At 38.7% G+C, this 118,377-nt stretch overlaps 2 protein-coding genes across 2 annotated transcripts; one reads left to right on the top strand and one right to left on the bottom strand.

The window, feature by feature from the left end:
* Positions 1–12,152: 12,152 nt before the first annotated feature.
* SELENOF (selenoprotein F) lies at positions 12,153–32,107 on the bottom strand. The gene is made up of 5 exons (XM_082765892.1): positions 31,982–32,107; positions 30,181–30,348; positions 21,038–21,101; positions 14,325–14,374; positions 12,153–12,573 (listed from the first exon to the last, which is right to left on the bottom strand). Exons 1-5 carry the CDS (start codon positions 32,036–32,038, stop codon positions 12,442–12,444), a joined length of 471 nt encoding a protein of 156 aa, XP_082622018.1. The 5' UTR covers positions 32,039–32,107; the 3' UTR covers positions 12,153–12,441.
* A 544-nt stretch (positions 32,108–32,651) lies between these two features.
* Positions 32,652–118,079, top strand: HS2ST1 (heparan sulfate 2-O-sulfotransferase 1). The gene is made up of 7 exons (XM_082766209.1): positions 32,652–32,994; positions 91,787–92,025; positions 98,219–98,304; positions 100,565–100,703; positions 108,241–108,338; positions 109,607–109,764; positions 112,052–118,079. The coding sequence occupies exons 1-7, from the start codon at positions 32,871–32,873 to the stop codon at positions 112,276–112,278; spliced, it is 1,071 nt and encodes a 356-aa protein (XP_082622335.1). The 5' UTR covers positions 32,652–32,870; the 3' UTR covers positions 112,279–118,079.
* Positions 118,080–118,377: the final 298 nt, after the last annotated feature.

The raw sequence follows: 118,377 nt of genomic DNA, 5'->3' as shown, positions 1-118,377 counted from the left end.
CTATGGTTACAAGTGGTGTCTAAACAAGGACTGCAGAATTAGGCTTCCTTATTTTCCATGGACTACCAAGTGTATGTATTTATTTAGTGTCAGGCTTTCCTGAGTCTTGGGAGACTGGAGTTGAACCCCCATATCCCAGACCTACTTGAAACCTTTTTATTTTCTTGCTCCATTTCATTCACCTAGAGAATTTATGAGGTGCAGAAAATGCTTGCTAAACTTGGCTTACAGCCCAATCCTGACCTATTTCCTTTCTAAGTAGAATTCCTTATTGGGTATGTTCCAGTATAATGGGCTGCAACCCATTTAATTAGACAACTATTAATGGAAGTACAAGGCAGTACATTGCAAGCTTGTTAGTTTCACTTAGCTATGCGGATTTGTGTTTGGTGAAAATGCAAAGACATCCGTCAAGTTGACGGACGCGACCTCAGTCATCCTCTATGCTAGTGCCCTTGCCATTGTTCAGTGACATGGAGCATTCAGGGCGGCATCTGGCAGTAAGAAACCCCTCCAAACAAATTGGGTAGCTTGATGAATTCTGGATCTTAGCTGAGCGAATGGCAAGAAAATGTACCGTGAATGCAAACACTAAATTGCTGTGTGAATGTAATGCCTCTTATAAATAGCTTCCTGCCACAAGTGAATGATAGCAAACATATTAGCATGGGGTGTTTGCATCCAGTTAATAATCTCGATGCTAAGAAATTTCCTCCTCATGACAACTCGGAATTGTTTTATAAATTTTTAAAAAATGTGAAATAGGTGTTTGACGTGAACGATTAAGGCAAGCTATTTAGAATTGCAAAATGAATTAAAGCTTTAAAATGCCTCTACACATTTATAGGCAGAAGCAGAAGTACTAGAATTGGAATAATGAGCTAGGAAATTGCTTATATGAAAGGAGAAACATTTGACAACTGCCTTTCCAGAAGAAAAAAAAAAAAAGTCTTCCAGTTTTATTTCTTTGACATAAATTGACTTTAAGTCTTGATACTCAATGCTGGCATACATCAGAAATCCCACAAATAGGGCTTTTTATGTAAGTTTTTGAAGTGTTGAAATCTTTTTGGAGATTTTAGGGAGTTATATTTTATTCACCTTTGGAAAAGGAAAACCCCAGTGCCACTGACACTTCGTTTCACATTTGCCACATTATCTTTTACACGTTCTCCAGTGGAAATATCATTGGTATCTGCACTAAGAATGCTGAGCATCCAGGAGAGTTTCTAGATTTCTAACCCAGTTCCTTTTGCAGAGAAACTCTTCATGATTTACAGTCTAATGCCTCCATACCATTGGTCATAAACTTCCTTTACAAAGGTGAGTGACATTGCATTTGTTTACCTGAGAGGAACTGCCGCACGGAAACATACGTGGGGAGTGATTCATCCAGATTGTCTTAATGGTGTGGTCACTGAGCCTACTGTTTCTTAATACCTTGTGCCTTATTCCTGTAAAAGTTGGCTCAGAGATGAGATTTCAAGGGCTGTGCTCATGTTTAGTATGAATAGATAAAGGGGAAAAAAATACTTCAGGTTGAGGAAGTGCACAAGTAACACCAACGTCTCCTTTAAAGACAATAAGTGCAAATGAACTCAAACTTTCCTTTTGCTCTGTTGCTTTGGTTCTTGGACAGCCTGTTAAAATAAACCTGTTCAGGACCAGCTGTGAGGAGGTCTGGCAGCCGCTTGAGCAACACGGTAGTAGACAAGGTCCAAGATGGGTCACAGCAGGCATATTTGCCCTGTGCTGAACTGCTGGTGTCAACCTAAGGCTTGGTGTGGTGTGTGTGTGTGTTTTTCCCTAATTAGTTTAATCATACAAAGTTTTCTAACCTTTTTAGATCTGCAGATATTAAGATGCTTCTAGAGACAGGAGTATTGCTCTTAAAAGCTGTATTCAGTGACTTTAGTGCACCAGGTGAAGACCTACAAGTTACCATGGCTACCCTAAGGCGTTTCCAAGTTGCACTGGCTGAGCTCACACAGCTGGTAGCACTTGCTGTGATCAACAGGAACCAAAGGGCGGGTTCTGCTTCCACCAGACTTGTTTTGCCTCTGCTGGAGCCTGAAGTTTCTCCGCTCTGTTTGCCACAGGAAGTGGCTTCTTAGAAGTGTGGATTCTTCCTCCTTTTATGTTACCAGACAGGCTCAAACACTGAAAGAAGGTAAGAAGTTTGAGGGCTATGCCTTATGAGAAATGAACGATTGAAAAACCAAAGCCCAAGCCACACGTGATAGCAGAAATGCTGTGGTTCCAGTCCTCATTCCAGCCTGAGTTGTTAGGTAGCAAATGTTTGCCGATATGTTGGAGAGGCTTGAAGGGAAGAACGTTCGTCTGTTTAATAACTGTTATCCTATCAAAACATCTATGGAAAGCATATTTTTCTTTAAATTACTTTTTATTTAAGATGTGCTGAAAGATAAATAGGGCTGAGTTAAATTTGGCTTGAAATGTCTTATGGAATAAATAAGGAAATTGGTTAAACTTTGAATTGAGGGGAGTCTGGTCCACTGTGACCTCCTGGATATGGTGTGATGGTATACACTGGTAGCTCAATGTTTTTTAAGTATTGTGAAGTTTGACCAGAAAAGTATTTAACCTTTGGTGCCAGCTGAATGTTGAGCAGATGGGCAAGTAGTTTCATGTAATTTTCCCAGAGAACTTGATCGCTATGTACATGAGACTCATAGATGGAAGCTCTTCTGAGCTGGACATTTCCAGATGCTCTTTCTGTTCCAACAGCCCCTCTGGGCTACTACTTCCCTGGCTGTAGAAGACCAGAGCCAGCTTCTCTGCTCCACTGAACTGCTGTCAGCTTATGAAAAATTCTGCATATTTTGAATCAAACCATTATTTGCTCTAGTTTTCAAAAAATGCTGATATTTCTGTTCTTTGCACTTGAATACTTACGAATCTGAACCCATGAAAGCTCTTAAATACATTTATATGAGTGGGCTTGTTTGTACATTTAGATTATGTGTATTTGTAAGGTCTGTGCTGGATGGAATCAGATGCTAGCAGCTTTCCTGTATAACCACTTGATAAAAAAAAGTGAACTGTTTATTATATTACACCACTCTGTGGCACTGCTGCCAAATGCTGATTCTGTCTCAATGACGATTACTGTAGTTGTTTGCATCATAATAATTCTACAGTAAAAATCAGTGTGACAAATGTGCTAACTGTAACTTCAAAAACCACAAAGGTTTATAAACACTGGTGACAGGGGAGGGTTCACCCTTAAGTGTTTTATCTCTGGGATTTGATCACTGTTCTTTGTCAAATGACTGTGCTCATAAGAAGAGCAGATTTGGGCTGTACAGATCCTTGCTGTGCTGATACAGATAGAGGTGGTGAGTGGCACCAAAGAGCAGTGAAAACTCTTCAGAAAGTCTGACAACTCTCTGAGCTTGGCTGAAGGCTTTTACCCGAGTTTTCAAATTATTCTTGAAATGATACTGCTTTAAGTAAGACAACTTTTGCACGTCTCACAAGTATTGGAATTTAACACATGGGCAAACAGCCTCCACTCTCCTCAGAGACAGGCAATTACCATAACTAACACAGTTTAAAAACCACTTAAAATGCCAGCATCTTCATTCTGTATTCCTGTAATAGAAGACCTGTTGGAGATGATGCTGACAGTCTCTGCTCTTGGGAAGGCTCTCCCTCCTTAAGGGTGAGGTTTTTGGGTGTTGTTCAGTGCCTGACCAAGTGGAGGTTGGTAGGAGGTGGTTTGTCTCTCAGATGCTTTACTGCGGGGCCACCTGTACGTGCACGTTTCTATGTATAGAATACATCTAGCAGCTCTGCAGTGGCTCCTGGGCTGAGTGTTCATCAGGCTTAAAATTTTACAGAAAAATTCCTCTTACACCTTGAGTGGTCAAACACAGCTAACGTTGATGTGCTTTGTGCTAATGACAGAAATTCTTACCTGGCTGGTGAACTTTAGGTCACGTGATGATTCACGTGAAAACCCTGCCATAGTATCTGGAGAGTTTTTCAGTGTCTGTTTTTGTAGATTGCTTCGATACAGAGTTTGTACACTAAGTCTGTCATTATGACAAGTAAGTTATTAAAGAGTAAGGCAGCTCCAGTGCAGACATGGTATCTGCCATGCGTGTGTGATCTTCATGGCCCAAAAGGCCCTTTTCTCCATCCCTGGTTAACGCTGTCAGTGCTCCCAGCTTGAGGTGAATTAAGGATGAAATGACACTGTCAGTCTGATTTTATAAGATATAAAATGAAACTGAGGTGAAATTTCTCATTGAATACTGATTCACAGTGTGTGAAGAGATTTTCCTTTTGAGTACACTTGAAAGGAATAATTACCTGCTAAAAAGGAGGAATATGATTACCTGTATCTTAATTTAAAACCAAACAAACCCAGGCTCACAAAATCTGTGAGAAGGGCACTACCAGAGTCACGGTACTGCCTATGTGTGACAAGCCGTGGGTGGCAGAGCCAGTTCTGGTCACCATGCTGCCATCCTGAGCAGGACCCTGTGGTTACCGAGTCTCAGAAAAGGCAAGAAATGGGGGAACAAATGCTTCTAATATTATTAAACTTTGTGGTTATCCAGTGCTTGTACACACACGGATGCTGAACAACAGCAATGCCTGTGTTAGGTTATAGGGTGAGTTCCGCTTTCACAGAAGTAATTTATGGCAATCCCCAGCTGTTACAATGGTAAATTATGATGAATAAAATAATTAAGTGGTGAGGAATCTGTCAGTAAACTCATAAAAGGTTGGGCACAGGGAGGCTGTAGATGGCTGCAGTCATACAGAGCTCTGAAGCTTGGGGCAAGCAAACAGAACATCACTTTAGGCTTGCTTTGTTGCTGTGTTTTTTTAAATATGAAAAGGCATGGAAAGCCAAGTCTTACACCCATTTCCTCACACGATCCTGCCTCTCAGGTCACTGAAGGAAAATGCCTTAGCTCCAGCTTGGCATTAATTGCTCTGTGTGGTGCCTTGGAGACAGGTGGTGATGGTGGTCAGTCATACAGGCAGCCACCGCCTGGTGGCTCCAGAGAAGGCCCTTGGAAGGGTGTGGAGACACCTGTGGGCTGAAGTTGATCTGTTTGTGTGTACACTCACCTGGGTTTTGTGACTGTCAGATGTCCTCTGCTGCTTGTTTCACAGCAATACCTGCTTGGCCTGATGGCAGGGTCTGCCTTTTATTTTGGTGATGCAAAAATAAGCTGTGAGTTTTATTTCTTGGCACAGGCTGATCTGTTCCAGGGATGTACTTTCCTTTGGGAAATCCCAAATCTTTGCACTCAGGACTAAGAATTAACCCCCCTGCTTTGGTTTGTGCTTTCTGTATGTAGGGACTTGCTGCTCAGACAGGCCCTGGCCCCAGGTGTAGCTGGCGCAGGTGCAAGCATGGGCCTGCTGGAAAGGGCTGCTGCAGGTCTCACAGCCAGTGGCACCCATCTGCCTGTCCCACTCCACACTGAAATTCAGACTGTGGGTCTTCGTTACAGCCCCCTCAGTGGCCTTTGGCACAGACCTGGGTGGCGCTGGCTGTGCCCAGGCCCTTGTGGCAGGCAGGGACTCTCCTCAGGGGCAGGGCATGGCCAGGCTCCAGAGTAAGTGTGTGGTGTGGGGAGCAGCAGGGTTCGGAAGTGAGAAGTCATAAACCTGGATACTTAGGCTGGTGTGGATAATCTGGTGAAAGCATTGGCTAGGCAAGGCTCTGCTCTGGGGATGTGGCTGCTTATGCTGGGATGTGTATGACTGAGTCATGGTGGAGTAGGTGAGTGTGACAGATTCCTTGCTGCTGGGATTGTAGGGTTTGTCACAGTGTGTTACAGCTGTGCTCTGCCAGCCTGAGGAGGGGGAAAGCAAGCTGGCAGCATTACAAGTCACACAGTCTGCAGAGGGGGTCCTAACAGCACTGAAGAGCTGCTGGTTAAAGATGTCTGTTCTCAAGGCCTCTCCTCAATGAAGATCAGTGCTTTCTAGAAACTGGGTTGGGTACGCTAACATGTGAGTACTGGAGAAACCAAGTCATTGCATGCTGAGAAAGGCAGAGTAAAAAGTTATCTTAACTGTCTTGTTCTGCCTTGATCCTTCTGCCCCAAAAATGTGCATTTGTCCATGGGATTTATAGCCTAGTCAAGGACTGCAGCCTAGCAACAGCTATGATAAATGCTTGGCCTTGAAATTACATAAATTCTACGACAGCAAAACGTGGAAATTTTTCTCTGCCCATATTTCAGGGCTGAATGCTTTAGTCAGTGGTTTGGGCCATCATTCCACTGAAATTACATAAAGTTAATAATGGGTTTAAAAAAAAAAAAAGGCTATACCAAAACACAGATTGTCCTCCTAACCATAGCCTGGCCCCAAGTGTGGAAAAACATCATGATCTCTTAACCACCTGGCTGCACCCTGGTCTCAAATACTAAATGATATGCTGTGCTGAAAGTCTCACTTTAAATTCAGTGTGGGAGCCTGGCTTCTACCTAACCAAATTAAATCCAACCTTAAAAGGTTGTTATCAAGAGAATATCTTCCAGTGTCTTTTCAGGGTTGAAAGCTTGCAAATAATAGTATTAAACTTTATTAAACTTACTGAGGGATGCATCTAGAAGTACAGTTAAGGAAAAACTTGAAGCTGTTCTAGTGAATTATTTTGGAAATGTTAAGGCTTCTGCGCTGGAAATCCATTATCTAGTTATTCCTATATATCAAATGCTAGCACAGCCTCTCCTGAGGGTTTCCATTATACAGAAACTAGCAAATATATTCTTAGATGAATTTGTGGCTTTACTGTAAGATTGATTTACTCCTTCCCATTCCATCCAGCATGATTTATATTGGGTTTTCACTAGAAAACCCAATATATTTCACATTCTTGGGAAGAATACTGAGAACTAAAACTCTCAGAGTATACTAAGAATCTCTCAGAGTGTACTCTGTTGACTCTCTAGAGTTATTACTTCCCTGCTGCTGCTGAGTAAACCAGGCACTTAAAATGACGACAAAGCAGAAGTACTTAGTCTCTGTGGTTTGATTCTACTAGCTTGGTTTTAGCCCCCTTTTCTTTAGGGTAACTAAAGAAATAGAAATCCTGAGTTATGAGAAAAGACAATGAAGTTTCATAAGCAGTATCCATTGATTTTTATTTAAAAGCTTCATTCTTCTTCAAATTCCTGCACAGTTATTACTGTCACACTGCCTCAGTTAACATCCTTGTTTCTCCTAAATATGAAAAAGTGACTATTAAATGTTGCTATGAAATTATTTATCCCTCCTCCCCATTTCTAACATAAAATGTTCTTGTCTTTTTTGTCACTTTTGGGAGATGTTCAGAGCAAACAGTGTCTTTGCATTCCAAAAATGGATAAGGACATAATTTTGTCTAGTCAAGTGACCTGATTATAATCTCAGCCTCAAGCAGTGAGCAGGTGACACTCAGAGAGGCAAAAACGCAGCTCTGAAAGCACAACTGTAGTGTTAGCAAAGATGTGGTTTACACCTGCATCGTATGGGCCTGGCACCTCCCATGTTATTTAAGATTCCTTTGTAGTATTCATGGTTTGTAATGACGCTGAAACCAGCAGTTCTTCCCTTGCTTCATTTCTTTAGAGTGAGTCAGACTAAAACATCCTGAAGCACAATTACATGTGCCTTAACCTATCTTTCACGTGCTGTAAAGACCTATTCAAACTTGACAATTTCACCAAAGTGCTCATCCCAGCATCTCTGTGAACTCCTATGCACCAGGCTTAATTCCCTTTCTACAGAACAATTAAACTACATTAGGAATATACAACCTCTGAAGACTGCCAGGATAAGATACTATTACTGGAAACCTCAAAAGAAGCACAATTAATATGTCATTAATACCACTTTGAACTGGTAGATGTGGTGCATGGTATGTATTTTCAAGGAAAATAGGTGGAAATTTACGGGAAAATTATGGGTAGGAATACACGAGGGCATGTTGCTACTGCCTTCTCGGAGCTTATGCATTAGGCTGTCTAGGTCATCTGGGACTAGTGTGCATTGCTGCAAGTGCTCTGAAAGAAAAGTGTTTGACAGCATGATAGCAGGTAAAATGAACTATGACTCATTAGAAGTGCCTGGTTGATGCATTGGGAAATCAGTCAACTCTTGTTCTTGGTTGCCTTAGTAGTGGGAAATGTGTATTCAATTTCTCAGTCTTTAGAAGTCTTGTTTAATCTGTTAGTGGACACAGGTGCTGCTTTAGTTAAGGTTTTCAGTGTACAAAGGTGCAACTAAATACGTAGCTGAATACCTTGCTTCTTGGACAGCAACAAAGCTGATAGGTCTCTTTCAGCATCAGGAATCCATTCAAAACATAACTGAGGTACCCAGGAACTCCTTGACCCAGTCCGTGTTCGCCTAGTGCCAAGGTTGCCGTTTAAATCAACAAATGCAAAAGGCTCTGCTCCTGTAGTTTGTCTCCTGCCTAAGCTCACTAGGTGAGTAATTTCATCACTTATTTCCTTCTGTACATCCTTCATGACAAGTGATAAGGAAAAAAAAATACTGTGAATATTCTCCAGCTATCAACTGTGTTGACTTTTTATAAGTGCACTTGGGAGGGAAGCTGCTATTGAGAACCACAGCTGTTCAATACCGTACCGTACCAGCGGGGCTGTCTGTTCTTTGTCTCCTTGACTATCTTGTCCTGTAGGCTGTTCTTAGAAATGACAGCAAATTTAGTTCAAGATAATTGAGATGTATCTTAACGGTTAACAGCTCAAGGAAAAACACAAATTCAGAAAACAGTGTTGTCTTTAGCAGCTTTTGATATAACTATCTTCTAAGAAGTGTTCTGTATCGTGGCATGTGATGGACCCTTCTCAGGCACATTTGACAAATTTTTAAGTCCACTTCTTTTGTTAAGTGTTCAAAGCACCACCTATCAAACGAAAATTTTGTAATGTGTCTAAACTCCCTTATATTTACTGTAAGAACAAGTGAATGTAGCTTGTTGCTTTCTGTACGGTCTTGAAACTCTTTGAAGCTGGACTGGAGCCTGTTAGCCTTAATAGGTAGAGTAGATTCATCTCCAAAACAGGCAGAGGTAGATTCATCTGTAAAATTCCAACTTCCATGCTAGTGAAGCATAACGACAGGCAGAATTTTGTTGTAGTTTTGGTCTAATCTCCCTTGTTGAAGGAAATAGAACGTGTACTTTGCTTCTGAAAGCTCAGGTTCAGGAAAAAGTGACATTCTCAAGGGGGGGGCGAGTTTAAGCAAACATGTTTTTGTTTCTTCATCAGGTTGGCTATGCATTCTTTTTCTATCTGTATGATGAAACAGTAAAACAGAACGAGTTGAAAACTTATTTGCTTTCCATGATTTTAATATCTGTTGGAATGTTTCCCTTAGAACTGAAAACAATTTTGGTCTGCTGTTCATGTTCACATTGCAGCAACCTATGACAAAGCTACAAGAAGCAGATACCCAGGAAATCCCTTCAAGAACCTTGTATGCTAAGCTTCACATTCATGTATGTTACCGTATCTCTGCACAAAATGGATTGTACACTTTTTCTAAGCGATGCTATCTCCTGCAAGATCATTTGTCTTGCTTCCTTCTAAAGATAGTAGGGGTAGATGGACACTTTGTTTCATCTTAGTCATGCATACTTACTGCTTTTATTCTTCCTTTCATTAATTCTCTCAAGATTTGGCACAATAAGAGCGTTGTATAAGACTAAATTGTTCTTACATAAATCTGAGTAAACGTCTTTTATGAAGTACTGGGTGCTTATAAGTAAAAATGAATCACTTCCTTTTTAAACGGGAGATTTAAACCTTGTATTTTATGTAGTTAATTGCCACAAGCCAAAATAACCTTTTGAGCTTCTTGAATTTTAACAGCTGCTGACTGGATGAAACAACCCACACTGATAAATAGAAACTTGAGAATTTCCAAAATAAATGATTCCCCATTCCAGCTTCCTCTTTTGACACAAAGTCTGGCTCATTTTGCCACAATATTAGATGTTCTTAGCACTTATCTGTAGAGCCAGGGTACTGGTGTTAACATCTAAAGGATAGAAGGAGAAAGGATAACACAAGGACATCATGAACGTGAAGATGATCCTTCAAAAACATGCAGAACAGTCAGCAGGTCAAGAAGCTCTGGTGATTAAGCTCTTGCTAGAGGCTGGCAGATTTAATAGGTTCAGGGTTCAACAGCTCAACAGTAAGAGAATAGTGTTCAACATTAAGAGAATAATGGAAAACCTCTACATGTGTTCCCAATATACAGGGAAACAGGGTTATTCTTTGTGCATGCATTTAAGTTAAGACAATAAATACCTGAATTATGAGGTAAGATTAGTATGTGGAATAAGACTCACCAAGTAGAGAATGTAGGAAGAAAAATTGAAGAAAAATTCATTTCTCGTCCCTTGAAGTGAGAAGTGGTGCAGGAAAACACAAGAGGCTACAGAAACAGTAGGAAGGCAGCTGGGGCTGCAGGCATGAGACGTAGTTATGCTGGAGGAGAATTTCTTTAGTCTGTCATTCTCTTCTACTACAGGCTAGTAATTGCCTGCTACAGGAGTGAGTTCCTTGCTCCACTGGATGACAAGCAAGTGCAGGAATGAAAGATTGGTGCTGGAAGAGGAAGTTTGTTTAGGAATATATTGGGCTAGCAGCAGGCAGATATCAAAAGAAGAGGTAGGTTAAAACTCAGAAACTCCCGGGCAGTCACAGTGAGATAGGAATTATGGAGAGAAGCTGAGAGAAATACTTGTTAAATATCAAACCAAGTGAATAATCCCTCTGGTGAGTGGTAGAGAAGCTCTGAGGTTGGCAAGGACATAGTTAAAATACTCTGCTAAAATAACGTGGTAATTCATCACTGCAGAAACCAAAATTCCTTGTTGGCAAATGTTGGAATAAGCGTGGGATATAGTCAATATATTAAAAGACCAGTGGATGGCAGCATATTTTTACTACCAAAATAGGGGGTTGTCATGCCATATGCTTTGGCTGCAGCCCATATGCTGACTAGAACACCACATGTCCCAAGAATTAATCCATGTTATGACTGATAAGCTAGTACCAGCTGCAAAGATTTGTGCTTTTTGTGTCATTGTTTTTTGCTGAGACAGCAGTGACCACTGCTGTAGCTGTCCCACACTGAGTCATGTGGGAGATGAGCAGCGTGTTTTATAAAGATAGGAGTGAAAGGCAGAGATAAAAAAAAAGAAAGATAAAAATGCGTATAGCGTCATGATCAAGCTGTATGCACCTTCTGAAAGTTTATAAAAATATTTCATGGAACAAAAACTCAGAAGGTGAGGTCTAAAGAATCCCTCTTAGAAGTAGAAGCTCTGATATTTAGTGTGTTGTTAGTCTTAAAGTAATTGTTCTGGTTCTGCTATGAAGCTGATGATTTCTTCTCAAGTTAGGAATAAAAGTGGTAGACTGTAAAGAAAATAAATCTCTTGAGATAGAAAATTCAAAAGTGAAAAACTGAGTACCCATTCAAGGTATAGCATAACACCCATCCAGCCAAAAACTGGTGAGCCTGAAGTAGTTAAAGGAAATACTTGTTTGATAATTAAACTTCAGAAAAGCCACATTCTTGTTCGCCATGTTTATTCACTGTAAGTGAGAAAAATCTTGACAAGTCATAATAGATTTGACTTACTAACATACGTGCTATCTATATTCCTTGCTTACATAAATTTCAAATGAGAAAGAAAAATCTTTTAAAAGAACAGTTTATAAATTCATTTGATAGAATAAACTTGTGAAAGCTGCAAGCCTGGAAAAAGCTTTCTTTCTTTCTCATGTTTTCTGAAGCAAAACACTTAATGTAAAGCACACCTGAACATCTGACTTGCATACACCTCAGGGGTTTTCTATGTAGTCTTCACTAAAGTGTGCTTACTAAATGTTTCACTGTACCAGAGCATGAGTTCCTCCATCAGCTTCAAAACCTGTGAACTAGATAGTCATTGTAAACAACGCTTCTGTAAAAAGGGCATTTCAAATACAAAAAGAAGAGGGCAGTAGCAGTCACGTTTCTTTGGGAGACATTACACTGCATTTGGTTCTGACATGTTTACAAAGAGCAGCACACAAAAAGCATGGTAACCATTTCAATTATTTGAAGCTCTTTAGTTTTTTAGAGCATTTGTAAAAACAGGTCTAATTATATCAGTGATATTTGCATAATTAAGTTTGAAACAAATCCTTTCGTTGGTGATAAATGCACTAAGAACTGAAATATATTAAGACAAGCTATTCTGTTTGTCAACTTGTCAGATGTGTGCTGAAGCTTCCCCTTCTAATTATAAGTACAGCACAATAGATATTTTAAAATTAACATAGAAGCTGGAATGTTTTTTCAATTGTAGCTCACTTCATCTGAGATGATTACCATGAGAAGACATGAAAAGAGAACAGGAACAAAAGCAGTGATTTATAGACGTTCTAATTTTTCACTTAGAAACTCTTCCACGCTATCTGTATTCCACTTGAGGATGCTCAGTTCTTCTGCAATGTTCCCACTGTCGTCCAGCAGCTTTAGTACAGGGTCAGAACCACGCACGTACTGAAGAAAGAAACAAGCCAGTTACTCTGGGTTGGGAAATGTATTCTCCATTTTAAATCCCTCCCCAGTTTATTTAAATCAGTTTAAGACATCAAATCAAGAATAGAAAAAAAGTCTGAATGAGTGACACCATTAGTTTAAGAGCAGTAAATGTTTCTTTAAGATCTGGAGTAGAGTTACTTGCCCTAAATAAAATGGGTAAAAAGCAGCTTTTTAACATTTAATGTTAAAGAGAGGACGGCGGAAAAGCAAGTCAAAAAGAGATGCATGTTTCTGTCAGAAATATCTACTTGTTCTCCTTGGCCCACCACACAAACTCACACGTGCAGTGAGATAATGCCATGCACCTTGTGTTGAACGAAGGTATCATACTTCAACTGTTTTAAGTTACTAAATCTTGATTTTTGAATCAAGCAGCTAAATGATTCTTTAATCAATAGATTATTTTTTTTATCCACTTTAGAATTCTCTGGCCAATTTAACAGTGCAGAGTCTGCCTATAGGCTTAGCTAGTAACATAATACTTGTGAAAACTGAGTCCCCAAATACGTAATGCAAATAAAAGCTTTTAAGAGCACTGGAAGGATCTAGCCATTTAAGTTTATAGAAAACAGGAGTTCACTAGGAGTATTTTACTCTACCCTTTTACTGACCTAACCTTAGTTGGTTTCACTTAATGCAGCTAGCAGCACCTCTAATTGTTTTTCTGAATTTCTTGTAAAATAAATACCAGACCCACTTGCACATTTTTTCCTGGTAGTGCTCCATACCAATTGTAGGCTAGGCTGCTTTGATGTTCAATACAGCTACAGTTTAAAATAAAAATGAAACATTCATACATGTAGAAGGAGAGAATGAATGCTTTTGAAAGAAATTGGAGGGCACACAGACATGAATACATGAGACAGACAGAGAAAATCTGTTTTAGATGTAATCTGCTGCTGAGAAGACAAATCACTTATTGCAGCCATGCATAAGTATGAAGCGACTCCAGATGGTGCCATTTGGTGAAGAGAGATGGGAGCACAAGGATGTGAGAATCGAGATGTGTATCTGTGAAGCATGCTGGAAGTTCATGTAGGATTTCAAGAGGAAGTTTTACACTAGATCCTCAAATCAAAAATTGCTTGAGCTTAAGGCAGTACAGCTTATGTGATGTTACCTATGCACCAGTCATAAGAAACATCACTCAGCATACTCAGTTGTCTAAAGCTGGATGTTTGAAGACTAAAAAAATAATCTAAGATATACTGAGGAAGATCTGAGAGAAAGGAGAAAAAAATAAAAATCTCTGAATGTATGGAAATGGCAGCTCCAGCAGAAGATGAGGGAAAAACAGAATGAGGAAAAAAGGGAACTGAAAGCATGGCAGAACAAATCAACTAAACACAAGATATCAACAGTCAGGTCAGAACACAAGCATTCCTCACATTCTTTTAACATCTGTTTTTACTTAAGGGTTCCAATATACTTTTTCTTGGATTTAAACAACAAACAAACCTGAAAAAGCCCCATTGACAACAAATAATTGGTACTATTTACTTAGCAATAAGCCAATTAGTGCTAGCAGCAGAAACTTGTAAAGATTTATACTGGCAAAACAAATATACATCCCCTCCTGAAGGATGATTTGATCAGCAAATAAGGAACAATCTACAAAAGGTCTGTTTCTACTACATTTAATTCTTCTTAGTATACATCCCTCCTCCCCACACCCTCAAAAACTAAAAAAAACTTAGGTTACTACTCACTTTGATTTGCAGTCCCCTGAAGAGTTTTGGCTTATCACTCCTGACAAAAGCTAGAGTTTGGAGAAAAGAAAGAGAATCAAAACTTTTCCACCTGCACGGAGTAAGTTTATATTCAAGCTAGTATTCTCTTAATTATTTCTTTTGGAATGAGGCTTTAGAAGGTAGTTTCTAACAGTAAAATTCTCAATATCCTCAAAAAACTAGTAATACTAATACTATACGTAAGGAAAACCCTAATTTGGCTAGTATTCCAAACTAGCTTATTTGCTTGAGATTTCATTGAACATTAGTGCAAACATTAAAAAAAAAAATCTATCTGCATGTACAACTGACTAGTCTTCACAAGCCCAGCCTGTGTATACGCAGATGAGAGGGAAACTGTTAGTGTTATCAAAATCTGGCTGAAGCTTTGTGAGGGAGGCTAAATATGAAACAAACACCATCAGCAGACTGCACACAAGTTGCAACAGTGTGGGTGAAAGGGCACAGAGGAAACTGTGGGCAGAGGTGTTATTCTTGCACCCAAGAATGATTTTGTCTTAGAGATCTCCAAGATTGCATGTCGAAAAACAGCAGGAAATCAAGAATAGGAAATGAGAAGTTGGTAACTCCTCTGCTCTTAAACCTGATTGCCTTTAGGGATTTCAAGAGGGACTCTATGGCCTGTCATGTAGCTACACAGAGAGAAGTTCAGGTTTGAACTATGCTGCTGATGGACAAACTCTTCACTTGCAGGGCTTGTCAACAAACAGCAAGTGCTGATAGCAGCACAGTTCCCATATCCCTATGGCACAACACTGTCCTTGTGGTAACGTTAACTTTAAAAATAATATTCACAATATGACTTATTTCAGGGCAAAGTGTGAGCATACTCCTCTACTTCTGTCGTGGTTTAACCCGACTGGCAGCTAAACACCACGCAGCCGTTCGCTCACCCTCCCCCCTCCCTCTCTGGGACGGGGGAGAGAAATGGAAAGTGAAGCCCGTGAGTTGAGATAAAGACAGTTTAATAAGACAGGAAAATAATAATAACAATAATAATAATAATAATACAATGATAATAATAGTACTACTACTAATAATATGTACAAACAAGTGATGCACAATGCAATTGCTCACCACCCACTGACCGATGCCCAGCCTAACCCCGAGCAGTCCGGCCCCCTCCCCCAGCTAGCCACCCCTATATATTGTTTAGCATGACGTCAGATGGTATGGAATACCCCTTTGGCTAGTTCGGGTCACCTGTCCTGGGTCTGTCCCCTCCCAGCTCTTGCTGCACCCCCAGCCTGCCTGTTGGCAGGACAGAGCGAAAGGCTGAGATGTCCTTGGCTTGGTATAAGCACTGCTCTGCAACAATTAAAACATCGGGGTGTTATCAGCACTCTTCTCATCCTAAGCCAAAACACAGCATTCCACCAGCTACTAGGAAGAAAATTAATTCTGTTCTAACTGAAACCAGGACAACTTCCAAACACTTTAGCCTAATGAATATCTCAGTTCTAAAAGTATTTCAAATTTTAGTCTTTATTTCTCCTTCTTACACTCCAGTTATGCTCCAGGCTGAATGTAGTATCTGTACTGACATCAAGTAGAGCCAGGATGCTCCCATGGTATCTCAGCAGAGTCTCCCCAAGCATGCACGCTGTCAGTATGGATTGACTCTTGCAGAGGTGCTGGCTGCATGTTAAGTTGCTTTTTCAAGGTTAGGCAGCAATGAATCTCTCGTGAATTGCAGGGCATCCAGCTGGTGTGTGAAGATGACTGAAGTTCAGTCCTCAGGACTGAAGTTGCATGCTGCCTTGTGAAATGCAGTACTTTCCTCAGTAATTGTAAAGATGTTCCCTGACACCTTTATACCTCTCTTTGAATTACTGAAGACAGTTACCTTAACATTTCCTCAGTATGTATATACAGTGACATTTATTTTCTTCCCTCTTCCCCTGTGCTCCTGGTATAGATCAAAACCATATACTCTGCCTGCTGCACCAACCACTACACGGCATCAACTTTTTTTTTTTTTTTAAAGGTGCAATAAGCTCCTAGCTACAGTTGATGCCCAAAGGGGGAAAAAAATGCTTCTGTTCTTTCTGTAGAACTGTACTCTGTCATGTTGCATGCTGTACTCATGTAACAATTTCAAATAGCACTAAATAACCACTACTTGCTCATACACCAGAGTTCAGCTCTGATTTAAACTCACAGACTCATTTTCAACTTCAGTGTTTCTCACGTCCTTTTGAGTTGTTAGTTGTCTTGGCTGTCAGTAGTAAAATGCAAAAAAAAAAAAAAAAAGGCAAAGATGTTTCTCAAGTCCACAGCAGACTGAACTATTCCATGGGGATTTTTCCCCAGTTTTTTCAATTTAAATCTAAAGCTGACATCACTGTCTAGGACTTCATATGGAAAGGAGGTTTAAAGAAGCATTTAGTGTATTTAATTGCCCAACTTACAGAGAAATGACAAGATAACACCATAAAGTCGATAAAGTTTCAGAAGCAAATCTGGACTGTGAAAGTCAATTATATTCAAGAATAGCCTTCAGGGGTTAACTCAGGTTACAGCACTTTAAGCTTTCAGCAGGCGTGAGGACTTGTTAATTGAGTGACAGATGAAAGCTCATTTGGACATGAGTGGTTACTCCCTGGCTGCAGTGTCAGAGAGAACAAGCTCGCATGAAATGTGAACAGAATTAGGGGGAAGCAGAAAGTATTCTGTAGTCTGTATTACATTTTGTCACTTTAAAAGCAGCTATTGCACACTCATATCAATGTCAAATGTCTAAATCTTCTGAAAGCTGAAGCACTACAGAACGTTTTTCCTGAAATTTTAGACAGCTAGAACAAAATCATTTTCTGTTAATGGTATATTTATTTCTAATGTTCATCACAGTGATTTTCTGCATTAGTCACTTGAATTTCTATGATGCAACAAAGAATAACACTCACTATATAAATAACTTAATTTCTATATTCTCAGTTTTGGAAGCTAAATTGAGAAACTAGTATCCTGACGTGCATTAAAAATACTGATTATCCTGTCAAATGCTTTTTTTCTCGTTCACAAAATCATGCTCTAGGTTGAACACACAGATGCTGAGTCAGAGGCAGCTACAGTGCACACTGTGTGACATGCAGCTGCTTGCTTACCCTGTGAAACAGTGCACATGTACCACCTCTAGCACTGCCCCAGTTTCCCCCCTCTATCCTGACATTAACATTATTGCTTCCTACGAGCCTGTGTCTAAGGGCTACTTACACACCTTTACACCGGCATTTAATAGTTTGATGTTTAATACTAAAATCCTAGCTATCTTCCAATTTTCCTCTCCCTGTAGCAGCTTTACAAATAACATGCTGCCGAGAAAAAAGTATTTAATACATGGGTGAGTAGGAAAGGCATTTTGCACTGATTTCTGTAAGATGAACTCTGAGCTTGGTGCCATGACACTACGTTTTGGTGAATTAAACACCAGACTAGAAGTCAAAGCTGTTCTACTGCCTGCTTTGCAACTGTCCTGTCACATAATGTTAAGAAAATCACTTTACCTTGTGCTGTTATAAAACATGTGCAGTACCAAAGCACATGCCTTCTGTTTGAAGGCAACCCTGAGGTGAGCCTGCAGAGCATACATGATTGCCATCCAATCAACTACAACTAAAAGGTCACATTTCAGAGCACAAGACAGCCTATGAAGTTCTCCAAGGCTATCTAGTGCATGCACAAAAGGAAGAAAAGGATCAGATAAGTATCAACACTTCAAAGCCTACCCAGTACCACACTTTTTGCAAAGACAGGTACTACCTACCATTGAACTGTGCTTGTAAAGACCTAAGGTCTGCCTGTGAATACACTACAACAGAAAAAACACCGCTATTATTATGACATCCCCTTGTTTTGAGAAAGTCTGTGAAAACTAGTCTGTTGGAATTAAGACCTAGAATCCTAAATGGAGATTACTGAAAAACTGAAGTATTGCTTATGCCCAAACTGCAAATCTATGTATATGCCTGCACACGCCTGTGCTGCTGTCTCTGAGATAGGATGTACTGCAAGAAAACTTCCTGACCCCAAAGGGACACAACTCCACATCTCACCATACTAAGCTAAAGGTATGCTAAAGGCATTAGATAAATAAGTCCTAAAATTTATGAAAAAAGTTGACTATCTACTTCTAAGGACATGATCCAGATTACCAAGGATGACACACGGAATAATTCACATTATTTAGTTTCCTGCTTTAGGAGAAAAGATCTGCTTGATCTGTAATTGGAAAAATCCAAAATGTTATTGGAGAAAAAATTAAAAATCCATCTGTTAATACTGGAATGAGAGTCAATATGCATTAGCAGTAAGATCTCACACTAGTCTTCAAACAACTATGCACACAGCCGAGCACTTTTAACCCTGTCTATCTCCACACACATCAGAATAAACGTAATGGCCTCAAATCAGAAAGACCTGGGGGAGATTTAAAAAACTTACTGTCCCTATCACATCAGTTTCAGATTTTAGTGCTAGGAAAGCACAAGTCATAACTAGCCAAATCTTCAGCATCATGTCAACAATAAATAAGAAAAATGTTACAAGTCTTTTAATGATGCATTTTCATGTTTCACATATTGAAATATTCCTACTAGGAAGCACATGAGTTATTTTTCAAAAGACTAATATTTTAATCAAACCATGCTACTGCATGGTACTTTGTGCAACTTCACAGTATTTTAAAGTTCAAAACTAAAAAAGTAAATGTGTTACAGGGAGTAACTGAAGCAAGCTACTACTAACACATGAGATATGTAACATACAAGAGTAGCAATGCTAGAGGCACTTCTAAATCTGAAGTATTGATTTAGTTTGTATGTTTGTAATCATCTGTTTTACAAAAGATTATGAGATTATGATAAAAATGCAGGTCTCCTACCACAACATTCTACATTTCTTAGCAAGAGTTTAACTAACTTTTTTTTACAAAACGCAAGACTTAAGATGACTGGACCTTTCTGAAGTTCTTTGACCAATATTTAAGAATTAGAGAGAAAAATAACCCGGAAATAAGTGGCCTTATGTGAAAGTACAGCCCCATAACACATTGCATGTCATTTGCTAAAAGAATCCCCTCACACTTGGGGAACTTGAGCAGTACAACAGAGTGCTTGCTGCATCTCTGAAGTGAGAGGATCTAATGTGGTCGCGTACTGCATGGTCTTTGGATGAAGGTCTTTGTTACATCTACTGGGAGCACATTCATTGTCTAACTAAGGGAGTCATACAGTGAGAGGTGAGAATTACTCTCCTGATGAACAAAGACCATGCCAAGATGTGAAAGAAGTGGTCAATGAAAGAAAACCACCCAGCCTAATACAGTTTTTGTTAAACATTCTGGAAAGAACATAGGAGTCTAGATTGTCATCTCTTATCTCATTGCGAACAGAACAGCGCTGCCACTGAAAAGTCAACTTAAAATAAATACTCTAGGTCAATCACTGGCCCACCTAATTGTGTGTTCTATTGCAGGGCCTCATCTTTATGCATGTCATTCAAAAACTGTTACATTTTCTGTGTTAGCTGGTATAAGATATTGCTTCATCTATGAATCTTGCCACTTTTATTTTCAGTGCTCTACTTTGATGGATTGATAAATACTTAAGAGCTCGTTTATAAAGAACAATTTGAAAACATATAGTATAGGAATTAATTTTACAGTACAACATTTATAATGCAGCAATTTCTTTTTAAGGGAAACACAACAGGAAAAATGTTTCAATACAGAAACATTTCAGTAGGACATGATGTTGGCTGGAGTCAGACTATCACATTTACCTTTTCGTTCCAACCTATAGCTCAAAGAGCACTGTTACAAATTCACATCCATAATAACAGTTGGGAATGTCTTTAAGTTTGCTACATTCAAATGGACATGGAGATAACATGGTTACCTGTACTAACACACTTAGTTTCCCTACACACCCTTCAGTAGTACAAACCATTTAATTTGATCTTGTTTTGGTGTTTTAAAGAGTGGGAAACAAAAAGTATCTTTCCTCTAGCCTTGTGGTCAAGTAACAGAACTGTGTGTAGGTAGAGGCGGTAGAAGGAGAATCTAAAGCAGCATAACTTAGATTAATTGCAACCTGGTTTAAAATTCTTTTATTTCTTGTTCATCAATCAGCCTTCAAATGGGGTGATATTAGTACTGGCCATGATAGATGGGGATGCGCTTTTTGTGCATTTTTATTTCTAAAGCTAGATCAGTCTTTTTTTCTTTATGTCCAACTGATATTAAGTACAGTATTCGGAACTTCATTACTGAAAAAAGCACTGCTGTCACCTAAGCTCTTTCCCCGTTTATAACAAAATTCCAGGTTGAAATTTATCATAGAGGTTTTTCCTGCAGCTTCCTCCCCCCACACACTGATGGTATTGATTTTCCTTCTACACTGCTGTATTCTATTCACTTTAGTTGATTATCATTATCCACTGACAAAACAATTATACCGCAGGATCTGTGAAAAGAAAGTAGTTCCATAAGCACGCTATATAATTTAATCTATCAATTACTGGAGACCAGTTTCATGAGTCTCAGGTCAATGCAACTTTCCTGATGTAATATATGAAATTTATGACTACTCGTAGAAGCACTTAAAAGCGCATTTTGTCATTCGGCTGTGACAGTATTTCATATTTTAAAGAACAGTGTTGGCTTTACTTACCCTGGACTTGAGGGAACCTTCCCAATTTTCATCCACATACTTCTAGGACAGCTCCTGCATAAAGCTGTAAGAATATATAAAAGCTATTAGTAACATTAAAAATACAAATTATTAGTTTATTTATTTATCAATTTGAGGATCAATATCAAATATTTAATCTATTTGTCTTTGAGGAAAGCATAAGGCTTGACTAAACTTGATGCTTCTCTTGGATGGCAATCACTAGAGTCAGCTATGCAAGGTATTCAAAATCAATGTGATTAAAACCAAATATGAGTTCATTTCAATTCTTTAAAATGTAGTATCTAAATTAAAAAAAAATATGTATTAATCTTGTGTATTGCTACATTTTTAAACTTTTTTTTTCTGCATCATGCAATTCATTCTATAGCTTGCTGCATCTTAAATATAAATTAGTAACAGATTTTTCCTGCTACTAAAAGAGAACTTCATTCTGTAAAGCTAGGCATTTAATAGGAATGGTTGTAAATTCTTAATACAAATGGTTGTCAATTCTGTTTTCCAAATCACATGTGAAGCCCCTACTGCTTGTAGGGGAGCTAACAGTTAAAAGCTTAATTATTTATTTATTTTTTTTTGCTTCAATTCATTTCATTCCGTATACAATTAAGACCTCTGCTCTTATTTTAGATGGTGCTTTTATAACAAATGTGCAAGTTCAGACATGGAAAAACACAACTGTTCTGAAATGAAGTAAAATTCATATTTGATTTAAAATATGAACTGTGGATACATGGAATCGAAAATAAGCTTTCACTATGAAATGTAATGAGCACCTTTCTGAAAAAGGAGTGACAAATCATAAAAGCAAAGCAGACAACTGAAATCTCAAAGTAAGACAATTTTATTAAAACTTCATCATCCATCTGTGCAGGCACTATGGATGGTCAGGAGTACATCTGCATTTCAGAATGCGCATCTTCTGAATTTAGGTTCAACTCATTATTTGTCTAAATACACATGATTAGAACATGAAATACTCCAATCATTTCCAAGGAAATTATGACTTCTTGCCTGACCTGAACAGATCACTAATCGTTACTTCTACAGGAAATGGAACTAAAAATACTACGTTGCATTATCTGTTTAGCACAGTATCCCAGGACCTCAACTACATTCATATTTTTCAACTAAATGTTAGATTTAAGATAAAATATTTGACTGTTAGAACCTAGTACTGCTATGAAACAACACTTGAGAGATTAAAAATACCATTTCTGAAGCTTATTTTTCACCCCAAAATAAAGATTTTCATCTTAAAAAAGAACTGATTAGAATCTCAGATACCAACCTGCATAATTAACTCCCTCTGGACTTAAACCATGAAAGTCTGAAGATGGAGGAGTTACAAAGATGGAGAAAATGTTGAACAGTGAGATTCTGAATTTCTCTTAGCCTGTCTCCATTCATTATTCTTTTAAAAACATTTATATCAGCAATCTTAGATTCAAATATTAGTTTGTATGCTCACTAAGGCCCTGAACAATGATACTGGTTCTGTGTACTGACAGTTACTTTATGCTAATTCTTGATAGAAAAATGCAATAGACATAAAAGATAAGACATGCTGTTAACTAATTATTTTCTATATGTGTACAAAAAAATAAGTACACCAAATGGTAATAGAGCATTTTTGACTTCTCATTACTGCAAATAATTCTTCCAGTTTATTTCTTCCTTTTAAACAGGGATTTCTATGGAAGCAAGATCACTGCAGGGATCTAAGATGTATAGGACATACTGTAATTGCAAAATACTCCCATTTTGTAACTCCTATCCAATAACTGATAGAAATAAAGTTTAGCAAAGAAAGCAGCTCAAGCAGTGATGCCTGCATTTTGAGCTTATAACTCTGCCGTAATTGAAGCCCAACTGTGCTGCTACTAAAAAGTTCAGATTCATGCTGGCACAAACAGCTGCTCTCTAGATGGCTAGACAAGAAAGTAAAATAAATTGACTTTATTTGTAACTCTAAACAAAGGTGTCTTTTGCACGAAATGCAGGTTTATTTGCATCACTTAGAAAGCCCACAACAAAAAGGATACTTGTTCACATCTCCTACTGCTAGTACCCCATCATGGCCAGAGCAGATGTCCACCAAACTCCCTTGCAAAGGCATTTCCTGTGCTCAAGCATTCCCAAGAATGACATGTATCACTCAGCGCAGAGGCACACAAGTATGACGAGTCAGTACATTACACAATGCTTAACTTGTAAGTTGGTTCATTTTAAAATAATGCTTCACTTGTTTTAGCGTTCATGAAAGTGAGTTTAGTACTGCAAGCAATGAAAGAAAGACTCTCTAAACGATTACTGGTGTCCATTTTGGTGTCTCAAATAAGTACTGTTATGATTTCCATGCTGACTCATGTCTGTATCTATAAAAATCTTTGCTTTTTTTAAAGCATTCTAACAGGATGCTTTCGAAGGCTACTGTGACAAAGGCTGAATTTTTCCCTCATCTTCTACAAAGCTATAACTTGAGTTAAATTTCATTCAAAAGCTTTTTTGTAAGCACATGAGTAGCTGATGTAATAAGGATGGCTCTTCACTACTGAGAGGGGGGAAAACACAAAAACACACCATCATGCCCAATAGAGTGGTAATTATAAGATAATAAAACACCACTTATGTAACAACAGTGTTAGGTAAAAATATTTTGTAAAAATAGTTGTTCCATTAACATTAGTGGTCCAACTAAAATAGGTGTTCAATTAACAACAAGGAACCTTGACTTAGGTGAAAGAAAGTAACATTTCTCCTGGTATTTAGAAGGGAATTGAAGCTATTTCTACAAGACAAAGTTCCAGCAATGGTTCATTTATCAATAGGTACTGTACCATAACCATAATTACTCAGACTGAAAATTCCAAAAAAGAAAAATTACGTTCCTGCTATGCAGCTGCCATAGAACCGTTGGTGTTTACAACCAAGTAAATCAAATCAAATAGAACTGAAAAAATTGTACTTAACAGAAACTGCTCCTTGATCATCATAATATGGTGTTACAGTGTAAGTGACAACAAAGTCTTGTAAAATACCTTAAGTTATTCCCTATATTTTCCATACCAGTTTCTTCCAGTTACTGACTGAGCCTGACCCTGCAGAGGTTATGAAGTGTCACTCAACTTGAATTTGTACTGCTGCTTATGATCAGCTAAAAAATTCTAGTACTGTCATGTCTTAAACATGCAATGAAATGGGTTGTTAAGATAATGCCAGACACTGGTAAAGAGCTGTCTTACGGTACCTAGATTCATTCTGGTATCTGCATATTTTCGTCTCCCAATATCAAGGGGTTTACAAACTAATTAAGCTCAGAGAACAATCAGTGAAAAAAAAAAAAAAAAAGCATATGACTACTGCCAGAACTCTGGAATTTTTACTCTCTTAGGTTCAAGACAGTCTTCCACTACATATTTACCAACAATTAATCTCTTTCCGAATGCAAAAAAAAAATTGCTCTTATGAAATTAGATATTTTCATTTCATATTACTATATAAGCAGATCTGCCAAAGACACCTACCTCCCTTGCCCCATATCAACTCATGCTATTTTTGACTTTCCTTTAGAGTCAATAAAACTTGGGATAATTGCTGTTATTCCTATTGCCCACAGTTGCTTGGTACATACAAGACAGTATTGTTATAAAATAGCGCATGTGATTTTAGAATGCATGCAAGTTAATTTTTATTTTATTCTCCAGAAGAAGCGAAACAATAAATTAATAGTTAGTGTTTGTGACCTCATTTCTCAGGAGAGCAAACAGGAGAGACTTTGGTGCAAGTTTCTTTTGGTCTTTCCTAAACTCTCGTAACTACCAGTTCAATTGTACTTCTTTTTGTTTTTACTAGAAAATTCAATTAGTTAAGATAAAGAAATATACACCAACATGTGAAGTATTTAAACTTCTGTGAGGGAGGGAACTCAAGATATTTGTATGGACAGTTAGTTTTCAAAATTATTCTAGTCTTCACCTTCTCTCAAGACAGAAAATTGACAAGAATCTGTGGGTTAAGAGAGCAGCAGCCAGCAAGTCTCACTGCCAGGAGCATTATCAATTAATGTTCTGTAATGCAGAAAGCCATTAAAGTCATTGCTACACAAAGATCATTTTGAAATGATGTCATAGGTAAATTTAGCTACAGAGACTCCTCTCATTCACAACTTATTATCATATGAATGAAATGTCTAACTAAATAACAGCTTGTAAACAAAGAATCAAATAGTCAAAAAAGTGTTACATATGACTTACTGCTATTCCTGTGACTAGGGGTATATAGTACAGCATCTGTGTCTGTATGTGTGTGTGTGTATATATATATACTATATATAAAGTATATATAGTATAGGCATATTCCTCTGAACACATCTGTTCTTCTGAAGCAGAATTTAAATTCTTGTTTATTTGTAGGAAAATAAATTTTTCAGCTTTGGTGCTAAACAAGCTCCTCTATGCAGTATTGTGTAAACATTTCTGTACTTTTCAGCCAACAACCCAGAAGCCCACAAACAACTTCTCTTCCGACCAGATCATGATTGTTAACTTTGCTCTCTGAAATGGTCTTGTGCAAGGTCAGGTAAACAAGAGATCTGAAACAAAGGTGTGAGAGAGAAAGTGCAGAAGTTGAGCAATGAGCAGTTAAATAAATTTAGACCTCTGCAGAGCTACAGTGGAGGCACAAAGGCAAAGTGGAATAGAGAATAAGGGTGCCAGAAGAAGGGCTCCTACATACACGTGCCTACTTGAACCTAGTAAATAGGTCACATTAAAAAGTAGACAGAGAACAGTTTTTAAGCTCCAACTTTGAAATATGCTGTTTAACTTCACTACATAACTATCTACTTGCTTCTATAAGTAAAATCCCTAAATCACTCTTTTACTGTTGAGAATCTCTGCTTTTATTAGAACAGAAAGCATCTTAGGAGAGCTGCAAATAAAACAACGAGAACAGAAAACAACTATTTACTTGACTTTGTGCATTTAATTTATTTGGAAACTGCACTTTTTGAAGTTGTTTCAACAAATGTGGAGTTAATCATTTTATCTAGATGTGTACCCAGATGAAGCAGGTCAGACTTAATTAGCTAAACTTATACCATTCCTCAGCACAGGTGCACATTAACAATTGTAACCCACATTTAGCAAATTAACCTTTATTGTTTCCCTCACATCACCTTTTTCACTGCTGAGTCTATTTATAGAGAGCTCTCCCAGCTGTAAGGCTTTCCTGCTACAGATAGATGGATGACTTGAATCTTAGTTTGTCTGAAGAAATGAACCTTCCATGAAAGTGACCCAAACACAAGAAGGTAAGTTTCTCTTGGGCAGAATAATTCATTTTACATTTCAGAAATATCTGAGTTATGTATATTGTTATATCTAGTAGAAGTTGGGCAAAAAATAATATTAAGAAGTCTGTGTGTACTTCAAAAGGTATGCGCAAGGACTACTGTATCAACGTGTACCTTGTTTTACAGTGGAATCACACGCTAGAAATAGTAACGTGCACCTGAAGTAAGTTTTCTGTCTATGCCGTACATTTTAATGTCTGAAACTTCCTGTCCAACTTTTGCTTACAGCTGATGTAACCCTGCAAACTGCACAGCATTATGCTATTAGAAATACTTAACAATAGAAATTTAAAATGCTAAGTTCAAGGTGTTAGTATGCAAAATATATTTCAAAGCTCTTGTTTACAAATATTAATGATTTTTAAGGTTTGTTGCAATCCTGCACAATGCAGCTATGACATTTAATGGATTGCAGATTTCATCCCAGTATTAATTCTTAAAATCCATTTGGATTTTAACACATTCTTGAGATAAATCTAAGATAACAATTTACAATTAATGGAATATGCTTATAGCTACATTTGAAATGATCACACAGCACAAGCGAAGCTGCAGATGGAGTGCAGCTATTTTCAGCTACTGTAAAATATGGACAATCTCTCCTGCTACTACAATTTCACGCACAGTTAGCTTCACCTCCATTTCATCCTTCTGTGTTTTACACACCAGCAGCACTCTGCATCTGACAGACTGAGGCTTAAAACTTGCAGCTGTCTAAAGCAATACTGTTTAAGCTAGCTTCTGAATTAGTCTGCAGCTGAATACAAAATCTCTAGAAGAGGAGAAAATAACCAAAAGAATTTTTCCATTTTACCTACAGTAAAGTTATGAAGCAATTAAAATATTTCATTGGACAGATGGCAGCGGAATTTAAGACGTAGTGGGAGACAGGGGCGCCTTGCAGGTATTTTCAGCACTGATAATTCTCAGAATACTGGACCAGTAACAAGATGAGGATTAATAAATATCTGTCAAGAATATAAAAGAACTGAACCCCACAAACATACCTCATACAGGGTTGCCCTGATGCTACTCAGCACGAGGTATTTTGGGACTGTGCACAGGTACTTCACAGGTCATTTTTGAAAAGCAGTGATGCTGCATAAAGATTCTCAGATACACATGCTATTCCCCCTTACCTTTAATTTTAAATTCTCACTTAAAACACGGGTGCAAGTCATGCAATGTAGTACTTTTTACATTTCTAACCTTTGCTACATACTTTTAAGGAGAACTAACTGTGTACCCCAAAGTCTGTCCTGGAACTATCTAATAGCATGCACGTCTGTTTTTAACACAGATAATCAGCATGCTGCTACATGATGGTAATAAGTATCTGCTCACATAATGAACAAGCTAGGTGATGTACTGTAATCGTGGTTCAGAAAAAAGGTTCATCTGTTTTGAGGATATTTGAGCATGTACTCACAGCACTAACAAAATCCAGAGCACCACGGCTCTAGAGCCCTGCAATATACAAGGCTGCTAATCAGCCAGTCAGATATCTTACATCTAGATGCAGCTTTTTAGTGTAAGATTAAAAAATTTCTTCAAGCAGAAAGGTAAGGAAAAACACTTAAGATTTTTAACATCTGTTCGCTCTTAACTATCAAATTTTCAGTAGAATAAAGATTTAAGAGTAAAATCTTAAGCCCAGATGCAGACACCTACAGGAAGCAGCAGTATGTTAAACCACAAGTCAATCCAAAATGTGATGATTCTGTATATAATCTGTTTAGATATTAATATTCATGCTCAAAACTCCCAATACTAATTTTCTACTGGCTAGTCTTCACAGGAATTTACTCTGTACAAGTTTCAAAAATGCAGTAAATATGAACCATAGATTTTCAAACAGTGGCTGTGCATGAATGTAATCTTACAAAGAATTCCACACTCTGAAGCAGTGTTCAAAAGAACGTTAGAAAAGATGCTGTGTTTTAGCACTCGACAATAATGATAGAAAAATCCAATATTTCAATACAGCAGGAAATTACTCATGTTTGCAACAAAGCACAAGCAAAAAATATGAAACTGAGTAACCCAACACAGCTTAGAAAAAGCAAACTTAGATTATACCATCTCTAGGCTCCTGTGAATACACAACAGATTCCAGCTCACTGCGAAGGAATATCTCAAACAACCTTGAGATTTCTTCCAGCCCTAAGGTTTTTCTTCTACTACATTTGGCATGACTGAAATGGAAAAAGTTTTAGGACTGCAAATATTTTTAATTTAACCCCTGATCATAAACAAGCACTTAATTAGTCTTACACAAAAGTGTGATTATCCACAAAAAGTGTGAAATCTAGGTCTGATTCCGGATAATCAGAAAAATATCTATCAATTTAAATTCTGTTCTTTCTTTGATCCAGCTTGGATTTTAATGCAATAATGTTTCCAATACAAAGTAAGTCACATATTTGAATGAATTACTAATAAATTAAGACAGATTTCTGTCCTCAGAACTTATGTTGACAGTAATGCAATACACCTCCTCTACTTTATTTCCCCAACAAATGACAACACAAATTATCCTGATCCACAGGTTCTTGTGATGTATTTTACATACACTGACAGAACTGTTATACAACTGTTTACATAAGCTGTAGGCACATTACCTGAACAAATAAAAGCACCTGCTTCTCGTGTGAGGACAGGAAGCCTTGCTGCTGCCACCACAACTGTTACTCACTGCAGCACACAACCACAGGGCAGTTGCAGACTATTTCCTATTTTTACATTCCTTTTAGTACGTTTCATTAAAATTTTATTTGCAGAGTTTTCAGCTTTTGTATGTGTGCATGCATAGATACATACATACGTATTTATAAGAACAGAAGCATTCTCCAGAAATTAAACTTGTCTCAGATCTCAAAAGACTTGCTTCTTGGTATTTAATGCATCTAAACACAGTAATAAGTGATTTTGTTAAAAACTCATAGGCACAGATTTATTTTTTAGTAATATGTCGAATTTAACTGACAGCAAAAGCCTGCTAGATTAATTCCATTGTGTCGGTTATTTAGCTATCTCCTAGTCATTACAAATAATTTCACCATCTCTTCTCCCCCGAGATCTCTACAGTCCTGCTGACTGTTCTATGCATTCTAGAGCACCCTTAAATTAAAGCGTATCTAAAAGCATGCATTCTTTTCACGAGTTCTGTAAAAATTCATTCTTGTTCAACACCTTAGTTAAGATAACTATTTACATACCCCAGTTAAAATAGAGGTCTTGCTTTAGCCTTTCTGATTGAAGTACAGCACAGACTCTTGAGCATTCATCCCAATCTTTCTGTTCTAACAGTGTAGGAGCTCAGCAGTCTTGTTTCTGTCACGTTCCTGCCCGTGCAGGAGTTCACCTGACGGCCGCAGCAGCCTCTTGTGCCTGGGGACTGAACAGTCCTGACCATCACACTGCATATGGGTCAGAGACCAACCAATAACTGTGATCAGCTGTTCCAGTCTCCTTCTCCTCTATTTTTGCCCTCTTCAAATCCCATACATCTTTCAATTCAAAGCAGCTGGACGCAGCTTCCAGTAGTCACTTTGCAATAGAAAAAGGCTGTCAAGAGAACCAAAGGTTCCTCTGCTCAGACCGGGACATTCCTGTAGGGCAGTAGGGCAAGTCTGCAAATCTAGACCATACATATATTGCATTTTCCTCTTCAGATTATAATCCAGATTCTCGCATATTTAGAGGTAAAAAATAATAATAATTTCTGCATTAAATTATTCTATAAAGGATTTAGTCTAGAACCCACCTTTCTGGTTTCCAGCTGAGCTTCTTCTTGGCAGCACTGCCTGCAGAATGGATCCAGCTGATTCAGATTGAACTGCCCGAGAAGGTTGCAAGAACTGCAGAGCAAGTTACTGGAGAAACCCAGTTCTCTGCAAGCTTCTGATGACAACTGTGCTCCATATACATATACCTGCAAATCAATACAACGTTGTATTTTAGTATTACATTAATTGTTTTAAAGAGGAAGCTTTTAAGTTCTTTAACAAGTAGAAAGAACAATTAATCTCTGGTGACCATTTTATGACACTACCTCATGGTCTGCTCATAAGTGCAAACCACCACCTTATTTTGAGAAACGGTCTTAAAACTAATAGTGACCTCTAGACATCACTCACAATGTGTATGTTCCAAAGTATCAGACCTGCTGCTTTCACGTGTACTTCTACAACTCCAGTGTCTTTCCATTGCTAGCTCCAAAGAAAGGGCAACAGAAAAAAACGGGGAATCAGCTGAAATCCACATGGGTATGCTTCTCTAATATGTGTTTTGGAAAACAATCTCAGTTGATTTCCTATCACTGAAAACACACTCAGAAAGTAATTATAACAGCCAAGCTTGGGAAAAGCTCAAGCAGGGAGTGAGGAAGTGGACCAAAGAACTCAACAACGCACACAAGTAGGGTTTTAATTTCATTTTTGCATTGTTACAGGAAAATCAATTACACGTTTTCTGTGTAGGACACCAGTTCTGTTTTTAGTGAGCAGCCAAAACACCTTTACCAACTATCCCAGCACTTCAGTAATATATTTGGTTTTTGCTTTCACATTCTTATTTCCCTACCCAGGGAAATATCACAGCCTTGCTTAAAGCCTTTCCTTCCAGCTGCACACTGGGAAGAGAAAAAGGGAGGGAAGGAACTGAGAGAGATGAGCTTCCCAGGCACTTCTGTCTGGGTGAATGATTTTGGGCAAAAAAACAACAGATCAAACTCCAGCAAAAGGATCTGCAGGCATCTCTGTGTTCAGAGGAGTAAGAGGACATCAACAAACAGGGGTGGATGATAATAGAGCAAGAGTCAAAAGAATTACGCTGGCCCAATAGAAAATTATAGAAGAAAACTTAAATTCCCTCATTCAGCAAATTGGACTTCACATTCACCCATAATGTAACATACATACAACGTGCCAAAGCTAAGGTAGAGAGAAAAAGCACTTTCCTCCCTCAAGCTGCCATCCCAGGGCCAAATAAAGGATGTGGCACTGATGTGACAACAAATTTTAAACATTAGGAATTGATGGAAAATATACAGGTACTGCATTACTGTTTCTGTATTTGCTAAAAAAAAAAAAAAAAAAAAAAAAAAAAAAAAAAAAAAAAGAGGAAAGAAATAAAGCACGTATGGAAATGCATAAAATATAGAAAAAGACCTTGAAATTATTATTTTATTCTGACAGGCAAAAAGCACTTTTTCCCACAGAACGCTGACAAATTCCTTTGCGCACATAACAGGAGGAAAGCAACAACGGGACCCAGCTGTACTGCACGAGAAGGAAGCAGCTGGGTGTCCCCGCTATTCTTCTTTATATTTTAGCACCCCAATTCCCGCACTGCGTTACAGCAACACCGCTAACTGTAGCGGAAGCCTCTCGGGGCCAGAGAACAACCGCCACAAACTGCCCCGAGCTCTGCGAGCCCAACCCGCCAACGGGCCGCGCCCCGTCTCCCACCCCGGGGGCCGAGGCGGGGAGCGCCCTGAGGGCCCCTGGAGCACCGAAGCGGCGGAAGCCCCGAGGCGGAGCAGCCCCGGCCCCGGCCCCGCTCACCGCCTGCAGCCCCAGCAGCAGCCCGAGCCAGCCGCGTTCCGCCGCCGCCGCCGCCATCTTGGGCCCCGCCCGCTCCTGCCAGCGTCGCCGGGGGCCCGCCGGAGGACCCCAGCCGGTGCGGGTGCCCGGATAGTTGCCTGATGGGGGAAAGGAGGAGGGGGCTACCTTCACACCGCTGGCACAGCGGGGAGGAGCGGCTCAGCCGGGGCTTTGCGCTGTCCCGGCCAGCTCGCTGTGCTCAGAGCCGCGCTCCCCGCGGGGTACACGAGGCGATCTTCCCCTCCTCAGACCGGCACTATGCGGGCAGCCCTAGAGCCGGGTCTTTTCTCCTTCCGGAACGCTGCAGCCGACCGGCGCACAGGCCCCTGGCAGCGGTGATTGACAGCGGTCCGTCCAATAGCATTGTTCGTTCCCGGAGCACTGCTGTACCCCCGCCCAATGCGCACCGAGCAGGAGGGCGGGACCCCACGAGACCCCTGCCAACCGCGAAGCCCCGCGTGCGGGCGGGGCCGCGCTGAGCCGGGCGCACGGAGGGGGCGGGGCCACCCTCTGCCCGGAGGGCGTGGCCTCAGCCGAGCGGGACCAATCCGGCGGGGCGAGGGGCGGGGCGGGCGCTGCCCCGCCCAATGGCGGAGGGCGAGGGGCGGGGCGCGGCGCGGGGGCTCGGCGGGCGGGCGGCGGGCGTTCGGTTGCTGAGCAGCGCGCGCAGGCGGGGGAGGGGCCGGGGGCGCCGCGCGCCGGGGCCGGGGCGATGTGAGCGGGCGGCGGGCCCGGTGCGCGTCCCCCGCCTCCGCCAGCGCCTCTCGGCCGCTGCCTGCCGCCGCCGCGGGCCGGGCCCCGCGTTATGTCGTGAGCCCGGGTTGCGGCGCCGCCGCCGCCGGGGCCGCCGATGGGGCTGCTCAGGATCATGGTGCCGCCCAAGCTGCAGCTGCTGGCCGTGCTGGCCTTCGGCGTGGCCGTGCTCTTCCTGGAGAACCAGATCCAGAAGCTGGAGGAGTCCCGCGGAAAGCTGGGTGAGCGGCACCGGGACGGCACCGGCACGGCGGGCGGGGAGGCCCCGGCCTTTCCCTGGGGCCCCGGGGCCCCGCGGGCGCTGAGCCGCCGCTGAGGGCGCGGGGTGAGGCCGGGGCCGCCGGCACGGGGTCGCTGCGCCCCGGAGGGTCCCGCGGTGCGGGCACGCAGCCGCTGGAGGCGCGGGGCAGCGGCAGCCCGGTGTGCCCCCCGGCCGGGCTCCTCTGAGGCACCCGCACTGCCAGCGCCCCGAGGGAAGCGGCGGTTCCAGCCGGGAGCGGGTCTGGGCACCGTGCGGCCCCTAACACCCGGCCCCTCGCACGGCCGGCCCGCGGAACCGAGCGTCAGATGGGGGCGAGTGCCGCCGGGCTGCCGCCTCTCAGCCTGCCCTGCCCGGCCTGAGCAGCAGTGGGGTGTTAGGGGCTGGCACGGACCCTGCCAGCGGCACCGGCTGACCTGCCTGAGCTCCGGGTGCTCGTGCTGTGCGCGTCTGCCACCCGAAATCACGTAGCGATTGTCACCGAGGCGTAACCCCGGTCATTGTAAACGAAAATTTGGAGAGTGGAAGAAATCAGCAGGCAGTTTCAAGCAGGTGGAGGTGCTCAGGGTTCAGGGGTGTTTGGTACCCACCCGCTTTAAGCGCGTTGGCGCCCGCAACTTCAGAGCCTCCATTACTGGCAGCGTGTGGTACTTTAGGAGAATCCAGCGCCTGGCGTTGAAGGGATCAACATAATGCAACCTGAGAATAGAGCTTTTTGCTGGAGAGACTTCCTCCTTAACATACATGCAATGGATGTAAGTTGCATATCTAGAGGATTAAAAAGACAGAGCTTGGGCTATGGTGGTGCAAGCATCTAATTACTGTGTTCTGCTGATTTCATTTTGTGAGGAAAAGGGAAAACTATTGTAAAGTATCCATTAAAAGTACGATGGAAAGATTTGCTTTGTGAGCAACTTACCAGTGATCCTCTAAAACCTAAGGGGGGCAAAAAGGGCTTTCAGCAGCAGCTTTGAACTTTGGTTCTGTTTCTGAACTTGAGTGTATGCTTTGTTAAAGAGTGTCTGGTTGGCTGAATGTCTCCCTTTTTTATCTGGTGTATATTTTAAGACTAGCAAATGCTAGTGTTTCACTGTAGAAATCACTTGACTGTGTCTGTGACATTACCACAGAGCTGTAGTATGGCGAATGGCTTCCTCTGAGCCAAGCTCGTGGCTGGCCCGAGGGGCCTGTGCTGCTGTCCTTCCCCCTGCCCGCCTAAGGAGCGATTGCAGCCATGTGAGAAGCACAAGGGCACGGCGATGGAACAGAGGGGCTCTGGCCTCTGGGCTGTGTGTCAGCAGGCTCTTCGTATGCTACATGCATGTATTAATGTCAGGTGATAAGCTGTCATCCCGAAAAGAAGTAAGGAGTACTTACTATGCTGTGAGTAGGAGAGCAGAGTTACTTCAGATTTTATAGCAGATAAACTAATTCTGCAATTTGTCAGTAGTTCTAGTAGTAAGCATTCAGTCGTATGTTCTGATAGAGTTTTTTCCAATGTCTTCACAAAAGGGTGACTCCTGGTTCTGTACTGGTGCACAGAGTTGGTATCTGTGCACCATGTTGGTATCCTGCCTGCAACAAGAAATTGAGTGTGTTTCGGGGGAAGAAAGTAAGGGAACCTCTTTCTTCCCGTAAGTGCGATTCCTTTATATAGAGAGAATTCAGTCACCCTGGGAATTTTTTCTTTTTAAGTTGGGAAGTTTAAGAGAGAGAAGCAAATGACCATCACAAATGCTTATGTTGCATTTATCTCTCCAATAAAATTGTGATCCTAATACTGTTTTAAAACGTATTTGTAAAACCCATGTGCTTCTTCATCATATGAATGATAACTATCAGAAATGAAGAATATCAAAATATTCATTAGCTCTGCAGCTTTTGGACTTCTTAAGCTCTTTACAAGTAGCCTGCAGTGGTGAGATCGCAAACACAGCCCTGTCACAACCCTATTCCAGGTATATATTTGGTGAGATTTGTACCTAAGGCTATAAATCTTTCATTTCATTTTGTTTTCAAGTTTACACATTAAGGGCAGCTAAACTGGCAGCTGCTGCAGACCAAGCCGTCAGAACTGCAGTGGTTTTGTTTAAGCCTAGTGTATAGACTTGCCCATTAGCTATACGACCACGTAGCCCTAACAGGGAACATCGCACGTGGAAGGCAGATGTTGAGGATTGCACGACCATTCATGGAACCGGGGTGTTGTGTAACCATACCCTTTGGTTTTTGAAAGCCTGGCAGGGGCAGCTACACCTATGTATACCCATGGATCTAGTATTGAACACGTGCCGGGCTGTCTCCTGTGTTGCCATTAGTGTTTGTGGCGAGTTGAATCATAAAAGCGACCCAGCCATCTCCTCTCTTCCCTGCCCAAGAGCCTCTGATGTGGCAGAGGGGAGAAGGAATCAAAGAGGGAAGTTGGTGCCTGTCCCAGTTCTATTAAACATGGTGTATTCCACAATGGCAGGTACTGGAAGTGTTTTGGTGTTGGAATGAGGGTTGGGGGAAGAGAGTGCCTTCTTGAGGGACTGTCTGTAGGGCTGCTCAGCCAAGGCGAGCATAGCTGACCACAGAGGGTGACCGCTGTGCAATGGAAATGAAATAATACTGCTGTCTTCTAGCTGTTTAGTTATACTTATGTATTGGATTTAAAGAACAGACTTGGTCTGAGCAACATACGGATTGATTGACTATTATGTTTCAGATTATTCCTTCAGACCATGCTGAAATGCTGGTCAGCTGTACAGTTGGGAGTATTTCTTCTGCTAGGTGCTAAACAAACTTCAGGCTCATCACATCTGATAATTTAACACCTTGCATTCAGTATATCTAAGTCTGTCATTTGGAGGAAATTTTGTACTAATTTGGGATTAATTTCTTGTTCTTCTTGTAAGTGCATGAATAATTTGAAAGGCTAAGGCTCTTTCTCTAAGCCAAGGGAAATAAATGTAATTGGTGATTAATTGATTGCCAGGTTGCATTAGTTTTTTCTTTCATCCATTACTTAGCACCTGTGGCTCTACTGGGTAGTATTGTTCTGAGCACCGTGCAGGTACGTAATGAACCACTGTTCCTTTGCAGTTAAATGGTTTAACTTCTCAGCAGTTAAATCTTATGCTTTCTAGCAATATAAGAGTGTGTACTGTTTTGGGATGTTGAAATAATGGGCTTTTTTCACTTAATTTGGAAAAAATGTACTGTCAGTATGCTTGCCAGTTGTGTGTGCTTGGAAAATCACCTGGAAAATTTTGTAAATTGTCCCTTATAATATAGCATGTGTGCTTGTTAGTGTATTGTTTATACTTGAACCTCATTTTTAGAAGTTGTTAATGATTGTTGGTAGTTTTGGCTATGCACAGCTATGCAAATAGTTTCCTAGCATTTCTTTTAAATATAGATCTGTTGCCCAATAGTTATTGTTTTATTCTGAGTAGCCTGAGGCACTCTTTCAGAAGCTGTTTTCATGTGTAGTATTTCCAGAAATAAGAGTGTTAATGCTGCTTTCTCCAGGCAGCGAAAGGTTCTTGCACCTTGCCTTGCCAGTGTCCTCATCCTTTTGCGTTTGCCCCCTTGCTGTTCCCTTTCACCATTCCCCCTTTCATTCAGACATTTCCAGAATGTCTTACCCCACTCCCATGCTATGCTTGTACACCCTGTTGAAAGAAGTGTAGAAAAGAAATTGTATAAATGTTGTATTTATTTTGTTTGTTATTTGTATGCTATTTTATATTTCCTTATTTTACTGGGAACGAGTATTGCAGCTGCTGCTGTTCTTTTTCTGTGAGATGGGTGATGTCTGAATTCTGACTAATTCAGCGCATGTTCTCCAGCACGTACCAAGACGGTTCAGACTTGCTAATAGGCTTTGAGGCTTGATCTCACCCCTTTCTGCTGGCACTCTGATATCCCTGTTTCTGGCAGAGAAAATAAGAGAGGCACAGTTGGGTTTTCTTTTTTTCTTTCTCCTTTCCTGTCGAGCTGCACACGAGGAACTTTCATATTGTTGCACTTGGTTTGCAGGCCTCATACTTTTAGAGGAAAAGGAGTTAGTGATGTGATGAGAGCTGTCTTTGCTTCTAATAACTCTTTGCAACAGCACCTGCTGTCTGTCCAGGGAATAGTTCTGTTAAAGATATTTTGAGGGCAGTTCTGAGAAATTAAGTGGGCCTGAGAAACAAGATAAAACACGCAGCTCCGGTCACTCCTGCCACGTAGCGCAGGGGATGAGGCAATCACCAGATAAGGCACGGCCTCTTTCTAGGCTCTCCATTGGAAAGGGTCAGATTTGGGCCAGTACATGTCTGTGTAAGCTACTTCTTAATGTACCAAGCTGTAGAAGAGCAAAAAGACCCGTAATACCATCTTCAAAGGAAATCCTGGGAAAGAGCTATGACTACAGCCTGGGATAGAAAGGGCTCGTTGGACAGCCAAAGAAGTGCAAGCACTGTGCTCTTTGAGTTAACACAGTGCTGTGGATTCGGTAACAGCAGCTGCGAAGTAGGGAATTGGTTAAAGGCTAAGAAACTCAAGAAAGAGTCTTTAAAGGATTTTAAATCCTGCTCTTCCACGTGATTGTTTTCCCATGTAGAAAGGGAGATTGGGTTGTTTGATGTACCTTGCTGGTTTCAGCGGTGTGCTTGGCACTGGGCATGTAAAAGTGGTAGCAACTACTGGAAATCAGAAAAAGTCATTTTTAATGACTGTATTTACTCTGTGATAAAGCACCTAAAAGAATGGTATTATGGTATAATGCTATGTCAGTGCTGCTTTTGTTTTTATTGTCCATTTTCTACTTCTGATCATGGAGGAAGTAGCTAAAATTTTCATATCTGCAACGTACCTTTGTAATTGCATGATTGGAAGGAACTCTTTCTTATTATTTTAGTTCTGGCTGGAGCTTATCATTAAATGAACTGTCTTAAAGCAAAGCAAAACCCAAACAAATACCAGAGAAACAAAACCCCAAGTACTTCACTAAATTAAAATCGACTCATCATATATCTTGTATGTATGTATATTTACACAAATGTGCAGACATATATATATATGCATGTATGTATGTTAACAAAAAATACACCCCAAACATCTCTTCTTAAATTACTTAAACTCGTGAATTAGCATAACAGGTTAAACTGTCCTCTCCAGTTTATCATGTACATCTGAAGTGAAGTCTTAGGATTTCTTTTTCTTCCTTAATTCAGAAAAGTGACATATTTGCAGATGGATTATTCCTTTTTTTTTTTTTTTTTTTTTTTTTTTTTTCCCCCTGCGCAGCTTTGTATAGCCCCTGGCTGTTGCAGTTAGGGATGTTTGAGATGCTCATGAACAAATCATTTCCATACCTACACACTGGCGGCCGTGAGTCACCACTCATGTTAGCTATTCTGTCCAGACTTACCCCGTGTTCTAGGAATGAATGGCTTTCCTGAAATTCTTGCTTCTCTTCAGGAAATAGATGGCTTTTGCATATGGAGTATTTAATTGGGTCAAAATACCGCCTTTTTATGGAATGGTGTGCAATCTATAGCTGTCATTTATCTGAAGTGTATTTAAACCTTTTCAAAGCAGTATTAAAATAGTGGTGCTTTGTTTGAAATGTGATGCCATTTGTCTGCTTATACATTTTAAATACAGACCTAGCAAGCATGATGAAAGAGCTATATAGAAAAATAGCTGAACTGCTGCGTGTATTTGCATTATTTTTTTTTTCAACCAGACATAAAAGATAAGCCTTAGTGAAAGGAGTCAATGTTGAGAGGCATCTGAAACGTGGCCAGCTGGCTGCAACCTTTTGTAAATACGTACAGACTTAAGTGCAGTCTGTCCTGGTGGCTGGCTGGGTGGCGGGCAGGCAGTATCTCATTCAAACCCAGCTTTGCGTGAGGCTCAAGCCAGCCAAATCTGTTGGGTTCAACCCAACCACTCCCCTAAAATCTGTGGGTTTGGGGAGAAGGAGCTTGAGAAAAGCGGCATTGAGAGCAACCTTGGGTCTCCTCGGGCAGAGAGGCCAGCCTGCTCCCTCCCTGGGACTGGGTTGCTCAGTTCTCCCTGCAGCCTCGACTCCTCTGCTCTACCTGGGTAGTTGCAGAGAGCTGTGGTGCCCCGTTTGGCATTCCGGGCAGTAGCTGCCTCGACTAAAAATGCTGCCAGTGCAGGTTGCAGTTGGCATGCCCAGGCACTCTGCTAAAGGTAGAAATTCTCAGTGTTTGCTGAAGCATTCAGGTGGGACGTACATGTGTGTTTCTGTGTCAGGAGCGTGCTGTCAGGACATCGGTGTCACTGCAGGTCGTGCCCTTGAGTGTCAGAGTCTGGCTTCGCATTTGGTATCTGTGTGTTCCCCAGGAGTGCCTTAATTGCTACGCTTTATCTTATGGCTATAAATTAAGAGCATGTTATTGCCAGAGAGGTATTGTTTACAGATGTGTCTGCAGGAAGCTGAACTACATTTGTGTCTTTTTTTTATTGTCTCTGGTGTTCCGTGAATTAGCATTGTCCTTACTTCACAATATCCCTGTGTCATTGTGGCTCCAGTAACGTTACTGCTATAATTATTATTCAAGCATTCTCATAGTGATAAAATTCATCATGAGTAGCTGGGAGTTTAGGGCAGTCAGAGAATTAATAAGATAATTAAATTACAAAAAGTATTTGCAAAGAAGCTATTTATCACTTGGGCCCAGTCTTTATCTGCCTCCTCTAAGTCCATTCTCTCTGTGTATGTGGTTGGAGTTGAAAATGACAGACAGCTGACATCCAATTTTTTGTCAACTTGCTGTTTAATTCTGCATACTAATTTGTGTTGAAACATATGTAAAACTTAAGTGCTGTTTTGATAAAACAGCTTTTGATGATTTTGAAGTGTTTATGCAAACCTTGTGCATAATTGCTGTAAAACTGTAAAGAGTGTGGGGATCGGATCTTAGGTTCCTTAAATTAAAATGCATGTCTTCCCCATTTACTTCTCTAGTATTTTTTCTCTCAAAATATTTCATTTTTTCTACTTTATATATCTACACAGAGAGGTATGTGTAGATATATGTAACACAAACAAGTGAGAGTAAGGAATATATATATTAATTACAATAAATACATATACACTGCCTAAGAAATACGTATTTATTGTCTCATGTCGTGGTATCGGACTGATCTTTAGAAGACAACAGATTGAAAGTCAGTACTATTTCACTTCATGTTGAAAAGCTCCAAAAAGGGTGAGAGCATAAAGAAACTTGGAGGTATGAACAACTGAACAGAGGTGATGCTTGTTGCTGTGATCTTCTGAAAAGTGGACAGGGAAATACAGCTAATGGAATTGTAATTTTTTTTTTCTCCTGAACCTTGTACCTGGGTATCATTGCATTTTCAGTGTTTCTATTATCTTCTTTTCTGGATACGCTGTTGTTGAACATATTCAGAAAGACTGCAAAAATAGCATATCTGCTTTTACTTTGAAATATTTGTGTTTCTGTACATGGATTCTGTGGGTGCTTTGAAGGAGACTTTGCAATAGTAGAAGTCTGTTTCTGCAGTATGTGGTATTTGCAATGTGTTGTAATATAGAAAACATTAACCATCAATTGATTGTAGTGGACTGGAATTGGTTATGACCAGGGGCAAATAATTCGTGTACTTCTGAGAAGGATTTAAAAATTTAGAGCAAAAGAGAATGAAGCCAAAGTATGATGTGAAAATGACAATCATATTCTGACGTATTGCTTAGACCAAATTGTGTCACCAGAACGAAACAAAAGCAGTCTTGGATTTGACTCCTTTAGAGTTTGAATGGCAGGTTTAAATTGAGGAGCAGAAAATAACTTTTTGCAAGATTTTCAAGATTTAGATTCCTTCAGAAAAACAGAGAATTTTTACAAAAGCTGGGGACAGTCACATCCTTCTGTTGTCTGTGGTAAAAGTAGTAACTCACAGGGCTGTATTCCCATGCTGAAGCATAAAGACAAAAATACTGCACCTTGTCTGTTGACCAAAACACTGCTATATTTTTAGACAGATTTTTGATTGCTCTCTGAAGATTAGTTTTGATAATGGTACACAAAAAAACTGTGTTTTTAGAAACAGTCAAAATTACAGCTTCTTTTGTATCCTGGCATTGAATGAAGTGTTTCATAGATAGACTCCTATTTCAATTGCACTCACATTGACAACTTTGCAGCCAAGATTTTTCAGCATCTGATTTGTCAGTAAGCCTTCAACACTGTGTGCTCTTAAAAGGTATTTTCCTGGCAGGATAGCTATAATTGCATACTATTCTTGATACATTATTGTATGAACTGTGCTGAGATGACCATGGCACTAAATGGTTTTCCTTAATCAAGTTACTGCCCTTGGGAATATTGAACGTCTTGTAGTTGTAGTTTGCCCCGCTTATTTTTTCACTTACTTTAAGAAAAAAAAGTCAGAAGAAAATTACAATTCCTTATTTGAGTTCTTTCTTATTTGAAAATAATTTAGTCTGTTTTTAATAGGTTTTCAGATAATTTAACTATTTTGTATTACCTTTGATGCTGCCAACAAGGCAATCTTTTGAAGATTAAGTGCCTAAAAAATAGTTTGCTCTCTTATGAGGTAGAGATTAGATCTTGCTGTCCAATTTGATTACTTCAAAGTGTGTGAAGTAGAATTGGACTGAATATTTTTAACTTCATACCATTTATGAAAATAGCATTTCAAGAGTAAATGTATATTTGCTTTTTGGAGAATGGTCTCGCCTACAAAATAGCTTTTTGGAGTATTTTCATTTGGTAGGATCTGAATGTTTTATGTTTTGACTATCTTCCTACTTCTGTTAAAACATGTCTTATTTTATGTATGCCTCTGGGCTTCTCCCCATTTTCCCCTCTAAGTTGTTCATACAGACATGCCACTTGTGCAGCTGCTGCTAGCTTGAGCAAAGCTGAAACTCTCAGCATCTCTTCTTTTTTAATTGGACCTATTTGAGGCTTCAAATTCTCTTCAGCAGGAGTGTACTTCATGTTTTTATTTAATCAGGTTCTTATATATATATATATATATATATTTTTTTTTTTTTTCAAAAATTCTGGCACAGTGCTTGATTCATACTTCTAAGTCAGGGCTCAGTGTGTTTATGTATGCAGCAGTCCAGGTATTTTCTGCTATGACAAGTACAAGAACGCTAGTTCTTCTTTCTTGTTGGCTAGTGATATTTATTCTACTCACAAACATGCTTTCTGAGCCAAAAGTAAAGGCTGAATGACCAGAAAAACCTGTCTGAGCTCCTATATAAATCTTGCAGTGTTCATAACTTGTTATTTCTAGTACACACTTGAATTTTATCTTTGCAACTATTCAGCGGTCAAAGTTAATAGGGTTAAAAAGCGCCCCGTGGAGTTCAGGTGGAACCATTTTCATTCCAAAGTTTTGAGATTTGAGGAGAGGTTCTGGAGTGGTTAATGCACTAAAATCGCTGTCAGTCATGGAGATGCGTAAGAGGACTTCTCAAGTCACAGCTCCTGGCAGGATGTTTAGAAATCTGGCAGACGAGCTGTCAAAGTTAGCAGTGGGAACTTCAGCTGTTGTTCCCAGCGCCGGTGGGAGGCTGGCGCCCGACTGCCAGCCAGGCTGGGCGCAGCAGCAGGCCCAGCTCCTCGGCCAGCGGGCACTAGGGCATCGGGCACGAACCTGGAGCCCTCTTGGTTTCATTTCACTGTAATGCTGCATGCTCGGAGCTGTAGCAGCTGAAGAGACGGCATATATTTGCTTCTGGATAGGAAAGGATGATAAATAACCCCATCATCCAATCCAGAGGAAAGTGGGAGAGGATGATTGTAAGGTTTCCTAGTTATTCATAAGGCACGGTAAATGCACTTGGCCTAAGGGCAAATGTGTCTTGTGAGCATGTGGTTAGGCTTTGAAGAGAGTATTAAAGATGAACTTTTGAAGAGGGGAAATGAGCAGTAGTAGAAAGGTTGTGTGTGTGAGGATCGGTGCAACTTCTGCGTGTGCAAGCTGTCTGCAGACTGTCTGATCCCAACAAAAAGGCCCGCGGTGCTGGGGAATAGGCTTACTTTCAAGTCCAGCTTTTGCCTAGCTTAACAGTTAGAAACTGTACTTGTTTCTGATTCCTCTGACAATGCCCTCCACCATACTATTAAACCCTCCTCTCCTTGCTGATTGGAAAAGCCAACATAAAACTGGGGTAATGGTTTAACAAGAAGAAAGATAAATCAAACAGTAAAATGCTTGTGTGTATCCTCTTCTGGTTTTCCTGTGTGTGGCTTCCAAACCGTACTCTGAAAACATGGCCTTGCTAATATCTTCATGTGAGCACTTTTGTAAACATTTGTGGTCACTGGAGCAATCCAAAGCATTGTTTCTGTGTGTTTTATGTGCCTATTTATGTGTGATTGCATAGTGCAGGTGCAAGGTATTCTTAGGGTAAGAGTTGGGAAAGAGAAATACTTGATATGTGAATAATTTATCAAATGTAAAAAATAAAATAAGTGTGAAGGAAGAATGTAGATACTGATCTTTTTATTATTATTATTATTATTTTCTCATTCTAAGCCATGGAGAGGGGGGAAGCCCTAAGAAACTGAATGTAGTTTCTATATTTTCCAAAGACATTAGATGTGGTTATCTACAGGTTTTACATATATGCACTCTTTGGCCGATGGAAGCTTTTGTCATTGTTAAAAGTGCGATTAAAAGCATGTACTCTTTTGTGGTAAGTAACAGGATGTAGTCAACATATTTCTTAAGCTGATGCTATAAACTTTAAGTACAAAATATTTGTATTGCTGGAGTTAATGGGAAAAGGTTTTAAATGTTAAATGAGATTGCAGTCTTAGTTATCAGAAATGAATGTTGGAAAAGAGAGGATAAACTCCTCTCATTGTTTCATCAACTCAAAATTGTCAGAATAAAAATAGCACATCATATATTTTTGAGTGTGACAATAACGTACTACATATCTGACTTGATAGGTAAGTCTGTTAAATACATGTATAGCAGCAGGAAAGTGCAATACAGTAGTTGTTCCTACATTTGTTTTACTTAATAAATATTTGGGATGTGCATGTGAACATAAAGATGAGATTGCCCTCTGGAGATAACTAGTATGGGAAGGGAACCTATCTGGAAACCCTCTCATATATCCAGGAATTGGTTTGGAAGAGTTGTCTGCCCTTGATGGATTCCAACAATGTCCAGACTCTCTGCAAATGCCATTAATTCCTCAACCTTTGCTGTGTCAGATTTCCCAATTAGATAGTGTGCTGAACAGACACGAATATTTGGCTTCTCTCTGTAGAAAAATGTCTAGATGTCACAAAACCATACCAGGCAGAACTACCAGGCAGTTTAAAGCTTGCCCAGCTGATAAGGGTTAACTGAGTACAGACATAAAACCATAAAAATGGATCATTCTTTTTCAGTTGTTCAAAACCTTTGCTACAAGGTATTTGAGGAGCTCAAAACAGTGTAATGGTAAAGGACTGGAAATATGATTGTCTCAAACTTGACTAAACTTGCTGTTGCCTTGTAACTTAAGTAGCCAGCCTTTGTATTTTTCTTGCTGCATTTAACAAAGGGTATTTTGTGGTGACAAGATTTTCAGCAACTGCATGGTGTTGAGGATTGACTGTGGGCACGTAGTGTGTGCAGATGGGCTGTGCCATGTCGTGGTCTTGTTCCTTGGAGGCACTCACGTGGGTTTTAATTGTTTTGTTTCGCATAAGAGCAAAGAATCCTGGTTTTAGGCCATTTCTAGGCAGACAGAATTTGATGGTTTGAGGGTAATTACTTCTTAAGTTTATTGCATCTTCCTGTTTTACCAAAGTGCAAGGTGAAAATTAGCTAAAATACTCCCAGATCCTTGGAAAATATACCACTTAAATTGTTACCAGACACAAAGCTTTTCTGGAGGTGCGCTGTTCAAGAACTCTTTGTATATATGTCGGAGCATATTAATTAGTTGCCAGAAGTGTTCTTGGATAGTTGCAGCTATTTGTTTCTCTAACGTTTTCTTTAGAAAACAAATAACAATTTGCACTTGGCCAAATAGTGGCTGGTCTTGCAATAATTACATGTTTTGGTGCAACTGTTTCATTGTGCTCTGCTGCACTGACAGCAGTACTGTTTTTGTGAATGTAAAAACTAGTTATGTTTTGATTCTTTTTGAACAAAAGATGCAGTCTGATCTAAATAAATCTACCCAAATTGCACTTTACTGTTGCAGAACTATTAATAAGTCCTAACCTCCAGCACTCTCACACGATGCTCAGTGAAGCAGATGTTTTTTCAAACTAGAACTATTGTTATGGGGCAACACATGATTTTGTGTACAGCAATAGTTATAGCACTGGCTAAATGCTTAGTCTAAATATGATTTTTAACTGCAGACTTACATCAGGTGAATTTACTGTGCTTTTGATATTTATTTTTTTACAAACGTGATTGCATTGATTGGAAAATTTAGATGTCACTGGTGCCTGAGAACTTTGTGGCAGGCTCACAGATTGATAATTTGTGTGGCAGTCTTGAATAGCTTTTTTTTTTTTCTTTCAATTTTATAATAGTTGGAATAACACTGTATGGTGATGCTGTCTTTCATAATTGGTTGCGAAAGAGCTAACCTTTGTTTTGGCAGAGAGGTAATTGCTGGGTTTGTTTGTTTTTTGTTGTTCTTGAAGTGAACATACAATAAGTTGATTAGTGCCATCTGCTGGAGTGGCATTTTCTAATGAAAATTTGAGATCTTTTTGCCTCTAGTGGTCTATGCAGTGGATCAACAAAGTGCATGTGGCTTTCCTTGTTTGAGTTTTGTGTGGAGGTTTTCCCTTTTTATGCTCTGTGAATCTTGGCTATGATGTGAGAATGAAGAACCCTTTTACTGGGCTTTTTGCCATTTTACAGGTTAATTTGTGAACCACTGACTGAACAGAACAACTTTTACAGACTATAAAGTGCAGCCTTGTAACACAGAGTAACAGTCAAATAAAACAGTCTGTTGGGGAAAGTAGTTTTCCGACATCTTTTACGCAGTCTGTACTAAAAACAGGTGCTGTAGTGTCTTGAGATGATTCATAGCAAAGCAAGGGATGACAGGACGGGAAAAGGTTGGTGCCAATGGTGTGGGTCACTGGTGGTCATTGAGCACGGAACTGGTCTGTGGAACTTTTGCCTCTGTTCCCCAAATCTACAGAGTCTCGGGGATGTGCTTGGTTGGTTTGTATGGGGGGGAAAGAAACATGGAAATAGTCTTCATGTTTCAGGTGGAAAGTCATTTGTAAAAAAATATCTTTGGGGTCCACCATAGTACAGAAATGACATAGTCAATCTGCTTGATCTGTGTCCTTTATACATATATTGTAGGCATGTCACATTATAAACTTGTACAAAAAAAAAAAAAAACAAAACCCAACAACACTCTTTGTATTTGTATTCAAGGCTAAACTTGTTTCTTCATCCAGATGTAATAAATACTGCTGTGAATAGAAAACCATACTGGTATCCTTGTGTCAGTTGGCACAGAACTGCTCAGTCTCCCTACTAAAGGCACCAGAGTTAGGCTTGAACGAGCTGATATGCTTACTCAGCCCTCTGCAGTCTCCCTCGAAGATATGAACTTGGGTTCTCCTAGCTGATTTCTGCCTGGATATTTGTTCCACACCTGCATATTTCTGAAGTGCTATGTTTATAGCAGATTTAAGCATCGGTCTGGTCATGACGTGATGATGGCTGAAGTTAGCACAAAATGCCTGAACCTCCCAAGCCACATCAGCAAGCTGGAAGTTTTGTCTTCTGTTGCTCTCGTTTTCTGTAAATGTACCTAATGACAGTTTGTCATTGTAAATAGCATCATGTACCTTGCTAGACAAAATTGTAACTGTTTCTGTTTTTTATGGTTTGTTTTTTTCATTTTATTTATATTTTTTGTATTTTTAGTTTTTGTATTTTTGTATTTATTTAACATTATTTTATTATTTTATTTGTCTTATTTTTATATTATTTTATTTTATTATTATTTATATTACATTTATTTATATTTTTTATAACTTCACATTATAAAGTAAAATTGATGTGTTTAATGCATTTCCTAATATCTATTGGATATTTGATCTCAGAAGAAGACCTAATATTTGGTCTTTGATAATTTCAATATATCATTTGGTGTAATTACATTATGTTAATAGGACATTTGGCATCCTTTTTTTCTATCCTTTTGTACTTCCAATCTCTTTCCCTCTAAAACAGGGAAACTCTTCCATTTAAATAATTATCTTAATTGTTGTCCAGCCTGTTTGTATGTGGTAATACACAGGCTTTTGTGGGATGTTGGGAGGAGTTGCTAGCTTGAATAAACAACTTTTCAGACTTTGAGAGAGGCATATGAATCTTTCTGTACTGTTTGTTCCTTTGTACATCACACAGAATATAAAGCAATTTCTTCACATGGAATGTTGCACCCATCATAGTGCTGAGAGGATCTTTATTGTTGGGGTTAAATGATTTCCTGAAATACTTTTGGTCATTAGTACATGTGGTTTGCTAATTATTTAAAGCTATATTCAGTAGGCATTGAAATAAAACCTTCATAGAGTTAGTTATATACTTTTTAGATTAATTAGAATTAAGCTTGTTAAACTAATGTTTCAAAGGATGCAGCATATATATCACCAGACAGACGACTATGTTTCAGGGACAGTATATAACTTCTACACAGTACCTCATTATAAAATCATACTATTAAAGACTCCTAGGTTGAACGTGTACACGGAAAATTGTGTAAATGCTTATTATCCTATTCCTTAAAGAAGTAGCACTCTGTCAGTCTTGGGAGCTCGCTGGCCATATGAAGAATATAACCTGCTTTGACACTTCCATGGGTTCTTCCTGTGAGCAGCTCGAATACTACTTACTCAGCAGTACGTTAAATACAATCAGCTAAGGAGAGCAGCATACTATAAATGATGCCGGTAACAGAAAAGATGTGTAAAATTGCTCGTAAGATGATAACATTTCATAACATTCTGGAAAAGCAACCTCTCATGTATTGATTTTTTTTTCTTATTTTTTTCCCCTGTCTGCAAAGATGAAATGTAGTCTTTCAAGGAGTCTTATTCCTTCCTTGAAAACTTGCTATATTGATCTGGAACCACAGAGCTGAAATTGGTCATATTTTAAGTGTTCCTTCTCTAATGACAATGTATGGCCCTACTATTTAAGTGGAAAACTTGCTGCAGTATTTCTGTTACTGGAACTTCTGCAACAGTCAGTGAGGGACTTCTAAATATCCCCTATAAGATGCTGGAAATGGAAAACTCCACTGACTTCTGTATGAATGGCTAGCACACCTCTGCAGCCGTGATTCCTTAGTCATGCTGCTTGGAAGCATACCACCACCTTGCTCCAGAATAGAGTAATGGGAGAGAGGAGACATCGAGTAACCCCTACATGAACACAGACTTGTTCCCTTTTTATCCTGATGTTCCATTTATCACAGGCCAGCTAATCAACATGCTTCTTGTTAGTTCAACTTTAGTTTTCTTAAGTTTTCTTGTATTTATTTCCATCTCCCCCAGAGAAAGGACAATTTCTCCTTCTCTCTCTGCCAGATGATGAATTTAAAAGCTTTTGTGTATTAATTATTCCTCATGATAACTATGCTAGCTGTTTTTACAAGGCCTTGCTGTTACCCTAAATATGTGGAAAGTTTTTTTATATAAAAAAAAAAGACTTACTATTGAGAGAGCTTCCCCCTCTCTCAAAAAAAGGAGAAAAAAATGTTAGAAAGAAAGACTTTTAAGTCTTGTACAGGAAACAAAGGAAGTATAGAAAGTCAGAATAAACAGACACTTTTTACTACACAGAAATAGAATTTTCAGCTTTTCAGCATCACATGTTGCTTTCCTCCAATGTCATAAGCCTGTTGCTTCAGAACATGGCAATGTGTTCATAATCTGTCAGTGGATCTAAAGATGAGTTACACAAGATTTAGTAACAAATATCTTCTTAAGCTAATTTAGCCTAGTCGGTCATAGTTACAGCACTGGATATACAATAGTATAATCACTTTTTTTTTTTTTTTTTTTTAAAGATAACTATTTGTGGGGTGATGATAGGTAGACTACTGAAGTATGTTCTGAGCTGGTACACACTTGGCTTTAGGGAGGAATAGGAATTTAGGACTAAGTAATTTAAACAGCCTGTTAAATTTGCAGTCTCTGAACAGATTTTTCTATTTTGGAAATGACACAATATAAATTTAACATTAAATTAACAAATAACTGTAGAAATGTCTGCATAAACCATATTTTATAAATTCTGCTGTAGTGAAATTTAAACCAGGAAAAGGGCTTAAGTTTTAAGTTATAAAGCAGATGGTTTGAGGCTTTGAAAACTTTAGGTGTCCAACATGTGTTATATTACCCAATGCACAGAAAAAACAGTTGGCTAATAATGTCACAAATGGATGGAAACAAAATGAATTCGCGATGATGTACTCCGGTGAAATATAAACTCTTGCAGAAAGCGGTGTTATCAAGGAGCCATAAAGCACAACGCAGATGTATTGTTGTGCAGAATGTAAGGACATGTTAGGCACAGATTTACTGAAGTGAGATAGGAGTTAGTGAATTTGCTATTCCTCCCCCTCCCCTTTGCTACTGCCGTTGTGCTGTTCTCCTGTTCATCGCAGGAGAAACTGTTGTATGTTTTTGTACCACTTTCACTTAGGGAAGACAACGTTACCTCTGAGCTAACTGAACTAGTGCAGTCTCAGCACTGTTTGATTGCAGAGTGTGTATATAGTCAAGTAAAATTGCTTTGCATATTAAATAACAACAGTTTTTGAAGCTGAAATTTTGATCATAAAAAATCTGCTTGCCTTGTCTGTCTTTAATGCCACATAGCAGGGTTAGTTTGTCTGGGGGGTTTGGAGTCTTCTGAGGAGTAGACAGTTATTAACACTAAAATTGATTGGTCTGAATGAGACTAATCAATTTTCTTCTGCAATTAGTTTTCTTAAGTTTCTGATACGGTCACACTGGATAGGGTATTACATAGGGAATGCTTCTGCAGTTTGTGTACACGCATATGTGTCTTTAAACTGAAATTCTGAAGAAGTCTTTGAAGGCAAAACAAAAAAAAGTCACTTGGAAACTGCTTTAACATTTTGCAGTAGGGTAGTTAAAGTTACTGGGTGTTGGGGTCTGTGTGGGCTTTTAAGAGAAGCCCACATGATGTGATCTCTGCAGGTGTCTCCTTTCCATCTGATTCCTACTCCTTCTCATGTTTCTGAGAGAGGGATGAATGGTAGAAAGAAGAATGACATTTGTGATATTTTTAAAGCCTTTCTGTCTGCTTAACTAGCTGGGAAAAAATAGTCTGAATCCTTTGAGGACTCTGATTAGAATTGGTACTTAACTTTTTGAAAGTAGCATTAATTCATGGTTTGAATTTGTGATAGGCACTTTTCTGTTTGTTTTAGAGCTTATTGTGCATTGTGAAATTACAGTTTGTTGACAATAATAAGTATTCACGGGAAGAATCACTCAATGCTAGGTGACTGGGTGATTATTACAGCTCAATTTTGTTTTATCTAAATATAGCTGGAGAAAAACAATCCTAAATTTACATACGTTAGATTCTGAATTAGCTGTACTTGCTGAAGAAGGAGGTCTCGGAGTTACAGAAGGTAGCTCCGTGAAAACATTAGAACAATACTCTGCCAAAAATGTGTAGAATGCTGAAAGCTGTTCAAAAACAAATGCAGAACCAAATGAGAATGTTGTATCCAATAGCAAAAGTCAGTTCTTCTGTGATGTCCTCTCTTGCCCTCATCTTGGAAAAGGTTATAGCAGAGTTGGAAAAGATATTTGAATGCTGGGGATAATCATCTCCCGTAAGAGGAATGACTGAGTAGATTAAGGTTCGTCAGACTTTGGAAAATATGTTGGGGATTGAAATGTAGAAGCCTGTAAAATCACGAGTGGTATGGAAAAAGTGAGCAAGCAATGGTTACCATACAAGTGCAAGAAATGATTAAAAAAACCACAACCCTATTGCTTGCTGGCTTCAAAAGTGGTGGACTGTAGGATACAATATCACAGTGTAGAAAAGAGTTAGACAAACTTGTTAATCTAAAACTTCATTGATCTATGAAGTTGAAAGTAGGTGGATAACAGTAAATACATTGGGAAGTTATGACCTTGTCCTACTTTTTGTCCTTTCTGGAAATCCGTTGGCCTTTGTCAGAAACAGGGCACTGGGCCAGATGGAGCCTTAGGCTGAACCACTAAGGCCCATAAAGTGATGTATGCCCCAGGCCACTTTTCTTAAATCCCACTTGTCCCTTTAGGTGTCCCATTCATGCTAAGGACTTGCCTGGCAGTTCTTCAGTGTTGTAGGGATTCATGGCTTTCTCTTCAAAAGACAACTAATGACTTGCTTAGCCTGACCTGTTTGTCATCGGTCACTCAAGTATCAAGTGGTACCTTAGAAAGTCCTGCTGATCCATTTCTTCCAGAAAAGAATCCAATCCTGACTTGAACATATCCTCATGAAATGGAGCATTTCCCTTGCTCCTTTATGAATGACCTTTGGAGGCTTTCACAGCTTCAAAATAAAGCCTCATTTTTATTTTTTATTTTTCAAATTTGGCTGTGGTTGGTCTCACATTGCAGCTACTGGATCTTGGTTTGCTCTTCTGTCTCAGAGATTCTCTGCACTCCTCTCCTCATGCCCTGCGGTGTTTCTCCCTGTAGAAGTATGTATATTCTGTAATCATATCACCTCTCAATCCCTGAAAAACTTAACACAGAAAATTCTCTGAGCCTCTCATCGTAAGGTAGCTTTCTGAATCATTTTTACAGTACTTCTGCATCCTCTCTATAGCTTTTCGCCATCCACTTCAGAATGCAGACAGAAATACTGAGCAGTACTGCAGATGCAGCACCTCCTTCCTGCTCCATGCTGCATTGTTTTTCCCAGCTCTGCCTCCTGACACATCCTCGGGCTACCTGGGTCTATGGCTGGCCGGCAGCATTGTGCAGCTGCAGATCTGACTGAAGCGGTGGCTTGTGTCAGCCAGGTGCTGTGCCCCTACGTTTTTCAATTTTGACTGAAATCAGATGGCAGATAGGCCTGTGATAACAGTAGCATTATGTGAAATTGAAAACTGAGAATTTATCACGTTATCTCTGAACTAAAAATGCCCCAAAATACCCCATTTCAATTTATTTGCTAGATATTAGCAACTTAGTGTGTAAATCGAAATGCAGTTTTGTAGTATGGAAATGAAAGTATATCTTAAACTTCCTCCAAACTCCTCTGAAGTGCTGATGTTTGCAGTGTTTACTGATTTATTTTACTAGTAGGAAAATCTATCATCTGCCATCTATCAAGTACTGTGAATATATTTACTATGGAGTTTCTGGTTCCAGTCCAAAGCCGGTGTCGTTGAGCTTGCATGGAGCTGTATTTGTGCAACTGCATTGCTTTGAGGTTGTCCACACGATACTTAGAGATTCTGTATGATCTCTTCATAAAAAGCAAATTGGGGAAAAAAATAAATCCTAATTTTGAATGTCCCAGAAGCATTTGGAGGGTGTTCCAATGTGTGTGAATTTAGTATTTATTTGAAACACTGCATGGATTTTCCTTGTTATGACTGCAGTATTACTGAGCACATTTGGGGATGAATGATGGAATACATTCTGTGTGTGTCGGTGGAATAAATAACAAATCTCAAGATAATCTTCTTCTTCTTTATTCTTATAGTAGTACAGTGAAAGAGAAAGACGCTTACTTAAACTTTTATCTGTTAGGTATTTTTTGTTTATATTTCCTTAAGGAGATCTGTTTTCCTTGGCTTTCCTTGAGTAGGTAGTTAGGTTTTTCGGATTTGATAACTGACAAGTAATACTCATGCTGTTTGACTACCTTACATGTTTGAAATTCCATCACCTTGCTTTGAGAAAAGAGCAACGATTTCTTTCGGGCCTGTGTTCTGACTTCTGTTTGTCTCGTGCGTAAGCTGGGATACAGCGGTGTGAGGCTCATGTTTCTGTTCTGTAGCTGATACTGTCACACAGTAGAGGCTGGAAACCCTCATGGTAGTAGTTCTACACTGAGAACATGTCATTCATTGTAGCAGCTGCTTTACACTGCATTTATATTTAAATAGGAGAAAGTGATCTATTCTGAATTTTAAGACTTTTTCTCATGGCAAAGTGACTTGCTGTCTTGTCTTTTTCTTCACCATTGATTGATCCATTTGCTTACTTATCCCCAGGAGTGGGGAGGAAGAAATCTAGAGTGAAGAAGCCTTCATTTAGGAGTATGCTGAATGCTTCCTAATAGCATTGGAGTTCAAAAGACCAAAGTCCTCTGGGTCTGGTTTATTTATGTAGTTTTAATTAGAAAGAGCCTCTTCAATGAAAATGTGCTAAGTAAAACAAGGGCATCTCTTCAAAGTCCAAATACGTACATTGTGACAGTGGGATTTGTGTTTAATCTAGGAAGCTGTGAGCTACCTGCAGTAGTTTTCATATCAACAGCTGCAATAGATCTTACCTATACCGACCATTAAGGTTTGCTTGATTCTCACTTATTCTGAATGAATTACTATTTCTTTTCATGGAAACCTTTAGAATCATTGCTTAGGTATGCCTTCTGATGCCTTCTACATGAAGAGTTTGATTATAGCAGAGAAAATGATTGCCAGCTTGTTAGAAAGTAATCTCTGTTTTGTGAAGAAATACTGTTACAGTGCCCTTTGCTCAGGCTGAGGTTGGTACTTGGTACTGAGCACCCTGCCTGGCAGAAGTGTGGGTGCTCTTTGTCTCTGGTTGCTTGTCTGGATTTTGTGGGTGATGAAGGAACAGAGTGGCTCTAATAGCTCTGTTCTTTTTTTTTTTTTTTTTTTTTTTTTTTTTTTTAGCGGAAAATATGGCAATGTAGGCAATCTTGAAAGTTTTGCCAAGTATGTGAGTAATTGTGCTGTTCTATGTATTTGTTTTTAAAAGTTAGGCAGTTAAAGAAATAGCTAAAAGATAGCTATTTTGCTATCTTTACTATTTGTTTTTCTGGAATGAAGACCATAGCTCAGTCTTGTACGTCACTGGATATAGGGGGTATTTTTAGAAGAGTTTGTGCATGTGATGTTCCCTGTAGCATCAGAGTGCCTTCGGTCCAAGACCGTACCTGCTGTGCCTCCCAGGGTGCTGCAAAGTGCCGGACTGTATATGCATAGGTTGACCGGGGGATTGGAGAGCTTGCTTTCTGCCCAGCTGCACCCCTTGGGTCATCGCTGCTGGAACCTCTCAGACATTTAATGGTGTAGTAATGGACAACAAGCAATTTGCTGTATTAGAAAGCAAGCTTTAGCCCGTCTCATTGATGTTATCAGGAAAATAGAGACTTAATTTTTCAAATGCAGATTTGTCACAAATGGAACTGTTTGGGGGAGAGAAAGAAAAACAGAATTGATGATCAAGAATGTTCATGATACCTTAATTTAATATTTTTTTTTATTATTCTAGATGGCAAGTATGTTTCTCCATGTTAAGAAGTACATTGCGTGCATTTACCTGAATGTTGTAATCACTTTTTGTTAATTCCCTTGGTTTTAAAGAGGAGGAATATGCAGAGAAGTTGAATGCATGCAACATATGGCTGAAATACCACACAGACCAGAGATCTAAAAATCAAAGTTGCTGTTTCCATGACAACTGTCGCTGAGCCAAAGAGTTCTCATAAAGACAGCACCCATGCACAGCTAAAGTTCAGAGTCTGGGAACCCGATTCCTAGGATGGTTTGAGGTCCACATATAGATCCCCAGGGAGGTGCTATTTATGTTTGTATCTGCTTGTAACTTCTTGTGTCGCTTGTTCCCAGCTACTTTCCTACAAAACGCACTGATGGTAGTAGAGTGCTTTATGACATCTAATTGATATGCCTGACATGTTGCAGATGGCAACATCAAACTAAGAATTAATGCCATGTTGGCAAAGAGGAGGTTTACATGGAAAATAAGAGCATTTCTATCTTTGGGTTTGGGCGTGTGGGATGATGAGAGCTCTGATTTGCAGGTTTTACTAAGCTGAATTATTATAGTAGCACTACACTTGAGTCATGGAAATTTAATTTTCCTGCCCTCTGAACTGATGCTAGTTGCGCATGTCTTCACAAAATAGGGAAAGTGAGTTTTGGCTGTGGTTGGTCAAGATAGTGAAGCAAGTGAGCCATTATCCTAAGGATGGCCAGCTCTGTGTAACTCTAGGGTTGTAACAGTGGGCTTATTGCACTTAACTCCAGTTTAATTTGGATTTTAGACTGATACTGGAACAGAAAATTGATAAGATTATTTACTGTTTATGCTTTTTTGAGTACCCAGACATAGAGATAAATCAAGGGTGGATTAACCAAATCCATCTGGAAGTCATTTTCCTTCATGCAGGCTACCCAGCAGAGAAGCTTTATTTTATTCAACTGATGCAAATGTTTCAAGTCATATTTTCTTGCTAGTCTCCAGTCTCATTTAAGCATCTTTAGTTTAAAATTAAGTGGGTAATCTACTAACCTTACTTATGGTGAATGAAAGAACTATTACTATAAAACAAAACAAACAAACAAACAAAAAAACAATAAAGAACTGTCCTTTTTTCACAATTAAGAAGTAAGAATTCATGAAAATTCTTAAAATGTAATTGAACTTTCAATAACCCCATTACTGTAACTGGTTGACACTACTTTGATTTGCAAATCTTTTCTTCTAGGACAGCCTGTATAATAAAAAAATTATTCCTTTTTCGCTGCTCTGACTCCTTTATATTAAAGTATCTCAGTGGCAGTAATAGAGTTTAATCATCATATTTCTGGAATACTAATTCAAGAAAATTTAATTCCCTGGTGATATGAGTTAGCCTTTCCAACTGTTATAAATCCACATGAGAGCTGAGCTGGTGGTGATTGGCAATCAATATAGCATAGGAGATAGAAGCCATGTGGTTAGAAATCTGTTGGCCCTCCTTCAAAAAAGGGCTCTGACTCAGTCCCAGATGGGTTGTGCTGCCTTGGTTTAAGTGGTTCTCTGCCCCTCTTGCCTGACCTTCCATCTGCCAAAGGTAGAGATGGTAGATGAGTAGAGATCGTAGAGATGAGGTGGCTGAAGTAGATGAGGTAGAGATGGTAGGAGCTTTGCACCTGTTTGGTCATGGCTTGGCTTGTGGACCTATTTAACTGATATCCCTCAAGGCTTGACAGGGAACTCGAGGCAAGACCAGGAGCAATCTCTTGGCTGAAGGAATAGCAAGGTACACGCACGCTGAGCTTTGGATTGAGTGCTTGGTGGTGGAAAGTTCAAATGCATTCAGGCAATTTTATCACTAACTGCGTATTTGAGGGATTAAGGAGTGAGGGTAGAGAAAGGCTTCACAGTCAGAGTGTGGGCATGTGAAGTGCCTGGTTAGATTTTCCAGTCAGAAATTTGCAAAATGAATTAATGATTAAAACCCTATTAATAAATAGCAGGGAAAGCATTAAAATGTTAGCAAATGCCTAGCAACAGATTCTCTCCTGTTTTCTGTGATTTGGAAAAGCTTTGTGGTCAATGCCAGTTATCTCCATTCTCTTTAGATCAGTGCCTTATGTTACCAGTGACAGCATCCTCTTTAACAAGTTATAGATGGAGATTGCAATAGAAATTTTAAGTTAGCTTTTTACGTGACATTGATTTGTTTAGAAATGTAGCTGTATTTCCTGAGAAATGGTTTTACAGTTAAATTTGTAGTTACTGCTTGAGGTAACTGAGTATGCTTTAAGTTTTGTCATTGAAGTCTTAACTCATGAATCAGGTTTTGAAATTTAATTTGTAAATAGCATTCTTGGAAAAAGTGCCACCCAAGTGAATTTTTTCTCCTGGTTCCTTAAGTACTACAGATGTATCACAATGTGAACATAGATGTCACAGAAATAGAATTCTTAAATATTATTTTTGGAATCAATACACTGGAAGATATTACCTTTCGTTTCAATTTTTCTTTATGCCAAGTCCAGGTGACCTTCCTCAATTTCCATAGGCGTTAGATTGTATCAAAGCAAAATTGTGTATTTTCTGAGCAATGTAGGGATTTTAGATTTTGCAAGCTCTGTCATCTGTCACAATTCTACAAGTATTTTTATATAAAAGCATCTTTCTTTTTCTTTTTTTCTGCTTTGTTTGTTTATTTATTTTCATTTAATGGCAAAAATTGGGGAAAAAGAAAAAAAAAAAAAAAGATTGCATTTTGCTAGATTTCAGAATGGACTTTTCATGACTAGATTTCCAGGCTCCATATTGTAGATCAAAATGTCTTTTGAGGATAGTTTCTGATCCATTTTGTTCTGTTTTGATCTTGTTCTGTTTTGCTCTGTTTGAACAATGCATATATAATTGATAAACTTCATCCGGAAGTAGCATTTAAACAGAGTTTGTGTGCGTTTGTTAAAATGGTTAAATAGTGATTAACAAGAGACAAATCCTGTCTCACTCAACGTAATTCACAAGTAGGGAGGGTTCAAGAGAGACAAGTAATTACCACTGACAAGACTGTTAGCATTATATTTGAGTTCTGAAAGCACAGATGGGCTTGAGTTACTGTACTGGGTTGAACCTTCTATCCCCAAAGCTCTGTACATGCAGCATTTTTCCTTTTCCAAGTTCTTTTATAACATACTGCTATTCTGGCATAGCACATTTCTCTCCTGACAATTTTTTTCTTTGTGCATCCTACTCCCCTTTGTACCTCAAAGGTTTTCATATCTTTCTCCTATTAATAATATTTTAATTATATAAATGCAGCTGTTGACTCCAGTGTTCAATTGCAGTGGCTTGAAGGTATTTCCTGAAGAATGATTTTTGCCTGGAGGAGAATATAACTGAGGATGGCTGTTAAACCTTGTGTATTGTCAGTCAGGCTGTTACTAGGAGTTGTTTTACAGTTCACAATCCATATTTTTCTTGTGTTAGTGAAGTCTCACCAAAATGGGTAGAATCAAGACCAGACAGACTTATTAACAGAAAACATCCTGTAAACTTCTTAGTAGTTTAAAATACATCATTCATCCTTTCAGCTACAATTTTGTGGTCTTTCTTTGCTACTACATTTCTGGCAAACTTGTGAATTTCTGATTTTTAAAATATATATACCATACGCTTAAAGCAAGCACAAATTTGTTAACATGTAATAGTAACGCTCTGGAGGGTTTATGCCTCCTTATAATCACATGTATTTGAAATAGTGTGCTACAGTAAGGCATTAAATGTGCACTCATGACTCCTGTTTTTTGGTGATACTTCCACTAAAGATATATAAATAAAAAAGTGTAACTTGCATTACCTGTGGAGTAGTGCTTAACATTTGCATAAACATACACTTACTAAATTGTACCAAGAGGGAAAACGCAACATAATCATATCATAATTGCGTAATCAATTCACTGTGATTATATTTTCTCCCTTGATGCAATTTAGTAAACAGGAGTTTGTGTGAATATGAAGCAGTTCCTTGCTTACTATTATTTGTTCAGTTAGTTTTTGGTGTATTTTTCATACTTTAGAGAGCTCTTAATTTAACTTAATGCTTCTTAGTGAGGTTCAAAATGAGTTTCCCTGCTGACCCTTTCAGGTTGCACAGGTGGTTTCTTGGAGGACAGATCAGCTTTTCTTGGCTTAGGTATCTAGGTTCTGTATAATTAGATCCAAACTGGAATAACATGGACAGCAATTCCTTAATGGAAAATTTTATTTATAATGATATTATAGATGCTGAATAATCAAACACACTCATTTGCAGTAGCAATGAACATAGCTAGTTTTTGTGAGCAGAAAAAAAATGTTTGAGATCTGGAAGTTTGTGAAGGAGAAACTATTTGCTAGTTAATAAAGGATAAATAAAAGAAAAAGTCTTTAATATTGGATACGTTAGCATAACAAAGACACTTCTCATGTAGATTTTGTAAGTCTAGCTTAAAGCTTAGCATAATTTTCTTAAATGTCCATGATACGACTCAATGGTAAGCAACACGTGGAGTGTTGCTGACTGCTAACGTTGATTTGTACGCATCCTATTGTATTTGAGACTTTGTGTTGTGTTTGTACAGAAAAGGGCATATATTCTAGCTGCAGTTACTGAAACAGAGAGATGGGCAGCTAGTCAAGAGCCAGAACCCTGCCATGAAAGTGGTTTTCCTATTTCAATGAGGTGTAATGATGTGTGTGGGGGGGAGATAAAGCAACAGGAGGTATATAGGTGTGTGGTCCTCACAGGTACTTTATGCATATAAATTAACCAGATGCAGGGCTTTGTGTGTGTCAGCTGGTGTCAGTGAGAAGCTCTACAATTAAAAGTAGGGTACAAAGTCTGCAGGAATATGGAGTAAATTACAAGACACCTTCACAGCTGTGATTCAGGAGAAGGGGACTCTTTTTCCTTTCAGTTCTGAGAGAAGGCAGTGCCTAAATATGCACCTTCAGCAGCACTCAGAAGGAGTGCATGAGTACTTAAAAGATGCATTCTTCTTAAGCAAGGACACAGTACCATTGATTCCCACATGCATTTTGACAGAGTTTCAAGCTTTTGTGTTTATCATTACTGAGGCTTCCAGCCAGAATTTTTACACTGTGAAACAACAGTTTTAGGTGCAAAATTAGCTAGTGCAGGAGAGGCCGTGGGCCTGGGCAGAGCTCCTTCCCTGCATCTTGCTGTGCTTACAGATGTCGCCGTTGCCCAGATGGAGGTTGTCACCTTGCCCATTTGCTGTCACGTGTGTCTACGTTTCCCAGTCTGCTTTGATATCAGCCGGCTCGCCTGGTCTTGCAGAGGTTGTTCTGAGAGAGCTCACGTGAACCTCAAACGTGAGGGTTTTTTCCAGAGGAAAAGAAGTAAGGAACCGCTGGTAGAGGTCAGAGCCTAGAAGTGTAAGGAACATTTTTTCTTTTTTTTTTTTTTTTTTTGTACGGTTGACATTGGTCTATAATTTGAAGGAAGCAACCCTAAGAAATTCTGATAGAAATAAGTGATTGCTTGTGTATTAGGTTTGTGCAGATAGAACTTGATGATTTCCTTAATTAGGTAGGATTTGTTCTGTGATCAGGCATCCTTTAACTTCAGTGAGTCAGTAGGTGCTGGTCTACAGGTTTAAGAACAGAGAAGTGCATGGCACTTCTGGGTTTTGTACTTGTGAATTTTGGCCTTGCTGTTTACATAGCAATACTTATGACACCAAATCGAAGGCTTTGTTTTTTACAAGCACACCAAGCATCTCTGCTTTGGCAGTGATGGACAGAATTGGCACTGATTTTTACAAACAAAGTGTTTTTCTATAACTATTTTATGGTGTATTCATATGTCCTAGAACACTTTGTAGTTTTTAAGAACACTTCTTTAATGGACAAGATGTGACCCTTGCAGTTCTACAAGAAAGCATGGGGAAAAAAATAATTGCATCCTCAAAACAAGTGAAAAAGAATGTCCCAGAAACCGAAGATTTATGATAGTCGTGTACAAATGAGTGAAACTACTCGTGCTGAATTATCATGTTGAACTAGAAACTGACTTATTAGCAGTATCTTCAGACAGTACAGGATTAGATGTTTATCTCACTGGCAAACAGATACACAAGCTCAAGAAGGAATTAAACTCCTGGGGCACATAGTTGGTGAATATGGGTCCTCCTCCCTTTCTGAAACACTGAGAAGAGCTGTTTTTTTTTCTATTAGAAGTAAATGTAGCTTGCAAAATTGCTTTCACTATATGGTACTGGTTTAGAACTTCTAATTTTAGGAAGTACTGCTACAGGCATCTTGAAATACAAAAATTTGCTTACTTTCCCATTAAAAGGTTTGTCGCTCATGTCATGAAATCGTTGTTAGTTTTTAGTAAGGCTTTTCACCGAATGCAGAGTCATGTCACAGGAAACCTGAAATGTAGATCTTACTGGAAAATCATTATTTTTATTAGCTGTTCTAAGACATGTTAACTGTTACGTTCTGTTTTCAGGTATTATGTAAGTTGGCTTTCACATTTCACTGAGGATGAACAAGCTTTGAGAATAATGTTGCTTTTCTGAACAGCAGTCTAGAATCCAGATGTATTATTTATTCAGTCCTCGGTGTTCTAGATGTCTTGGTGATGTACTTTGACATATATTATTTTTGGCAGCAATGCTGACTTAGGCATATCCAGCTCCTCCTTGTTACTGCTTGTTACAGCCTCTGTGCAATGTCTTGGTACAGTACAGAGGTAAACCAAACCAGAGGCTTCTTTCACTGTGTAGCAAAAATGGTATTGGGAGGCATGAGGACAGAAGAGACCAGTGGAGAATGTGGGTAGTATTTAAATATTTGTGCTATTGTATGTTATTGTTGTGTCCTGTCCTGTGTCATCTTCCCCCCTCCTTCCCCTGCCTTTATTTCTCAGAACACAGATACTTTGATATAGAGTGAAGCTAGCTTCTGGTAACACTGCCAGAAATCAGGACAGGAAATTACGAAGAAGTTCATCTCACAGCAAGGGGAGCAGTAAGGGGATCAAAAAGTGTACACACACTTCTGTGTATTATCGTGGATATCTGTATCTATCATGGTAATTGTTGCTTGAGAGGTCAGCAGAGATGCTGTACTAACAGTCTACACCTACTTATTGAACATTCTTTGTCTACCCAATACCTAAAAAAGGGAGCCAGAAAGCTAGCTGACGTGTTTCAGTAAAGACAATGTCACCTTTTGGCAGAAGATGCAGTAGCTGAAGAAATTAGCTGGATTGGTAAATGCAATTTGATTTGAAAGGCATAAGGCCTTCAGTTGTGAAGGTGAACTGCAGGCTGAGTTGGAAGAGATTTACTGCTTGTTCTTTGGATAGCCTGGGTAGCCAGGAAAATATATTTGTCTCCAGCTGGCCAAGTGATTGCAGCTTTTCTTTGAGGATTTGAACAGAACTGCAGGCATCCATCTTTGTCATCTGTAGACTTGATTACTATAGCACACATTTTCTTCATGTGCTTTGTGCCTGACATTTTGCTCTAATCAGCATTTCCAAGCAAAACTGCTTGTAATTGCGCTTGCTAGCCTAATGCAGTCTATTTTGCATTATTTACAACTGCTTAGTATTTGAGTATCTAACACTTCATATACCCAAGGACTGACTTTTTATGTTTTGGACACACCTCATCATGACAATTCCCAACTGCTTTAGCAATTACTTTGAATTTGTAGGAGCAAGTAGTATCTTGCTCAATTAAGACCATTCTGGTTTCCTTGAGTCTGAATCTTGCAATTTCCATGGCTTGATATACTGACTGAGCTGTGGGGATTAGCAATATTTTTATCCTTGCTTACTGAGGTCCATCCCATGTTACATTTTTCAAGCTTGAACAGATTTTTTTTTTTTTTTTTTTTTTTGCATTGTGCACCTGGTAGTGTCTCTTGCAGTTACTTATGATTAGAATTGTACTATTTTTAAGCCTCTGAGAATGTTTGAAGTTCTGTACGTCTTAATAAATAAGGCTTCAATTGACAGCAGTAAAAATAGAGGACTATAGGGATTGTATCTGGAATTTGCAGCTGTTGAAAGTGGTCTTTGTGGTCTTTATGCACACTTGATACCCACTCTCACTAAGAAAAGACCCTCAAACCATACATGAGTCTTTTTTCAGGGTGTAAAACTTTATAATGTCTATGGATGCTGTAACACCCATTAAAAGCAGAAAACACTTGATTTACCTGTTGATACTTTGCATAGTCCTTCCTTTTTAAGTCCTACATCTGTAAAGGTATTTCAGGTTACTACACAGGGAAATGCAACATTATAAACAACGTCTCAGGAAATAAATAGCTTGCCAAATAGTCTGCTTTATTTATGGCCTGACAGCTTGCTTGTGCAGTTGGACATAAAGACTTAGACAGGCGTATTTGAGAAGGTACTTCAGAAATATTTCTCGGCACTAGCTCTATAGAAAACCCATTGACCTGTAAAAGCGTAAGACTGAGTGCTGTATGTTCATCTGAATAGGAAATGTATTTTGTTATTCATTTATGGTGCTAGTGATCCTGAAGATGTTCTAATGCATGATTTACTGAAAGAACTTGGGTTTTCCTCAGTACTTACAAACAAATGTTATTTGGCTTCTTTTCATCCGCTTTTGTGTAACAATAGCAAAGAATGTCCCTTGGCATTCAGTTACAAGAATAAAAATTTTTTAAAAAGCTGGATATAGACTGATGTACGTGTATATACTGTCTGATTAATAAGGCACCACATGTTTTTCAGCTGTAGAAACAGGGTTCACCTGTTGGCTTTCCTAAAACATTACTGCATTGTACTCACTACTCACTTCGGATTTGCCATCGTTTTCTATCTTCATTTCTTCTTCCTCTTAATTAAAATGTTGTTACCCTTCACATTGGGAAGTTGCTTTGCTACTGATTTTCATTGCAAATAGAATCACAGAATCATCTAGGTTGGAAGAGACCTCCAAGATCACCTAGTCCAACCTCTGACCTAATACTAACCAGTCCTCCACTAAACCGTATCACTAAGCTCTGCATCTAAACGTCTTTTAAAGACCTCCAAGGATGGTGACTAGCAATCCATTTATCAAGAATTAATTAATGTGTTTTACCTTTAAGTTACCCATAGGTATTTTAAAAACAAAACAAAACAAAACCCTATGAAAACAATGGATTTGGTTCATTCTGTAAGATTTTGTTTATGTCAGTAGAAGGGTTTTAGGCAGACTCGAGATTTCTTACAATGTTTTGTTTTTGGAAGAGAACATTTTTCAAACACCCACTAAAATAGTTCATTGAAACCAGACGATTAAAACAAATTAATCCTTAAGCCAACTGCACAGGTTGTTTCTTCAAGACGTGCCTGTACTACTTGGGGACTCTGAGAGATATTTGTGATTTTATTTTTTTTCACAGAATTTCACAGAATTTCCTAGGTTGGAAGAGACCTCAAGGTCATCGAGTCCAACCTCCAACCTAACGCTAACAGCCCTCCACTAAACCATATCCCTAAGCTCTACATCTAAACGTCTTTTGAAGACTTCCAGGGATGGTGACTCCACCACTTCCCTGGGCAGCCTGTTCCAGTGCCTCACAACCCTTTCAGTAAAGAAGTTCTTCCTAACATCTAACCTAAAACTCCCCTGGCGCAACTTTAGCCCGTTCCCTCTCGTCCTGTCACCAGGCACGTGGGAGAACAGGCCAACCCCCACCTCGCTACAGCCTCCTTTGAGGTACCTATAGAGAGCGATAAGGTCGCCCCTGAGCCTCCTCTTCTCCAGGCTGAACAAGCCCAGCTCCCTCAGCCGCTCCTCGTAGGACTTGTTCTCCAGGCCCCTCACCAGCTTCGTCGCCCTTCTCTGCACCCGCTCAAGCACCTCGATGTCCTTCTTGTAGTGAGGGGCCCAAAACTGAACACAGTACTCGAGGTGCGGCCTCACCAGAGCTGAGTACAGGGGGACGATCACCTCCCTAGCCCTGCTGGTCACACTGTTTATTTATTTATTTTAAAGCACTATGTCATCTCAGAGTTCTGGACAGATTTTCCATTTAGACAAGGAAAGCTGTAGCTTCAAAACATTACCTGGTTGTGATAAATCCTATGCAGTCCTGTGGGCTGCAGTACTGGTAGCTAACAACATTGGGCATCCTTGTTCTAGTCTAGCTGGACTACAGTTGTCTTGTATTTGCAGCCACAGCAGTTCTCTGACCAGCTGGTATGGATCAATCTCTCCTACCCCCTCTTGTAACACATGAACATCCAAATGCATATATTGGAGGTTAGTCTGCTGGTATAAAACAAACAAAGATGACACAAGGGAACAACAAAAAAAACTATTGAAAAATCATTGATGTTATCTCTGGAAAAAAAAAAAAAAACATAATGGAAAATAAGGAAGAGAGAAACAACTACAATTTATGGTTATAGATACCATTTCATAGAAATGGTGAACAGCATGATAGGGAACTGCTTGGTCAGTGACTAAGTGCTTGGGTTTGAACATATTTATGAAACAGATGTTCTGGATATTTGCTGCAAATACATGAGTAGCCTATTATCCCTGCCTCCTATGGCAACTTTTTTTTTTTTTTTTTTTTTTTTTTTACTTTATAAACTAGAATTCATTTCCATTTAAGAGTTAGTCAGCTTTTTCTGCTGACACGTTCACAATTGATTTGCCCAGGAAAAGTTATTTGTTTATTTATTTATTCTTTTAAAAATGTATTAGAGTATAAATAGAAATATTTGCCCATGTTTCCATTCATGTCAGGGAAGAAGAGATAAATAAGAACATTCAGATCATATTTTGTATATCGTAACACTTATAATCCAAAACTCTATTAAAAATTTAAAGTTAAGTTAGGTTGCTATATTTCTTGCACAAAATGAGATGTGAAGAAAGACCTGTTTTGCTATAAATTTTAATAAAATTTCAGAATATATTGTCATGCATCTTTGGTACATCAATAGAGCTGCACTATAATGCTTGCTGTTTTCCTTGAGGTACCTTCCATTACTTTAAAACGTACAGCAAACTAGTCGTAACAGTGTTTACTCATGAGAATAGTGGTGAATTAAGGCCTGTTTTTTACATTGACGTTACTGGCTCTGCTTCTTTTTGCTGCCAGAAAAAATCAGTACAGTTTATAGCACGACTTCCAACTTCATGTTTTTGTGCTGGTTTATTGGTGTTGTGCATTATAAATGCTATCAACCCCCCAATTAAAGAACATTAATGTAAATAATGTCTCTGTAGTATTTAAAGTCAACTGGGGTTGATTAGCGTAGACAGAGGCACTATGCTCTATGATGGCAGCCACTACAGCAAGGTTGCATTTGTTTTAAACAACAAAGGGGTAATTACATGCAGACTGCCAGTTATAGGTAATGCAATTCTCAATTAGATAGATTACAGTTCTTGATCTCATTGATTGGGTCTGTGCTGGGACTATTGATTACTATTTGTAAATTTCTTAACAGGATTGTAGGAAAACCTAACAGTCTGGAGAGCTGTCATATGCTTCTACATTCCTCTAAACAGCAGGACACTAGGGGAAAAAAACTACTTTGAGGCATTTGATTTCAAACACTAATTTAGATGATCAAGTTAGAACAGTGATGGCTCTGCAGAGCAGTAAGAGCTATCCATCCCTGTAGGCATTGAAGCCAACATGGAATCTGTGAGCAGGTGGAGTGGGTCATCTTCCTCAGTTACAGCACTAGACTTTCCAGTATCTTAAATGATTAAATAATGTGGTTTGAGAGACAGCATGTGTTTCCAGAACCTTAGACTTCTATGATTTCATTTTGTAAAACTGATTAGGTAATTATATAATTATTTTTTTTACCGAATAGACTATATTATGGATTAATGGTTTCTTATTCTAGCCAGCAAATAAACCTACTGATTCATAATAAACTGTGGATAGTATGTTTTATTTTTTTTATTAAAATGCTTAATTAAGGTTTTTAATTTTGTGAAAGTGAACATAAAGACGGTATGTATATTTTTTTAAACGAGTCTAATGCTTAGTGTTCAGAGTGTGAGTCTACATAGTGCCACCAAGAAGAAAATCACAATGTGTATGCGATAGAATGACAGATAATACTGGCATAGAAACTGCAAGATACAAAGATTTGTTTTCACTTCCAGAAGCACAAAAAAAGTGACTGAAAGCTTTTAAGATCAATTTTAGCATTGAATATCAAAGTGGAGAAACAAAGCAGTAATGAGCTGAGTCTAAAACGTGGGATGTTTACAAAGGTCTGCACACCTGCTACTATAAAGCTACCTCTTCCACAAAACAAGCTGAGGAATAGAGCCATGTTCTCAGGTACTGCTGCATCTAGTTTTGAGGATAATGCTGCTGACATTCTCCTTTTGCAATTTTGGCTTGATTTCCTTTTAACAAAGACTTATTTTCATTGAAATAAAGCTTGGTCTTTTAACAAGCTAAATAAATATTGTGTAGAAATTTACTGTCGGGGAGAAGGAAGCCCTTTTTACGTATATACATACCTGATAGTCACATACTCACCAATAAATATCTCTTAAAGAAAAAAAAGTGCTTCTTGTATGGGGAGGGGAAACATGCATCTTGAATGAATCTGCCAAAACTTCTTTCACCTAGTTCACCTAGCTTTCAAACATGTTGACAATTCTACTAAATCATTGCTGATAGAGAGCAGCACACATCAGGTGGTACCAGACATCACATGAGCAGTACGTGTAAAGCTTGCAGGTCTCAGGGGTTGCTCAGAAAAGTACATCAAAGCACATGAATGTTGTGTATGTGCAGTCATAACTGTCTATCTTGTTTAATCTAATATTCTGTTTGTCCACCTGGAATCCATGTTGATGAGACTAAAATACTATGATGAATTCCCAAATACTTGATACATGAACGTACAATTGCAATGTGAAACCGTATCGCTGATATCTTGGGCTTTATACTCAAGGAAAACTACAAGACGTCTGGGTAAGATAAGTCTGGTAACTAAAACTGAAAATCCATTTGAATACCGTAAACCTTGTACTTGATAAAGGCACTGATTTTTATTGCTTTTTTTTTTTTTTTTCCTGCCAACCCTTCACTAAATTATGTGGCAATCTTTTTGTCTCTGTGGGTGCTAGCAACTTGCTCCCATGCTAATAATCTCTTTGAAAGCCAGCCACCCTTTTTGTCTCAAGATACCTAATTAGTATAGCTAAGTTTAACTATAGAAGTGTAATTGTTTTGGACAGTGTTTCTTGTCAGACCTAATGCTTCAGGGACTGAACACTTGCCCACCTGTTGCTTTTTTTCTGGCAGGTATATCATTTGGTCTAACATGAATTACACCAGAGAAATTAGTGGGGAAAGGTAAACTTTTGATGATGCCTTTTTTTTGTCTTTTTTTTTTTTTTTTTTTTCTGAGAGTCATATGATGTCTATTGTCATCCTCAGTGGATGGGCTTCAGTGACTTAACTGATTTTGATCAGATATTGCACTTCATGTAATAACATAATTGAATTATCTGCTCTGAATCTCAGCTTCATCACTCTTTTGATTGTCTGCAGTATGCAAGTTTAAGACCTAGCACAGTGTGTCCTTTTAATCTAGCTGCTTCAGTGTCAAGTACCCAAACACATAATTTTATGTATATCTGAGAACTGTATTGGTAGCGAAATAGGACATGAGGTGATACTGCTGTGAAACCAGTCCTGTTTAGCTATTTGAGAATATACTTCTGGGGAAGAAACAGAAAATAAAATGTGCTTTCTGTTGTACAACTGAGGTTTTTATCCTGAGAAACTAACTTGAATGGGATTTCAGGAGGCCCTTCTTGAAATATCAGCTGTTCTTTTGGATCACTCAGGGCTACAAGAACTACAATGAGTCAAACTGATACCATGATTAAAGTCTGAGCTCAGGGACTGATGCAGTCTAGTTTAAAGTTCTGTCGGTTGTGCACATAAATGGTTTCTTTCTCTGTGTAACACTGTTTATAAAACAGAAAGAAACATCTTCCTGTCTCCAAAGAATTTTGGGAGATTATGTCCATAAATTCTGGAGTCATGCAGGGTTCTTGGCAGATGTGTGGCTGTCATGGTCCTTCCAGAAATTCTTAAGGTACAGGAAAGCAGTACCCTACATGCTCTGGACACAACAGTCAAATTAAGGACCACTGTATAATAGTTATTTATTTAAAAAAAAAAAAAAAATCCTTTTTTCCCCTCTCTACATTTAAATATATACACACACACACACACAGAGAAAATCCTTCATTTTAGGAGTGCACCAGCTTGGAAGCAAGTAACTAGATAAATGCCATGAAGTTTTCCTGGCATCAGTTATCTTATTCTTTCTCACTACTTCTATGAAGCAGGCCCTGCTCAACATTAAAAACATCCTTGCTAGAAATCAAAGCTTTGAGGACAATACTTACTTAATATATAGTTGTACTCATTTGAAGTTTGGTAATTATGCTGTGCTGGGATATTTCCCTCTCACCAGAAGAGAAGAAACCAGAGCAGATTCTAGGGAGGAAAAAGCAGCACCATTTCAGCATCCAGCCCTTTGTGGTGATCCAAAGAGGGAAAAACAATCATTGTAGATCTGGAGATAAATTTTTACAAACAGAATTGGGCAATCAAGCTATCAGAAACTGAGATGGGAATTAAGTTTGCAAGGAGTAAATTTGCCAAGTGCATTCACCCAGCTCCTCTCCCAGCCATAGAATCGGGAGGGCGGCTGAAAGAAAGAGTGGGGAAGGAGCTGGTTCTCTATGTTCAGTCAGTGCTGAGGCTCTGCAAATATGAGAACTTAATGCCATCATTGTGGAGCTGCTAGTATATTTACTAGTTTTGATTTCTCTTTTCCAGTGCAGTATCGATGCCAGACTAAAACAAGCTAACTGTAGCAGTTGTTGTACATTTTTTAGACAAACAATAAATACGCAGCAGTTCTTAGGAGATGTTTTGCAAACCTGACTAAATGAATAGCACTCCTGGGGAAGAGCCAAAAAATGCCTTCTAATATGCTATTTCACAAAATGTAAATCAGACCATCACCAGTCATGAAATTTTATGTAGCAGTATATTAAAGTTGGTCTTAAAATGTGAGTGTTTTTGTCATTTCATCCTGCGTTAAGCTTCCAATCTATGTGTATTTATTGTTGCAGAAATTTAATTGTGTTAATGTAGTGCCTGACTCCTAATGAATAATTTGCAAAAGAAGTGGACTGACACTTTCTCAGCATATTGTGTTTGCATCTTAATGAACATTTTCTGCTTGGTCATGATCAAAATGGGAATGCATTTACATAATGTTAATCAAGCACTTGTTCTTAGCATTTGCAAAAGGGCAGGACTTAAATTTAATTTTTAGTGCATGCATATATCTAACACAAATTTAACAACTAGTTTAAACTACAAGTTGCTGTCACAGTGAAAACCGATATTAACTATCCCTTCTACAAGCTCTATATTAAATGTTCTTTTAGGATGTTTTATAGATTGATATTTTACAACTCATTCCTATTGCTTCCTCTCCAGATATAAATCATACCTGAACTTTCCCTAATCTTTCTCAACCTTTTTAATTTCAATGATCACTTTTCATTTTTAGCTATTTATGAAACAATAATTCTTTTTTTTTTTTTTTCCTAGTTCGGTGCTACTTCATCTTTGGGAGTAGAGAATAACAAGTGCTTAAAAACATCTTTAAAGATTTTTTCTTAGAGTGTAAAGAAACAAAAATGGTTACAAACAATTATTTTTCGTCAATGGTATTGCCTGATTTTTTGTTTCTTTTTCTATTTCTGGCTATATTATTTTGTATTCAAGAGGATGAAAAGCAGCACAGGAAAATATTGTAGTGCTTCAGTCAATAAAGATAAAAGCAGTCATAGGCAGTCTGTTTTGGTTATGTAATATATAATCTATACATGTGTATATGTACGTAGCTTTGTAATTGTTTTTTTTTTGCTTTCTACTTCAAGAGCTTGGTATGTTTCAGTGCTTTATTAATTGATGCTACAGAAGTTAGAGATTACTTTTCTAGAACTGGGGGGAAAAGAAGCTTGTGTTGGGGGAAGGAAGAGAAATAGGTAAAATATGCTTTTCTCATTTTACAGTGGCAAACAGTAAAACTGCAAAGACTTGACATATGTCTTCAGGTGTATCGACGATCAACTTATGAGGGAAATAAGCAGAAGTACAAATGCACTGTATCATCTGTTGCACTTTATGCAAGGGATTCCTAGATGGTGTTTAGCAAGTCATTTGAAACACAGTCTCGTGTTGTCAGAGCTTCTGTAACATAATTTGTTAGCAATAATTGTGTCTGGAATGATTCTTCTAGACCTGCTTTGAAATGTCATCGTAGTTCCAATATGACTGGAATCAGGTCTCATTTAATGTAGGAGTCCAACTGTCTCCCAGTTCTTAATTGTCATAAAAATCACAAGCAGACTGTATGAAGAAACACAGTCCTTGATGTTTATTCTCACAGGTAGAAGCCACCATTTTCTATCGGCTTCTCACGGAGATAAATCATCCGTTATCAGTGTTAAAACATGTAGCCTTAGGCTGTACCTTTTACTCAGTGGTAAGCTCACACAAGTTATTTTCTTTTGGAAAAAATTGTGTATCTGTGACAATGAGTATAAGACATCAGCAGGAAAAAAGAGGAACTAATACTGATTAGTAGCAAAGCAAAGACAATTTATTTCTCTTGCTAATATTAATCCATATATGGTAAGTTTAGCTTTGTGACTTGTTTGACTAGAGCCTGTGGATTTACTGAGAAAACTTTAAATTTTCCCTCGATTCTCTTTATGCAACATAAATAATCTGGCTTTTGTTATCCCAGACTTTTTCTTTGCCATTTGCCAAAGCTGCCTGCGTAAGGAAAATACCCTTCTCTCAGAACTTCTTCACCTCCAGTGCTGCTGCCCAGACAGGGCAAAAATCATAGGATTGAGTTAAGAATGATTCTTTGGTCATGGTAGGTGAATTTTGCTGTATTCTGATGTGGCTGCTGGAAAAGTGTACCTATCCTCAGCTTCCCTCAGCACTCTGCCATATCAGAGCTGGTGTGTACAGCAACTCAGAGGCCAAAGGAGCTGGCAAACATTGCTGACATTGGGAATCGTAGGAAGCCAAACAAAGGCACTGAACTTCTGCCAGCACCTTTGCTACAAATGCTTTGATAGGAGCAGACACTCTGGTGAATTAAATGTGAATTTAATGAGTACCCTTGTAAAGGCCACTACCGGTTTTGATTTTACAGTGTGTGACTGTATGATGATGTGTATATAGTGAAGCTGTATAATGAGAATATGATGGTTTATAAGGCAGAGTACTTGTTTCAAGGAGGAACTGCAATGTTTTCATGTTCCAGGTTCCCTCTGAAATGAATTACCAGCTCACTGTGGTGAACCTTCGAAGGCTCTGAGAAGTCTCTAAGTTAACTCACTGCTGGGAAGAGCATCACAAGCAGATACGTAATAGCTTCTAAACAGATCTAAAGAACAGGCTTTTCTCAGGAAGAAAGGCAGCAGCGTGATTGAGCAGTCTCACTTTGAAAGCAAAGCCTAGTGTCTTCTAACTCATTATTTCAAATATACATGAGCACTATCTATTTTTTTTTTACTGGCAAAATTGTTTCCACTCGGAGGAAGTTCTGATTTTGGTGTCATTAAATATTCCGCTGGGTCTCTGCACTTGAAGGATGAAAAAATTGATCACTTAGCATAAGTTTCATTTGCATAAGTATGCTATATGTGTACTGTATAATTACAGACCACCAATTCGAGCAGCTGAATATTGCATGTCTAGAACGTGAAAAATTCTTTTAATCTGACATTTTTGTATTTTTATCTGTCAAGGTGTTGGTTACATTTTGTGGAATAGTGGAATAGAAAAGCTATGATTGAAGTACCAGTTTCAAACATCTAGTCTGTATGTTATCTGTCTTTTTCCTTTACACATACTTTACAACATCAGTGTTTTATCCTGTATTATAATGCAAGAGTTTTGCATTCCTTTTAATTTTTAACCAAAATATTTGGGTAAAAATACATGAAGCAAAAATCAAATACAACTGAAACAAACCAACATTTGTCAGTATAGTGATTATCCAGATCTTGACATACATAAGAGAGCTTAAGAATAAGAACTTGCGTGATTTTTGTTTGAATAGTACTCACAGCTTCTTCAGAGTGAATCTTTCCAGAAAGCATCCATATATTATCAAAACAACAAAAAGAACAATAACAAAACATTTGAAAATTAATGATGAGGTGGCAAATGTTGGCAACAGGATAGAATCTCTCAAATGTGAATTGGAACGAAGCTGTTCTCAGCTGCAGAAATATGTATTTTTTTGTTTATTTTCTGTAGGTGTTTTTGTCCTTGGGGAAATTTCTTGCAACTGCCATTATCTTAATCTGCAGACAGCTTCAGCAAAGATAGGTACAGAATTATATTAGTGAATAAGAACGTTTCCATCCATAAGAGGTTAGTTTCTTTATTCCTGTTGTTTTGTTTTTAAGTCTAAATGGCAACTAGGCAACAGTGACTTAGTTTCAGGCTCCTTCACATTTGAGGGTGTTTAAGCCAGAGGAGCAGGAGCTTCAGCATGCTCAGTGAGGAGCAGAGAGCGAGGGGAATACAAGGAAGATTTGACGCTGGAAGCTGAAGAGGTGAAGGCTGCGTGCTTACAATGAAGTCGGTGAAGTGTGGCAAGGTGTGCTAGAGAAGACACCAATAGCTGTGAACAGAATGCAACAGGGCCCTGGTAGCTGGAAAAATGTGGTTGTAGACTGTATGACAAAGTATTTGATCTAATGGTATACCTACTGCTAAGCAGTCTTTGATGTTGGTGGCATGGAAATATTTTGCTTGTTTTTTTTTTTTTGTTGTTGTTGTTTTTGGAGGAACTATAATTGAGCACTAGATTATTTTTTTTCCCAACAACAAAAAAAAAGGTGAAATAATAGAAGACCTGAGTTAAGTTGCAAAAAATTACCATGTGATTTCATGTAAATTCACCCTTCATATTCATCAGTTTCTGAGGGATGTTTGCTCCATTACTTTTAATAGCAGAATAAGGTGGCAGACCAAGGTCTGTGACTTACAGCCTTCCAGATTTCTATAAAGAAGTAACTGTTCTGCCTTCCTAGTGATAGAGCTATGAGGAGAAAGGAGTTGGATGATATATTTTCCCCCTTTAATTTGGGGGTCTGCAATCAAAAAGCTTATTTATTTTGGTCTGGCAGCACAAATACCAAGTGTATTGAAAGATCCTCTAGTTCCTTGCTTTGATATATTGCAAATGCCAGGGTAGTCTCTCTGAACAGAGCAGTGGTTTTCTATACTTGCTTCTTTTTTCAGTCTCTAATATATAGGCAAACCGACGTCTTGATTATTTTAATAGAAATAGGTACATTCTGTAGAGCAGATGTTTGCAATGGCAGGGATTTTAAGGGGAGCTAAAGCGATGTCCCCAGTGTTTTCAGCCTGCTCACGAGCCTTTTGTATGTCAAGCCGTATTACTTCTGAGTTGGAAGATACTAAAACAAAATCCATTAAGACAAGACCTAATGTTATCTCAACTGCCTTATATAAAAAGATAGATGAAGACTATCATTCTTCTGTATAGAGAGAAGCAAATGTCTGTTCCCCCTCAGATTCCTGAGGCTTAATAAGCAAGCATTTGCGCTTGTTCTTTGAAACAACCACAGAAGAAAGGCTGAGGCAGTTGATTGCATAAGACTGATGGTTGAAAGATGGGATTCTTGGGCCTCTGACTGTGTACTGTATTTACTGTATTCATTTGAGTCTATTAAAAGCTATCTAAAAAACTTTAAAAGCTTCTGAGACTACTGCTTTTTTTTTTTTTTTTTTTTTTTTTTTTTTTTCCCCCCCCAGTGGTTTGCTGGCTGTTTTTTTCCTCTATCTTCACTTGCTAGAACTATGGTTTTATTTTTAATGGTGTTTTTCAGTAAAGCCTAGGACTCATTCTTTCTGGTTTGGGATAAGGGTTGTTATTCAGCTTCATAATATAAAATAAAGAGAACATTGTTAATTATAAATGACTGGCCTTATTAACTGTGTCCAAACATATATTAGAGAATGCTGATGCCCTTCCCAAGGGTAAACTTGACATATCTGTAGGCTGCCAGGTTTACTTTCTGTATTCCCAGCTTTCATCAAAATAACCTAGACCTCATACTTTTATGCTGTGGTATGCGTCTGTATGTACAAGTGAAAAATTCAGAATAGGAAGTTGATCTTTTAAGGGAGTGTGGAGTAATGCAGCATATTCTAATTCGTAGCCAACTTTTACACTATCTTTCTCTCAAATTCCTTTCCTTTCTCCCCATGGTCAAACTACTTAAAGTGCTTTGGCTTCCTGTATTCACCACATTGATTGGGAAATTAAGAATGTTGTTTTGGATGAGCTTGAAGCCCTGTGAGCTTGGTGTAATTAATAGTAAAGCCCTGTCTTGTTTAAAGCCTTTTGGAGCTCATCAGCGATTTTGAAGGTTGGTTTGTATTTAAGATTATTGAAACATTGTGTTTGTGCAGAAAGAGAACTGAAATTATAGAAGGTGAAAGTATGAAAAAAACAACATAAAAGCTTTCGTTGGTGAGTCTTGGAAGAAAATAGTGAATTCAGTGTACAGACCAAAATACTTCTGTTGATATTGACTTATGTGCTAAAGGAAACATTCCTATAGTACCTAACATATTCTGAAGTCTTGATGGAGTGATATTTTGGAGGTTTGATAATTTTTCAGGTAGCTTTATATATCTACTTATCAGTTGCTCGATACAAATCAGTCATCAGAGTTGTATCTCACAACAAATAGCATGTAATCTATTTGATAAGGTATGTTGAGTATTCCAAGGAGTGCTTCACCCTTCACATCTCTACCTTACCTCCCTTACCCCCACATTCCTCTTGGATGACATGTTCATCAGCTGTTATTCTGACACTTAGATTTTTACTACAGCCTTTCTATATGATCTCTCTGTTATACCTCCATAGCATTGATATTTACTTTTTAAAGTCCTGGCAATAAAGCAAAGGGTTCTGATTAAATGGAGTTCAAGACAAGACTATTTCAAAACAGTCTTATTGATTACAAGAGCTGATAGTGCTTTGCCCTTAAATTAAGGGAGAGGTTTATTTTCACGCTAAGTTAGTTAGACATCTTGATCTTTGCTTGCAACTTGAGTAACTTTCATATCTGAATGAAATAAACAATGAGTTTCCTACTCCATCCAGGACAGTTTATTACAGCTGATAATGGAGAAGTTCAGTACGTTTCTGGGCTGTGATCTTATATTCAGCTCTTACGGCAACCTGAAGCTGTGCAGAGCTTCACTGATTTCTGCTGTGCTTCAGACAGAAGTGAGATTTGACCTGTGAAGTCTTCATCTTTAAATGCAACTGAAATGCATTTTCAGGTGTGTTCTTTGGTGGGTGGTTTTGGTCATATATTGTGTACTTAAAGGTGAAACCAGTCTTATTTATGCCTAGTCTACATACAAGTGATATGAAAAAAGTATGGATTAAAAATAGGTTTTGTGTCATAGGCATTACATAGATTCCTCTGATTTTTTTCAGTGGTTTGATGTTGGCTAATGGAAAATGTTGAGCCTATCTTCCCCCGCCCCTTCTTTTTATATAAGTTTCTGACAGGAAATCTGTAGCTAAATATCATTTTATGATTTCCATCTGTTCGCATATAATGGTGTTTTATAATGCAGTCCAGATTGCTGCCCAATAGAAATGTCTGATAGCAGGAGATAGGCTTTAAAGTGATTGTTGTGCATAATTATTTTTAAATGAGTGATTCATTTAATTTTTAAATTAACTAGCTCATTTTAAATACAACTTCCTTGATGCAAAAGTTTGCATTAATTAACTAAAATAGTGCCTTATGTCTCCAAAAAAATGGTTTGAATAGCTGTACTACCATGGCAGAGTAAGAAAATAAAATGCATTCTTAAATTCAGAGTGAAGGAAAAAGTATGCAGTAGAAATAGAAAACTGTTGCTAAAATCTCTTTGTAGCTAACTTCTGTGATCTCTGCAGTGTGTTACTCAACTAGTGTGGACTACGTTAAAGAGTATTTAGGGTAGCCAAAACCATTTTAATTTTGATAACTCAGGTGATTTCCTCAAGTATGAAGAGTAATTGATGAATATGTTAAGCACTATCTCTTTAAAGATGTCAGCGTATTTTTTTAATGAAACTTGCCATCTTACACAGTTGGGAAGAAAGGCTTGGTAATGGGAACCACATATATCCATATAGTGGGAAAATAAGAAGGCAAATTAAAAAAAGGGGGGGGGGGACGACCCTTGATTTTCATGCTTTTCATCACTTGTCAGTCCTGATTTTTGTACAACAGACTGTATGTACAACTTTAAAGACTTAGGATGGGCAGTGCTATGATAAATGGTAAATTTATTGTTTTACAATCAAGTTGTCTTTAAATATCTTTACTTCCTGTGAGTTTACATCTTTCACATTTCAATGATACTCTGAATAATTAACAAGAAAGTTTTACTACTTATCTGCTCGGGACTAACTTACAGACTACTGCCTTGCGTGTTAAATGAGCCAGGCTGCTGGGACTTCAGGATTGGACTTGCAGGTACCTCTGAGTAGATAACTCTGCTCCCTCTAGTGGGGATTAGCTTTATAATACCCTAACTAATACTTGTTAGAGCTCTACTCCGTAAAAAGAAACTTACTATTTATCTAAGTTGAATTTCCTTTCACCAAGACAGTCTGTTGCAAACACTTTAATGGCATAAATACGATTCTTTGTAAGGTTTGCAACTCAGTCGTTAACAATCCAGCTAAAAATATGTGTAGATAGATAGATAACTTCCTCTGGTTTGTTTCCTGTGTCTGTCTGCTTTGCACAGGGTGAACCTTTGCAGCGAACAAGGCAGTAATCCATCTTCAGCTCTGAAGTTGGAACTATTCATGTATGCAGTCATGAGGGAGCACTGGTCTATCATTTTGTAAAATGAAAGCCATTGGACTCAACTGCTTTGATGATGATATTGAATGAGTTAGTATCTGGGCTGAAAGCAGTGATTGTTCTCAAATGCTTATATCCACAACAGATGTGCAGAGACAGCTAGTCTGACTCCCACAGCTCTGTTGGGGCGAGACAGCCCCATTAAGCTTCTGTCAATTCCACCACTGCCAGTCACAGCAGAGCTTCTTGTGACATCGTTCCTCTGATGCACGGAGGTAGTCTGCTGTGTTCTTCTGCTGCACAGCCCTGCTTGCCTCCTTAGAGAGAAGCGGTGTGAAACTCCTTTGCAGCAAAGGAGAGAGGGAAGCATCCCTGAAATAATAGCAACACCGCCCCCACAATGCTTAAAACAACTTTTTTCCACCTCTAAGCTGCTGGAAGAGGCAAAAGCACAACAGAACTGTGGCAGCTCTGCTTTTTGTTCAAGAGGAATCGTCAGTTTGGAAATGTGTTATATTTTAAAATATGTTTTTTGTTATATTTGTAAATATATTTTTTAGAAGCTAATATGTTGCAGAAATTGTACCACAGTTGAACAAGTTAAAAACAGCTTATGGGGCATGAAAAATATCTGGAACTTCAGTAGGTTATTTTAAAGTGGCACATACAACATCAAGGTACATTTCTGCTACCTGTTGAATTTGCAGTCTTGTAACATTGACCACAGAAGGGAACCTTTTCTATAAGCACTGGAAGAAAAGTTGGGGGGGGCGAGGGGGAGAATGCCAACAAGTGTATACTAGTAAAAAAGGGATTTATTTTTTTTTCCTTCATGTCTCTGCAATGTGTTCTTGTGATACGTATTGTTTGTTCTTGTATTTCTCCATTTATTAGATGTTGAGGGTCCTGTCTTCAATTTTTTTCTTACTTCATGAACATTTAAGTTCTTCGAGAATCTCCAACTAAAAATAAAGTATTATTTGGCCCAAGACTTGTATTTGTTTGGTGTTCAGATTTCAAAGACAGTATGAACAGAAATACTTTCAGGAGTATTTCTGGTGTTTATCATTTAATCCAGCAGGAATGCAAAGTACTTGCAAAGAGCCGATGTCTAAAAGTACATGGGTTTCTTTCAAGTAATTAATGGAAGCTTCATATTGTTTGGAAAACTGCTCTGCTATATGATAGGAAGTATTTAAGTATTTTTGATGCACCTAGGTCTTGCAAGGCTTTTCCTATCTTCCCAACTAGCCATGGGCTAGCAGTGTACAGGGATGCGAAGTCCTGATCTGTAACAATTTTGATACAGAATTTTGTTTTGAAGTGACCCATTTTCACATTGATATGGTGATGTTTGAAACAGTGAGAATTTTTACCCTATGTCAATTTTAATGCTGCAAGTTGCTGTCAGCCCATGATATCCTCTCCTTCCTGAGAAGAAAGAAGATAGCATGATATGAACTAGGTGTCAAAGGAGGTGTGAAAACGTTTTGATGAGGCTGTGCAGAAACTAAGAGAAGTTACTTTTATCTGGGAACTGGAAATAATAAAGACTTCAGAAATTATTTTTGTATGAACAAGGGAGGTGAATTTTTGCAACTTAACATGTAGCCCAAGTCTGGCTTCCTTTTGAAAGATAAAGCTGTGTATTGAAGGAAAAGAAAAAAAAAAAAAGAAAAAAAAAAAAAAAAACTGAATCAAAAGGCCAAGTGACTTTGCACTTGAAAAATGTGCAGTAGCAATGTGGCTTTTGTATGTCTTTAAAAGGCATTTGTAGATGTCATGGTCTGGGAGAAGGCAGCAGAAATGTATCCAGACAGGTCACTGTAAGTCTAAATGACTCCTGGCAAACTGAGAGGAGCTGCGTGATGATTAGCAAGGTGCCGTGAGTGAATGAGAAGGGCTACAGCTATCTGAAAGGTTGAGGGGAAGGTGATGTGGCAAAGCACTAATAGATGTAGGAAGACATGAGATAAAGCAATGGCTTTATTGAAGGAGACCGGTAGGCAGGTGCTATTCTGTAACAGCCATAGAGTAATGCTGAGTTATTTGTTACAAAACTGTTTGAATTTGTCAGTTACATTTCTGAGCACCGATTTACTAAACCTGTGTTCTTTTTCCCCATACACTGCTGCTTGGCTCCCTTGTATTGCCTATTTAGAAGGGACAATGTTGTTTCTTCCTTGAAGAAAAGTCCAGTGAAGGGAGACAGGCATGAAGAGATGAGAATAACCTTAAACGCTTGACACGAGTTGTATTTGGGGTGGACCTAGAACAGTGACTTTGGGGAAGTGAAGGGGGGTTAGGAGCATTTTCATGACTTTTCCTGGGGCTTCCCTTGAACCAAGTGGTATTATAAGCAAATAATGCCTCTCAGCTTCTTCCCCGCTTTTCTGCTTAGCCTTGTGTCTCAACTGTTAGTAACATGAAATGGTGTCTTTAGAGCTCTGTTTCAACATAGTTATCAAACTCCCTGCAGTAGTAAGAGAAATGTGTGCTGCTGCTTCTGTGGGATGTTACCAGGCCTGTGGAAGAGGCAACTGAAGAGGTGGCATTGGTTTAATGTCAGATGGCATTGGCTGGCAGCTCTGCAGCGCAGGGCCAACACATGAGTGTGAAAGCAGCACTTGGTAATTAGTATATGGGTAATTCCCTCTCTACCCACAGCTAAAAATAAGAATAAAAAATAAATGCTGAGGATGGTGAATTGATTTATTTTAGTTTTATCATTTATTTTATTCCTTATACAACAGTGTTGCCAGAGAGTCTGTGTTATGTCCAAAAAGTCATTTTCATGTTTTGCTCTGAAGAATAACTACAGTGACATGTTTTTGGAAAGCAGTGTGCCATCTCCCTGGAAACAAAATTGACCAGTGGTATTTCGTGCTTTGAAGTATCCCAAATAAATAAGATATAATACAAAAAACTATCAGTTGGTATCTTTCCACAGAAGTTGATAATATTACAACCCCTATATAGTTTGGATTAAAACATCTTTCTGATTTAGCACTTCAGAGTAGTAACTTCCATTTCATATAACAAAAAGGAAAGCTTACATGTTTTTTTAACGTATGCTTTATTTAAATTACCAACAAATACTTAAAATAAATAAATAAATAAATAAATCCTTACATGGTTACAGCTTGTTAATATAAAAATGCACTTCTCAACTTTTCTATTCATAGACACAAAAATAGGTAGTTGAGATTAATTGAATTCAAGGATCATGACTTAATACAACAGCATGGCAAATTCAAATTTTCCATATGGAAACCTTCTGGAGTTCCTGGAGACTTAAACCAAAAGAAACTCAGGCAATTTGGGGTTCATGTTTGGAGATGTGAAGAAAAAAGGCCAAGAGCTTGTTTTCCATGATTCCTCGGTAGCTGTACTGCCGGCACAGAGAGGCAGTGTTACATCTGCACACCTTTTTGGGGGAAAGCTGACCTGAGAACTATACCCGTACCTCTGGAGAGAAGGCCTGGTTCTGCAGGTCACAGACCTTGTTTCTTTGAGAATGTGGGCCGGGTGTTATTCTTGTAGTAATATGAAGTTTCGTCAAATCTGTTTTTCAAAGAATAGTTATAGCACTGCTGCTCCTGCCTTTGCTCACCATCTAGTATATTATTTCAAATCAAGTAAAACTATTTTAAGTGGCTCAGTATTGACAGTTCAAAACACTTTCCCTGTATTTCTCAGCAAATGGATTATTCCCTCATAGAGTCCTACAAGTTTCAGCCATGTTTGAAATGGGTTAATGCTAGATTTTAGGCTATTGACTATTGTTAGAAGCGGATTACTTTGCTGTTATAAAATAAAATCTGACAATTTGAAGTCTTAATATCTGCAGAAGATAATCTGACCAAATATGTGGATGTTTCCTTTTTTCTTTTTTTTCTTTTTTTTTTTTTTTTTTTTTAATTCTGCCAAGATCACTCAGCCATTTATATGCTGTGTGTAATTGCTATGGAAAATCTGCACAAAATGCCAACAAAACAATACGTAAAGCTAGATTAGCTTTTTGATTGTTCCAGAGGCCTTCATAAAAAGAGTATTTCAATTGGAATACTGAAAAGAGAATCTTGATGTCTTTTTTTCTGCTCTTACTGGGAGGATACCTTGAGCAAATTTTAACTTCTGTTTCAGTGGCACTCCATTACCCAGTCTGACTTCCTACAGTTATGATTTTTAGTCAGCTTTGTGCTGATGTACCTTCGGATAATGACTAATTACAGTGTATTAACGTCAGGATGGGTGGTTAGAGATTGATGGATTCAAATCTACCTATTGTGTCCCTCACTGATGTGGGACCAAAGGTTTGAGCAAGAGACTGGAACTGTTTTTACCTTTTTGCAACAACTAAGATTCAGCAAGTGAATTGCTGGCCCCTTTATTCTAGTCAAATTTTCATCAAATAATCACCCTTGTACACAAAGGAAACAATTTGGTGGAGAAGAAAATATTTCTCATGTGTAGGAAAATAATTATTTTTTAATTGCAGAGCTTAATCCAGTGTAAATCAGGATTAACACCCAGAGGCTTTCAATGAGCAGCTGGCTCTCCTAGTATTGGGAAGCTTTTTTTTTTTTTTTTTTTTTTTTTGTACAAAACCACTTCACCACACACCTCACCAGCTCTGGACTGTTCCTGTTTTTATCAAGGACGGGGGGCTCCTTATCGCTGTGGGGTGGTACTAGATAAAGCCCGTTCGTGTAATTTTGCTTTTCCTAATCAATGTCTTCCACAAAGAGCTTCTATGGTAGCGCTGTTTCTCTTTGTGTACATTCGAACTGAGTGTGACTGCCACTGCCTTAGCATGGAGAGAACGAGCATGGGAGGTTTACATTAGCTGCCTAGATGTCACAAGTGTTCCCTCATGCATCATTTATAAGTAATCCTGGGGATTTCATGTAGGCTTCCATCATGAGAGGCCAACTAAACTTCCCAGGTAGGTCCAGGGAGGGGCGTGTTGTGGGGGCTTGCAAGATTTTCTTTGTGAAAGTCCCTCTACCAACTCCTTCAGTTCACTGAGCCACTGCTCCTTTTAATCCTCGGAAAGTCAGAGGTGAAGGACTATTTTTAATCAGGTGATTATTTTTTCAGAAAAGAACCAGTTTCCTAGTTCTGCCTGAGTTTGGCTTGGACCCCCAGGTCTTTCACAGAGGCATCAGACATAGCAAGGAGAGATTTTCAGAGGTAGTTGAGGAACTAATTAATTCAGTGTTCACTGCAGTTTCAGCATTTAATTCAAAGAGTGTTTTTCTCGTACCTGGATTTATTTAAAATGGCTTTGATTGAGGCTTCTGAAATGTGGGGTCTATGTGTTGTTAGACTTACTTTTATTCATGCTTATCTTTTTCATCGCCGTGTGAGATGAAGTGTTCAGGCTGGCAGTATGAGATTAAAATAAAAGATAAGGCTGTTGCTGTCTGTATTTGTTACTATATTGATATTTAGGCTATATGGGCTAGTAAATCTCTGCAAAGTTTAGAGGAAAATAAAAGGTACTTTTCATTTGTATATAAAGCAACCAGGGTACAGAATGAAATTGAAGTTCTTAAAATGAAATTAACAGGAGCAAGTGGTTTTCACAAAGAAAACAAAGAATATAATCAAAAGCTTATCTAGTCAGCCTTTAAAAATGTAATTAAAATTAATTCTCTTATGACTTAACAACATTGGGCTTCATTCAGCATGCAGACTTATTTCTGTTGTTTGTTTGTTTGTTTTTTTCCAAAGGATTTGCACAATTCTATACCTATGTTAAGGTCAGCAATTATGTTTATCATTGTAAATGTTCAGTCTGTATGCATCTGGTGTTATTTAAGTACATATCCTGGTGTATCAGTTGTTATCAAATAGAATTATCATGAGCTTATTCTTGGCACTTTAACTTAGTAAGATTCTGAATAAAATGTTTACATCAGCAATTCTGATCGGAAAGCAATGCTGTTTGCTATTCGCTATTTTTTTTCAGGGCTGTTAGACCAACTGGCAATATTTTATTTTCTGGATCAGGTTAGTTTAGCCAAGAAGTGCAAAGACAAGCAGGGATATAAGTATAATATGCTGGAAATAACAGTATATCTTTCCAATTAGGTTTATTGAGTGTGATGGTGAATTACTGTTATACAGCGTTGTCCATACATATAGGTCCCTAAATGATTTTAACAGACAATTTAATGATCCTTTTTCCTTTTATGCTGCACAATACCCTTTCAGGAAAAGTAAATAATTTTGTCTGGAGAAAGCTTGTATAAAATAAATTGTCTCCAGCCTTTCTTGCTATATGGAGTCAGATGATCTATATTGATCTTGCTTTCTTTTTTTTTGAATTGGATTTTGCTTGCAGGAGTGACATGCACGTTTGTGTAGCAGAACACTTCTGACAGCCATAGCCATGTATAAAGCAGCTCCATTAGGTTTTCATGCTAACTCCGAAGGGCCTGCATTATGATATTAAGACACTAGGTAAGAGCAGGCCCTTCCATTATGTACTAAACCGTGGTTTGTATTTAGAAAACAACTCCCTGATATGCAAGTATTTTTAGCTGCATTTATTGTAGCCACAGTGCTTCTTAACCGTTCAACACTCCTGGCATTTTGAAAAGCCACAAACCTTTTCCTTACGTGGTTACATCTTTATATTTATCTGTTAATCAGGCTGTTTCAGCCTCAAGAAACCTGAAATTGCAGGTGACTGTGAGGAAAAAAGCTGAATGGTGTCTATTTTTTGGAGGGAGGTGGTCCTTTGGGTAGCCAGGAGTTGGACTTGATCCTTGTGGGTCTCTTCCAATTCAGAAATTCTATGATTCTGTTGTTTGCTGTCATACTAATTAATGAACTTGAATTCAACGTTGGTGTCAAACAAAACAGTCTGAAGCTGCAGAGTTAATGGAGTTATTTGATATCTGATTATTTTTAAATCTTACTGCTGCACCATGTTGCCTAAAAAGTTTCTGTATTTTTTATGTGACTTTTTAACTAATATTATTTGCAGTGTTCCAGACCAGCAGTGGTGCTGCTGTATTTACAGCTGGTATGCAACTTTTCTTTTTAAGCTCTAGTAAAGTTTTGAAAATCTCGTGTTTGGGGGAGTAAAGCCTCCTTTTTTCTGTAGTATTCAATGTTATTACACAAGAAAATCTGCTAAGAAGGCATACTTTTTCTGGAAATAGTCAGGCTTCGTGGGATATCTCAGCTTTGATCTGTAAATGAAATTAATTTATTCTGTGGCTTTGCATGGGCTTTCTGTTTAGTTTTTCTCTTCCTGAGGCAACTTGAGATGTAAGGAATGGTTAGCATTCTGAGTGCAGGGCTGCTTGCTCTCAGAGGGCACTCAGGCTGGAGAGTGGGGCTGACTGGAGCCTCATGGAAGTAAAATAAAGCATAAAACCTCACACCTGGTATAGAAGTGGCCTGTGGAACAGTACAGGCTGGATGTGCTTTGCAGGAAAGTAGACAAGTTGAATTTGAGTCAACAATCTGCCAACAGTGGTGAGGGCCAACCTCAGAAGTCTTTTCCACTGTAAATTATTCAGTTCTGTGTTGCTGTAAAGAGTGTGCAAGGTAATGAAAATCACTCATGTCATTTGAGATTACTGAAATCACTCCGATTCTTTTGAATGAGTGCAATAAACGGATTGCCTGATCTTCTTTATAGAGACCCCCAAACTTGCAATGGGAATACATCCAGTGTTTTATATAATGAAAACTTTGGGTTAGCATCTAAATTTAATTTTTTGGCTATTCTGCCCAACAGAAGACTGTAGGAAACATATAAGGCCATACATATGCTAACATGTGTATTTCTTTTTATATATTAATATATATTTAGAACTTAATCTAGAAGTGCTATGTCTATCAACTGCATTTGTAAGGATATCAAAAATTTACAGAAAAAATGAGAAATAGTCTCAGGTGTTGAAACCAGTTTGGATGTATATATGGTATAGAGATTTTTTCGTTTGTTTGCTTGTTTGTTTAGTTTAGTATCAGACCCTGGACAATGTCACATGCTACTCAATATGTTTCAATTTATGTGTTAAAAATAAAGCCCTGACAAAAATGCTATCTTGAAAATAAATGATGAGTATCAAACGCTAATGGAGCCATAGCAAGTTTTTCAGAATTGCTACTTGTAATTTTCAGACAGCTGCTGCATTAGATTTTAGTTAATGATTTCATTGCCTTGTTGGAGTTGCTTCCTTGCTGCTCCATTTTGTTGTTGTTTTGTCTTTAACCAGCTCAGTGAAGTGCCATGTGCCTTTTTTGGAGTCTGAAAGCAATTCTTCTCTGTCTGGACTATTCTTTTTCCTTCTGTTCTCAAGATGCATTAACTGCTATTAAAGAAAAAGATCGGTAATGTTAGCGAGTTGTAATTGTTCGCTAAATTACTGCTTCTTATAGCAGAAGTTTTTATACCTGTTCCTTTCTGTTTGCCTTACTGGAGAAAACAAGCTGGAATGCAATTTATAAAATTAGTTATTAGAATCTCTCCATACAAAGGCAACTGAGTTATCAAAAGGAGTAGGAAAAGGTGGGTCTTCTTAACCTGACCTAAAGTAGTTAAAGTAGTACCAGAGAAGTTATTTTAATTTTTATGCTCTGTTTCTGTCCTTGCATGTGCTCTGCACGTGGTCTTTACTTTCTGTAGGTAAGAACTGGTCCCAGAGCATGTGTGCTGAGCCTCTCATGGGATCTGAGTCATTGTTAAAATAAACATTAAAGTTTTTAGTGGCTATCTCTTAGGCTGATTAAAAATAGTAAGATTTGCAAATAAGGCCAATGGTCTCTTTGACTGAAGTGTGTTTAGCTAAGTTGTGTTAAGGGTTAAAACTTACCTAATTAGGCAAGTCATAACCTGCACAGAAAAATATCTAGGAAAAGAAGAAAGCAAAATGCTCATGTTGATCTTTAACTAGAATAAATTATGGGCTATGGGACGTGGCATTAGCAGTGATTTCTGTAAGTGTGGTACACAGGTTCCCAGATGATATCTTTAAGCAAAATTTGTGAGGATCTGAAGTGGTTGGTGGCAGTGTGTGCGTGAGGAGCTCAGCAGTACCAGCAAGCCTCTGTGCGAGGATGGCAGTGTGCTTGAGTTGGGCTGTCACTGGGTCAGATACCACTGGTGACTGAAATTGCTGTTTTGTAAGCATTTTTTTTTTTGTTTTCTTAATTAAAACTTGGCACAGTGGAGGTTAGTGTACCTCTGTGTTGCTTCGCTCTTGTGTTGAATTGGCTAGCAGCTTGTATTTCTATCAGATTGCAAGTGTTTTGCTATCCTTGCTTAATGTTGGTTCTAAAACCTTTATTAACATATGTTAATGGGGGTCAGAATCTTAATTACAATTTTAAAGATGATCACTTAGCGATAGCTGCAAGGAGTTGCTCTAACCTGAGAGAAGCTGGAGTGCCCTGGAGCGGTGTCAGCGCGCTGCCACTCCTGGAGCAGGCAGGAAGGTGTCCCAGCTCTGTCCTCATGCCCCCCATGCTTCCCCCACAGCTGCCTTTAGAAGCAGGGAAGTGTCATCCATCAGCAGGCCTCATGGAGTAGTGCTTCTACAGAGGAATGGAAAGTAGAAGTATTTGGGGCAAGCCTTTGATTTGACGTTGGTAGTTAAGTCATGAAGTTGCTGAAGAACCAATGCAATGGTTCTGCTGTTTGTAAGACTTAACATTAGAGCAGAACAGAGTTAGTATTCTTACAGGTCTTTGGAAGAGGTGGTATGTTATTACTGATACCTTCAACAAATTTAACTTTAGGGTTTTTATATTAATTCAGTGTATATTTTTCCTGTAGTTTTAATTGGCTGTAGTGACACAAATCCTTCATGGCCACGAATTGTCATAGCATTATTGATTCTTTTTCTTCCTCTCCATCCTCCAAGTATTCATATTCACGTACAGCAGCAGTGCTCTGGTTTGTCGAAGTGGTGTGCTGCTGAACAGCTCCCACAGGCAGCCACATTTCAGCAGAGGATGAGGTCTGTGTGTATGGTTTGTGTATATAATTTGAAAAGTGAATCAGGACGTGAAGTTTGCTAAGTAATTATGGATAATTTTTAAGCTGCTATTTAGTTTTCATCCTTCATTGAAGGAGAATGGCGTCAATATTGAGTAGGTTTTTGGTCATGCTCTGGTTCAGTATTCAGGCCAATGAAGTGCTCAGTGCAGCTTTTGGGCAGTGAAACAGCTTGAGAGCTGCACGGTGCCTCAGGCTACCAGCTGCTTGCCTAATCGGCCTGGGAGCTGGGTGGAAACAAAGCTGAGACACCAGGTCAGCTGGCTTCAATATTGTTCCCAACTGGAAGAAAGCTGCTTATTGGTTTGAAGTGGCATCCAGTGCCACAGATACACAGCAACTGTTTGCTCAGAGATGGTGCCAGCACACTTGCCACATCTAGCTGTCCGGTTCCTCTGCAACAAGTCGGTGTTGAGGTATAATCCATATCTTTTTATTCCATTGGGCAACACTGGAAGGTTGCTGAACTCAAAACTATTTCAAGACTGAGCCTTTCCTCATCTGAGTAGGAGGTTTCACAAGGAAGTATGGCATGCACACAAGAGATACCGAAAGGAGAACCTACATAATATCCATGGACATGTGCAGAAGGAAAGTAGATGCAAAGGACAAAGAGCATTGGGTGGTGTGCTTTGAATTATTCTTCCAGATACTTGGTTAACTTCACTTTGATCGTCAGCAAGGCTCAAAATGTATTCTTGATCAAAAGTGATATGGGCTAAGACATAGAGGAAAGAAAAGTTTCTGTTACTTTCAAATTTTCTTGTTAAGAAATGCCTAAGAGGTTCTGGAGTTTTAGTGAAAAATGTGACAAGTTTGAAGTGTTTAGTTTTGTTAACATTTAAGTTGATAGGATCTGTGCTACTCTGTTTTGTTTGGGAAGATGTAATTTTTTATGCAGTTAGCACTTGGATTTGCAGTAAATGCTAATAAACTTGTTCAAAGGCATTTGTCTGTTTTAATATGCAAGGTATTATATTATATTAATATTATATATTTACAAACGGCTTATAATCAGTGATATATTTCTGTAATTATTTCAACATTGTTCATTTCAATATATTTTTAGTGCATTTTCACATGTGATTTTTATTAGACAAGATCCTAAGAAAACAGGCCTAAGCAATCAAACTTGGTCTGTCCATATCTCTCCCTGTGTTAATAATTTTAAAACCTGTTGACAAACTGTTGACTTGAAAGGGCAGAGATCTTGAAGAGAAATTATTTCAAATTTTTCCATAGCTGGTGGTGACGCACAGATTGAATGCTGTTAGTAGTACTTCTGGTAAAGGAGAAGACAGAACTCACCCATTGTACGCTACTTTCTGGTAGCATCTGACTGGCAAACTAACTTACTGTTGGCTGTGGTATTTCCTCTTTTCTGCTCATGTATGGTACTGCCTGTGTGCAAACTGACTTAGAAATTGATGAAAGTTTGCATGTAAGACAACACATGACAGAGCAACATTTTTCCACACTGTATAAAAATGATATTAATCAATGAACCTAAAGGGGCAGTAATTAAAAAAAAAAAAAAAAAAAGTGAGACAATATTTTCTAACTTTAAATTATCATGCATTATATTACCATGAAAATCTCTCTTGTATTCAAAATACCTCTTGCTTAAGTGCTGCTTAGTGTGAACAGTCTTAAGCCAGTTTAGACATCTCTTAATAATTTTGCAAACCACTTTTCTTCTTTTCTTATAAAATCAGGTTTAAATAGAATGCAATGAAAACAGTGAGTCTGTAGAACATCATTTTGTCCATGGGGTTTCTGATATGAAATAAAAACCTGACTTTTTAAACTGATTTCAGTGAAATCAGTCCAATCCTGTGTAGAAAAGTTCTCAAAATGAAAATTAAATTTCCATGATTGTCATCTAAAGAGATTTCTAGTAAAGTCAAGTATATTCAATAAATAGCTAGCATCTTCCTCCAGATGATCCTTAAGGGTCCCTTCCAACTCAGGATATTCTATGATTCTTACTCTGTTTTTCACATGTAAAAAATTGTTAAAACATACTGATTTCAATTCGTTGTCATAAAAAATATTTTTCATGTTAGTTTGAAGCTTAAATCTTACTTATTCTTTGATAAAAATACAAAGCACTTCCATAAATACAAAGCACTGTGTACTTTGTATTTATGGAAGTTCTTGCATAGGTTCTTGTTTTCCCCTCACACCATACCAGCTTTAAGATGATTGTATGCAGCAGCCTTTCTGCTGCTTGCATTTAATCATGTCTTTTGTATCCTACACATAGCCTTTACAGTTCACTTCTCACACTAATTCTTGAATCATCATGGTTTCAAATATCTCAATAGAAGAATATTTCTCATCACTCTTTTTGAAAATCCTGTCCATTTCTTGTGCCTATTTACTTTTATATACATAAAGCTTACTGCATATAAATTGGAAGTTCCTTGTGGTACCGTGCAGCCACGTGCAGTTCTGTGCAATCATCATTCAAATCTAGCTGAGATGTACGACTCTGGTGTAGAAATGCAAATGAAATGTTCCATTTCAGCCTCTCTAGGTGGCATTTAGTATCTGTGTAGCCTTGAGCAGCCATGCAGCCATGGGTGTCCCATACCAAATGCTTCCTCTGCTCAGTTACTGGCAGGAAGAAGAGTTGCCAGTCACTTCTTCTTGTAGCCACCTTCAGTTAGATGAAACCTGATTCTGTTGCCTCATCTTTCCGAAATCAGAGGTTTGCCAGCAGTGATGAGAGAGGTATCAAATGAGAAAGGAAGGAGTAAAAACTGTGACTGATGTAGTGGGGAGCAGCAGATGTCATGTGGAAAATTGAGATACACTCAATAAGCATTTTCTACAAACATTTTCATACTGATGTAACTTAGTTATGGGGTGTGAGATGTGAGCATATGAGAGAGAAAGTTTAAGCTTTGAAACGTTTCAGACAGATGGAAGTTTGTGGTTGAAGACAACTTATGTGGAATTACAGGCTAGTGGTGTTCACAGCTTAATGATTCTGTTTTAAAGTGATTTTATGTTATAATTAAAGAGATGTGGTGAAAGAAAATACAAGGAACTGAGTTATTGGAAGCAAGGGAGGTAGAGGCCAACAGCTTTGCTGTTAAGTATCATCCTGCGTAAGAACATAATACAGAGAATTACAGGTTACTCTTGTAGTATTGACTTCAGTGTGCGCTGTTGGCCATCAAAGATTTACTTGAATATATTATTAAAGACAGTATCACAGTAAGTGAATAAGAAAAGATGCTTTGATATGTGTATAACAAATCGTATTAAAGTATATACTTATCTAGGACAGAACAAATCTATGTCTGAATCAGTAAAAAGCATTTAATATTCAGTAGCAGAAAAAACGCCATAATAGTCTGATACTCATTTTACAAATAGGCCGTTAGCACTTGAAGCAGCATTCAGTTAGTCAGTGTTGCCCTTTGTATAAAAGGAAAAATGGTTTGTCATGTACTCACCTTGCCAAAATGTTGTCCATAGCTTGTTTTTTCCACGTCTCTTCCGTTTTATGTATTGAATGAATTTCAGTACTTGAGAGATCACTTTTCTCTTTCATGTTCACTGTTTTGTAAGCATCTATCACTTATATTCTTGTTGAACTTGAAATCAATAAATCCAATGGAATTTTTGCAAAATCGGTTATTGGATTGTAATGCTTTGCACTTGGGTCTTGTGTTAACTAGTCTATCAAAAATGTTGGCTTCATCTGAATTCCAGTGCCTCTATAGAGTTAATTGACTAAATCTGTAGTGTTAGTAATTCTACTGGTTTGGGAAAATCCATATTCTCCAGGTTGCTTGAGTTATTTCTTTTATTATAGTTTTTAAATAGTAGATATTTTATAGAAATTATTTGAGATACTTCTTCACCATTGTGACAAAATGTCACCATTTTCATAGCACATAATAGATACTTTTCCTTAAAGGAAATGTTCAGTAGCATTTACATGAGTCATAGAATATGGTATATGTTCCCCTAGCATACTGTTTTCTAGTCTTTGTCAGACTAAGTCACCTTTTATCATTTGTACATTTTATAGTCTTTTTTGCTTTATAAGTCAGAAATATGTATAACAGCAAGTGTTTATTGCTGAGGCAGTATTGCTCTTCACCAGGTTATTTGCATTCCAAGGTTTGAACTTCAAAATTGGCAGTCTTTACACTGAAATCTTGTATTTGTCATCCTTAACAGAAAGGGCTATTGCAAGACATGAAGTCAGAGAAATAGAGCAACGTCATACAGCAGATGGCTCCCGACAAGATGTGACACTGGATGAAGAAGATGATGTGGTGATTATTTACAACAGAGTACCTAAGACTGCCAGCACATCCTTCACAAATATTGCCTATGATCTTTGTGCAAAGAACAAATATCACGTTTTACATATCAATACAACCAAAAATAATCCTGTTATGTCTCTGCAAGATCAGGTAAGATGCTGCATTTGGGATGTTTTTATTAAACAAGAAGAGAGCGCAGAAAACTTTTTTTGCTGTTATACCCATTTATCATCTGAAAGAGTTGGCTTCTGTGTTGCATTTTCCCGTATAAATGAATTTTAATATGTTTATATTTTCTTTGTTGAAAATAATATTTATTAGATAATAGGTTTAGGTTTTTGCTGTGCTACTGGAGGTGGTAAGTACCTCTTCTCAGGAGAAAAACTAAGGTAAAAGGGACATGGCTAAGGCAGTAATGACCTTTGTTATAATTGTGTGTAGTGGTATATTGTATTGTCAATGGTTTGCCTTTTGGCCTTGTAATAATACTTCCCTATTATCTCCATCTGCAGTGAATGCAGTCTTAAGTGCTCTCCTCTCTGTGTAGTACAAGTGCTGTGCTGTCAGGGCTGTGCTCAGGGCTGTGTCTGTCTTTGCTCAGGGCTCACAGGTGATGAAAAACAGGTAGAAAGAAGTGGCTGTAAGGAGCCACTGTAAGTGAGTTGTTTTGCATCCACTTTGAGCTCTTAACTAAACTCATGACAGTCTGCTGTTTTTTTCTTTGGGGGAGGGAAAGAAGTTTTATTTTGTGTGTGTTTTTTTTTTTTTTTATAATTATTTTCCTGCTTGTAATGAGTGCAGATTCAGGGAACCTAAGTCAGTGGTCTGAAACAACATTATGTCCTCATCCCTGCCCATAAAATAAATGTTGCCAAACTCTCAGTATGTACTACTGGTTGTATGCTGATCATCTGAAGCTGATATGCAGCAGCAGCAGGAGCTGTTCTGCATTGCAGCATATCAACACGGAGGCTTCCAGCTCCTTTAAGTGCATGCCTACAGGCAGGAGCAGCTCAGCGCAGCTGCTGTAGTCTGGAGGAGGAGGAAGCAGATGGTATTGGGCCCTTCAGTCTCAGTTCTGTATGTGGGAGAAAGATTGAGGTCAGAATCTCAGCATCCAGGACATAGAGTGTGCTTGGGGTGGGACTGGAGACCTGTTTCGTGGAAGCGAGGTCATGTCACTGTTGGGTTCTTGCTGTTGTGAAATATGTCCTAAAATATGCAGGTGGTACTGTGATACATGATTACTGAGATTAAGAGTAAACCTGGTAGTCATCCCTGTAGTCTTGTCCACTGCACAGAACAAATACTGAAGTTCTGTGCACCAAGAGCAGGGAGAATTCCAAAAGATTTAACAAGCCTGTATCTTTTAATTGAAAATTCCTGCTCAAGTCAATCACACTTAGCATTGCACTTCCAACTGCAGTTTCTGTTTCTGTGAATAATTAAATCCATTCAATGCTGGGCATGTATACAGTACTGGCAGTTCTAAATTAATTTGATACTGTGCTATTGTCCAAAGTGGTGATGATTCATGTTGTTTAATTAGACAGTTGATACTCCTCTTCTTCAGTGGTTATTAACTGGGAGATGCTAACAATGAAAAGCTTTATATATTACATAGTTCTTCAAAGAAAAAACATTTCTTTAGCATATTGAAATATGTTGTGTATATGATTAACAACTTCCCATTGCAAGACATAACACACAATTCTGGAGATGTCAAAGGTGCTGAGTAGTAGCTGATGTGTGCTTGCTCCTTGTGGGCTTGGATATGCATGACATATTCACATGCTGCCTTCACCAGTCCCACTGAGTTGAGTGCATTAGCTGTATATATACCACCAGCAATATACATGAACACATCACAAAGGCAAATTTGTCCTTATCAGCGATACTTTCTGTTAAAAAAAAAAAAAAAAAAAAAAACACCTCCCTGAGCAAGGTGAAGGTTGTCTTAGGCTGACATAAATAAATCAGTAAAATAGTAAGCCCTCTGGTATATACTATTTCTGCTGTACTTTTTCCAAACTATTCTAATTCTGTTACAGATTTTAAGTTCTCTGTCCATCTGTGAAACCTTTACTTCTTGAACGCAATCTGGGAAAAAAAGCTACTTAAAATCCACTCCAAATATAAACTGTAGCTGCTTTGAGATAATCCCATAAGAGTCCCTAACACATCCATTTTAGTTTCAGATGGATTTTTTCCCAGCTGCCCTGCTCTCTTTTGCAGCTTGCCTGAAAGCAGGATCCTGGGAACTGCCCCTCTTTCCACAGGTTGGGCCTTTTATTTGTAGTGAGCTCAGTGCCACGTTTACCATGTTGCATTTCAGACCTCTGTGGTCTGTAACAAAAACTCTTGCCTTCATTAAAATGGAGAAAACATTTGATTGGAATTTGTTGCTTGCATGTTTCAGTACTGATGTGTTTTGCCCATACAAGTATGCCTTTGTTATGCCTAACTGGATGGCATACCAGCCACACAGACTTTAGCTTTTTTTGTTACATGGAGGAAGTGTCATCTAACATATCTAAAACTAAATTGCTATCTTTCAGCATGTATTCTTGATATAGTATTAGAAAAAAGAGGGTATGAGTACATATTTTGTATTTTTGTTGTGAACATACAGAAAATGTGGTATGATTATCCCACATTTCACTACCTCAACTTGCTGTTTGTAGTTTGTTCTTATATCTCCTGCAGTTTCTCTCCCCATTTTCCTCAAAAAAAAGACAGCTGAAAGCATATAATCTTTCTTCCTAATGTATTCTAAAACAGTGACCTCTCAGAGGATACCAGTCTCATACTGACTTTAGTAATATGTATTTCCTCTACTGGTGGTGGTTTCAACAACCATCAGAAGTGGAACAACAGAAAGGTTGCAGTGAGTCAGATAGCAGGGACAGTGTCATCATCTGGTGCTGAACATTTAGGAACTTTTCTCTCCAAGTTAGATGGCCAAGTGCATACTAATGCCCACTACTGCGCATGGGCCATTTCCTTCTATTTTCTTTGTATTTTCTTCTATTTTTTTCTTCTGAGGAAGAGCTGCTCATGCCAGGCAGGTATACTGGCTTTACCGTGGCTGGATTGGTGAACTCCCATCTCTTCATCTCACAAACTTGCTTCTCAGCTGCCCTTGCCTTGAGCTTGCTTGTTGTTTCTCATGACATTCAGCCAAACCTGTGCTGCTAGCTGGTTTCCAGCGGTCCTGGTCCTCTAATCTGGACGTAGCTGCAAGTTATCAGCCTGTATGACAACTTAGATAGCTAAGCTACCAGTGCCTCCCTATGAAAGGTCTTGAAATCTGAATCAGGTGTTTCTTGTAATGGTGACACTGTGTTGGTGTGCAGTCTCCCTTGAGAGCTTTCTTCTTCCAGGTCAAATGGAAAATTCTCAGGCTTCTGGTAATCATACCCCCATCTACTTGTAATATCCATTCAGTTATTTAGCAATTGATAGATCTATAAAAAGATGTAAAAGCTGGGGAATTCAGTGTGCAAACATCCACGTGATGCCGGGCCATGGGATAATGACCAGAATACTGGTTTGCATGCATAGATTCCTCTGGACGTGTTCCTCAGACCAAGTATATGCTGAGGTGTTTTTTTTTTTTTTTTTTTTTTTTTTTTCCTTCTTTTTTTTTCTTTCAGCTCACTGATACTTGCTTAAAATACTTATCATCCTAGAAACTGAATGCATTTAACTTACCTTTCAGGACATCTTACGCCCCCAGAGTACGTTTGATCTGACTTTTTAATTCAGTGAAACTCAGCTGATTTCTCACTTACTAAAGGCTATGGAGCAACTTTGTAGCTGATTATATAAAAGCACCATGAAACAACTTCACAGGAATTCCATTCACTTCTATCTGAGGTTACTTTTAAAGTAACCTCAAATTTTTTTCATTGGATTCAAGTTGGATTCAAGTTGAGAAGCTTGCCTGGTCTCTTGAAAGCTCCAGTATCTGCTAAGCCCTGAAAAGAAAAATAAAATTGATCATGTCTGACAGTAAGAATCAGCAAAGAGTATTCTTCTCTGCCCTAAAAATATGTGAATCCAGACTCGTTAGGTTATCTGGGACCTGGAATGCTTCTAATTTTTGCAATGCTGCAAATTATGGGAAAGGGAGAAAAAATCTCTTGCCTGCAAGCTAGATAGAGGTGTTAAAAACTTGTATTCTCATGGGCACAGTGTGTTGCTGAACAATATCTTAAGGCAGATGTAAATGTCGTATAAAACCTTCTTAGCTTCCCTGGTTTTAGTGTTAAAGCTAATAAAAGGCTAGAATATCCAGTCGGGTCTCTGGTATACAGCATAAAATGTAGTTTCTTCTATAATAACCCTGTGTTCATAAAAAAATTATTAGCAAAGTAATTGTAAGACAACCCCCTTTTTATTTATTTATCTATTTATTCTGAAAAAACTGTTACTGGCACATTTCAGGTGAGAAGGCAGATGGTGGTATGGAGGTCTGACAGAGACTGACAGAACTGACCCTTGGGAATTTGCAGTTAACATTTTCCTGTGTCTAGGCCTAGTCTAGTACAAACATAAATCTAGCTGGTGCATCAGAAAACTTGCCAATGGAAGTGTAATTCAAATCTAAGCTTTATTTGCATGCTGGATTATACAAAATAGGTAGCATAGCTGGTTATCTTGGAGAGTTGTATCAACCAGCTGTAGCATTTGGGGGCTTGGGGGTGAAGGGAGGGAGGATAATGTGTACTCTGCATTTAAGAAACTTCTTTCCTAGGTAAAGAAATACTCAGAGCTGAGGCTCCCCACTGAAAATATTTTGTCATTTATCTTAAAAAAGGTACAGTCAATGGAAGTTGGGTTTGTTTCAGCAGTAGCATAAGTAGTCTGACTGGATTCAAAGTCATATAGATACATTATACTTTGTGCTGTAGACAAAACGAGGCAGAAAACCAGTGCAATTTATGAAATGCCATTATATAACATTAAGCGGAGCTTTTCAGATAAACTTGCACCATTTTCCTATGCAATATATGGTTTAAATTGCAAAATGCCTAAGACTGTGAAATCTGTGCACTAAAAAAAATCTGTGTATGAGCACTGCCTGTTAGGAAAAAATGATACCCATTTATTTTACCTGAGTCCAAGAGCCAGTGTTTGAGGGAAAAAAGGTAAATTACCAAGTGTGAGGAAGCAGTAACAGGCCAGTCTTCCCTCTTAAAATCTTCATTGGTCAGTGCTTTATTTCATGTTTCAAGGTACTGTTACAGCTTACAGAGAACGTTAGCATGTTGTTGTGAGCTGTCAAACTTTCATTTCGTGACTCTTTCGTCTCAACTGAGTATCTTTGTGCTTACCTATGTCACTGTATAACAAAAAAGACACTATAGGTTTGCAGGAAATACACATCTGTCTTCTAATTCTTACTGTCAGAAATGGTGTAGCATTGTACTACAACCCAGGCAGTACAAATTTATCATCTTTTCTTTATTATCCAATTCACTAGTTTTGAAATAATTTTCAGAGCTAAATTCTTTGATGTTAAAATATTCTTCTTACCTAATAAAGGCAAGCTACATCAGGATTTGTATTCCCCACTTAATTTAATCATACTTTCTGTTTTGGGGCATGTATCTTATTTTGTTTTTATCTTTGAAATGCAAAACTGTTCCTAGTTACTGTGAAGTTTGCTGGTACCTCTTTTTTCAGCCTTTGTTTAAGGCCTAATTCATGCTTTAACTTGGAAGTTTCACTGAGATGTTAGACTTATGGTAACCATTCAAGGTCATAAACTGTAAATCTAATTTACACTTTATAAATTTACAAAATTTCTGGATTACTCATGCATTGCATTTTGGGAGGGGGGGCCAAATGAACCATTGGATTTGTTTTTTATATCCCAGTAAAATAGGTCTAAGAATATGCTTGTAAGTCTGGTATGCTTTTATTTGAAGAATGGAATACAGGCCAAACAATTCCATCAAAGGTATACTTGCATTTCTACTTAAAGTCAAGAAAATTCTGGATTCCTTTCAAATTACAAATAGGATTCACCAACAAAAATTACATGTATGCATTGTTAATGTTGTTGTGGTAGCTTTTGTTGGATTTCTCTTCTGCTTGCTGTATTCTGCTTTTGGTTAGCGTCAGATCATTAAATTGTGATGATCTAAAAATAGTCATCTATATGATTGCAAAAAGTCTAACTTTAGTTTGCACAAATTGTTTTGTAATATTCAAAAAAAACTTCAAATGCATTGTAAGATTTTACTTGAACAAAAGCAGAAATAAAAAAACCTACCATGTTAGGCAAAGCTTTGTGTGTTCCAGCTGTACTGAAACACTCTGTCTACTTTTACAGGTTCGATTTGTGAAGAACGTGACTTCCTGGAAGGAAATGAAACCAGGATTTTACCATGGACACGTATCTTATTTGGACTTTGCAAAGTATGTTACCCATGGATTTATCTGTTGAGTGTCATAGTAGTTTAAATAAGTTGCTTCGCTCCTTCTGGGATATTACTGCCCTCTAGTGATGAATATCTGCTGTTTTTTAAATTCAAGTGCTGAAATTCCTAGGAGGAGCAGTATTTGGTTTGATTTTCACAGTTTTCAATTGTCTTTTTGCATGATAACACATAGATAAATCTTATTTGAAAACTATTTATATACTAGGTTCAGTATTCCTTGGCTGAATGTCAGTTTGTTTTGCTGAAAATTCTCACTTTTCTCTGGGACATTGGTAGTTCTACCTAAGTGATTGTCTTCCCTTTCCAAGAAGCTTTAGATACCTGTTCTAAAATATGTTCCTATCAAGTAATGCCACATCCTTCTTAAGTTATGTAGTTATTCTCTTTCAGAGTATCCCTTTACACTTTATCAAGATATTAAGCTATATTTTAAGCATTTTTTTTTCTGGCCTATAGTAATCTGACATGCTGTAAAAAGCATAGAAATAATTCTTGTGGAGTTTAATCCTGCTACTTCTAAAATTAATTTAAAATAAATCACCTCCTGGTGACTTCAAAGGTTGAAGGATCATATCTATATTCTTGCTCACATATTCTTGTCTTATTTTTGCTTCTGGATCTAAAGCTGTGATCCTGAGTAACTTTGTTTTGTGAAACCTCCCCTTCAACTGGCAATTCAATTTTGCTTAGCAGTGCTTCATCCCAGACTTGTAGTATGAGGAAAAAGGCTTAAAATTGAAAATGGATTTTTTAGATCTGAGCGTATTCTGCTGCTGCACAAACAATAGCACCTTTACTTCTTGCTGCTGGTCAGTCCTGAGTAATGATATATTTCTGTGTGCTAGAAAATTTAATTTAATTAAAAGACTTTTTTTTTTTTTCATGTAGAAAATTTTTAGTCATTGCTTTCAATGTTTCATTCTGTTATATACACTAACTTTTAATTCTAGCTTTTTATTATGGAGAATGAAAAGGGGAAGTGAGAGTTTCATGGTTTCCCAGTACAGTAGGTTAGATAATAGAAAATGCTAAAAGCTACAGTAGTGACTGGAAATTACCAATGGCACCAAGTAAAAGCTTGAAGTTTACAAAAAGTACTAGGCAAGAAGTCTTAATGGTAAATCTACCAATAAAATAAAATGCATCAAATTTCATTAGCTTCCCTTCTGCCTTTAAAAGTTAAACATGAATAAACCACTGAACTGAACTCCTATTGGAATAACAGCTTTCTGGAACAGCAAAGATGAATCAAAAATGAATGTCATTTTATACCCTGTTCACTTCATGAAGCTGAAAACTTTTTCAGATACCAGAAGTCTTTAAAATAATTATTTTATACCTAGAAAGCATCTAAGCAGTTTCACAGATTTTCTTCATCTGCATCTTCCCTCTGGGACTGCATTATCCTTGTGTACATTGCTGTCCTTTCATCCAAACAATTAATTTTTTTCCACAACAGCTTATTGTTTCATATTTGTGGTTTTTATTGAAAGATGGCATTTGTACAAAACAGGTTTGGTGGTTTAAATCTTCTTCATGTGTCCCATGAGCTCATGAACTCATTTCATCAAGCTTCCAGCTTGTATCACAGTAAGTAAAAATTAGCTTAGGTAGATGTGTGAGGAAACATTTTTCTGTCTGTGATAGAGAAATCAGTATGGTTACAGATACTATCTTAGGCTCCTATTTAATAAGCAGAGCCATACATCCAAGTAATCAGCCCAGGTAATGGATGGGCTCAGAGTTTTGTCTTCTGTTTGTCAGCGTTTGTCGCTGATAAGTGGAGCCCTGCGAGGAGAACTCTGTGCTCACTGTACAGGGTGGGTTAGGAGGGCAGTGGTAGTAGGAGACAGGAATTCAATATTGAGTGCCCTGTCTGCTTATTATTAATATATATGCAGCTGCTAGAATAATTGAGACATTTCTAGAGTCAGGGTAATTGTATAAACACTTGTAGTATCTGGTGTGTGAGAATATTTTAGTTTAGTTTGTTTTGTTAAATAAATAATCAACCACTGTACTAAGAAAACTGAAATTGAACTGACTTGCACATCCATGTCATGCACTGGGTATAGGGGTGAGTTGAATCATTAAACTTCCTCTCATCTTTGCTGTATATAGATTTCAGTTGTATGTTTCTTCAGTAGAGACAGGTATTTATAGATAGAGGCTTTTAGGTGTTAGATGAGAAACTTTGATTCACCTTTAAAAGACATTTTTTTCCTCTTTTACTTTAGATTTGGTGTTAAAAAGAAACCAATTTACATAAATGTCATAAGAGATCCTATAGAACGACTAGTTTCTTATTATTACTTTCTGCGCTTTGGAGATGATTACAGACCAGGCCTACGAAGGCGAAAACAGGGAGATAAGAAGGTAAAGTACACTTTGCTCTATGTGTTGTTCTTACCAAAGTTAATATGAAAACAATTTAAGAAATATGTACTGATAAAAGCTGAATACAAGTTCTTGTATAGTCATTAGTGATGGTGGTGGCTTTGTAAGTTATAATCTCCCGTTGGTGTAAGTACTGGACCAGAATGTAACATTGACTGTGTTCTTTGTAACCCTATAAGTTAGCTTTATGTTGCAATCTGTTTAAAATTAAATTATTGTTTTTAGTGTTGCAAGTATCACACTAAGTATACTCTTCTTGTTGAAAATTAAGCTAGATACATTTTCCACCAAAAGCTGTGGAACTGCTGATGACTTGGCCTTCACATTTATCTTATTTATCACTAGAAACTCAATTCATGTATTATTTTAATGTAAATATTACAATGAAAATATATAGAGTCTTCTTGAAAGCTGTGGAATATGAATCATATTTCTCTACTTCTTCCATCTGTCTTAGAAGGCTATGAGAGTAGTTCAGGTAAGCTCATTCAAATCTTGGTTGCTATTACAGCCTCAGAACTATAACCTCATTTAGGGCTCATAAGGTTATTCAGAAAAAAAATCTGTACATCCACTATAATGGTTTACAGTAAGACATTCATCAGAGCGTGTTGCTTTTGCTTTGGACTTTCTTCAAATCAGGAAGGAAAATAAGGTATTAAATAGATTAATAAATAGATTAATATAGTTTATAAGACTACAGCTTTTTTTTTTTTTTTAAATGTGGGGGGTGGGGTGGACATGGATTATACTTTACAGGGCCAAACCATTTTTAAGCTTTCAATGGCAATAGTTTTTAAATGAGGCTTTTTTTTTTTTTGTAATGAGCTAAGGAAAAATCACGTTGGTTACATCTTAGTGCATATGTCTATAAACACCATAACCACCAGAAAATGTAACTAATCATTTTGCATACTTTCTACACTACCCCAAGCAAATGCTGTTTTTGTTTTTTTTTTTAAATCCTGGGTAGGGACCATTCTTCTTTTTTATTTTATTTATTTATTTATTTTTCTGCTGCTAATTACTCTTCTAGCACTGATCTTGTTACACATCACTTACCTTCCTCTGTTACTGAGGTTTTGGCGCCATCTTCTGCTACTGCATTTCAGTTTGTCCAGGCATCCTACAGCACAGACGGAGGAACGCTTCAAGCAGAACAGTAAATTATATCATGTTTTAAAAGACTTAAGGAGATGATTTGATGTTATGGTATTGTTAAAGCATTTTTAAAAAGAGACCTAGGATCCAGTCCATACCATACCATAACTCACTACTTTCCGAGGCGATCGTCTCCGGGGCAGACGCGTTCTGCAGCGGAGCGGGGGATTGGACAGGCCGTGCTAATTTCTCCGGCACCCAGCCCACTCGAGGGAGCCCCCAGGACCCGGCAGCCCTCGTGAGGGAGGTGAACGAGGCGAGAACAAGGCGTAGGCGGAGCCAGCAGCGCCCCCTCCCCGGCCGTTCAAAAGCTGCCCCTAGGGAGCGCAGGCGACCAGGACTGGCAAACAGGGCGTGGCACGTCAGAAGGGAGTGGCGCGGCAGTTAACAGGGCGTGGCACAACAGATAGGAGGGCGGGGCAGTTAACAGAACAGCCAAACAGGGCGTGGCGCGTGAGAAGGGAGTGGCGCGGCAGTTAGCATGACAGTTAACAGGACGGGCAAACAGGGCGTGGCACGTCAGAAGGGAGGGCGGGGCAGTTAACAGGATGGGCAAACAGGGCGTGGCACGTCAGAAGAGAGTGGCGCGGCAGTTAGCACGGCTGTTAATACGACGGGCAAACAGGGTGTGGCGCGTCAGAAAGGAGTGGCACAGCAGCTAGCACGGCAGTTTGCGCAGGCATGGCGAGCAGGAAGGGCAGAGGATTCCCCCCATCCATCCGAACACCTCCTCCAACAGTGGTCTACCGCTAGCTCAGCTGCAATGGTGCACACCAGGCACAGTGCGCTCTCTAGGAAGTCTGTTCACACCCAGACCGACTGCCCGCTCAAAACTGCAGCAGTTCAGGTTTCCGGGTGCAGGGAGTGCCTGAGCCTGTCGCTACCACCTGTGGGGGGCAGAGAGACTGTGTGCGTCAGGTGCGAGCAGGAGGACAACCTGGTCCGCCTGATGGCAGAACTCAAGGAGGAGGTTGAGATGTTGAGGGATATCAGGGAGTGTGAGTGGGAGATAGACTTGTGGAACTGAAGGACAGGCACCAGGGTGAGACACCCCAAATGGGGGTGGACCCCCTGCCCTGTTGCTGTCGGGCAGAGGCAGGGGACCTAGGAGTTGAGGAGGAATGGAAACAGGTCCCTGCTCGACATCGCAGGCGATGCCCTCCCCCACCGGCCCCACCTTCCCAGGTGCCCTTACGCAACAGGTTTGAGGCCCTGAAGCTTGAGAGACCAGTAGCTGAGGAACAGGTAGAAAGTCTACCCAGAAGGATGCCTAGGGCGAGGACGTCGACTCCACACCTCAGGACTGTCTCCACCAGGACAGAAAGAAGGGTGATTGTTGTGGGTGACTCCCTTCTCAGGGGAACAGAGGGACCTATTTGTTGGCCTGACCCTACCCGTAGGGAAGTCTGCTGCCTCCCTGAGGCCAGGGTCAGGGACATTGCCAGAAAGCTTCCCAACCTGGTTCGCCCCTCTGACTATTACCTTCTTTTAATGACACTGAAGAGAGAAACCTGAAGACCATCAAATGGGACTTTAAGGGACAGGGATGGTTAGTGGATGGAGTGGGAGTACAGGTGATGTTTTTGTCCATCCCTACGGTGGCAGGGAGAGGTACAGAGAGGACACGGAAAGCCCACCTGATAAACACGTGGCTCAGAGGCTGGTGCCAACACAGAAATTTTGTTTTTTTTTGACTGTGGGGCACTTTACTCGGCATCCGGCCTGATGGCCGCAGACGGGTCCCTATCTCTAAGGGGAAAATGGATCCTGGGCCAGGAGTTGGCGGGGCTCATTGAGAGGGCTTTAAACTAGGTAAGAAGGGGGACAGGGCTGAAACAAGGCTTGTTGGAGCTGTGCCAGGGGTAGCAATGGCAAGGCTGGGAGAGAAGGCAATGGCCCGACTGAAGTGCATCTACACTAATGCACGCAGCATGGGTAACAAACAGGAGGAGCTGGAAGCCATTGTCCGGCAGGCAGGCTACGACTTGACTGCTATCACAGAAACGTGGTGGGATCACTCTCATGACTGGAGTGCTGCAGTGTCTGGCTATAGGCTCTTCAGAAGGGACAGGCAGCATGGAAGGGGTGGTGGTGTGGCTCTCTGTATCAGAGAGAGTTTTGATGTTGCAGAACTTGAGGCTGGGAATTATAAGGTTGAGTCCCTATGGGTTAGGATCAGCGGGAAGGCCAACAAGGCAAGTATCCTGGTGGGGGTTATAGACCGCTGAACCAGGATGAGGAGACGGATGAGGAGTTCTACAGGCAGCTGACAAAAGTTGTGAAATAGTCAGCACTTGTTCTCGTGGGGGACTTCAACTTCTCAGACGTATCCTGGAAGCACAACACAGCCCAGATAAAGCAGTCTAGGAGGTTTCTGGAGAGTGTGGAAGATAGTTTCCTGACACAGCTGGTTAGTGAGCCTACCAGGGGAGGTGCCTCACTAGACCTTCTCTTCACAAACAGAGAAGGACTGGTGGGAGATGCAGTGGTTGGAAACTGTCTTGGGCAGAGTGACCATGAAACGGTAGAGTTGTCCATTCTTGGAGAAGTCAGGAAGGGGACCAGTAAAACCGCTGTATTGGACTTCCAGAGGGCTGACTTTGAACTGTTCAGGACACTGGTTGGTAGAGTCCCTTGGGAGGCGGTTCTGAAGGGCAGAGGAGTCCAGGAAGGCTGGGCGCTCTTCAAGAAAGAAATCTTAATGGTGCAGGAGTGGTCTGACCCCACGTGCCCAAAGACGAGCTGGCGGGGAGGAAGACCAGCCTGGCTCAACAGAGAGTTGTGGCTTGAGCTTAGCAGGAAAAAGAGGGTTTACAATCTTTGGAAAAGAGGGCGGGCCACTTGTGCTGACTATAAGGATGTTGCGAGGCAGTGCAGGGATAAAATTAGAAAGGCCAAAGCTCATCTCAATCTGGCTGCTGCTGTCAAAGACAACAAAAAATGTTTTTACAAATACATTAATGCAAAAGGAGAATCTCCAGCCTTTACTGGATGCGGGGGGGAACTTAGTTACGAAAGATGAGGAAAAGGCGGAGGTGCCTTCTTTGCCTCAGTCTTTAGCGGCAAAACCAGTTACTCTCTGGGTACCTAGTACCCTGAACTGGTGGAAGGGGATGGGGAGCAGAATGTGACCCTCACTATCCATGAGGAAATGGTTGGCGACCTGCTACAGCACTTGGATGTACGCAAGTCGATGGGGCCAGGTGGGATCCACCCAAGGATACTGAGAGAACTGGCAGAGGAGCTGGCCAAGCCGCTTTCTATCATTTATCAACAGTCCTGGCTATCTGGGGAGGTCCCAGTCAACTGGCAGCTAGCAAACGTGACACCCATCTACAAGAAGGGCCGGAGGGCAGACCCGGGAAACTATAGGCCTGTCAGTTTGACCTCAGTGCCAGGGAAACTCATGGAGCAGATTATCTTGAGTGTCATCACGCAGCACTTAAAGGGCAACCAGGTGATCAGGCCCAGTCAGCATGGGTTTATGAAAGGCAGGTCCTGCTTGATGAAGCTGATCTCCGTCTATGACAGTGACACGCTTGGTGGATGAGGGAAAGGCAATGGATGTGGTCTACCTTGACTTCAGCAAGGCTTTTGACACCGTTTCCCACAGCATTCTCCTCAAGAAACTGTCTGCTCATGGCCTGGACTGGCGTATGCTTCTTTGGGTTAAAAACTGGCTGGATAGCCGGGCCCAAAGAGTTGTGGTGAATGGAGCCAAGTCCAGTTGGAGGCCGGTCACTAGTGGCGTTCCCCAGGGCTTGGTACTGGGGCCGGTCCTCTTTAATATCTTTATTGATGATCCGGATGAGGGGATCGAATGCAACCTCAGGAAGTTCACAGATGGACACCAAGTTAGGTGCGTGTGTCGATCTGCTTGAGGGTAGGAAAGTTCTGCAGGAGGATCTGGATAGGCTGCACCGATGGGCTGAGGTCAACTGCATGAAGTTCAACAAGGCCAAGTGCCGGGTCCTGCACCTGGGGCACAATAACCCCAAGCAGAGCTACAGGCTGGGAGAGGAATGGTTGGAGAGCTGCCAGGCAGAGAAGGACCTGGGAGTATTGGTGGATAGTCGGCTGAATATGAGCCAGCAGTGTGCTCAGGTGGCCAAGAAGGCCAACAGCATCCTGGCTTGCATAAGAAGCAGTGTGGCCAGCAGGTCTAGGGAAGTGATCATCCCCCTGTACTCGGCTCTGGTGAGGCCGTATCTCAAGTACTGTGTTCAGTTTTGGGCCCCTTGCTACAAGAAGGACATGGAGGTGCTTGAGCGAGTCCAGAGAAGGGCGACGAAGCTGGTGAGGGGTCTGGAGAACAAGTCCTACGAGGAGCGGCTGAGGGAGCTGGGTTTGTTCAGCCTGGAGAAAAGGAGGCTCAGGGGCGACCTTATCGCTCTGTATAAGTACCTTAAAGGAGGCTGTAGCGAGGTGGGGGTTGGTCTATTCTCCCACGTGCCTGGTGACAGGACGAGGGGAAACGGGCTAAAGTTGCGCTAGGGGTGTTTTAGGTTGGATATTAGGAAGAACTTCTTTACTGAGAGGGTTGTGAGGCATTGGAATGGGCTGCCCAAGGAAGTGGTGGAGTCACCATCCCTGGAGGTCTTTAAAAGATGTTTAGATGTTGAACTTAGCGAAATGGTTTAGTGGAGGACTCTTAGTGTTAGGTCAGAGGTTGGACTCGATGATCTTGAGGTCTCTTCCAACCTAGATAATTCTGTGATTCTGTGATAACCTACTCTGTTCCTTTTCATGAAAAGCATAATTTGGTCAGTGGAACTTCTTCCTGATAGAGATGAGTGGGGTAGAAGGCTCAGCATGCTGCTGAGTCCAAGCCATTTATAGAACTTAATATTTACAAAAAAGAATGAATCTAAAAGTGTTGTTTTAGGTTTTAATTATATTCTGGACAGACTTGGTAAACAGTCACTGGGAAACATTAAACCAAAATGCACAGTACTACTGCTTGGTTAGACTGTGCTTTAACTTCTAACTTACTGGAAGAATTTGAAATTCTTTCCTATTTATGTAATGCATTAATGCATTGCATTAATAATTTTCTGTTTATGATGTTATGATCACAATGTACATGGGGGAGTTCATTTTCTTTCTGTGCCCCTGTACTTCAAAAGTTATAGTTCAGCTCCAATAACAGAGTCTGTAAAATGTTTCTTAAGGTAAAGTTTCTGTATGGGGCAGTCAAAGTATGTGTGGAAAAGGAAGTGGGGAAGGGGACTTCTCCTATTTCATCTTAATTTAAAAATTATTTCCTTTCTTACACACTTTAACTATAAAATAACCTCCAGGTATAAGCAAAGTCTTTCTTTTGACAGGTGCCAGTTCATACTTAGTATATACATTCATAAGTTAGGAGGTGCATTTAAACGATTTAATTTCGAGGTGATGTTGATGCTATGAAATAATCATGGTAGATCACACTAGAATTTCTCTGGAGAAAGCATACCTTGGAAATTTTTCTAGAGAAAGCATACCTAGGAAAGCAATGTCCATGTTTACCTTGTTAAGCTGTGCATTCATGTGTGATGTGTAACATGTATCAGCTATTTGAAACACAAAGTGCAATGCAGAACAAGACTACAGGTTAATTCCTGTGTTGGGCTGATACCATGAAGTTTTTCGGGTTATCTCAGGATCTTTACCTCAAAATAAATCTAGGTAAGGAGGTCATATGTTGATTAAAAATACCATAATTACTCATTTTATGGTGGCTGGGTAAAATACTTGCACGTTCTTTACAATGCTAATGGATTTTTTATTGTAACTGTTGCTGTAATTGAAATTCTGTGTGGCTACAGCTGTCTGTCCATGCTGTTTGGAATATTCTGTTACCCAGTGAACAACTTGTTTCACTTCTGATTGCCTCTGAAACAACAGTTCTTTGTCATAATATTTAAAATGTAATAGAACAGATTTCAATCTAAAACACAAAAGGCACGGTATTCTGTGCTCTAAAGATCCAGCTGTTCCAGTATTGCACAAGTCCCAATGACATTTGACTCTGTATCTGTAGTAACTTCTCGCGTGAGGGGAAAAATGACAATACCAACACTTCTTGACTGGTTCTGCTAGTTTTGACATAGCACCTTTGTCAGGGGGCACAAGTAGGACCCAGTTGTTGATTACCTCTATTTATAAAAGGTTTTCTGAATACTAGTTTGATTTAGACAAGTAGGTCCTCCCAATAAAATATTGTCATAGCAAGACTTGAAGACATTATTTTCATTCTTTCACATCATGTCTTGTGATTTTGTGTCCCCGCTACATTTAGCAACTGAGCAGGTCGAGATGGGTGATACTCATACCCAACTGTAAAGCTCAGTTCCGTTTGTCTTTGTTTCAGACCTTCGATGAATGTGTGGCAGCTGGAGGCTCAGACTGTGCTCCGGAGAAACTTTGGCTTCAAATTCCGTTCTTCTGTGGCCACAGCTCCGAGTGCTGGTAGGGAGATAAATGTGGCTTAAGTTCTTAGTCAAGTATATCATCGCTGAAATTTAATTGTAACGAATTTGAATATGTAGTACAGCTGGGGGACTGGATGAAGTGTAGCAGCAGGTACTTTACTAATTCTTCTTATTACATATTTTCTTTGAAGGCGCCTCAAAATGCTTTTTACTGAAGCAGTATTGGAGTCCTTTAAACAAGCAGTATGTTAGGATACTGTATCAGCAGTGTTCTGAGGAAAAACTTAATTTTGTTTTAAAAAATTATTTGTAGATTTAGGATCTTTAAATTTTTCCTTTATGTCAGGTTACAATATATGTTCTTCTGAGTGGAGGTATTTTGTTCAAGATCCTGGAGTTGTTTGGTTGTGCTTTTTGTTTTTTTTTTGAGAATGAAGTATTTGAGATCTGGATAAATTTATCTACTTAAACGTTTATCAGACTTCAGTAGTCAATGATATATAGTAGAAACAAATGCAAATAGTGTCCATCTGTCAATGCATCTTGTTTTATAACAATGGCACAGGCTTTAAAGAACTGTTTAGCAAAACCAAATTTGGAAAAATGGTTAGTCACATAAAACAATCACATTCAAGTAGTATGTAAAAGAGAAAATGATAATAAAATTAAAACAAACAAAAACACACAAATAATATGATGGATTCTGAGTGAAATCAAGGGGAATTATTTTAGTTTGTCACAGGTACTGTTCATCCAAATGGAATTAATTTAAGCATAAGCAAAGCAAATGGTCACTTGGGAACTTCTCTTTCAGTGCCTCTTGGCCATACAGCTGAACAAGCAGAGAAAAATACATCTGAGCCTATGTTTTCACCCTGTCTAGATCTATAGAAAGAAGGAAAATGCTAGTTTAATTTTTTCTTTGTTGTTCAATGGGAAATCCTCCCATTAACTGCAATGACTTTCTAATACAGAATTATGCTTGAACAATGTAAAAGGGAAGGTGCGTTCTTACCAGAACCATATATATATATATAACCTGACTATATATATATATATGCTGTTTAAATAGTAAGTTATTATTCAAAACAACTAGCGAAGTGAAATTTTAGGTATGATAGGTATGATGTTTTAGGTATGAACACAGGTAAGAGAAACTGGAAAGGGAAATGAAGATAGAAATCGTTATAATTTGAAGTGAATCTTGCCTTTCCTATACAAATGTCCTTGAAGTGATCTCCACCTAGGGACCAAGGATTGTTGGCTGACATCAGAGCTTGCTGTAATTGTTATTTGCCATTTTAGGAATGTGGGAAGTAGATGGGCTTTGGAACAAGCCAAGTACAACCTGATTAATGAATACTTCCTAGTGGGAGTTACTGAAGAGCTTGAAGACTTCATCATGTTATTGGAGGCAGCTTTGCCCCGGTTCTTCAGGGGTGCCACAGAACTGTACCGGACAGGTATTTAAATAGTTGATTTCCATATCCCATTCATGTTCTTATCACTCTTTTTTATGTGAATTATTTAAACCCAGATGAATAGTTTTGAGTCTCTACCAAGCTTGCCTCTCCGTTGACTGATATCCTTACAGAAAAGAGAAACTCTTCCAAGAAAACTCTCCATACAAATTTTTGAGGGCTACCCAAGTGTCTTACACAAACTGTAAATGTTGAAGACTGGGCTAAAGGCAGTTGTGTAGGTATGCTACATTTGCAAATCACAGAAAGCTCAAAATATATGCTTAGGAAATTGCAGCAGGTGTTTGTCAGAATATTTTTGAAAAGGCTTGCAGGGGCTTCAGTTACATTAAGTAGTTGGTATTAGCAGATTATATTTCCTCAGAAGTTCTGCTGAAATTCTGTTCTTGATGCAACCTTATTATCTGTGTAAAATCAGTTATGATTTGACTGGGTTTTCTTTTTAAAACAAAAAGGAAAAAAAACCTCATCTTGTCTGCACCTGTGTTCAAAATCAAAATTTAGATCTTCAAATGACAAAGGGGAAGAAAAATGAGTTTTAAACAAGAAAATTGAAACATTTTTTTGTTCAGATGGCTTCCTTAAATTTGCTTTTATCACAGTGATTTCAAAAACTTCAGTAATTATTCTTTAGTTCAGACATTCTTAAACTCAGTCACAGATCATGCAGAAGAAGTTTTGAAGACCTCCTGTGGATAACCTGGAAATTCTGGCCCAATATGGCAAATTGTTCATTAAGGAATGTCAGGACAGAGCGAGCAAAATGATATCTCAATAACTGTGGGAAAGTTAACTTAAAAATGCTACACATGGTATTCAGAAACAGGGAGTGTAATGATGTTTTTTTTGGAGAACTCCGACTCCTGTTACACAGTGTGTATCATAGGATTTCTTGGTCAGACTGAAGATCCATACGGCTCGTGAATACCTAATTAGATACTTAAAGCTCAGTGTGTGGTATCTGGCAGTGGTCATCAGCAAACGTCAGCGAAAGTGTGTAAGAACAGGACAAGTGAATGATAGTCATCGCTACAGGTTATCTTCAGTTCCGAAGAATGAGTAAAATGCACTTTGAAGGTTAACTTTTATTTCTTTGGAGAGTTTTTAGTCCATCAACTGACTTTTAAAAAATTCTCAAACTTGCCACAAGTGACAGAAGTTCCACAGTTAAGCTGAAAAAACCTACAGTTTTTTTAATATGACAAAACCTACTTGTGTTTTGAACCTATCATGTAGTTCCGTTTGAGGACCCCCATTCCTTTATGAAGGATCTGAGAACAGTAGTACTCAGTCTTTTCCAAGTTTTATGGCCCACATTATTTTCACCTTATATATATTATTTTCACCTTATATTTTTTTTTTATTTTGTTTTTAATTATTTTTATTTTACTACGGTGGTGGGACTGAAAAATTCTAATCTGAGTTCTTTCTTCTGTGGAAACTGTTTTACACCTGTGATTTGCTTTGTTTCCTTTGTCTGTACCTTTTCCAGCACATAGACCACTGTCCTTCACACAGTATTTGAGATTTAGGTTCACTGTGAGTTTATTTCTTTCTGCCTATATGAAAGTGTTCCCTCTCCAAGATTATCTTGTTTCCACAAACTGTTGGTTTACTTGGGATACAAAGGTCCAAGTACTTCTGGAGTCATAGTAAGATTTTTGCTATACAGGTAGATCACTTTCTGTGAGCTGGCCATGCAACTTATGATGAGGAAAAGATCCTTCTTAGAGATCCTTCTTAGTAGGGCTTCTATCTGCAAATGGTAGAAATGGAACTGATGCATCAAGCCCTAGATAAGTACTATTGACAAATTTAATATAAAACAGCAGAGAGCACTTCTTAAGGAAAATATTTTCAGCATTTTGGTCATCTTTGTCTCATTACCTAAGTCTCTGGCTCTGCAGTTTATAAAACTCTTAACATTAGATACCTTATTAACATCTAAATAATTAATTCTGAAAGACTAATCGTGCTCCAAGTACATTATGTGGAGTAATCTTGTTCCTTAAATGAAATGTTCATTCCTTGATTTTATTAGAGTAAGAAGAAAGAATTGAAAGAACTGTTGCAAAATTCATTAACATTTAGTGAGAGACTGCGATTTTCCAGCCCAACATGTTGCGTTAATAAATTCTGGATTAAGTTGTGTCACTTCAAATGCTATCGGCGTGCTGAGAGTGTGAAAACTCTGTAAATAAAAGGACTGTATACATTTTTTCATCACGTGAACGTTAAAGTGAAGCTATTGCTTTCATTTTGCATTTAGGAAAGAAGTCTCATCTTAGGAAAACAACTGAGAAAAAACTTCCCACAAAAGAAACTATTGCCAAGCTACAACAGTCTGAAATCTGGAAAATGGAAAATGAGTTCTATGAATTTGCACTGGAGCAATTTCAGTTCGTCAGAGCACATGCAGTTCGGGAAAAAGATGGAGAATTGTATATTCTGGCTCAAAACTTTTTCTATGAAAAGATTTACCCTAAATCAAACTAAGAACATAATACTGGTAGATTTATGGACCTAAATCTTTTGTCACATCATCATCACAGTCCTCAGCCATGGAAACTAGATTGCCTGTAGACCTCCAAGACATTTCTCTATAGATCTGAGAAAAGTGGGCTGTGGATCACCTCCAGGGTGTTGGATACCAACTAACCATGTTGGTAATCCAGAAGCAAAAGTTTCATTTCTTTTATCTAACTAATACATTCAGTGGGAGTTAATACCCTTTACCTGAAGAAATCTACACTTTAATTTGGAGCAATTAACACACAGCAGTTCTAGTTGAAAATATAAACAAAAAATGCTTCTGTTAATGCTCTTTTTAATTTTCAGAGCAATTTATTTTTGTTTATACTTCTGTGAAGAGGAAGTCATTTTTCCCAGCTTTCAACATGGAAATTTTGGTTGTATACTATATGAGTAGTGTTAATAACTGGTTGACATCTGTGCTTTGTTTTTGTGAATCATGTCACATGATATTATTTGGGATGGTTAATCATGTTCTGCTGAGAAATGCTGCTGCTGGAATTGCCCATATTTATATATGTGGTTTTATTAAAAAATTACAACTAATCATTAGTGTTAAAACAACATCATTTTCAAATTAATATTGTAAAAAGTTAAAGAATCAGAGCAGTGGGGGGGAGGGGTTCTTTTGTTTTTTTATTCACACCACCCCTGACTGAGGTTGGGAAAACTACAAAGAAAGTTGGTATTGTCTGCAGTTCTAGTTGATGCTTACAGTGGTATAAAAATAGTAAAGTCAATATAAAGTTTCTCCATGGATTCTTTGTAGTAATTGTAAGCTGAGGTATTGGTGAATCCATATTATGACTCCATTAGTGAGCTGTGGTATGGTTAGGGTTTTCCTACTACTTTGAGACTTTTACCTGTAGAATATTTTTAATAAGGTGCTTTATAATGTGTTTTAAAGCATTGCATTTACAAAAAGAGTAAGATGCTGTAAATACTGCTTATTTTATGTATTTGGACCAAAAGGTTTAAAGTAACGTGTTCAAAGTGGGTTTTTGGTTTTAGGGTTTTTTGTGTTTTTTTTTTTTTTCTTTTTTCTTTTTTTTTTCTTTCCACCCATTCTGTTGTGTGAAGTAAAAAAAAAAAAATAATAATAATAATCAAAAATCACATATACTTCCTGGTTGAGTTAACTGTTGGACATTACAGAAATGCACTTCAGTGACCTCTATGACTTTAATACTAGAATGTTGTCCAGGGATTCTCTTTACAGAAATGTTGTCATCATCCTTTATTATGTTAAGAGGAAAAGAAGAAAAATGTGATGTGTAGTCTGGTTGAGAAAGATGCAGTGAGCTTGACATAATTGTATTTATGTAACTGCCTTATGTGACTATTGTAAATTTGTGAGTTGCCATTATTAACCATGTGAAACACCTGGTAAATCAAGTAAATTGAAACTTGAGAACAGATGTTTGGGGCCACTGCATTATAGCAAATGGCAGTGGAGAACTACAAGAATTTGTTTCCTATTGAATTTTCGTAAAGATCTGAGTATTTACACATCTTACACCTGCCTTTTCTTAAAGTGCTTTTCACAGGGTCTGATGGGGGAAGGCACTGAGGAGACAAAGTAAAAAATGGTTGTAAAGTTTTTAATTCCTAAGGGATGATGCTGAAGGCTTAGTTTAAAATTACCAACTGGAGTTTCTTTAACCAGCTTGTTCTTGTAATGAAAACAAAGGAAATGGAAAATGGTCTGTGAACTGGGTGTCTGCAGCCAAAAGCAACAGTCCAATTACAGACAGGATAATGACAGACTATCAAGTACATCTTGCCTTTTCTTTGTTTTCTTGGATTTTCTCTTTGAATTTTAAAAATAGACCTCATTGTTCTTCCCAAATAATCAGGGAAGTTCCTTCTGGTAGTTTACCATTTATATAGCGTGAACCATGCATAAGATTTCCTGTGCTAGTTCTTGTCTACTGACGTCATTAATAATGCCAACATGCCTGGGAATAAGATGTGTTCACACATGAAGACAGTTTCTTGCTAAAGGAAGGAGCTGAGTCGTACACAAGAAGTAACTAATGGAGATATAAAAACTTCTAAAACAAAGCAGTAGCCTTTTTGAAATAAGTGGAATATTTATAATCCCGGTAAAGACTATCTACTAGGTGATAGTTTTATTTCAGATATTTTTGACTATATTGCTTTCCTTCAGTATGATTTGGTAAGTTACCTTCTTGAGTCAAAATTCTAAGAAGAGCACCTCTAGGAGAATGGAAGCATTTACTAAGTAAAAACATAAAACATTCACCTTAGTAATGAAAAAAGTTATGTACGCAAATACTTCTGTATTCACAAGAAAAAAAAAAAAAGCAGAGCTGCTACTGATTTCAGTACAGCCTATAGAAACCTATTCTATTTCATAAACAATTCTTAAAGTTGTATGCCTTCCCCACCCTCCTCCCCAGAATTAAGGATTTCTGAAATATGAGCCTTCAGTAATGGTAGAAAAAATTGTATTTTTGTTTACTTTTAAGAGCAATATACTTTTTCATAGTTCGTATAAGTAAACACATTATCTACTTCCTGTTCTTTGCTATGAACTGACCAGATTGAGACAAAAGTTTGACTTTTTTTTTAATATTAGCTACAGTCGGAGAGGTGAATTCATTGTAGATGTACTCTGAAAATGTTACTGTCTGTGAAACATGAAAGGAATTGAGACTGTGTACTTTTGTATGTAGTGCTACCATCTGTCTGGCCAGCTGTGAACTTTTTAGAATCCATTGACTTAAGAACTATTGATCTTTGATTTCCTAAAAGCAAAGAGTTTAGGAAAGGAAACTTACAAATTTTTTAATAACCTGCTGTGTTCATCTTCTATTCAGAAAGGAAGCAATCCAATCTGTTGATATTAAAAACATTTTACAGTACATAAACAGAATTTATCTTTTGCGTTTTCCCGTAAAGAGTTTGAATGAAAAGCGACAATACATGGACTCTTGTTGTTGCAGGTTGTATGATCAGAAAACTTACTATGCAGCCTCCTGAACACTTAACTGAACTCTGAACTGAAGTCACTGTAGTCTGCAAAGGAGTAAGACTTACTTTTTGCTGGGCTGAGTTCATTTGAAAGGTGCTGAAATGCTCATATATGTAGTTGAGTGTAGGTGTGTTATGTGGTTCTGTACTTTTTGTACAAAATTAATGCTCAGATTTTGCGCAAAATTCTAGCCCTGTTGAAACTCCTGATTGTCAGAGAAATGGCACTAGGACCAGCTGTGCTGGCAACTACATAGCCATAACCCCAGCATGTCTGGAGCACTTGGGATCTACTGGGCAGTGTTGATGGGAGAGCAACAGTGTTTTCGGCTTCTTCCCATAATGATCCTGTATCCATGCAACAAGAATTTCACTCCTGTTTTCTTAGTGCATCTGTGGGCAGACAAAATGTTAGGGTGTGGAGTGTCCTACGTGTACATTTCTGTTTGCTTTGGGTTTATTTTCGTACGGTCTCTATTAATGGTATGCTGATCGTAGCATCATTTTCAAACAGGCATGAAAATCGGTAGCTCTACAATGTGGCAAAGGAAGCAGCAGTCCATCCTGGTCATTTGAAATGCCTTTTCTGGGTACTTTGCTTTTCTGGAGATACTTAGCTGTTCTTGCTTTCCAGGAATACGCATTTCCTTGTTTATGATCTCAGTCCTATTTTGATATCAGGAAGAATTCTGTTATAATTCTGTTATAATTCTGTTAACATTTTCCATTAAGCTTACCTGGTGTTGCTAAGTATGTATATGACGAAAGCTATGTGATGACGCTGTCTGAACTGTGCTGCTTAAGCAGTCAGTGGAAAAACCTGATTCAAGTGCACTGCCAATGTAGCTCTTCAAAATTAGAGCATATTTTATGACTACTAGAGATTAAATGTAAGGAAACTGTAGGGCTACGGAGTTGCATGGAAGCATCCTTTACAGTAAGCCTATGCAACTACATAACCTTTACAGCAGTATTTATAGAAAGAGCCCTTTTCAAGAAGACTTTTCTGGAGTATAATTATAAATGTTTATACACTTGTACTGTCTTATATTTACATCAGCAGGTTTCTGTAGCTTCTGTAAAAAAGACAGGTTTGTGAGCATTTCTAAAGTAGTACTGAATGTAATTTTGAAAAACATGGATTGTGCTTCATGACTTTTTTCTTTTTAAATACACACAGCTAACTAGTGCCTTTTTTCCTCACAATCCATGTTGAAGATGTTTGCTCCCTCTCACCCTCAGTAAATTGATTCGTTTGTGCAATACTATTCCAACTTGAAACCATTTTGTCACAGCTGTTTGAGAAATAATCTCCATTTTTCCTTATTATGCTGCCAGCTTTCTGTTGTTGAAGTGTTTCAGTTGATTACCTAATGCAAATGCTATAAAATAAAACACCCAGTGGGAAGGGGAAAAAAAAAAGTCTGCTGTCCTGTCTTAATATCTGTATGTCACATTCACATGAAAGGATCTTTTCCTAGAACATGTTGTCATGCAGCATTGTAAACTTCACTTGCAGTGATTGCAATTCTGGAGGGGAGGGATGAGCTGCAGCGTAGTTCACCTGTAATAATTTCATATAGCCACAACCAAATATATTTATAAGCCTTTAGAATTTGCATTGGGCTTTCTGTCCAGGCACATAATAAATTTCTAGTGGGTATACATTGTGTTGGAAGTGTCAATGAAAAGTTCTTTAATATTAAAACTGAGATTTGTAAAAGCAGAAAATTAGCATTAAAACAATGAATTGATGCATACGTGTGTCTCTGGCTGAAAGAACAAACGACATGACAGATTACCGTGGTGCTGGAAGATGCTCGCTTACTGCGGTAATGAGCGTGGTGTGAGAATTTGAGTGGAATAGAAATGTGGTTTGCATTTGTAGGCAAGCACTTAAAACAAGAAAATATAGTGAGCATGAGGACGACACTGTTTAGGATTTCTGATGCATACTGTAAACATCACCCTATAAACATTCCTAGCTGTACGCACTATGGAGCTGAACAACTGTCTGTCCCGGCCAAGTTTCCTAATGTAATAGTTCCTAAATATTTAGTTGTCAGCCTTGATGATTAAGAACCATCATGCAGTTACTCAGCAACTTCCACTTGAGGATTTTGCTGACCTTAAATCCCACTTCTGTTGCAAGTAGACTTTTCCTTATTTCCATCACTGGAAGCGAGAAGTGTAATTGCTGTATGGAAAACAAGGTCTCTGCTTCTATCAGCCAGTGGGAAGTGAATGGAAAAATTTGGCTGGCCTATCTAGAGGTAGAGGGCATTCTGCGGTCACTGTACCTCTTCCTAAAATGATGAAGTAAACAAAATGGCAGCCCCAAAAATTGACAATACAAAAAATGTTTTATTTAAAATTATAGTAGCTTTTCCTGTGAAAGACAGAATGCTGTTACAGGTATGAGGTAAGTACTGCTTGAACCTTCTTTTTTAACCAATGCTGCCATTTGCACAGGTAATTAATTGCATCAGTTGGAATTCATGAGAGGGGCGTGAAAGAAAGGAGAGGTTTTCGTGTTAAAGCTGGATTCTTTGCAGGTCCTGTATTTTCATTTTATTATTTACTGTTTGAATCTTGCATTTGATTTCAGTATGATTTCCTTACTTAATAAAATACAAGAAGTTGCTAGTGAATGTCAAAGCAATGTCCAGATGTTTTCTTCAAGCACAAGTCCCCTGCTATGACCTCCCCCTGGCTTCATTACCACATAACGCAGATGTGGTAACTTTCAATAAGAGCTAATTTAAAGGACTAATAATACTCTTTATTAAAAAAACCTCTACAAAGAACACCTGTGGCCTAAAAATGAAGGCTTTGAGACCTTTCACCTTGTCATAATAACCAACTGCATCCTCATAAAAATGGAAAATACTGTGATAAACATTCTCTACCCACTTTTTACATGTTTACAAGGCTTGTCCTGAATACCAGTCTGATTTGCTGCATGCAGGCAATACCTTCTTATAACAAACATGGATGTCAATAATTGCACAAAGAAAACTACCCGTCTCCCTATTTAAAAAAATAAAAAATTAAGAAGATCTAAGA

Source organism: Aythya marila (genome assembly GCF_965140915.1).
Source record: "Aythya marila genome assembly, chromosome: 8".
Classification (NCBI taxonomy): domain Eukaryota; kingdom Metazoa; phylum Chordata; class Aves; order Anseriformes; family Anatidae; genus Aythya; species Aythya marila.
Note: the sequence above shows the minus strand (reverse complement) of the source record. Positions and strands in the feature narration are given on the sequence as shown.

What these genes read in the sequence shown, in the direction of transcription:
- HS2ST1 (XM_082766209.1), top strand. Translation starts at nt 32,871, where the DNA reads ATGGGGCTGCTCAGGATCATGGTGCCGCCCAAGCTGCAGCTGCTGGCC. An exon ending in GGCCACAGCTCCGAGTGCTG is followed by an intron (nt 108,339 to 109,606) that starts GTAGGGAGATAA and finishes TTGCCATTTTAG; the next exon opens with GAATGTGGGAAGTAGATGGG. An exon ending in CACAGAACTGTACCGGACAG is followed by an intron (nt 109,765 to 112,051) that starts GTATTTAAATAG and finishes TTTTGCATTTAG; the next exon opens with GAAAGAAGTCTCATCTTAGG.